Source organism: Aulostomus chinensis, chromosome 9 (genome assembly GCF_037954235.1).
Source record: "Aulostomus chinensis isolate RoL2024-O1b breed Wild chromosome 9, RoL_Achi_v1.0, whole genome shotgun sequence".
NCBI classification, from domain to species: Eukaryota; Metazoa; Chordata; class Actinopteri; order Syngnathiformes; family Aulostomidae; genus Aulostomus; species Aulostomus chinensis.
This window is the reverse complement of record NC_141328.1, coordinates 25,041,332-25,151,895: the sequence shown is the minus strand read 5'-3', so window position 1 is coordinate 25,151,895 and position 110,564 is coordinate 25,041,332. Positions and strand designations below refer to the sequence as shown.

The following is a 110,564-nucleotide window of genomic DNA, read 5'->3' as shown; positions in this document are numbered from 1 at the left end:
AAGCAATTAAAAATGATAGTATTTCACTTTTTAAAAAAAAGCAGATAAAATAGAAGACACGATAAAATTAAATAATAGCAAGACTTATCTGTGCAGTCTAATAATACCTGTTATTCATGTGTAGTCGCTGTGTCACATGACATGGACATGATTAAAAAAGTGAACTATTAATTTTGCACAACATATTTACAAAAAAATGAAAACAAATGCAATTAAATGATGGTTTCGTATTTACCCATTGAATATGTGTATATATAATTCTGTGTTGTTTTCTTTGCTCGCTACCATAGAATGTGCCGCCACCTTCTTCTTTTTTTAAATTCTAAACTACGTATCCCAGAGTTCACAGCACCGCCGCGCTGTTTCCGCGTTCTGAACCGTTTAAAGCGAGACAGCACTCGGGAAATGATCTCGATAAACAGTGACTAAAAAAATAAATAAATGTAAAGAAAATAATGACAGATAGGAAGCCGTGTAAGGTGTGTAACTTCACCAGGCAGAAGTCCTACGGGCTGGCGGTTCCTTCCCTGGAGGAGCTGAAGATAAAAGGTGAGATGCTTGATGCCTGCGTGCTACCGCGTCTGCTCCGGTTACTCAAAGCAATGCTACCAGCTGGATTATTGATTTGTATTCTTTCTGCTCCCTTTCATTCAAGATTTGGAAACTTTTTGTGTTTATATCATGTTCTTCTTTTCTTTTTTCCCCCCCGTTTGACAAGGAATGAAACGAACTATTACGTAAATGAATGCAGCTTATAAGTACAGTAATAAAATTACAAATGTCATTTCCGTTGCCTCTAATCTAAATATACATTCTTTCCTGTAGTAAATGCATATTTTTAAGCAAATTCAAGGCAAATATTCGCAGCATAAATATAAATGTGACGTATCCAGCACCAGTTTTAACCTCTTAGCATAGCGGCATTTTACTCGAGGGTTAAAAGTTTAGAAAAATGACAGAGAGGTGGAAGAAAACACTTTCAGCGTGTTCAAACTCGCCGGAGTTGAACATGAATAAGTCAGCCAAGACCTCCTTCCTGCTCTCCTCATTCCTGAAACACCAGTCAGCAGGCGTTGCCCTTCATGGTGCAGGTTAAAGTTGACTAATACCGTTTTAACGCCATCTGCATCCCAGATATAAAGGTGTTATTAGACATTTATAAAGTCATACTGCAAATGACACCATGCCAGAAATGTTGCTGTTCCAACAGAAAATTCTGTTTATTTTTTGGATTTATTTTTCCCCCCACACAACTTTTAAGTTAACCCAAGTTTACAATTATAGATGCTAAAAAAAAAGATGCATTTCAGCAGTATTGTCTCAGTTTTTCTCCATGGTGATTGAACCAGGCGAGGTGACTGGGAAGTTTGTTATCTGCAGCTCATGTCTAAGCTGCTGCTGCAGGGCGTGAATGAAGAGGTGGATTGTTGGTTTTAGCTTTGACTAGCCGATAATCAGGTGATCCACAATCCAGGAACTGTCACGGTGGTTTTGCTATGATGTCACGGATGTATGAGGCGACACCTTAGAGTGACTTCTCTGTTGCTTGTAATAAAGGATATCGGTGTCCGCTCTCCACTGTCAGTCATTTCTCCGATGTCCTTGCAGGTTGTGAGTTTCTTGGGTTTGCCCCCAGCGAGCCGGTCACGGTGGTCCTAGAGGATGACGGGACGATCGTAGCGGATGAGGCCTACTTTCTGTGTTTACCCTTAAACACAAAGTTCATGCTGCTGCATGATAAAGACACGTGGTCGCCGCTTCGCAGGAGTAAGCGAGTTTATCTCCATCTCAGATTTGTCTGATATTTAAATTGTGGAATGCACAACATTCAGATTTTTTTCCCTCTCTCCTGTACTTTCCCTCGTAGTGGATGGCGGTACAGCGTGGATGGCGAGGGATTCTGTGATGCTTGATACGGTAGACACCTCCAGTGTTGCAGCGCCATGGTGGGACTTGGCCCAGCAGCTCAAACAGGATCTAGCCAGCATCATCCTCATGTCTGAGGCAGACTTACAGGTGCTGCCCATATTATTCATCCATACCCCCAATAGATTCTGCAGCCATGCACCAGTACACTTGAACCATCAACACTGAAAAGTCAGACCATGAAACTAATCAAAATATATTCCCTGTTGGCAACTATGCTTTTGACTTTACTGCTCATTTACTCCCTCATTTGTTCTCCAAAAATAGTGCATCGTTGCTTGACGTATTATTTGGGTGACCTGCTGTTCCAGATCTTGGTGGATGTGCCATCCCCCGAGCTAGCTACAGCGCTGGGCTTTGACCAGAAGAAGGCCGAAAACCTTCAAGAGACATTACAGAGGGTTTTGGACCGCAGAGAGGAGGAGCGGCAGTCCAAAGAGTTGCTGCAGCTCTACCTGAAAGCTGTGGACAGAGAGGACGGACAGCAGGAAGAACCAAGCCAGGCTAGCCAGCGAGGTACAGCCCCATTTTTATTCTGTTTTCAGGTAATAAAGATCCTGTGTAAGAGGGCACTTCAGTCTTGGCATAGTTAGAAAAGGTGTCATCGTTTCTACAGCTGTATTTCTAAACAGGGCTTACAATTGTTTAAAGTTTTTCGATACCAGCTCCCTCACCGATACTGTAACTTAGATTATATTGTCTGTGTCTGCAAACTGTCCACGAAGACTCTTAGTTGTGGTGAATTCAGAAGAATTCCAGTTGCTGTTGACTTGGATTTAGTCAAACTACCATCAAATGGCATAACTGAACAATATATGTTTATGTATGTTGTGTACTTCATATCTAAACATGCTTGCTCTGACTCCTGGATGAGAATGTGTACAGATGGTAATCTGTAGTATTTTTGCGAGGGGAGGCTGTGCTTATGCCTTTTGGTCACTAGGTGGAACCGTTGTTGCTGCTGAATTGCAGTGATTTACTGTGAGAGCACCTCTCTCTGTGTGCACCAGGGGAAGGAGTCGAGGATACGCCAGACGGGATGGAGGTGGACCAGGCGTCTGGATTTATGACCAGGACTCTGATGGTCCTGAAAGGCAAGACAAGCCCAGAAACCAGGCTTTCCACTGAGGATCTGCAGGTAGTCTCAACACAGCGTACATGCAGTCTGACTTAATAAAGGCACGCCAACTTTAACTTTCATAAATCTGTTGTTCATATGATTGCAAATGCCTCTTAAGACTTAGATGTTGTAATACTGTGATGCTACACTTCAGCTGGCCTAATATTCGTATTATTTTCATTATCTAACACAGGAAATATACACTAACATGCTTTATTGAGTCTTTAATAACTAATTACTGATTACATAAACATACAAATCCTGTCAGGGTATATCAGTGCTACTGTAATGACAGATTATGATCTGAGGAATTTTACCCTCTGGTAAATTCAAGTTCGACAGGGAAATATTCACAAATCAGCTCAAGAAACAGATTGCTTTTGACAAAAAAAATGTCCTCGTTAGCTTGCTTTTCTTTACCTAACATGTCTTGATGCTCATTTTGAAGGATCACATATTTTGAATGCCGATGGAAATGGTAAAATTGTAAAGAAAAAAGTTAAACTCACGTGACTTCCCTGCTCTTTCTGCCACCAGCTCTCTCTCAAATATTCCCAAACTTTGTTGTCATTTCCATAAAACATCCAATATGTCTGATATTGACTGGCACAAAAGAACCAGTACTACATTTTTCGCTTAGAAGACCTCTTTTTTTGTTCTGTTAAAGTCATGCATCGTAGTTTCTATTCGGCTGTCTTCTTTCAAAAGCATGAAGTTTGTAACCAGCTTTATTCCAACTCCAGCTAATTTGCGTCCGTTTTTGCAGAACTCCCAACACTCACTTAAATTTGCTTGTCAGTTAAGCAGAAACACATCTACTGATTCACCACTCAGTGCTTGAGAAGAAACTCTCTCCCGTTTGTCTTCAGTTGGTCGTGGCCAAAGGGGCAGAAGCCATGGAGCAGGTGCTGGGCTGGGACAAAGCAAGGACATCAACGCTACTGCGAGACTGCATGGCTGAGCTAACCAGACGTCTCCAGCAGGTTCAGGCTGTGCAGTCCATCAGGAGCAACGCAGTGCAGCTGGACAGCAGTCGGCAGCCCACCGAGAGCAACATGGAGGAGGGAGAAGATGCGCCGGCTCAAGGCAGCAATTAGGCTGCGGTTTTACCTGAGCAGAGACTGTTAGAAACACGAGCTGCCTCAGGGTCCGTTGGATGGGATTTACCTTCTGTTACAGATAATATCCATAATACTGGAATCCATGAATGTCAATGATGTTTTTGGAATATGTTTTTAAATTCAAATGCTTTTGCCTCAAGAGGAAGTGCGGTGACACGTGGCAATAATCACTTCTACCAACTTTCTATGTGTTACAGTTGAATCCACTTCCAGGTACGATTGACTTCTGCTGCCCCCTCAAACACTGGCAACTTAGATAAAAGCTTTAACATTGTCTCGATGAATCTGGGTGTGAATAGTTTTGTATCTCTGCTGGCAATAATTTACATGCACTATCACTGAAATATGACATTTGCACAGCAGGTAGATGGGCACCACCATCCTGTATTTTTGGCTTTGTGCTGATGTGAGTACAAACTTTGAGTGTACTTTACATTTAACTTTACAGTGTATAAACTGACTATCAGTCCACTGTGGACTGTATATTATTGAAGCAGTGGTGGGTGAGGCCTTGAACAGGAGATGTTGTATGATGATATATGTTCTTATTTCAGCTGACTGGCCAAACATTAGTAGGCAGAAATGAACAAACTGATCATTTTTAACTAATCTTTTAAGTGACCAATACTTTCTGGGTCAGCTTGTCGCACTGACATGGGTCCAGACTTTCCAGTTCTACTCCAAACTGCACACGCCCACTTGCCATCAGTTACTGTCCTCCCTGCTACCATGAAAGGTGCGTGTGTTGCGTAGCAACCACTGTACGAGGACGGACTTGATAGCTTGGTTAGACCGCACGTGACTGCGCGATGAAATAATTATTTTATTTTGTACCAGAACACTGTATCGCTGTATCTGTGATTTTTGAGTGTGCGTCGCAAACCTACACACAGATAAATAGAATCAATCTATTTACTGACGTTAACATCAAAGAAATTGACATTATTCTTAAAAAAGTATCAAAATTCAAAAGGTCTGAAAAGTTTGATACATGTAAGCAGCTGATCTGCAACTACCACACCATCAAAAATGATGTGTATTTGTTTCCTACAAATGGAGCAAACATTCACAGCTAATTTTTGATTAAAAAAATTTGTAGACATTCTTAAAGAGAGATCACACTTAGTCCTGGTTTGAAAATGTATTCATGAAAGGGGTTGAACAGTAATCCTACTGTCTAAATGAACATGAATCTGATGGTGTGTATCTGTTACTGTCTGGTACACTCTGAGTGGTAGAAATACCTTTAAACCGTCAAGAGAGAACGCAGCATCGTTATTTCTGAATTAAATGCAGAAGCTTGCATCGATATGTGTGAGTAAAGGCTGAGAGCCCGCTAGAGCAAATGGTTGTATTTGAATGGAGTACGCAGGCTAATTTATCATTCTCAAACCACGGAGTCAGACAGGATAAGATGTACATTTCATACATGCAAGCCTCACTGAACACGCCTGGCTGACGCTGTCTGTAACAAAGACCAAGCTACATTTTTTTGTGCAGAAGTGGATCTCCACCATCTCTGTATGAGAGCCAATTTAAGACCATATGTTCTTTACTATTATGTATCAGTCCATGTATGTCTGATGTAAGCCAGTGTGTCCAAGTGTGCAGGGATTCATAAGTCATGCACGAGAGCCTCTCACATTTGAAAGAAAACAAATGGCGGTAGAATGACTGCGATGACACCACGGCTTTGTACTTGACTACTGGATACACGGAGTAGCGGAGCATTCATAACAATGTATTTACTCAGTACTGCGTCTATACACTCGTAAATAGAGGTACTGATAAAAGGGAAGAAATGCTTGTCGCTGGTGAGGTTACCACTTAGTTCACTTTGTAACCCTTCTGCTTGTCAGAAAAATGCCAGTAATATTGTACTTTTAAGTTAACAAGTGTGCCTTTGAGGGAAGATTCCACAAAAGTACCTGTAAGTACACAAGTGTTCCTGTGTGATACCTCCAGTTTTTGAGTGTGTGTGTAGAAAAAGGGGACGCTGAGCATGATTCTTGGGTTCACACATTTTTGAATGTAAATTAAAGTTGTATGGTTAAAATTTACAAAGGGGAGTTGTATAAGACTACTTTTTGTGATATAAGGTATCTTTAATACACAAGCTTTGCTGTAAGGGAGGAAAAACGGTTGTCCCATATTATTTTAATTGCATGTAAAATGTGAGTGACTGAGAGCCGTTCTTTATTCTTGAGGTTCTGTCTTCTGAAGACCGTCTAGTGAAACAGTGAGTCGTGTATTTCGGTGCTCAAAGCTACAGAAGAGCTCTGAAAGTGTAATACCCCTCAGTACTGATTAGTAACGGCTCCTCTGTGGACAGAAAATTAATAACGACACACAGTATAAGTCTCGACAGGATACACCCTTTATGTTTCTGTCTTTACATACAGTGAGTTCATGGGTTATCAAGTCAATTCAAGTCTGCTGGATATTGTAACAGTTAAAAGGCTGCATGCATGTGTGTGTGATTCCTGTGGAAGTGAACCCATCTACGCTGAACAGCTACATGCGAGTGGTGTGTCGGAGGAGCTAATTGTGCCACCATGTACCCATTGTTTGCCACCATTTCAGAGCAGGAAAAAAAAAAAGGAATTAGAGCCAGAGATACAGTGAAAAATAAACCAATAAATCAGTTCTTTTGCACACGGTTTACTCTTTTGACCCAACTGTGAGCACAGATGAGGATAATAGTCAGTGGATGCAAAAGTTTCAAATGAGAGGCAATTTAATGGTGCTGGAGGAACCTATAATGACTGTTTTGATAGAAAAGGGGAGCTGGGATTTGTGGAGCACGAGCTGCATCATGTTTGAAGGTTAAATGACGAGCATTCACAGCTCCTTAAATGGATGATTTTACAGAATTAATTTATAATTTCAGCCAGAGTATCAAAGTGCATCTCTGGCTGTGGCTGAACTACAAGAAGAGAACAGAATTATGTTTCATATTCAAATGGAGGATTAAATTTTTGTCTGATTACATACAACCTCAGGCTGTACTTTATGATGAATTAAAAAAAAATCCTTTTTTAAAACAATCAAACTAAATCGCTCGGTTGGGATGTCCAAATCTCCACCAAGGAGGCCACATGGACACGGAATATTAACAAAATCTATCTTAACTTTTCTTCCCAACTGTGGCAAAAAAGCGCCAAGAACAGGATCCACACCGTCTCCAGACGCTTAATGCTCCTCAGTCTCTACATAAAATACATGGCCTCAACATATTCCATCAAATGTGCTCAATTTTTTTGGCTGTAGCACATCAAAAAGCCTCCACTACTTTCCAAGATATCCTACGACCAATCAACCCAGCACACCAAGTCAAGGACACGCCAGGGGAGCGCCTCAACTCAGTTACACTCCAATCCAAACATGACGTCATCAGATCTGGATCCGTTTCTGTACAAAACTTGGTCAAAGTTTCCAAAATAAATCATAATAACAAACCTCATCAACTTCCATCCATAGTTTCCTGAGTCTGCCTGCAGACACACAAGCATCAGCCATCACGTTACCTCACTGACAAAGATAATTCTATCTTAAAGTCCTCGACTTCCACAGGTAAATACTGGAAGGAAGTGGAATCTCACAGAGTGTAAAATTCAAAAAGTGACTTTATTGCCATAAAATACTAGACTGCAGACAGAGATTCAGCCTTAATGCTGGTGTACTCGATCTTCCATCCCTTGTTTTTTCCACTCGTGTCAGATCTGAAGGAAATGTGCACTTGGTAACTTCCTGTGTCGACGGGTCCTGGCGGCTTTGATCCACAGAAGGGCCCATACTCTTGTCCAGCAGTTGAAATCTTGCAAATAAAGAACAGGGATCATCAAACACCTGACTGATGTCGAGCCTAATTTAAATACAGGGGGCCAGCTAGTCCTACCCTACATCACCCACGGAGGACAAGACAGGGACAGACGGCCCACACAAGCATGAGGAGGAATACATTGTTTATTCATCACCTGGCACGGTTATTGTCGTGAAGTCACATGACTAACCTTCAACATATCATATGGACAGGGGGCGTCTGGGTGTCCCTCTATGTCAAAGGGTTCCAGAAAGTCCAGGATTATTCTGTAGCCTTGTGGCAGAAGGATTGTGTGATCGCAGTGACTCATGGGTGGGTAGGGGCTTGGGTAACCGGGACTTGTCAGAACCCCCGACAGCGTGCTCAACACTTGGCTCTGGCATGGCACTGTAGTAGCGAACACACACAAACACACACACACACTGGTGGACGGTTGTCCTGATTTATGTGCAGCAGGTTTATGGATTATAAAGTTGTGGCTTTTTATTCGTCATGTCAATTGAGACATTTGCTGGCATCAAAAATGATGACATTCATTTAGGTTGCATTATTGGCCCAGCAAGTGTGCAGATGTTGGTACAGACAAAAACAAATGAGTACTGCAAAGAGGCTGAGTTGCTCTAATTCATATAATTAGTAAAATCTGCAGGCAGATAATCATTTTTTGCCTATTCATTGCATGATTTGTTTCGTCGCCCCCTTTTCCTCTGGCAAAGAATAATAATGTAAGGCACATCAGCTGGTAATTGTGATTAATCACCTGATGTCAGCACACTGTTAGAGTTGCACACAGGTATCAATTTTTCATGCCATTTTGAAGTTGCTTTTCCCTCAGGAATCGACAGTCATTAACCTTGCCTAACACCAGCTGGCAGAGATCAACTACTTTATGCATCAGTTTGCCTTTTTCAGACAGACACGAGTGAGCAAAGGCCAGCTATGATAGAATGAAATCCAGTGTAGAACACTAACTGTGCGCCCTGTGTGAAAATAGATATCTGAAGATTTGTTCTGCAGTGCTATGAAATTGCTGGAATATTTGGAAATGCACGTGTCAGTAATGAGGTGGAGAGCGTGCAAAAAAGAAGCATTTTTCACAACCCCGGTTTCATCATCAACTAGAAAGCACCCAGAGACTGCAGACCTCCACCGAGGCACTTCCACGCTCGCATCTTCACACCTCTGTGCACGCCGTCGTGAGCTGCTGCTCTGGAGAGTGAGAGGGAGGTGAAACCTGATAATATTTGGGTTTTTCATGGAGGAGTAGACTAATAAATACACTTTGGAGCAAATATCACTTCTTGCATCCGCTGGGTGGTGCTAGAGACCCTACGCTTCCAATATTGATCACGTGAAGACAACACAGAGTAGTTTATGTGGGAATCAAATTATGTAATTTCCATCGGGCTTACTTATTTCCTGTAACCACAAGGTGGCGCTATGACTTTGACTTAAATTCAGCTTGTAGATATCCTCAGACTGGGACTCTCACCTAACGAGTGAAGTTTGGAAAAGATCAGATGATATGGAGTCCAGTTACTACAGTGTCCTGTTCTATGGTGAAACGGTGAAAACCGCCCCCCTTTGACGCTCTAACACCACTCCCAGTCCTCGCAGCAGCCTAGTTCTTACAGTTGGTCAGACTAAATGCGAGTGGGATCTGGTGGACCCACTAGGGACAGGGCCTCTACCAAGTTTGGTGAAAATCAGCCTCATAGTTTTGTATAATCCTGCTGAAAGACAACCACCACTGAAAAATCGGACCTCCTTGACAGGGCAAACACATTTCTCCTTAAAATGTTGGCGAATGCACACAAATGGAAATCACGTTCTCGTGCCTTCCCTGTTGTGGCCAGTATCTCCTGTGTGGCAGTGAGGAGCAGAACACAAATGTATTGCGAAACATCAACCAACCATCCAGAGACCAACATAAAATCAACAAGCTGCGTGTCCAAGTCTGCGCGCTGCCTGCACAACATCAACTTCTGATTGAGCTCAGGTGGACATATTGAGATTTTTTTTTTTTTCTGTCTCTTTCTCACCTGTGCACGATCTGTTGTTCTCATGGAGGAGGAATCCTTGTCGGCAAGTGCAGTAATATCCACCGATGTAATTGTGGCAAAAGTGATCACACACTCTCTCCCCGTCTACCGTGGACAGGCACTCATTGATGTCTGTGAGAAACAAGAGAGGGTGAAATCATCAGATAATGAGTGATAATGACCCGCGTGGTATGAGTTTTTCAGAAGTGTCTGTTTTACCGCAGCTCTTAAGTTAAACAGACACTTCACTGTAGTTTTCTGTGTCTCTGGCTCACATGAAAGTGTGATGTCAATTGGCTGATTTATAACTAGTGTGCAGAAAGGTCAGTTTTTTCAAAAGGTGTCACAGCATGCTTCAAGGGCTCCAAGGTAGTCAGCATTTGATCATTATATCCAATTATACTACAGCAGAAAAGGCTACAGACGGGACATTCTAATTTTAGAGTCGTCAACAACAGCGTGCCAAATGAAAACTAAACTAAAAGTTTACTCATCAATGCTAGTATGATGCCTGTGTGTTCCTGATATGCTAGAAAGTGGAATACTTCACACATTCAAGGTGGGAAAAACATATGTGCCAGGTGAGCACAGCGGGCACAAAAGGTAAAAACACAAACAAAAAGGACTTCCTCCAAGCCTCAACAAGTCTGTTAATTGTTAAATGTAGTTGTACTGGAGTTTTGTGATGGAAGACAATACCTCACTTTACTTTTATAAATTGGTCATGTAGCTAGTTTGTGTGTAGCTACCGTAAAGCTAGCCTTTTAGCTACATACATATTTTTACATATTATATATTTTTATTTTGACAGAAATCTTTTTTTTTTTTAATATGTTGATCTACTAGAACTTATTTTAATTTGGTTTGTACGGGCCATGACGTCGTTTATCATTCCTGTGATACGATAGCAGTAGATGAGCAGATACTTTGGATAAAATGCGCAAACCTGCATGCTAACAGCTTCATAATGAGGATGCTAACATGCTGCATTTTAGCTTGCAATATTTCCTTGTTTGTAATTTAGTATGTTAGCATGCTAAAATTTGCTGTTAGGCGCATCACAAGAATGCAGCTGTGTTTGAAGAGGAATGTCTTAGCGCCACCTTGGCTAGAAATACTGTAACTGTTTAGCAGTTGTTTGAGGGGCAGCGCAGGATGTATGTCATATATATTTGCATGACATATTCCTCTACTCTGGATTCCTTAAGTGGTTTGTTTCATGCTATATGGTCTGTGGTACACGTGTGCCCTCCGGTGATGATGTCACTACTCAACATCACCTTCAGAGGTAAAAAAAGCTTGGAAGCCGGTGAATCGGCCCTCGTTAGAGTAGTCACTCCTAAAGACCAGTGACATGCGGTTCCCGGCTGAGAGGACCACCGTGTTCCTGGGGCTGCTTTCATAGTTCTTCTCTGCTTCACCGCAGAAGCGCACGGTCTCGTTCCCCTCTGTTAAAACCTGGTTTGACAGGGTAAGAGGCTTTTTAGCGAGCTAACGACAGAAACCCGTGCAGCTCTGATGGCAGAGAGCAAGAGTTTTCACCGGCGTGTACCTGAATGTAGTCATATTCACAGCGGTTGGAGGGTTCCATGCTGAAGTGGGTGAAGTAGAGTTTGACCCTGTGGCCCTTTGGAACGGTGATGTTCCACACTGTGAGCTGGTTATCAGGGTATGGCTGGGGGAAGTTGGGGGAGGTGAAGCTGCCGTATAACCCTGTCATTTCCACACTCAGCGAGACATGGACAAGGGAAAATAGGACAAACACACAACCCCCACTGGGCAAAATTAAGTGTGATGGCAGCAGTTTCAAGGATTACTCTACACAACTAAATGTTAACTGACACTCACCTGGCCATGGTGGCTTCACGGGCCCCGGATATTTAGCGTGCTTTGAAATGGTGCGAGCTCAAAGATCCGAGGGTAAGCGAACCCAGGTGTCCTGGCTGGCTGACATTTAGGTAAACAAAGAGAGACAGGCACATGATCAGCGTCATCATTCCCCGCCTCCTCTACTGACAGAAATCTGTCAAACCGATGAATGCGGTTCACAGTGGCCTTTGAAACTCTTGCTTTGTCACCTCAAACTCAGTTTTAACAAGCAGGAAATGTTAGCTTAGCATATTATGACAGTAAAGACAGAGTCTGTAATTTCCAGTTCATTCAATAAAACCACAGACGGAAGATTGATCACTTGATTCTCTGAATCGTCAAATGGGGTTCTTTTTCTTAAAAGTACATAAATTAGAGTAGAGTTTTGCCAGTTTTGATAAGTACAAAATGTTATCAACTAATTTAATAATGAAACAAACTAATTGTAATACATTTATGAAAATCGTGCGTGTCACGCTTGTGAAACACACATCTGCTTCGACAGTGTCGCTGATCAGACCCGACTCATGACGCTAATTATTTCGGACCGTGTTCTCCTGATTATTGGGCTGTGAGGCTGTTAAATAAAAGCATCAGAAAAAAGAACGTAGCATTGGGATGGGTTTTTGTTGTTGTTGTTGTTGTTGTTGTTGTTGTTGCTGTTGTTTTTTGCATCTAATTATTGTATTAGGGATGAAAACAATCAGCGGTACATCAGCAACACTCATCCCAGTGAATTAAACCAGACTGCATCTTTTTTTAAACCTCTGTCCTATTTGTACTGTGTTAAACGTCAGACTGCATATTAAAGGCTTATATAATGGGAAGGGGGTTGGGTTGGGGGTGTTAATTCTGCTTGTTTTGATGGAATACAGCCATTGATGTTATTCAGACATGATGGGGCCTCTTAACCAGCAACAGTTGTCCAATCAGTACACTTATAATATCCAACCCCTATTTTCCAGAATGCTAAAGCCCTAATAGCCAGTATTTGAAGTGAATTATAATAATTATCCACACGTTAACTTCCTTTCACAAATGACCCTCTTTGACGGTACTCTTTTTAAACGGTGCCACGACCTCCTCCTTTTTGATTGTGAGCCGGTGGGATGTGAAGTCACCGCGCCGTCCGTACCCGTGGAAGATGTTCTCTCCTCTCATATATCATCCAGCCGCTATCAGGGTGACATCAGGCTTTCTGACACCAAACAAAGCGTTCCCGAAAAATCCAACTTTGTCAAACACACACACACACACACACACACACACACACACACACACACACACACACACACACACACACACACACAAAAGCCTAATGATGGCAATTTTTTTGCTATTTATGCACCATTAGTCATTCAGACCTGGGTGTCTTGTTTCCGTTGCCTCTGGGAACGTGAATTCATTTTTAAGGACCTTTTATTTCCACGGAAGCCAGAGGGATCTATAAGGTGAAAAGTGAGAACGCTCCTGTGCTTTTTTCATTTAGTTTTACCCTCCAATGCCTCCACACACTATAACCTCCCGGAAAAAAATTTCTTATTTCTTGTCCAATTGGCATTTTGATTTAGATAAACTGGGTTAAAATAACAGAACGGCGAGTGCTCTTTGATACAGACGGAACTTTTAAAGCGACGATGTACTGTTCTGACCGCCTGGTCAACTTTCTTAAATTTTTCCACCAACTATGAGCTGAAAACTTCTCCCAATCTAGACGTTTGTGCAAATTTAAGATCAAATTGTGTTGTGAGCATTGTGGCCTGCAGGGGCTTCTGGTGGCTTTGTAGACGCTCAGGTGTTTATTTCTGTTGTTTTAATGTGAAACGTAATTACCTCCCTCTTCATTTTTGTATTATTTTATAGTTTTTTTTGTTTTGTTTTGGGTTTTTTTTTTTGCCTACAACCCCCTCCCCAAAAGTCCTTGTTGAATTCAATTGTATTGAAAGACGTGAGACAAGAGGTGAACTGAAATCATAATAATAATAAAAAAGTTAAAGTTGTCATCAGTGAGCGAGGAGTTATCATTCATGCCAGGTCGTAATTTGTTGTTGTTGTTTTTTTAATCTTGAATCTCTTTTCATTTTCCTCCCCGGCTGTTCTCTCCAATTCATTCCTCCAATGTCAGGCCATTTGTTTCAATAGTTTGAGTAGGTTCTCTTGATTTGAGACCTACCGTATGAAAGTGTGTCTTTAATTTGAGAGTTTTATCGCGAATGATGGGGATTTGAATTTCCCCTGCTGAAAGTAGCGTTCTTACATTGGCCTTCGCCGAGGCGACTCAACTTTCTAAATGTCAGCGCAGTGATTGGCACTGAAATGCCATGGCTTTAGTAATTAGACATGGTGAGACAGCCGGTCCTTCATAATTTACTGTTTGTTATTTTATTGATAGGTCACTCAAGGTTTTTTTTTTTTTTTCCTGATCCAAGACTGTTCTAAAACAGAAAACATATCAAAAACGCCTACAGCGATTGACACCAGCACCTTTTCCCACTGCTGCATGCTTTTATCACCTTTCTCACACTGGAAGGTCATACCTTAGGGTGTGAGAAAACCTTTCATTTTATTGGTACAGGAGATGCACTGGAGGCAGACACTTAGATCTGAGTAGCTGTGAAACATTTAACCCATGTGGTTTAGCGTACTGTAACGTAGGAAATTGGTTAAAAAAAACACACACACACACACACACACAAATCGTGTCAAGAATAAAACCTGAAATAAAAATAAATGCAGAAAAAAATAGAAAGCCTTTGATGTAATATTGTGCATTTGAGGCTGAAGAGCAGAGATAATGACTGAGTTGATGATGTCATAGAGACAAAAACGTGAAGCTGCTCCGTAGATGGCGAATCACGAAACGAGTGTTGACACCGTGACAGCGGCGTGGCGGGATGTTAAGACCCAGCTGGAAGCTCTTAACTCCAGTCAAAGTCTTCCCACGGAGTTCAAATGAAACGAGTGTAATGATTCATTTAAGATTAAACTAATTTATCGTCACAGGACTGGTTCCAATGATGTAATACGATCTAAATCATTACGATCTAAATGTTTTCATTTCAAACAATTGTTCTATGTGGAAAGATTTATCTTTGAATGATGTGAGATTTCCTTGAAACAGATTTATCACGCGGAGGAATTAATGTGTTCAACAAGAAGGCATCAGCTGTTAATCTTGGCAGCTATTTTTAAACTCAAGTTTTAGTTCCTCGTCAGATATCCTTGTTAGGTTTTATCATGCTTTGCCATCCTCGTAACAGTGTAATTTAGTCATGCTTCAGTTGACTAAGATGTCAGCGCAGTCTAGTGTTAGGAAATTAAAATTAACCACAATTTCTTTTGCGATGACCCTTAATGTGTCACCTCAGGGTTTGATTATTTGCAATTACGCTGGAAAAAAACAAAAAAAAGAGTAGCTGACAAATGTTTTTACTGTGTTGAGTGAATTCCGTCCACTTGCTCGGCTTAGAGATTTGTTTTATGTCACACCAAATATTACATTTACATCTGTAAATATCCTGAACCACAGGATGGGCTCGGGTGCGTGTGACATCGAAGCTCACACCTTCATTATGAAGGCTCGGCGATGCTGGGACGAGTGTTACATACATGCGTCATGAGAAAAGCACATTTACAAGACATTGACCATCCTCAGCGGTGTGCTTGTGCATGTACCGTGGATAATCTAAAACAACAAGCATGCGCATACGCACGTACACACACACTCACACACTCATGAGCTCCAAACTTGCAGGGACACACGGAGCACGCTGTTTTGATTTCAGCATGATCAAATGAATGTCCATGTGAACAAGAAGACAGATGCTGTGCTCACGGGTCTGGTGCACCTGCTTGCTCTACCATGCAGTAACAAAGTGCTTCCTTATAGGAAGTCAGCCAGTCATTAAATAAAGAATAGGCCACTTGAGATGAATTGAAAAGACTAAAGGACGACAGCCGTGTGTATCTGGAGAGTCAACAAAGGACATAGGGGAGAGAGCTTTGAAATCAGAGTCATGGATGATGGAAGGAAGCAAAGGTAAAAGAAAAGAAAACCAAAAAAAGGTCTCTTCTATTTGCTTGGTCATTTATTTTTTGCGTCATTTACATTTTTGTCCACTGTTGTGTTGCTACACCAAGATGTTTCTGGCTTGCTTTCATATTTTATCTTTCTCAAATAATACATCCCATTCCCAGACTTGCAACAGGACACCGTGTGAGTGTTTTTACCCTCACCGTGACATCCACGCCATCTTCATCCCCACTCGCATCTCCTTTCCTCCGCCTGCAATCACAGCAGCCTCCACCACCCCAGTGCTGTAAACTGTAATTACGGACTTGAATAAGTGGGGATGAGCCACTTGGGCTGAACTCTGAGGAACAATGTAGAGTTAATCCACTGTAATTTGCTCGTCCAGTGCCGCTATGTGCAGATGCGATGACAGCGTTTCCACAACTACCTGAGGCAAATAACAGCCCAGCATGTTGCTCTGGATCAGATACTCTTTCTGCGGTCTGGCGCTGCGGTTTCCCAGCCACAAACATTTGCCTTGACTTGAGCCTGGGGGCCAGATGCTCATGAACAACAGAACTGATTGAACATGCCAATATATATTAACATGTCTTTGTTCTGAGGGGAGCAGCAGGTTCAGTTGAATGTTTTCATTAACACGGCCATTGTGCTGCTCCGTGTGTGTGTGTGTGTGTGTGTACGTGTGCGTGCACGCGTGTGTGTACCAAGAAAGCAGCATGAAACAAAAATACACCTGGAAAAGTCTCATAATGATTCCTCCGTGCAGACTCGCTCCAATTCTCAGTCATTGTGTCTCCGCTGAAAGCTGACTTTAGCCGAGGTTTCAGAGAAAGTTACAAATGTAAACCTGAACCTGTAGGATTGACTCGTTTAGTGACATAAATGTTTAAAAGTTAGCATTTTTTTTGTTCTAAATTCACTCAGAAACTGTACTTGGTGCTGTCATGTGTGGGCGTAATCAATGTTTGAGAGGAAGGCGTGGAGGTGTGGGTTGGAGCAAGGCTAAATAATGGGACAAAGATGTACTCAATATAAATGTTAATGAGGATTTAAGTTGGAGGATAGATTCAGTTTGTAGCAGAAGACGGCAGGGTAGAACGGTCCAGCGGATTAGATGAGGAAAGTTTCCACATGATTTCAATCCACAGAACAACTCGTTAAAAACAAGAAGTTCATTTTCCCTCTCAGAAAAAAAACAACAACACGTGAATTTCCTGTTTTTCATGTTTCAAAATGTGAAGAAGATGAATTTCAGTCTTCACGTGAACATGAGCATGATCAGCTTTTTGAAGAGGAAAAAAAATGTGTATATACACACATACATTACTAGGTGTTGTACAAATATCTGGTACTGAGAAGTAGTCTCAACAATAAGTCACATAAATTGAAAGCGAGTGAACAAAGAACATTTTTTTTTCTGAACATGAAAAAAAATTCCATAAAAAAAGGCATGTAAAGTATTCCACATATTACAATAAAATTCTTCTAATATCTAATACTGATTTAGAGTCCCTATGTCCCATTATTTGGACACTATCGAAAATATATATATATTTTTTTTCTTCTGTATATGAAAACACAATGAATTTTGCACTAAAATATTCATACAAAATATTGGGCCCACAAAAATATGGAATTTAAAACAGGTGTGTCCTTTGTTTCCAGTGTAGCACTGTCGTCTTCTACTGCTTTGGAGTCCCTAGGTTACATAACTTCGAAGCTATTGTTTAAAAATAAAACGTTGAATATTTGTTGTACATTTTTTTTTTGTTAAAAAGCCACTTAATTTTGCAGTTGCGTTTTCATATAAATTACTGGACGCATGATAATGAAATAAAAAAGAGGCGTGTCCTGTATTTACAATCAAATACTATCTGGTACTGGTGTGGAGTCCCTGGGTCAGGAAAACACTGAATTTTTAGTGTAAGTAAAAAAAAAAAAAAAATCCAAATGAATTTTACAATAAAATACTAATATGAGATACTGGACATAGCAAAATGAAATAAAAAGATGTGTGTCCTATCTGTCCACTCTAGCACAGTGAAAATGTGTTTGGTCCTAAATTAACAATAGTATCACTGAGGTAACTTTGTCTTTTTAACACGTAAAAAATAAAACGCTGTAATCTTTTAGAGTTTATCCTAGTTTTCATCATTTTTCAAGCTGCAGGTTAACGGTCACACACTCAGTTCTTCCACACAACCTGAGCCCCAGGTTGCCAACAGCTCATCTGTGGGCGGGAATCTTGTCAAGGTTGAAAGACTAATCAACTAAAACACACAACAGCTTCTTTTGTTGTTGTTGTTTTTTTTCTTCAAATAAGATTATTACAAATCATATTTCTTCAACATAGCCTTTAAGCATCGACCAGAAAGTCTCCTGAAGACTAAAAACCACATGCAGCTGCAGTGTATAAGTCATTGCTTCCCAGCATCCCAGCATCCCCCGATGAGACTGATCAAGAATGGCTCCTGATGAATTGATGCTGAGCCTTTTTGTGCAGGATTTCATTCCTGACGTCAGGCACATTACTCTTTCAATTTGGCCCAGCGTGCCTCTTTTTCACAGATAACAAATACGGTCATTTCCTTGCTAATTTAAACAGGCCCCAGGTTTAGCGATTCAGTGGGCTGCCATAAGGCAGTAAAGCAGTCAGTGACGTCGGCGCGAGGAAGCAATGATGAGAAATGGCACACAGGTGCTGCGCTGCAACCCTGAATCCTTTCCTTCATTATGCTGCCTCCCAGCCGCCACACGGGTTGTTTCATTTGGCTCCTGCAGCCCTCCAATAAAACTACCCACTCACATTTCAAGGGATTTTGATAAATAAATAAATAAATAAAAATGCAGCGTGACTTTCATAAAAGTTGCGCCAGAGACACGAACAGCCTCCTCTTTTACGTCCTTTGTGAAAATGCAAGTGATCGACAAGGCGTTTTTTTTTAATACCCCCACACGTTACATCAGCTCATCCTGACCCTGCGCGTGTCACTGATGGGGAATTGTATAACGGTACAGGCAGGCCATGACTCAGTGACTCCAGCAGCGATACGAATGGTGCCTTATTTCTTGTGTAATTGATTAAACATTTTCAGGTCTGTTAGGCTTGAGAAAAATGATGGTCAGCCTGAACGTTAAACGTGGATTTCCAATATGAGTAATGGCGCGACTCTTTCAGTCCGCAGCCCTCTGGACTTTGCATACCGTTAATGAACAAAAGCCATCACTGTCACCCGTAACGCTGCGGTGACATTTAGGATCTCAATGCTTGTTCTGTGCGTGCGTGCGTGCGTGCGTGCGTGTGTTGCCGTACCGCAGCGTTTGACGCAAGGCTTGATTTCATGTTGTTAAAGCAACAGCAATCAGGAGTAGTGTCATCCCACAAGGGTCCAATTGTCCTGAAAATGGTCATAAGAGGCCCACACTGGGAGAAAATAACATGACTTGAGCCGCTCATCTGCTGCTGTGGCAACAAATCTATTACAGGTGCAAAGGCCGAGCGTTCCAGGGACGAGACACAGGTGTGATTAGAGACCTGTGCTGGTCACAGCTGCACCGCTTCAACAAGGCAGTCGATATCATGGCGTGGCTCTGTCTCTCTTCTCTGTCGTCCGATTTCTCTAATGACGCAGTTGACATGAGTGGCTGCAGGTTAGGAATCTGACACGCCGAGTAAAAACAAACTAATGAACTGCCGCTCACTCCCAGTGCGCTATCGTGACGGATCGCACTGACTCACTCCAAGTCTCAGACGTTTGTCAGACAGCAGCGACAGATAAATACAAGGTGTCGAAATTCAGGGATTGTTTTTGTTGTTGGGTTGTTGTTGTTTTTTTTTCTTTTCTTCCAGCGCAATTTCACGATTAATCACCTTCCCCCATCACCGGCTCACTCCTGTGTAACTGTTGACCATAACTAACATAGTAAAAACTATTAGGTTTTTTTTTTTTTTTTTTTTACCCTAAGTTATTGTCTGCACTGGGGCGCAGTTGAAGGATTTCAAAACTTTTCAGCTCACAGAAATCTGTAGAGTCATAGAGTTGGTCAGTGGAGCGTAAAGTAATTCATCTATTCTAAATGTTTGATATTTTCAATGAAAGTACACCAATGCCTCCAGACCACTGCTTCCAATCCCAGCCATAATTTTAACAGAATTCAGTGGCTTGTGGGCAAAATCTTTACAGGTGAAGGTTTTTGGGGGTTTTTTTTGTTTGTTTTGTTTTGTTTTTTTACTGTTTTTAACCTATTTAAAGTCGCAGTGACCGCGGAGGTTGATGCTCACGATCCATCTAATAAATTAAGAAACAAAATCAGTTAATCAAACAGTCAACGATCCCAATCACCTTTGCTGTACATTGTGCTGTTCATAAGCATCGTGTAATGTTACAAGTAAAGTGGTGGCACGCTAACGCAGTAATCACAATTATTACACCTGCTAACGATTAGCACGTTTGCTCTCACAGGAAATAAGTGACTGGCCTCTTATTACTCTTACTTTAGCATTTCTGAAACATGAATTTATCAAATAACATGCCACCACAATACCAGTAATGCCAGCGGCAACCAGTTATAATCCAACATGGAGGGCACCAGAATCCCCTGGTCTTTTCGAGCAAAGCCAGGTGGACAGAACTGTTGGTATAAAACGAGTCGGCATCAGGAGGCAGGTTGTGGTGTACAAAAACAGACCACACTATTTCCTATTACAAACACAATTTCAAGAAGCTGTGGCCAGTACATGTATACATATAAAATTGTACATTATAAAAAAGACCTGCTGCTCAGAGCGCTACACTGCTGTCCATGTGCTGCCTTTGTGGTTATCTCATGTAATTTCAAATGACGTCAGGCTGGGTTAATTAGTAAAAGGCTTACGATCATTTTAGACGTTGATCATGGTATTGCACGACACCTGCTAAACATTAGCACGTTAGCATTGCCACTGCCAGCGAAACACGAAGAGAGTCCTCGTGTTTGTTTTTCAGAAATGAGCCTAAAAACCCATCTCACAGAGTTGGCCTGTTCCAGCGGGGTCTTTGGGGATAATCAAGTCAAAACATTTTTTACTGTTTTTACTGCATGCCAAATCCTAAGGGATAGGCTACTTTCATCAGAGGGCAGTAATGAGCCTTAATTTAAGGCATTTCATATTAAACGGGGGGGGGGGGGGGGCGATGCAACCTTTTTCTGAAAAGTGTATCCTGCGGTTTGTATCCTTAAGTTCCCAAATGTCACCACTGAAACCCCGTGTTGTGTTTCAACACCGCAGACCTGCCTCGTTGCCCAAAGAAGTGGCATCCAGAACTGAACAGGGTGACTGTAGCGAGCGGTGCACTGCATCCTTCCCTCTTGTTGGTGACAGCTCATTTTCTGAGCCGCAGCTTTAGAACTGAAAGAGCAGAGGGCCCTGTAATGATCAGCTTTTAGTGCAGGCATTGGGTAGCTGAATAAGCCATCAGGTGTCATTAAGCCTCGCTGAGGGAAAACAACCTCTCCATTCCCATTGGTGCTCCTAAACAAGGAGAAATACATCAGAGATACTTCAGCAGGTTGTGTGCCAGAATGTTATCTGCTTCCAGCCCTCAGAGGGTCCATGTCCCTGATGGTGCAGCTCTTCACACCCCCTTTGAAACAATATCTGGTTGAGGGCTAATGCATTAACACCAACAAGTCTTTATCTATACTTCAGTCTTGATTTAGAAATAAAATAGGTGGCAGTCAGTCAGTAGCCAGTGGACACAACATCTCAGCTGCATCCAGGAGAGTCCTCTCTAAAGGCACCAATGATCTCTGAGGTCTATTACTGGGTATGACTTTTCTCTAGAGCAGCATAAAAAAACCCAGCTGTTTATTTTCACTCCGAAATACCTCAGCTAGTCCACCTGTGCTCTGGATACAACACATAGAAATTGTAACAGCTGAACAAATTGAGCCTGGCTGACAGAGATGAACAAGGCCATCATGGAGTCGCCAGGTTAATAAAGTGCACGCAACCTGAATGAACTCATCCTCCTCCTCCATCTCCATTTTTCAAATAAAGCATCGAAGCCCGGTGTGCGATGTGTGAACATATGTCATTCTTTCAATTTTATGTTAATTAGAACATCACAAATGATTCTGAACTGATTTGTTTAAAGCATTTCCTATCAACGGACCACTCCAGCAGCGTTGTTATGTCCAAGTGCCTGGTTTACGTATCCTGTCTCTCAGCAGGGCATTGCCACGCATGCGGCCTGTTCACACCTTTCCTCAGAGGCATCAGCCCAGCGCTGGGTGTTAATTTGCCCTGTCTCTACCAATCGAGGTCAGGTTAGGAACCGTTTGATGCGAACCGTTTTCACCAGTGCGGGATGGAAATGAGTCCTGACGCGCCCTTGAAATTCTTAAAATAAACACATTGACCAAGTAGTAAACAGTCTCTGTTTATGAAGGGCAATTGACACCCAACTTATTTACTTGCTACTATTTAGAAAAGGGATAGAAAGCCAAGAAATAATGATGGGATGCTGAACAGCCTTTCCCTTTCATTTCCATCCATCATGTAGCTGCTGAAACGTCCTATGTTTTGCCCTGCGTATAATAGCGAGATGTCACAGGTCCCACTTTCCTCAAAATAAATGAATTCATGCCGGCAGGCCTGTGATTAAGATATTTTTGGGGAAAGAAAACAAGGTTTGAGTTGGAGAACAACCAAAGGCGCATGCATGTACCATTTTTGCTAGCCAGTTCATTTATGTATCTAGCTTGTAGGCGTATGTACAAACTAATAAAAGATTGATTGGCAGGAGGTTTTCATGATATTATTAGATTAAACTGGTAGGTGTGCTGGTTTTGGTGGATGCTGCCAAGCAAGGTGCTGCATTACCCATCAGGCGATATCACTGCAGGCCATGGTTGGGTTCAGCGTCTTGCTCAGGGACACTTCAACACAACCAGATCCACAAATTTCTATTTAATTAAAAAAAAAAACATTTGTAAAATTTATTTTGGCATTAATCAATGAATAGGGGAGCGATATGAAAGAACTGGAAATGCCCAAAAGGTCATTTTTAGGCGGACCCTTCCAGAAGAACGAATAATACCAGGAGAATATTACCACAAATGTCCTGCGCTCCTTTTATACTTCTTTGCTGCTTATTTGGATTCATCAAAAAAATGATTTCCAACTGGTCCCTCTTTTATGCACAGAAAAATAATCCAACGTAAAACAGTCACACACCCTAACCTACATACGCCGTTCCATCACATGTTGCCACATTTATATACGGTTTAAGTTTACAGCGTCTGTGTGGTCGCGGTAGTTTCGCTTTGAAGTAGTTTTTTTATTCCCCCCTCCTGTGTCCGTTGTTAAAACCAAACCTTTGTTATTTTTAAACACCAGCACACATGAAGTCACATTTAAATTTGAATTACACAGTTAAGCCCGAGCACTCCTTTCCCCTCCTTCAGATCAAAAGGAAAGCAAATAAAATGCCTCGCCAGTGGGCGTCAGCTTTGATGTTGGTCCTCTGTATGCTCATTTGAGGCCCGGGGCATCAAGTCAGGAGTGGACAGCACCTTCTGACATCAAATTGTTTTGGGTTTATAATCTCAAACCCAGAGATGCTCATTGGCATCGAAATTGTGTCGTTGTTTTTTTTGGTGGTTTTCTGCATTTTCGTTCAACCAGCGTTTCTTTTTACTCACGCGGCACACAGCGTTGTTATTCTCCCACAAGTTGCAAACCTTGAAATGTGTCTTTTTGATATGATTCATTTGCTGCATGTCAGAGTGAAAGAAAGTGATGAATCGTAATCAAGTGAGCCCACAGGAGCCTTTGTCTATTCAGCATCGTTAAAGGGAGCAGCCGAGCAGTGTTCCCAGCGGTTGCGAGCACCATGTAATTACGTTGCTTTGAAATTCACGGAACTGTAACTCACCATCAAGTGGTGTTTTCAGATTTTGCATTGTCTTTTACAAAGAAGAGGAGGACGGGATCGCTTGAAGAGCTTTTCTCTGCAAATGTCTGGTACACAACAGCAATAAAAGGATAGAATGTCATCACCGCGGGCTTTAATGTTCCACCTGTAATTGAATCAGCGTATGTTAACTCGGGTCTTTGCACCTGTGGAAAAAGTACATTTATGAGTCATTATCTTCTATTCATCCCGTTCAGGAACATGACGAGAAAGTGCATCAAAGCTTTGCCTTTCCTCTGGCTGTTCTGTGCCTTCTGTGAATTCTTGCTTGCAACTTCAGTGTTTCTATCTATCGAAATAATTTACTTATTTAACTGTAATTTGTTCATCTGAATATTCCCTACTGGCAACCCACTGCTAAGAATCAAGCATTAATCACTGCAGGCAGTAGCAGCTCCTCTGCCAGAAGCTATCACTGTAAATTTGTTCCAACTACAGCCATTTTCTGCTCTCTGACCTCAACAACAACAACAACAAAAAGGCAGCTAAGTCTCAACTTTTGTGAAATTTGTATCGAAAGATCTTTGCCCCAGTACCCACGACTCCTGACCGTCACGGGGGGACGGTGAAGGCAGCTGAGGGGGGACGACGGTGAAGGCAGCTGAGGGGGAGAACGCAGATGCATCGGATTCAGTTTTGTCTCACCAGTTCGCTTGATTTTACTGTAAGCTGTCAAGATTTAGAGCATGTAAATTATCTGTTGTTGTTGTTGTTTTAGTCTTGCCCCTTTATTTGATCATTTTTAACAACATTTCATGAGCCAGAAGCCAACGTGGGTTTGTGCTGCTGTGTGCTTGTGTAAAATCTGAAAGAAAATACAGTAAATTGTGATTCTTGCCCACAAATGATAGCTCAGTAGTATCATAATAGCTTATTTGTCATGATTACGTGGTAATTAGTGAAGCATTCAGCAAGGAGTCAAAATGTAACACAGAAACTGAGTTTTAAGCAAAACTAACGTTATGAGAAAGAAATGCCAGAAAGTTTGACCATTTTGAAAGATCTCCTGAAAGTACCTTTTCTCGGTTATCAAGCCTCCATTTTTAAAATTTGTTTTTTAGAAATGCTATTTTCAACGGCAAATCAAGTCGGTTGTTTTTGTTCGCTCAGCTGCACATCTGTCCGTCCATTTGGCTCAAACAGCAGGACGTTTCACCCGCATATCATTTATATTCGAATAAAATCCTCAGAGACCGTGGAAGTCGATACGTGACCGTGGGCAGCCCCGTGGTCTGCCTCGCTGAGTGGTGAGGAGCACACATGCATCACAAAGCCAGGAGGGCTGAGAAAGATGGGGGGTGGGGGGGGGGTGGGGGTGGGGGGGGGGTGAGGTAATTGTAGTGTGACTGATTGAGAACCGGCATCCAACACAGTTTGCGGTTAGAACTGAAAAGCAGGTTTACGGAGGAACAATCAGGTCACACAAACACAACACGCGCTGATTCTGACCTGCGCCGCCTGGACTGTTGATGTGATAACGTTTTCACTGGATTTCAAGTCTGCAGCAGCTAATAAACGACAGATTTGATGGGTTCTGGGGAAACGTGTAGTTTTTAGCCCTCCGTCTATGAATAACGACCTGCGGTGAGCCACTGAAGCATCGCCCACAACCTGTGACTAGGAATTAATAAGGACCGAGGGGGCAGATTTAAACTCACAAATTATAGACTCAGAGAGAGTAATACAGATTTAATCTATATCTATGCGTGCGCTAAGCATAAACTGTAATTGATTTAATTTAAACACATTTGTAGAAATCAATGCTATACATTTGATTTAGTAATCTAATTATGGTACCTTTTTTTAAGTTTTGTTATTTCTTCTGCATATTAATTTTATAACCGTTTCTTGCCTGGTAAGAAACAGTTAATTAGCAACAAGTTCAAAGCAATAAAACATGTTCAGTCTCTAATTTACGACTGCAACTTCCTCAGTTTGAAATTGTATTTGCGCGATAACACTAAACTGCAAAATATTTCACAATTTTTTTTTGTTAAAGAATTATTCTAAGTGTGGATAATAAAAAGAATAATACAGCCATACATTCTGCGTGAAGTCTGAGTTTGCATTTATATTTTAGAAGCAGGTGGAAATATGTCTTTTTGAACAATTTACAATTAACTTTTACCATCTCAGGTATTTTATCCATGATTTATTATTTAGCCTGAATAAAATACATACATTGTATACAGAAATAAATACATATATAATTAATATTCAAACAGTCACACTGTCTCGGTGAAGTCCATCGATGCTGCATGACTGACGGGTGTAGATGATGTATGTACAGTTGAGGTCTACTACAGTTCATGAGGAGCCGGGAGGGAGGAGGTGCGGTGGGGAGGCAGAGCAATGTTAGCAGGAGGTGAAAGTTTTCCAGAAGAAGTTTTTACAGGGGGCTTTGCGGTCGCGCTGAGGCAGCGATAGCCTGTTGTAGACGGCCCTCTCCTCCAGACGAGACTCCAGTGGTTCCTCCAGGTCCACGGGCGCCGTCTCCCCCGGCAGCACGTTGGTATCCAAAGCTCCGTCCAACAAGCCCAACACCAGCTTCAGGATCAGCTCTTTGCGCTCTTTGCTCAAGTCCTATCCACAAAAACAGCAAATGAAAAATGTGAAATACGTGAAAATTCATCACACAAATCTTCTTTTCCATTTCAGACAATATGAGGTAGCTGTGATTGAAACAGCTTATTTAATACCCTATTTTTTTCCAAATGCAAAGTAGAAATATCCATTTTGTTAATTTCCCATTTACTGGTAAAATAGTCTTCAAAATAATTTCAAACAAAAAGTTACCTGAAATGAATGAGCAGTGGAAAAATAAAGCAAAACATGTTCCCTTGAACCCTTAATGAGCAAGAATATTCTCCTCACCCTGCTGATGTGGACGGGGCTCCTCTCGTCCACAGGAAGCACGGCGGCTGCTCTGACACTGAGCAGAACCCCCATGAGAGCTGCTAACACCACCAGGAGCTGCATGCTGTGACAGGAGTGCAAGAGGAGGACCAGAGCTACACTCACGGAAGACCCACAGACACAGGGATGTGTGAATGTGTGTTTGGGAGTTGAGTGTGTGGGAGTGAGTGAGAGAGAGAAAGAGAGAGAGAGAGAGAGAGAGAGAGAGAGAGAGAGAGAGCACACGCCTCGGACCGGCCACAAATCCAGAGAAAGTGCAGTGCAGCTGGTTGCAGCTGGTTACAAGATGATGGAACCAGTGGTGTTGCTTCTGCTCTACCTCCCAAAGTCCCTGACTCTTATATGGCTCACCCCCCCAACCCCACCCACCTGTCTGCCACTGACGTAAAGGGGTGGTGGGAGTATGACGGAGGGTGTATGTGAACGTGTTTGGGGGTGGATGTGTGCGTGAGTGTGGATGAGCGGGAGACACATGAAAGGGGTCAGGACAGAACAAATGGAAGGACTGAACCGGTTTAGAGGGTTCTCGTATTCATGTGATTCATCACATCTGCAGCCAAAAACTTTTTCTCCAGACAAGTTGTAACACAATGAAACTAATGGATTGGCAGTCAGATGACTAACAAGAAGGCCGACAGGCAATTTTACAACTCATCAGTTGTGTGAAATCCCTCCTGACACTTACCATAAAATGGTCATGTCTCACTCTACATGCAATCATAACGTATAAGAGACAACACACACGCACACACGCACATGCACGCGCTGCTGCCACCTCTCTTAACATCTGCTTCCTGTCACAGAGCCTCTATGTGGCTCTGTGGCACCTGAAAATTACAATCGAATGGTCTGACACTCCTGACTCGACTTGAGGAAGTGCCCTCAGGAAATCTCCGCCGGAGCTGCTGCTGGAGTAAACAGAGCTGTTAGAAAAGAAAGCAACCCTCTTCAGCTATTCAGCGCCAGATGTGTGACGGAGCTGATGCTTTACTTTGGTAGCCATCAAAACGAGCAATCTTGCAGATGGAGTGTTTCTTTTCTGAAATGAAAACGGGAAAAATAGTCAATAAAACTCTCTCTCTCTCGCTCTCTTTATACAGTCCTAGTAATATACTAATAGTACACACTGTCCCAGATGCTGTACTCTGTAACTGCATCTAGTGATTGGTGTATTTGTCAGGTGCCTGGCTGCATCATGCAGCATGTGTTAATAAACGCAGAGGATTCATTTGGTCGTAGCTACGAACCACGAGGACAAAATATGCATCTCTGGTCTCCACGCTGAAGAAGAAATCCAGAGTCAAGATTGACTTCAAGCTTGATTTGAACTGATTAGAAGGATTGGGAAACTGCTAATACGGTGGGAACTCTGTTCATCTGCTGCTCCATCTGAACATGTTAATCATCCAGAGACGCTTCCCCTGGATGTGAGCGATCACCCCTGTCTAATGCCAGACAGTCTTGCATCATCCCAGGAGAACGCTGATGGCTCAAGGACACATATGAAATCATACGTAGCCACGTTTCTGCAAAACAAAGAAGCCTTTCAATGTTCATTCAGTTACACCTGCGCATGAAGGAAAGATGAAAGCTCTCTTGCTGGATATTTCACAAGACTTTTCACTTAATTACTAGCTTGACTGTTTAGATTGTGAGAAACTGCTGCAGGCTAGCAGAGCTAAATGAATAGATCATCATTTTTTTGGTGTAGTTTTTTTTTTTCTTTTACTCAATATTGGCTATGCATACCTACTCCTCTGTCCAGAAAAGTAAATGGAATATTAACGAAGCTGCATGTTTTACGTATGATATTGTTCATTAAAGTGTAACGGCTGGTCAAACTCATTTCCATCTTGGATTTCTAATTATTTCAGCCTTTGAGTGCACTCATAAAATATTCCATCTAAATCTTCAAATAATTTGTGTGAGCTATTTCCAAACTGCAAAACCCAATGATGATGGTGATGGGTTTACCTCACACAGGCAAACCCATCACCAAAACTGATTACCGAAAGCTGATTTGAGCACAAAACAAACACTCACCGATCACTTCCAGCCCATTTACACACGCAGAGGAGAGGAAGAGTATTAGAAACATCAAACCCGGCCGCTGCACCACCTCAGTAATACACATAAAGTAGAATTATTACCTCTCTAGAATTGCAAGCTCGAAAAAAAAAAAACTTTGAACAAGCAGAACCCACAGCAGAGCTGTTGCTTTGAATCACATTGTACAGGTGCACCTATAATAAAGAAGTCTTCCGCCTAGTTTGGAAGTCCAGGGTAAACTACTAAAATAGAAGCCTTAAGAACAGTTGGGATGTCCATGGATGGTTAACTCCGGCTGGAACATACAGTACCATTTCCGTGCCCCTTGGTCATTAAGTTCAAATGGATTTGTTGTGCTTCCACAACAGTTTTTGAGGTGTTTTCTTCATACACTGCTGATCTTCTGAAGGCCCGCCGGAGCCAATCCAAAGATTAGCTGACTGTTGAAACGCCTATACTGGTCTTTGAAGAATCTACAACCAGTCTCCTAAAAAGTGTCTGCAGTCCACCCTGCGAGAGACTTCAAACGGCGAACAACGTCAGCATGACGACTGACGCCGGGCGACCCCGGAGCTGATTAACCCGTACGTATATCCACCTCGCGGCGACCACAAAGAAACCCTGATCCAACAGTGACTTGTGTTGTATGTTAACATCATCGTTAGCTTGACGCCTTATTTTGTTTGCAAATACGGCGTTAATACACAATTAGTGCACCCAAAATCATAGATTTAGTTCAATTTGAACCGGTCAGGTCATTGAATCGTTGTACACAAAGCACTGAACTCCTGACGTTTGATGTGTTTTGCTGATGTTACTACGCATCCGTCCAGCGGTTATGTTGGGGTATCTGTAGAATGCTGCAGCCAAGAGATTCTTAAGGAAAATGAGACTTATTTGGTTGGAGAAAAAAACCCCAAAACAGAATAAATGTAAAAGTAACGCCACGATTGTCGCTAAATTCGTGCCGATTACACAATTTATATGTTATAAGAGTGTATTAGAGTTTATGGGTGGGAAATTTTGAGCTACATGGACCCACCGGAAGCTCTCTGATATTCAGAGAGTAATTCTCCAATATTATTATGGAGTTGAAACTGTTTCCTGTATGACTCAGTACATACAAAGTACTCACAGACTGAAATGTAGGTATAGGAGAACAAGAGAGAAACAATGAGTGAATTATATCGTAACTACAGGATGTAGTAATAACAAATATACAAATATTTTGGAAACCATGATATCCTGAAAAACCTCTCAAAGTGAATGCTTTCTTTCCTGTACTTTGTCTTTTCCATAACTGCTTATATTTACTTAATTACTTGAAAAGGAGCTGCAGTTTTTCCACTGATATCAGCTTTTCTACTGTTAATTATTGATTGTTTCCTCGAAATTAAAAAAAAGCACATATGTTTAAAGAGTAATTAGTTTGTAATTCCCCTTAAAATACTTTCTTGGTGTCGGCAAAATATTGAGAATGAGCCTCTTATGTTTCTCTCTCATATCAAGTAAGAAATTAAAGTAGGAGATGATAAGTATTTCCTACCTATGGATTCATACAACAGAGCTACAGCCTGGGTACATTTCCTGTAATCTTACTAGAGGTGTTTTTGTTTTATAATACTGAATATAAGAGTGGATATAAGAATGTGAAAAAAGAGCAGGTTACATCTCCTATATTATAGTATACTTTCTTCCATTAAAGCATGTTGACACACATTACACAGGTAAACTTGTTATACAGTAAGCAGTACAGCCGATGTGTTATAAGTAGTATGACAGTAATGTCATGACATTCTTGCAGCTTGGTCAGACTTTGATAGACAACTGATGAGGACGGAGGTCTTGCACAACAAGAGCTAGCGCTGATGTCACTGTGAGGCTGAGCAGTTTATCAGTCCCAGAAATGCAAGCTATATTACCAGAGGGTGCTTCAGGCGTGAAATACTGTACAGCCCTAAGATATGTGAAGCTGACTTACACATAAAAGATGAGAGGATGCCATCTTGTGCCTGAATACTGCAACTGCAACTCACTACGATTGTCTCTCTGCCAGCCAGACTGTTTATGGTTAACCACTGGTTGAGAAGAGCTGCTTAAGAGACACTTTATAAACATATTAACTGTTAACCAGAGATGAATTGGAGATTTTCATATTAAGACAACCTTATTAATCTCATAATGGGTAATTTATACGCAGCTTAACCCAGTCAGTAAAAAAAAACAAACAAAAAAAAACAACAACCCAGACAGGGTCGGTGAAGAACAGCAGTAACGTTAGATAAGGTAATAAAGCAATAAATAAGATAAAATGGATGGAAACAAATTAATTACAGTTGTTACACAATTCAAAGAAACTGACGTTGAAAAAAAAACCAACTCATTTGTAAAGACTTCCGAGTTCTCCTCAGAGGCGAATGATAACGGCGCCCTGAACACATCAGTGAGAATTCATCAGCCAGAACATGGAGAGTTTAGCTGATAAGAGTCTTTGCCTTCTTTAGCACCTGATTGGCTCAGAGGGAACACGAGTCGCTTTGTTTGATTCTGCTAATCTTGGAGCAAAGCTTAACAATAAGTTAAAGCACTGAACCGAAAGGTAAAAAGAAGAGGTTAGAGGACTTTCAATAAAAGGAGAACAAATGTTACCCGAGGACTAAAGGGAGGAGAGATTCTCAGTTGACCTGGATGGCGAAAGACTGTATTACGACTACACCAAACAAAGTGAACAATCAAAGTATTTGGTATTCACATCACTCCACGATCTGAACATCCGCACTGCGTGTGTGTTCAGTGTTGTGTCTGTCGCATTTCCTGCAAGACACACTGAGATCAAGAAGATTAGAAGAGCAGCTTTAACCAAACTCAGGAAACGCAGGATTGTGATCCGGGCCTTGAAGTACGACCACAAACAACACCCATGGGTTAACTGCTGTGTAGCGACCCGGAGAGAGAGTGATGATGTCTGAGTTAACAACAGGTCTTTAGACTGGGTAAGACATTACTCTCTGAACGCTACACCGTCCTGTAACCTCGCAGAGTAATACAACGCTCCTGCTTCAAACTTGGAAGCTCCCAGGTACGTAAACCTAAGAGCTCCACAAATATCCATCCAATCCATCCATTTTCTTCCGCTTATTCCTGTTAAGGGTCATGGGGGGGTGGAGCCTATCCCAGCGGCTTTCGGGCGAGAGGCGGGGTTCAACCTGGACAGGTCTCCAGTCCATCACAGGGCCAACACATAGAGACAAACAACCATTCACACTCACAGTCACACCTACGGTCAATTTAGAGTATCAATCAGCCTCGTCCCCTCTTGATGTCTTTGGACTGTGGGAGGAAGCAGGAGTACCAGAGAGAACCCACGCAGGAACAGGGGGAACATGGAGACTCCACCCAGAAAGATCCCGCGCTCCAGCTGGGGCTCGAACCCGGTACCTTCTTGCTGTGAGGCGACAGCGCTGACCACTGCACCACCGCGCCGCCTCTCCACAAGTATACCACTAATAAATTCAACCAGTACCTCATGATATGCCGCCCACTCTTCTCCCTCCTGAAAACTGACTTAACTAAACACATTTTTCACTTTACAAGCTCAACTGCTGGTCATGTGACGTCCTCTACTTCTCTTCAGTCCGTTCTCTCCCTTCACGCTTCTGGGGTTTCAAATTTCCACATCCGGTTTTTCAAATCAGCTTCAGATCAGCTTCCAAAGTATTTCTGTCACCGTCCTGCTCATAGAAAATCAGAGCTACGTTGAGCTCAGAGAAAATTTACATATTTTCCCCAATGAATGTGAAAACAACGTAGTGTCAAACTGTCGTTTGAATATCAGTGCGTGTGTTTCAGTAGTAACACTCGTGTCGTCTGGCACAACAACTGGGGTCTCGTCTGACCTCCGAGAATGAAAACACAGATATCTCAGTACTCTGTTACAGATTTATTACAGATCATAATTATAAAAACAAAACTTCATTGCTCGGGTATGACTCCATTTCTCAAACGATTCATTGTGGATTTATGGCCGACAGGTAGCAAGTTAAGATGTTCCATGTTAGCTTCACAAACAGACCCCACCGAAACACAACAGCGTCCTGCACCAACACTCAACACACAGGCTCGTTGCAGTTCAAGCTCACTGTCAGTAGTCACCACCCAATACTGCAAGTTACAATTGCATAATGAATTAGAATCTTAAAAGACATTTCTTGCATCACAATTCTTCAATAGTGGAAGTCCAGTTTTTACTTGACTTGAATTGCAAGACTGAACTATTAAATCCTCCATATGGAAATTTATAGACGGAGACCAGTTGGTGATATTTTAAAGGGAACTTTAAAAAAAAAAAAAAAAAAAAAAAAATCAACCCCTTGAAATTTGACCTTTAACCTGTCAAACTACCCGACTGGTAAACCATGATACATACAGAAGAAGTTACCAAATTCAGGCACTAAAGGGTTCACATTTGTGTAGAGAACATGTCATTATTGTTACGTATAGATCCGCGTGTCTTGTGGGTATTTTCCTATGATGCACAAACTGAAACAAAACACTAAAGTGCAGCAATACATTACATATACATACTCTATATGGTACGTAATATATTGCACAATGAGTAGACAGTGATTCCAGGAATAAACAGTAAACAGCTTCAGCGTGAGGTCAGGTTTGATGGCGATACTCCTCCCACTCAGCACAGACTCATAAACTGATCCCCACAAAACAAGTTGATAAGATAATCACAGGATAAAAATGAATAACCGAGTAAATCAGACAAATAAATAAACACGGCTAGTGTTTAAGACTGGAGGGAGGAAAAGAAAAAAAAAAGAAGATTTCTTTGTACAACTCAACACGCACCGATTCTTAGTCGCCTCCGCCCGTTACAATCTTGAGGAGGTGGAACTGCGCCGATAGTTGAGGAGATGAAGAATTCATAAAACACGAGTGTGTATCTGGTCTGGGGGCCAGGAAGAGGGTGAGCACGCAAGTCTGGTGTTGGCGGTCATGCCTCATACAGTACCTGGTGATGGGAAAGAAAATACTCTGTGGTGAGAGAAAATGAGTCAACGTACACTTCAGAATTAGGTGGGGTTGTATGACGCGTTGCGTTTGCCAAGTTGCCCAGAGGGCTTCCTTCCTGTGGATGCCTCTGATTTCTGATGTGTCTGTGTTTTTTTGGTCCAGTTTTTAGCTTGAGTATATTGGAAAATAAAAACCCTTCAATTTAGCCACAAATTTAGGAGACTGAGCTGTCTGCTAGCGAATGGAAGCTACAAGTAGCTAACTGACATGCTCTGTGCTCACATTCCATACAACTGAGACAAATCAGAAACATTTAGTTTCTTATGCCAGGCTAAATAACACATTTCCATCCATCCACAAAATGTATGCATTTAATGGTATTGAACACTAGGGTGCATAACCCAGGTGCACTGTACCCTGCAGTGAGTCCTAAACAAAGGGGGCTCAAGGGTTTAAAGGCCCATTTATGCTCAATGTTAAATACGCATACGGACAGAGCCTTTTGTCTGTACTCTGCGCTCATTTCGTCTGTATTTCTGCACATTTCCATGACGCTTACAGATACGGAGTAAACAGAGCAGTACCAGTGGGGGCAGTGTGGCTGTCACTACTCGATACGTAGCTTTCGTGAGACACAAAGGAGAAATAGCACTGGTGGAACTTTTTGAGGAGAGATTGTGTGACTTCTTGTGCTGGATGTGGAGGACCCCTGTTGGATGTGTTGGTTAACATCCATGCCAACATAAAGGACGCATGGAATTGTGTGAACAGTGATGGGACCATCGTTTGAAACGGACACATACATTTTCCTATGTACCTGAAGCATAAATGGGCCTTAACTTTGAGTGGATGCGGCTCAGCGCGTCTCCTGGGCAGAGAAGCCGAACAGGAGCAGAACCGTCCTCTCTACATTTTTCAACAGTAGAACCTCCTTTGGATTCCTGCGCGTGCTGCACGCTGCGCTACTCTGTTAGCAGCACTTTCCAGTACAAACAGCTGAGGTGCAGAGCGATTAAGTGCCACCAATGAAGGGAATACAAGGATCCATAAAGTGTTCATGTAAACTGGGTACTGACTGAGCTCTGCGCATCAGAGCTGCTGCTGCACAGAAGACGCGCTGACAAACACATACTGAAGCTAAGGACCCTTAAAATGGATGAGTGCCTCGTGCAGCCCCACTTCAATAAATCACAACTATCTCTTAATGTTTTAGAAATGCAACTGTTACATAAAAATTAACTATAAACTTTAGCCTGAAGTTCTATCGGTGTGCGCAAACATTTTCTGAACGAGGCCAAATCCCCTGAACAACACTTACTTTTCTTGCAAACTCGGGGAGGACGAATGATGCTTTGTGAATTTCTGTGTTGTAATATTTCAGCTCCATGCTTTCCAGTTGTTCTTTTGATAGCTCCTTCACCGGTTTCTGGAAATCGGTTTCCTAATTCAAAAGTGAAAAGAGGATCACCGTGAGTCACTGGAAAACACAGGAGAAGTACTATTTCACAATGAGTCGGAGGCTTTTTTTCCCCTAAGTAACTCAACAACAAGTGGGGTTGTGGGGAATCGCAAGAGAAGAATGACAAGCTCACTTACAGGATTTTTACTGCAGAGCATGAATCCAATTTGGCCACTGGGGTAAGTTGGGATGGTGGTGTAGGCGTAGTCCACCACAGGGAATAGGGTCTTGCAGAAGGTTTGCATCTCCTTTATCAGCTCCAAATGGAGCCATTGGCACTCTCCTGTCAGATTGACACATGGACAGGCAGCGTGAGCAGCCACAAATAAGAACCAGCGCTTCGAGTAGACTTGAAACGCGGGTGTCAGTCTTCATGGAGCAGCACACTCCGGCTCAAGTTTAGTTTGGACAAAAAAAACTTTTAACAAAAACCTGAAATTACCCTGTGAACAAAGAATTCCTCCCTTTGTCAATGCGGTCTTCATCAGTTGGTAGTACGTCTCCTTGAACAAACTCTCAGCAGGCCCTGCAACAAAGACGGAACTCAGACGAGGCCTGCGACTCACCGGTTCGCAAAGACTGACGCTAAAACCCTTAAAAAGGACCTCTTTAAGAAATACACTTATTGTCTATCTTCCCAGAGCTGGACGAGAAGACACAAACCCTTCTCTCCTCCGTCTATGTGTATGTGTGTATGTGTTAGAGACCCACAGCTTAATGCTAGGTAGCTTAGCACAATGAATGAAAGTGGATGGGAAGTGTTAGCATACCTCAGTCAGATGTAGCCAGGTCTTTCAATTACGAGTCTGATCCTTAAATTGCAATGTCTTGTCATGCGGTGTTTCGAGGGGAATGTTTTTGCGTAACACTATGAAATGCAGGCAAAGGAGGCAAATGTATCTGATGACGTTAGATGGAGGTACGCCAACACTTCCTACCCACTACCATTCAGAGGTATGTAACCCCCCAAAAAAGAGCAGATTCCTTAAATAAAAAGAAAGAAACTTGCCGACAGGGTCTGAGGAATCTGTAATGATGACGTCAAAGGCATCCTGGTTCTGCTTCATAAATTCAAAGCCGTCTCCGACGTGGAGGGTGAGCTTGGGACTGGAAAACCCTTTGGCCATCTCAGGGAGGAACTTCTTTGATACGTTAATGACGTCCTACACCGAAGACGACAACAACAACAAGAAGGGTTACTTTGGCACAAATAATAGGGGGTGGGGGTGGTAGGGTAGATGGTGCAGAGAGAAGCTCCCACCTCGTCTATCTCACAAAGGACCACTGACTCAACCAGGGGGTTCTTCACCACTTCCCTCACCACTCCACCATCTCCACCACCAATGATCAGCACCTGTTGGAGGTAAAGGTCAACCAAGAGAAGGGATACTGGACAGATTCTGACACCCCCCCATCAACACATCCCTGTATTACCTTCTTGGGACTCGGATGGGAGCAGAGGGGAAGGTTGGCAATCATTTCTTGATAGGCAAACTCATCTCTCTGTGTGCACTGGATCACTCCATCCAGCACCAGGACATTCCCGTAGGTTTTACTGGGGGGGGGGGGGGGAATTATTTAACACACGCGTTAACGGTATTCTTCCTCTTAACGGTAAACCAACAATCCTGAGGCCGAGCTGGTTGGTTCACCGATCGAAGCTGCTTGAAGCTCACGAGCTTCAGGTTATTCATTCATTGCTAGCGGAGGCTAACAGCTAGCAGCCTTAGCCGCGGCGTGAAGCTAAAAAGAAAACAAGAGCTCACCTCTTAAACACCAAAACGTCTTGAAATTTGGATTTCTTGTGGTAGAGGACCTCTTCCACTTGGAGACTCGTTGCTTGTCCCGGCCATAACGTGCACGTTTCCGTGAACCATCCGTCTCTGAGGTTGTCCATGTCAGCTGCCACGGCGCAGGAGGAAACGTGTTTTAAAAGTGTGCCAGTGTGAGTCTCGACAAAGCTTTGACACTTGCTCGGTGTCTGACACACACACTTACACACACACACACACACACACTTACACACGCACACACACTTGCTGCTCCTACACTGCAGCGAATGGCCGCTGCTGACGTAGATGACTGACCGTTATCTCAGTCAATGGGGCGGCGCGTCTGGCCGGGTCGTGTATAGTTTGTTTGGCATCGCAACACCGGCACCGCCCTGTAACCCACGTGAAGCTAACCCACGGTGGAGGGTCACTGCGCCTGCGCGGATCCCGGAAATGAAAGAAGGGGTAGGTTTTGTTTTTTTTCCCTCTCTCTCCTCAAAAATATGACACCACATTTCAGTAAAGGAGGCTAACAAAAAAACAAAACAAAACAAAAACTTAAGCGTCTGTAATAAATTTATTCCAGTGATAAGTCAGCATTTTAAGGGAAAAAATTTAAAAAGATTAAAAAAAATTAACAATTATGTCACCATTTCAGAAAAAAAGATCCCAGTATTTCTGAATTTGATTTATAAAACAGCCCTGTTTTAATGAAGTAATTACCAGTTATTTCTCTGGAAGAAAAGAACATTTATGCTGTTTTTGTCTGAATTAATGAGATAATTAAGTCATTAAATACAAAATACCCTCAGATTTTTTCTTCCTTTCAGTTGACTTCAACTGTCCCATCATCACCTTGATGGCTCCACCATGCAAACATAAAAAGTCCTAAGTAAGATAACAATTACAATAATTTTTCAGTAAATATTAGGTCTGGTATTACCCTGTTCACACTGTTTGAGTGGCTTAAATTCATAATTGCTCATTTTTTCCCCCTCATAATTACAATTTACCATTTGAAAATATCAACTCCAGAATTTTTGTTTTTTTGCCCCCCTGGTAGAAATGTACCTCTATAAGATCAAAGCAGACTGCATATTTGTGACGTGCTATAACACAAAGTACATTTCAAAAAAGCATTCCTATTACTAAATCTAATCAGTTATTAGTGGACTCTGAAGTATAATGAGCTCATTAACATTAAACAGACAGACAGTAACATGAACTCAGTATTTTTTTTATTTCTCAGCTTAAATCTGTTCATATTTTTGGTTTGTGCCCAGATATTTCGTACAATATCCAGTATTCTTATTTTTTGAAAGCATCGAGTGCTTGTTCTGCTTTTCATAACCGAGAAAGGAATCTTAATTACCGTCGTGAAATGATTCTCGTCGCGCCAAATCCAACCCGGCTCACTGGGTCGTGTGCCAAGCATGAGGTCAGTGGGATTTATTATATGAGCCTATTTGTTTATCATCTATCTAATGTCATCCAGGGAGTTCGTTCATATTGTATATTTCCATTATGAAAACACCAACTATGAACCGACACTCTGCACCCAGAAGTCACTAGGAAATCAGCCAAAAATACATTTGTAAGCGTTGTAAGAAGCTCTGCGAAAATTGTAGCTTTTAGTAGTCGTACATTTCTAGTTTTATTTTGACTCTCAACTTTCAGCTTTGTCGGTTAAACCACTGCTCGACCTGAGTCTTTACATAACGCAGACCAATTCACCCTGAAGATAAAAGGAAAAGCCAGAACAACGTTCATACTTGTCTGGGGGGGGGGGGATTTTTCCAGAGATCGCTGTCTTCCTGCGATCGACTGAAGCGGTGAAGGAATGTGACTTTAAGCAGGAAGACCTGGGTAGAACCCGTTGCACAACATTATTGGGTGACAACCTGATCACCGCCTCCATGGAGGAACGACACATGTTGTTGTGACATTCAAACCTGAGGTGGTGGGACCGTCCTCACTCGGATTTGAACAAATTTCAAACACTTCACGCACTTTTTTCCCCCTTTTAAAAACACATTTAATAAATGGACTGTGGTTGTACATATTTACAGGGTAAACTGTTCCACAGAAGAAAAAAACAACAACAACAAAAAAAACAACAAAACAAAACAACCCACTTCATTAATTATACAATGAATTTCAAAGTTCAGGAAAAGAGTTTTAAAACAAAGTGGCATGGACAGGGTCTATCTTTTGGGCCAGTTATGCCGGAACCCTCTGTGGAGAACACAAACAAAATAAAACACGCACTGACACAGACAAAACACGAGTACTGTATATTATACTCCATTTTATCTTGTACACTTACCTTTGAGATTTTCCAGCAAGGTATGACATACTGCGGTTTCCAGCTGAAAAATTTGATTTCTGGCCCCCAGGAATTTTCTGATGGACAGAAGATAACGTCCATAAAGCAACAACCTGGTCAGTATGCATGCATACAACTTGCTCTTTTTTTTTTTTTTTAATATAAGTAAATCACACAAATACCTTTTTCTTAAAATCATGGCTTTGCCGGTTGGGGTCAAATTGTGTGTTGTCCTTTGATTTGTTGCCTGTGAGAATAAAAAGAGGCGTTTGCATCACGTACATCAACTCAAGTGTGTGGAGGAAGATACAACTGGTACTGTTGTAGCTTTAAAACATTCCAGGTGTGTACCAGCAAAGACTTTGAGGTCCGACTGGCTGTAGTCAAAGGGCTTGAAGGTGTCTGGGGGAGGGGCTTCAGTCTTCTGGGGCTCCCCAGCTGGTTTTAGTTTCTTATTCACTTTGGGAGTCGACTCTCCGACCTCGCTAGCGACCCTCCCTCGCTTCAATCCATCACCTTTGGAAAACTCCTGAAACGGAAGGAGGGCAGGGACATAATATTCTGTTTAACACTTGATTATACACAAATTTGTGAATGCTAATATGTATATATTAAACCTGTCAGTCGATTAAAAAAAAAATCTGATTAATCGCATGGTTGTCCATAGTTAACTCACGATTAATCACATATTTTCTATCTGCTCTAAATCTACCTTAAAATGATATTTTTCATTTTTTTTAATCAACCATATCAACATGGGAGTAGGCAAATAGTTGCTTTCTGCAAATGCAGCATGTTTATTAGTGGAGCAACGTACTGTCCAGAAGTACAAACAAAACAAAAGACCTATCCATCCATCGATTTTCTCCTTCTTATCCTGTAAAGGGTCGCGGGGGGGTGGAGCCTATCCCAGCAGCCTTCAGGCGAGAGGCGGGGTTCACCCTGGACAGGTCACCAGTCCATCGCAGGGCAACACACAGAGACAGACAACCATTCACACTCCCAGCCACACCTACAGTCAATTTAGAGTATCAATCAGCCTCGTCCCCTCTTGATGTCTTTGGACTGTGGGAGGAAGCTGGAGTACCAGAGAGAACCCACACAGGAACAGGGAGAACATGAAGACTCACACAGAAAGATCCTGTGACCGAGCTGGGACTCAAACCTGGAACCTTCTTGCTGTGAGGAGACAGTGCTGACCACTGCACCACCGTGCCGCCCCAAAACAAAAGATGCACAGGGTAAAAAAATAAATAAATTATAAACTCAAGCCCAACAAATATAATAGTAATGATTACTAGTACAAAATGAAGTACTTGAACTATTAATCCATTAACACAAAAGGATGACCCTTATGCATTGCCTCAAACTGTGATGCAGAATAAATAAAATAAAATAAAAAGCGCATTAAACAGGGCAACACAGAACAGGACTCAAATGATATGGTGGGGATATTGCGGCTGGTGAACGCCTCCAATGGTCTCCGTTGTGCCAAACAATCCAGCGTGGTTTGTTTTACGCCAGAAGGGAGCGGAGGGCTCTCTGCATCAGCTGTATGCTTCGCGGAAAGTGATACTGAAGACTGCTCGTACTCCGGTGGAAACTAACTAACTTTCCATTTAAAACTGACGTATTCTTTTCCATGTTCGTCCTACCTTAACGCTCATCTGCTCTCAGTTTTCTGTTGTTGTTTTTTTTTGGTTTACAAGCAGCAACCGGCTGCATCTCGCATGTGTGACGAGTGGTGCGCTCACTTCAGGTTTTCCGCGAACTACGGCATGGCCGAAGGGTCAAAAACCACGGTGCGCATTAATCACAATAAAAAAAATTATTGGTGATAAAGGGACATTGGGTTAACTAGTTAATAATGCGTTAACACTGATACCTATAATATATATGTGTGTGTGTGTATACACACACACACACACACACACAATGTACATCAGTATTTTCACTGTCATCCATCTATCCTATGGTGCTTGCTCTGGACCGGTGTGTGTGCGCGCGCGTGCGCGCGTATTTCAGGTGTGCAACGGTTCAACAAGGTCAGGTCTGACAGGGTAACTGAGTGGTAACAGGGTGAGCTGAAATAAATGAATAAAACAAAAATGAATAAAAACATTCGTTTCAGTGTTTTACTTTCATTTGTGACGGCCCTTGCAGTATTACCCAGAGACAAGTAGTGGTACTCCTCTCAGCTCTTTCTCCGGGGCTGCAGTGAGCAGCTGATGAGCCGACCGTGTGTTCTTGTGTGCGCTTCACATGCAGTGGATAAACACAACTTAATACTTCTTAAAAAGCAGAATTTACACCTCAGTGTGGTGTAATCAACGGTTGGTTTTTAATGGTTCAAATAAGGATTTGTGAGTAGCACATGAGGAGGAAGTGGCTGCCGCTGCCTGCTCACAGCTCCACAGAGAGGAAGCTTTCTTTACAACTTAAGGCTGAAACCAACAGACGGCGCGGGCCGATATTTGCCTGCATTTGGCGAGTTGAGGAGTGCTACTTTCAAGTGCCGCTGCCAACGCTTCTGACTATGATGCATGACACCAGACAGTGCCAGCGTGCTCAGTTGAAGGCAATGTTTCAGCAGGGAGTGCCTGAAAACCAATTTTTCACTTAAGCTATCATCACACAGTAGATTACTGCGGTGCGCACCGGCGATTGATGGCTCCAAGCTCACGCAGTGAAGGCAGGAGGAACATGGTTCCACCAGCAGGGACAAAAGGGAGAGTCAGTCGCCGGTGACTGTTGTGTCTGTTCTACTGCACCATGGACATTAGATGAAGTACCAAGACTTTTGTCTAACCGAGCATTTCTAACAGAGACGAAATGCCATATGGTGGCAAAAGCACATGTGACTAACCAAGCACAAGGGTGCCAAGCAACACCCCGGGGACACAGAGCTAGCAGGGAGGAGGCTTTTAGGCTGGAAGTAGAGGTTTTTGTTCCCTGGGATGAGAGGACAGTGTTTGATGAGTGGGGGACACGTCTCTCATGCTGCATTCTTCTTCCCCTGACACGTCATGTGACAGATATAAATATGAAAAGGCCACTGCGCGGCAGACTGGCAGCAATGCTTCACTCGCTTGTGAGTCACCATATTTATGTGTAGAAATCCAAGCCATGAAGAAAATACAGAAGGTGAAAGAGGCTATTAAAGCTCGATGTGCTCTTGGCTGACTGTAACCATCCCAACAGGGACATCAACAGTGAAGTGGTGCAAAGCCCATTTGAAGTGGAAATGGAGGGACCAGAGAGCAAATTACTCACCGCTGCTTGCTGGCGAACAGTGGCGACGTTCTGGAGAGACTCCTGGTAGCTTTGTTTCGTCTTATTTCTTTCCTCTGCCGACAGAAATATTAAAATGCAATGAGAACTATGAGGCCAGTCAAAGTAAATCCAAAAAATGGATTTAGAGCTTGTTGGATCACAACTCTTACCTGCCACCTTCTTGACTTGTTCCTTCGCTTTCTTCTTTGACTCCAACTCCTTCTGTTGCTGCTCGATACTTTTCAGTTTCCACCTTTTACTGATCTGAAATTGATGATGAGGAAAATATTCAAATATGGAAATGAGCGGACAGCGTTTCTTCTTGGTCTGGCAATGGATCAGCTCTTTACCTCAAATATTTTTGAAGAAGGGTCCAACTTGGCGTTCTGGTTGACGTGCACGCCATCGGACGGTAAATACTGAAATCTCAAAGCTGGTTAGCCAAGTGCTGCAAGTTTCGGCTAAATACGAGAGGGCTAATCATTCATCAACTTACCATTCTGAAGGGATTCTCAAAAGCCTCGATGATGCGCCGGGCTTTCATCTGAGCCGTGGAGAGAGACGTCTGCTCAGTTTTCTCTTCAATCTCCTTCGAAAAGAAACCGTTCTCACAATGAGGTGAGCCAGTTGTATAAAAACTGTACGAGAAAGCAAAATAAAAGCAGATCTCCACCTCGAACAGGGTGATTCTGGCCGGCGCAATGAGACCACTGGTTTTGTCATCATCCGTTTTGCACTCAACGTCTGAGAAGAGCACCCCTTGTTTGACAGGCAGCTCTGGAAATCAAAGTGCTCCATGAGTAAAATTGGACATCGGCAGGACAACGTTCAATGCGCAGACGAGTGAGAGACACACCGTCGGCAGAGAAGTGGGGGACATTGCTCTCAGAGACTCTGGACGTGTCATGAGGACCGAACAAGGTGACTTCAGGCTGGAAAATGAGGCGACATCACGGTCAGATCGGCCCAGAGTTTCAATAACTAACCCTCCATCTTGATATCACCGACCTTTTTCATGGGTGTGAGTCCTTTGGTCTTCTGAGCTGCGATTTCAGCCTGTGCAGAAAAACGGACAACTAGAAAGTTACACTTCAGTTACACAAGTGTAAAACCTTCCCACAGCCGACATCGGTCTTTTCCTACCTTAAGGAGAGGCATATTTCTTGCTTCCTGCACTAACAAATGGAGCTCATTGACCTGCTGCCTCACCAGTGGGGGGACAGGGTTACAGCAGGCAATGATGCCTTGAGGCTCTCTGAGCAGATAAAAGAGAAAATGCTATGCTGAGATTATGAATAAAAAATGAATTTGACATGCACTGCGATAAAAACAAAAAACAAAAAAAAAAAAGGAAAAATCAGAGCACAGAATCTAATCAACTTACTTGGGCAGCTCCTCGGATATTTTGCTCATCATATGAGTGGGCAGAACATATCTAAGGACAGAAATACAAACCAGATTAAATACAAGATGCAAGCAGACAGTGATTGTCACTGAAATGTGGGGGTTGTGATATCTGACTGGGAGCAGGCTATAAATAGCAAAACAGCTCCAGCAGATTTCCAGAACAGCAAGTTCATCCATTTCCAAACACCCTACCCGGTGCTTTCATCTTCCTGCCTGGCCAGCTTGTCCCTCCAGGCGAACAGCAGTCTGAAGGCAGTGAGCTGCTGGGTGTTAAAAGACTTTTTCTGCTTCCTCTGCAGCTCCAAATATGACTCCTCCGTGTATATGGGTTTGACATATTTCTGGGTGGAAGCGAGATACATGGTGGAATTATGACAAATGCCAGAAAATACGGGAAATTATGCCGCAGAGATTCAAAACGGGAGAGACAGAGAGATGCTGGGTGGAGAGAGAGGGAGACTTGAGTCCAGGGGAGGACGTGCGAGTGTCAGTTTAATCTTTGTGGTGGGAGATTTGTGCGAAACCTTCAGGGAAATGTCTTTGCTCTTGTTCCAGACGCTCTGCAGCAGGCCAGGCTGCCCGTGGTTGAAGTCCAGCAGCTGCACCCTCACACAGTCGTAGATGTAGAGGAGGTAGTGGGTGTCGGTGCGGGCGTACTGCACCATCTCCTCGGGTAAGGGCCTGCGAGGTCACGGTATGGGACATGGATTACTTCAAAAGACCTGCATAGGCCTTGAAGAACACTTGGTTTCTCTAATGAACTGAGACGACATCTCACCTCCCCCTTGTGTGATGAACATGTGACCACACATGACCCACCTGTACATTATCACATTAATCACAAGAAAGTGGAACTATGACAAATGAGCTCATCGCATTTCCATCCTCAGATCCCCTCTCTCCCCCCCCCCCCCACACACACACACACACACACACGAGATTCTCAATATTAGCCGCATGCTAACAGCTAATAATTGATAATTAATGATCTGCCTAGAAATGTAAAAGTTGTTTCTGTGGCTCGTGCTATGCCCCTTCACCAAGTTCATGACATCAGCCTGGTAGTTGTTGTGTCATCACGATGACAGAATGACAACCAGCAGACACAGATGATCTATCTATCTATCCATCTCTCTCTCTCTATCTCTCTCTATCATTTCTTATTCTGTACATTGACGTTTGTTTTTTCTACCTCTACTTATTACTGTCAACTAGGAGAAAAACCGCACGAGATTTCCAATGTGCTTGGACTGTCTGTTTATGCACAAATGGCCAGCGATGGCAAAAGTACCCAGATTCCTTACTTGAGTAGAAGTAAAATACCTATGTAAAAATACGACTTGAGTGAAAAGTAAAAAGTACTGATCCAAATATCTACTCAAGTAAAAGTAAAAAAGTACAGGCTCTGAAATGTGCTCAAAAGTACTTTTAAAAGTAAAAAGAAATTTCTACTGCACGATTCACTTGCTGCAAAGCTATTGAACACAGGATCATTTCGACAGAATCTACTTCAGCAATGTTATTGTTTGAACAATCACTACCTGCCTAGTATCCTAATGTACTTCACTATACAGTCCTTTAGGCATTTGGATTGAACACTTAAGGTTACCACATCACACTGAACATTGAACTGTGTCACAAATCCTGCTCATAGACCCAACATGTGCGCATGCACACACACGAGCCGTTTCTCCTGCATCTTTCAAAACCCAAAAGTTCACGCGCATTGCTCTTGGCGCAAATATCTATATCTCTGTCTGTCTATCTATCGAGTAGAAAGTACCGATATCTATGTTGAAAATGTAACTGAGTAAAAGTAAAAAGTCGTCTGAGAAATAAATACTTCTGAAAGTACAAAGTACCTGAGAAATCTATTTCAGTATAGTAACGGAGTATTTGTACTTCGTTACTTGCCATCTGTGCAAATAAAACCTTGAATCCTTGAATCCCTCAGAGCTAAACCATGTTAACGAGGTCAGAGTTGATGGTTTTTTTTGTTGTTGTTATTTTTTATTCATGTAAAGGAAGATAATCAGGAAATTGCCAGCATGGAGGGACAGCATGTCTACCCTGACAAGCCCTTGTGTCCAAAAAGAGTTGGTGTTTTTTTTTTTTTCCTTTTCCAGTTTTTTGATTAATTATTCCCGCTGAGTTGAAGCCAGAGTCAGAAAGGGTTGTGAATCTCGTGTTGGTGATCGCGGTCATGTAGCAGTGTCACACTAACAGATAATAAATGGCAAAGCGGTGACGTGTTACTGAGTGGCAAATACGCTTGTCACAGAAAGAGAACCCAGCGCTCAGCCTTTCTCTCCTCGCAGCAGGGAGCGCTGCAGTGCCCTATCAGAGTCCTTCTTCAGGGTCATACAGGCTTCTGATGTCACCCCCCACCACTCCAGTTTGACTGACTAGACGGAAGAACTTTGTTTCGAACTTAAAAAAGTCTGTTAGTCTTTCTTCAAGTGAGATCAAACATGGTTAATACTGGGCATCTTGCTGAAGAATCCCAGTCCTCCTGGAGTCCAGTGTGTGTGTGTGTGTGTGTGTGTATTTAGGCTCACAGACATCAGGTCGAACCCGTCAAATCACAGAGGAGATCCGACAGCTGGAGCAGGATTCAGAGGACGACCAGGGTAAGACCACTTGTGACACCAGTGATAATACTGCACTGCAATACTGTGCTATCATGCTGCAGTACAATACTATGCTATCATACTGTGCTGTAATACACGCTGGACCGCTGCTACACTACCGTCAAAGAGGCTTTCCCAAGGGTTGCACTTGGCAGGTCCGACCACACAGTGCTGCTGCTAATTCACAATACAGGCAAAAGTTAAATCCTCAAGGCACCAACAAAACTTGTCTGGTGCTGGTCCCCTGAAGCCATTGAAGAACTTTGGGGTTGTTTCGCGTGGGCTGTTTTCTACGCTGCAGGTGACCTCCACGACGTCCCCGATGCAGTGATGTCAGACATCAACTACTGTGCGGACTTGTGCATACCACTCAAAACAGTCAAACACTACAAAAATTATAAACCGTGGTTTAACAAGGACATTAAAAAAATAAGAAAGGAGACAATTCAGTATATCTGTAAGGAAACAAAGAACAAAATATGGCTGCCAAATACAGACTGAGATCTACAATAAAAAGAACCTAATCCAACGATGCCACTAAAGAAGAACAAATCACTACTAATGAGACACGGTTCTTCTGGAAAAAACTCCAAACATGACAAAAGAAACCCACCCAGGAGAGGTCCTGGCAGCGACAGTCAGCTTCCTGACACACTCAATACTTTCTATGGGAGGTTTATCACATCACACACCCCCCCCCCCCCTTCACCATCTACGGGGAGGAGTTGAGGCACACCTTCAGGGGACTAAAGAGGAGTAAAACCGCTGGCCCCCATGACATCAGCCCCTCTGTTCTCCACCACTGCAGAATTGGCTGGGGTTTTCACCAACATCTTCAACACCTCCCTTTGCCAAAGCTCAGTAGCCAAGTGCTTCAAAGAGTCCACTATCATCCCAGTTCCCAAGACCAAGACCATCTCCTGCCTCAGTGACTACAGACCCATTGCCTTAACATCGGCTGCCATGAAGTCAGTTGAGCACATTATAATCAAGCACCTGAAAACTGTCCCCCCCGCTCATGGACCCATACCAATTTGCACACAGAGCCAACAGGTCAGTTGAAGACACCGTCAACTTATCCATTCATCACACACTGAACCACCTGGAGTCCACAAGCACATTTGCCCACGTGTGTGTGGACTACAGTGCTCTGTTTTCTCCCCAGCAACAGAAATCATGTACAGATCTCAGGATCCTTTCAGCGGAACTTTCATGACTACACAACCTTCTCAGGCATCACAGTCAAAACAACTTGGATAAAACTCAGTGATCTTAGATTTCTGACTGTGATCTTGGAACTCTGACTGTGATCTTGGAACTCTGACTGTGATCTTAGCATTCTGACAGTGATCTTAGCATTCTGACAGTGATCTTAGCATTCTGACAGTGATCCAGGGATCAGGGATCCCAGTCATGTTACACAATGACAGAAACTACAGGGTATATATATGAGACATCTCAGCTTCATCATCATCCAGTAATCAACATACAAACAGAAGTCGACTTCAATTGACAGCTCTATCAAACGTTGACATTAATAATGTGGTATTCCGGGGACCAATACGACGAGGATCCTCTGGATCCAATTGAATACGAAAGTGACTTTCCTAAGCCAGGGAAGAGAAAACGGCAGACTCTGAGGCTTATGAGTCTACTGATACACTCGGGAAAGCTCGATAAACAGAATGTCCAGAACAAGGACAACGAGGAGACGACCACTAAGCTCACCTCACCTGGCACATTGAAGGAACGCCAGGACCAAGAGGAGAGAACGATGACTGCCCTCAACTCACCTGGCCCATCTTACAGATGCCATAACAAGGAGGAGAGAACGACGACTGCTCTCACCTCACCCGGCCCGTCTTACAGATGCCATAACAAGGAGGAGAGAGGGAGCACTGCCCTCACCTCACCTAGCATGTCTCAAAAATGCCAGGACCAACAGGAGAGAACAACGACTGCCCTCACCTCATCTGGCACATTGAAGGAACGCCAGGACCAAGAGGAGAGAAGGACGACGACCCTCAATTCACTTGGCCCGTCTAACAGATGCCGTAACAAGGAGGAGAGAACGACGACTGCCCTCACCTCACCTGGCACATTGAAGGAACGCCAGGACCAAGAGGAGAGAACAACGACTGCCCTCACCTCACCTGGCACATTGAAGGAACGCCAGGACCAAGAGGAGAGAACGACGACTGCCCTCAAGTCACCTGGCACATCTTACAGATGCCGTAACAACGAGGAGAGAGGAGGCACTGCCCTCCCCTCACCTGGCACCTCTCAGAAACGCCAGGACCAAGAGGAGAGAATGATGACTGCCCTCAACTTACCTGGCACATCTTACAGATGCCGTAACAACGAGGAGAGAGGAGGCACTGCCCTCCCCTCACCTGGCACCTCTCAGAAACGCCAGGACCAAGAGGAGAGAATGATGACTGCCCTCAACTTACCTGGCACATCTTACAGATGCCGTAACATCGAGGAGAGAGGAGGCACTGCCCTTCCCTCACCTGGCAACTCTCAGAAACGCCAGGACCAAGAGGAGAGAATGATGACTGCCCTCAACTCACCTGGCACATCTTACAGATGCCGTAACATCGAGGAGAGAGGAAGCACTGCCCTCAACTCACCTGGCACATCTTACAGATGCCGTAACAACGAGGAGAGAGGAAGCACTGCCCTCCCCTCACCTGGCACCTCTCAGAAACGCCAGGACCAAGAGGAGAGAATGATGACTGCCCTCAACTCACCTGGCACATCTTACAGATGCCGTAACATCGAGGAGAGAGGAAGCACTGCCCTCCCCTCATCACCTGGCATGTCTCAGAAACGCCAGGACCAAGAGGAGAGAACGACGACTGCCCTCAACTCACCTAGCACATCTTACAGATGCCGTAACAACGAGGACAGAAGGAGCACTGCCCTCAATAGGCCGCTGAATCGACCTGCTTATCGGCATGAGCGGACCGTCGGTGGACAGAGGTGGAGGCCTCCCCGTGGCGATGGTGATGGCGACAGATGGAAAAATCGCCAGTCGCGATGTGAAATAAGTCATTGGTGGAGACATGAAACTAGTGGGGAAGCTAGTTCTAGTTGGGAAAAATCACCTGTTTATTCCCACCATAGCGACCACAATGGTGGTTGGAGGAGGCCTGAGAAGGCCAGAGGGGATGTATGGAGGCCTTCCCGTGATGTTGGCCACAGCCACGCAGAGAACTGCTTCAGCAGCCATGAAGATACCAATACATCAAGAGCAGATAGGAGTTCCTGGTGGAGGCCTGATGAGGAGCCCCGAAGGAGGCCCAGAGGATTCCGAGAGGACTGCTACCACGATGAGCGACGTGACGTCAGATCACGGCATCATTGGTGACAACAGCAATGAATACCTGGTAGAGAACAACTGAGGCAAGCAGCAGGAGGCCAGGGATTGGTTCGGGGAGGGGTACGGGGGAGGGGTACGGGGGGCAGGGGGTGGCAACAACCGAGATGGATCCCTATGGATGAAAGTTAGCATTCTAGCTTACTCCTCGCTAATCCCATTCACATGGTGTTTTCTGTGTGTGCTGATGTTCATTGAAGTGTGACGTCTCTATCAAATAAAAATGAAACTGAGAAAAACCTGCATCCTGTATACTTGTTAATATATTTGAAAGGGTTGTACTGTAGGATTGAAAAAAACAAAAGTTGGTCAATGTAATGTGATCAGAAGAGACTGATCAACAGTCTTTATGTATGTGTGCGTGTGTGTCTGAGGGAGAGAGAGAGCAGGATATGTGTGTGTGAACTGAGAGAGAGAACAGTGTGTGTGAGCTGCAGTGCCTGAGCTTGATGGGTGTGTCTCTTCAGTTTGGGTTCATTATCTGAATAAACAGGAATGAGTGACATAAGATGGCTGTATTTGCATGAGTGCATCGTGAGTGAGCTCAATTGGTGGACACTGAGCTTCAGAGTAATATTGTCAGCGTTCTTGTATAAAATGTTAAATTTGTGTGTTTTTGTTTGTGTTTGAGTGTATGTGTGTTTGAGTGTGTGTGTTTCACAGTAATTCAGTGGCCTCCAGACGACAGCTCTCATTAAGACAACAGTGAATGCTGAGCATGGCTGGCATGGTGAAAGACATCTCAGCTACACAGCATAAAACGTGTGTGTTTTAGGGGAGAGCAAACAGAAGTACAAGGAGCTGAAGAGGAAGGAGGAGGAGATCGACCGTGAGTTGTGCTCTGACTGGCCCAGATGGGTCATGTGATCATTCAGGAGTTGTTGACATGCAGTCACATATTCAGTCACACTGCAGATGCTAACGTTAGAAACAAAGACTGAGTTACTGCTCAATTTCAATATTCCAGGCGCTTGTGGTCACCACCACCATCATCCTCACTGCAGACATGGAGGCGTGTCTACAGCAGGGGTGGTGGTGGTGGAGCCGGAGCCAGATGTGACGTAGTGGGACGGTTCATGGAACGGAACCATTAACAGCATCTTTGTTGTGAAACTGGTCTGGAGGGTGAGGCTCATTCATGCAGCCAATAGCACCACCACCACCACCCCCCTGTTCCCAGGGTTCCTGGAGTCATTTGAGGAGTCCAGAGCTAAGGAAGAGGAGTCCCCCCCAGGCCAATTTCGAGCTAAACAATGAAATGAACGGATGGGTTTTGTCTCTGGTTTAACTAGTCGGCAGATGGTCGCTTCTGCCTGTTGTTTCCCCGATTTTTTTATTATCACGTCAGGTTGGGACGTAGGTACAGAGGAGGGTGTGCAGTGGTGTGTTACTTCCACTGTGCATCGCGCAACCCCCTTCATCGATGATGCAATGACTCAGAAGACAGAGTATATACACGTCCTCTTGGTAAGACTGAGGCGAACCCGGTGAAAGAAAAATGCAACTCATCACAATATTAAAGGATTTGAACCACACTTGGCTCATGCTTCACCCCTCAAAGAAGCTGGTGACATTCAGCCTCGTGGTTTGTGTCACACCGACGTTACCACGATGCTAGTGATCTTTTTTTTTTTCATGAGTGAAACAGGAGCAGTAACAACCTGAAACACCTTCAGTTTCCAGCGAGTGAAAGAAAATCTATCATACATGTAAAATAAAACAAGTCTAACGGAGTGCCAGGGACATACCGAATCCTCCAGTCGGCAAGCTGGTAGCGTTTGTCTGAGTCCACGTTGCAAAAGTGTTTGAGGAGGTGGTCCAAGGAATGTCTGGCCAGGTTCAGAGCTCGGCTGGCCTGGTGGGTGTCAAACAGGTTGACCACGTACAAGCCGAAGTCCCTCTGGAGCCACTCGACGTCGGAGTCTGCCCCGTGAAATACCTGGAAACAGAACAAAGTCCATCCAGCTGAGAAGGAGCCTCTGTGGAGAGTTTCAATGCGCAAACTTCCACTGGGAGATGGTAAATATTTGAAAGTGCGGACGCACAATGTGACATCTTTCCGCTTGGGTTATTTTCACAGATTGCCTTTCTTTAAGCTGTTAAAGCCTACGCACCACTTCTTCACAGGTGTCCTGCTGTGTGTGAGTCACGACGGCTCCCACACACCGCAGGACACCCACCAGCTTCTGGAAAAGTTTGCGAACGATGGAGCTCTCAAAGAAACTCGGCTTTGGGGAGTTTTAAAAATAAAGCTGTGCAAAACTGAAAGAACAAACAGATGAGGTAATTAATCTCTTGGAAAAATTATGGCAGGTGAGGAGTAGAGATTGACCTCTAGTGAAGGGGTTCGAAAAGGAAGGGCTGGGAAAACACATGGGGGGGGGGGGGGGGGGGGTGTAGTTACAGTGACTCATCATCACGTTTCCACCAAACATTTGACTGAGCGTAGCTTCAATTGTTCCTCTGGACGGACTAGAAAGTTATGGAACATTTGAGATGACAGCTACAGATTTGTGGAGCACTTTTATTACCTTGACGATAGACGGGTCAGTGAACGCCTCGTTCAGGATGTACATCTCACTCCGGAGCTCCAAGGTGTCGATGATGTAGTCGTGCTCTCTGGTGGAGATCTGCATCAGACAGGTGAGACCCAGGAAGCTCCTGTAGGAATGGTGCTGTGATGGAGAACAGAAACACCAGGCTTCTATTAATAATCATAATATTAATGATGATAATACATTACGTTTAAAGGCTCCTTTCTTGTTGCTCAAGGTCAGTGACCTTATGGGATGCACAACCAAGTAGTAAGAATGGCCACATTAACCAGCTTATAAGATTTTAGCTGTTTAATGCAAGCTAGTTGACCATTTATGCTTGTGAGGTTAAACGGTTGAAGGTTTGTTTTATGTTATCAGAGCTGCACATCAATCAATTCATTAATTGATCGATTGGACATTAATAATGGTAATAATAGGATGATCAGCTGCTGTCGGTGTCAGAGGATTTGTGTGAATCCCGGTGTTCTCTTGTTGCTTGTGGGGTCATTCGCACCTTACAAAAAAGGCCTTTCACATGAAAAATATAGATATTAGATGATATTTTTAGAGGGTTGGACACTCATCGCGGCTTTTTATAGTGCTGCTATAGTATGACTAATGACCATTAATTAGTGCTGGTTAATGTTTAAAATGGCCATCCCTGGAACCAGCCCATTGGGCTTTCTATTTTAGAAGGTCCTGTACCTCAAGGTCGACCGCAAATTCAGACAGTCTGCACAGCTTCTCATTCAGAGCCACGAGATCCTCCAGCGTGTCGACGAAGGAGCAGCTGGTGTCAGCCATCGGTTTGTACATCTAGAAATGACCCAGAATGACAGGTTTAGCAGAGGCCTGGTCAGTACCATCATACTACAAGCTAGGGGAGGTTTACCTGAGGTTCTGGCTTGGACAGAAGGCTTTCTGGGGTGGTTAGATGATCCAGTTCATATTGGTATGGGTGAGCAAACCTGCAGGGATCAAATCAGAGTTTAGATGGGTGACAAGAAGAGAAGACAAAACGTTTACACGATGGATAAATCGTACATGTCATCAACATGTTCTTGAGTTCTCTGCTGGTGGATGAAGTCAACCAGGGCGGCAGGCACGTCATGGTCCTCGGGTCTCTCCTTATGGATTTGTTTGCTGGTGAAATCTGATACAGATGGAGGAGTTAAGAGTCCAGTTTATAAGTCAAATAACTGCGATGAAAACAACAGATGGGAACACCTCCAGAGTGAGAAGGGTTTCTTACAAGAGGGAAGAGGTTTTACTGCGTTGGGCTTGATGAAGATCTTGGGAGTAAATGGCGTGTTGCTGTTGTCGGCCTTTTCCTTGAATTTCAGCTGAGGTCTTGTGATATTCTTGGCGTGGAGCAGTCGGAACGTCTCAGCGCGGCTTCCTGAGCCAGAGCCCTGATCCGTACAAGCATGGTTTACCAAAAGTGTGAGGTACTTCTATATTTAATGTATTCACGAGTTTTTAAAACACTCATTCTAGTGCTTTAAGTGCTTGAATGCCAACGTTGGCACTTAACAGTTTTTACGTTTGAAAGCAGCCCAAAAACTGAGGCGAGCATCTGCACTATACCATATGAGAGGTTAATTAGCCAACCTTGCGATTCCAGCTGGAAACGACAATCTTGGGAGGCTGAAAGCCCACAGGCATGACAGGCTGTTGGCTCCTGTTCACCCCATCAGCTTCATCAAGAAGAATCCCCTAGAAATCAGATGGAGAGCTCAGCTTGCACGCCAAGACTTTATTGATGAGGTAATGTATCCAACCCCAAAGGCGGGACGTACCACTCTTTCTAGGATGACGTCGTTGGAGTCCACCACCGAGTCGAAGCGCTCCTCCAAGCCTGTAAGTTTGTTGCGGTCCCGCATGAGAGATCTGCAGTTGTGATTCTGCATGATTTGACTCATGCTGATGATGGGAGGAGAAGGAGAGGGTCCAGTTATTAGATGATGCCCCTCAGTCATGCTACAACTGTTAGCCATGGAGGCTAACGCTACCTCCATACAACCTACACACCACATACGCACAAACCACATGATGACAACACATTTGTTTTGATTCAAATGACAATAAAACGTTGATTAATAATTTTGACATCATATACTAAGTTGAGTGCACACACGAGGCTTTAATATTATGTTATGATATTGCATCGCTCCAGCTGTTTTCTGACTTCTCCACGATATTAGCTGTGAGGTCAGCTTGGAACTGCTCCCCACCACATCAAATAGTGGAGGGGCGGTGGACTAAACCATCTCCTGAGAGATTAAGGGGAGACTAGCTTTAGTTTTTGTTATAGAAATACATTTATTTGACAGTTACATTGTACAGTATATGATACTCATCAATATTAGGTCGATTATTTACTAATGTTAAATAGATTGACAATTGGTTATTGTTAGTAGAATTAATTAATTACCGGGTTTTTTTTTTTGGTTTAATGTACCTGAGTGGGGCATTCCTTCAGTTGCTCATTTGTTAGTCCAGCTGTAAGTTTTGTTCGTTATTCAGTGATTTTTTTGTGCCTTACTCTTTATCACAGGATCAATAAGAGATTGCTGGTGCCGGCTAATAATTTCATCTGTACACTGAGAGACGGAGGTCTGCAATCTGCTCTAATTTGTCATTCTAGAAGCTGTAAAGGCTGCTGTTGTTGGGATCTGGGGGGGGGAGGGGGTATTTTTTGCACATCCCATTTATATGAATTTGGGTTGAAAAAATATTAAACTGCATCTTAGTATCACTGTTATGTCTGACAGCATCACCAATAACAGCATCCAACGTGAAACAAAAACAAGTCCCTCATACAGTTGCAATAAAAACTGATCATTATGATCCATATAGCTGGAAGAGTTACGGCTGGGTTTTGAATTGTACTGCATGACCTTGATCTCGGGGTGTCTGAGAAAGAGCGGCGAGCATGTGTGTGTTCTTAGGTGTGAATGTTTCTTATGTTCAGTCAGACTTGCTTTCAGTCCAGGCTACGCTGCCTGAACGTGACGCCCTGCGACGATGTCATCAGGACTTATGGAGCGGTAACACAACATGAGAGCATGCATGAGGCGTGTAGTCACGTGATGTATCACTGCACAAGCTAACAGTGCGTAACCTCTTATTTTCAAAGGTATTACACATCAATAATCTCACCACCATGTGAGCAAACTCGCTAAATGCAAGTGGGCTTCGAGGTAAGCAAAGGTGGAGTGGAGGTGACAGCTGCAGAGGCAAACCCTCGGCTCTAAATACTCACCAGAGCAGGAGTTTGTCTGCTTGACTCTGACAGAACTCCTGGAAACCCGGGAAGCTGCGATAGAAATCAAATTCATCTCCAGCTTGAGGTAAGGCGACAGAGGCTTTAGTGGCTGATAACACAGCGCCCAATCCGTACTGCAAGAGAGGAGAGACGCCGTCCACATTCATACAGGCAAGAGACATAGTACTGATGATGGTCATACTTGAAGTAGCTCATCCAATTTCCATTGCATGATATGACTGGTTAGACTGACATGAATGATGATGGACAATGTACTTTCTGATAATATTACCTGTTTTATGTATACATCTGATAAAGATGTAGCTACAGACTCCATCCTCTGACCGCAAGCTGCTGGAAAACTATCGCTGAGTTCTGGAACTTTAGTGGGAAGAACATTCCTCTGCCAGGGTCGTTTAACATTAAATTAAACCTTTGACATTCTAAAGACGAAGCCATTAAATAGATAAATTGCTGTAATCTGCAAGTTTGTTGTCATTTGCTGCCCACACGTCAATGTTATATAAAATAATCTTATCGCGTTGTCTTCAGACGGTGACATTAAAGATGGTGAGCTAACTTAGCAATACAGCTAACATGTCGTAATCGCGAACACTACCTGACTGAACACTTCGACAGAATGACCGTTTAACAGCCCCAATAGTTCGCTGTTAGCATCGTTTCCTACGACTAACCAGCCCAGAAAGATCAGGACCAGACTTCATTAGCCAACATGCACATTCACGTTGTCCAACCAGCTTGGGACCGCAGCTCCACGTCCTACTAGTTTGAGTTTACTTACTTTAACAAATGCATCGACGTCTTTATAACCGGAAATAAACTCGGTATTATCTTCATCGTTGTTGTCTGAATTCGTGTCTTGACGGCTGCTGTCGGAGGAAAATTTGTTCTTGGCTGAATCCATCATTCAGGTCGGTGTGTGTGTACATGTGTGATCCGCAGGAAGCCAACGGCTCCGTTTTTTTTCCCTTCGAGGCTGCTGAGGAGGAAGCCAACGCAGCGACAGCGACCCCTAAAGACGCGGAGTGCACCTGCAGCTGCACCACAATACATTCGTCCCAATGACGACTTCCAACTTTTAAGTAAAAGTGAAGCAAAATGTGGGCTTTTCAAAGCGATAATAAATAAATAGGCTTCTCATTGTGCAACGGTTCACCTCAGAGCTTTGTATTTATATAGGCGATTTGATTATTAGTGAGCTGACAGCAACAACCAACCCACAAAAAAATCACTATCTATATTTACACATATGTATATTAATCTTCAATTCATTTTTCCTGAGTGAATAAAATACACTGTGTGTGTGTGTGTGTATATATATATATATATATATATATACATATATATATATATATATACATATATATACATATATATATATATATACATATATATATAGAGAGAGAGAGAGAGAGAGAGAGAGAGAGAGAGAGAGAGAGAATATATAGGGGTATTATTGAAATATAAGGCACATTTTTTTATATTCTCCATTCATGTGATACTCCGCCATTTTTTTATAGTGAATTTATATAATATTACATTCTCCTATTTTCTTATTTCTCTATTCTTATTTAGTTTCTGTCCTAGAATAGGAGCACCGACAACATGATTTCTTAGTGCAGGATTTTAACGTTGTCATGCGACTGCTTCAAAATGATATAGCTGAGTGTTGTAATGTCGCCAACAATTTGCACAAAACAATGATCATAGCCTCTATTTTTGGTATAACACACTTGTCACGACAAGTAATTAGTCATTTTAACTGTGAAATAAAAGCAATGTGGTACAAAGTACAACATCTTCCACTGAAATATAGTGATGCACAATCAGAACGTAGAAGTATATCTAAATATTGCTTCATTACAGTATTACTGTAATGCACTGTTACATTTCACCACACTTAATATTAAAACACGTTACATTAGCAATATGAGCTACATGTCACATGTTGTTTAATGCTGAATTGTCTTTTCGTCTAAAACAAGACTGGACATTTGCATGAAACTTGCCCCGCATTACCAGGCGCTATTCATGTAATGCAGTGACACTGCAGACCCTGCACCGGCTACCCCCTCCAGCCTGACCACGGTGGGTGCTGCACCAGGATACTAAATCCATGAGGGGGCAGTATTGATATTTGCTTCCTGCAGCAGCTTCCTCACAGCATCTGCACTGTGCTGGGGGACACGGGGGAGAAGTAATATGCACCAATCACCTCTCAGCCAATTGGCTGTTAGGGCTACAAGCAATGTTGTAGCCAAAGCATTTTGCAGTTTTCAGCAGTAAAGGTATCACTGTGCCTCCACTAATCATACACTACATAAACAGCCTGTCTGGAGTCTCCGGTGTACGAGAAAGTTGTCTGGCATTGTCATTCGGTGGTCAATAGCATGTGAGGAGCCATTGCTGAAGTATTGACACACCAGCTCATTACTGATGATCTGTGGTGTGTTGGAGAAACCTCTCTTTTCTTCACTTCCCCTTCTTATCGATCTCCTCACAGGGTCCTCTTCCTCTTATTATCTTAAAAGCATCTCCGCAACACTGGCTCAATCAATATTTCACAGTAGCTTTCCATGTCATTCTGTTGTTAGAAGAAAGTATCTGAACTTCAGCAAATATGTGCTCTAATGAACCAGAGAAATGAAACTGCATACTAGGCAAAGGCTACAGAGGCAACTACGCCTTCACATATTTATTTGCAGTGAGATTGTATATTCTTTTAGATATTACGAGTGATGTTCCTGATTCTATGAGATGAAAACCCCTATTGTGTGATAAAAATATTGCTAATGCACCAAAAAAAGAGAAAATTCTATGTGAATGTGTTCTTTATCCACTGAGGAGGACATTACTGCTGCCATTTACTCTCATTTATATGCTTTTTCATAATATTGTGCATTTTATAGCCTTCCTGGTGCCCCCAAGGCTCCACTCAAATTCTGCCTGCAGTAAAAGACAATAAAGCTGCTGATGCTGAAAATGACACCGTGCCACACATAACTCAAAAAAAAAAAAAACAGGAGAGAGATCCTCAGTGAACTGTTTTTATTAACTCCCTCTTTAGAAAACACGAATGCACCAAACAATATCATACATGCACGGCTTCAGCGTATCAAGATCAGCTGATGACTTTTCAATGTGAAAACGTTACTGCCACGATCTCACGGAGATCACCTGGACACCAAAATACTGAGGAGTCGACAGAAAGGCCAAGCGTTGTCACCCAGAGCTCCAATTAATGATCTTTTTCTTTTTGTAGTTGTTTTTTTTTTTTTTTTTTTCCCGTTCATTCTTTACGGAATTAAGAATTTTGGGTAACTCACTGAATTGTTATCTGATCCCTTTCTGATCTTCAAAGTAGCAAGAATATTGGAAAGTTGTATTGGTATAAAAAGACAAAATGTACTAGTAGATAGCAGTACTTGTATCTACTGTGCACTGGCCAACCACCTTGTAACAGGTAGCGCTTGTGTCACTGCACCAGAAGGCTGTGTGTGATAGCAGCTGCTAAGAAATCTTACTCTTGGCTCATGTATTTTTCAAATTCTGGGTTTGACTGCTATTGAAAGTAGGACACCACAGTTTGGTCTCCCAGTTGGGGCTTCAAATCACAACAAAATACATACAGTATACACATTATACTGCATGAAGGCAAAAGAGATCTCATCACATTTGAATGACACCAACTCTTCTAAAGCAACACTTGACCTTTGTGCAGAATTGTTGAAGGGAAAAAAGAAGCAATAAGGAATCTTACCAAACATTTTTTAAAAATAGAGAAAAAAAGTGAGAGAGCTTCGCAGCACTCGCGCCAATTAAAACATCTCCACAGTACTGTTACATTACAAAACAAAGGTTGGCAATGCTTCAATGTACCCATGACACAAGTTCACCGACTGTGTAATTCTGTCTTTTTCTGTTCAATATCATCAATTAATCAGAAGGATGAATCTCAGGAGCAAACGTTTAACAAAGATGATCCTTGGTGAACGAATGTATACAAATTAACAACACACAAAAGCACGGGAACGACAGAGACGACTCACACTCATCAGGGAGGAAAAAAAAAAAAGCGCCCTCGCATTAAATACAGACGTTATCGTGTGTGGTTCATCCCACAGCCTTGGATTCTGGAGCTGTTCCACTCCTTCCTTTGCATTGGCAATAATTAGATGGAAAAGCAGACATTTCGACTCCTCCTTGGGATAAACTCTTTTTTGTTATCTAGCTATCATAATGACCTTGTATTTTGCTTTCTGAACATCCCCAATGCTTCAGTTGCCCACGGCCATGAACCAAGGTTAAGTACAAGAAACAAGTTTGAACTACCCCCCCCCCCCTTGTAAAAGAGTGGTCTTGAAAACATTTGCCCATAACACTGTAGGGTAAGGTAATAACCACCCATATGCATGCATGCTCTCTCTCTCTCTCACACACACACACGCGCGCGCGCACGCAAACACACCCTTGAATCTTTCTGGCGTCATCTTGATGGGATTGTCCTGATTTATTCCTTCCTAAATCTTGATATATTAGTCTTGTGTGGGTGTCACTAGTGCCATTACTCCATGCCCTTCAGGCCTGTTCTAATTTATTAAGATGTTTTAATGTCTGCTAAATCATGGCACACATCAGGCTTTCCATTCATCAAGTCCGACTGTTAAACAGACCCTCGTGTCACGCGCTGACACATTTTTGATCAATCTACTAGAGCCATTTAAGCCTTTTGAAAGGTAGGAGGACGCAGGTCTGGATCACTGCGTGGTGGGGGTTTTGCTGAAGTACAAACAAATGACACCACGTAGCAGATATAAAATAAATCAAACTGACAACGATGGATAGATTCATGAAGTATTAAAAGACAGCTGACCGTACATTTTGCCAAATAACGTCTAGGCTGGTGGCTAGATTTCAATATCAGACTGGCACAGTTGGCAGCACTTTAAACGTCTCATCTCGACTGCGATGACTGATGATGTGCGCTGAGCAGCACAGCGACTGTGTGCTGCCAGATGGATTTCATTATTGATTTATCTGTTTATTTTATGTCCTATTAATTGACCGGTCCGTGAAGTGTCAAATACTAAAAAAATAAAAATAAAAAATATCCAGAAGCAAAAGGAACATTCTCAAATCGCTTTGGCTGTTTTGGCACTCGACTCTCCAAAACACTAAAGATGTTGAATCTGCATTTCTACCAGTGATCATTCTTGATTCTGATTGGCTGCTCACGTGTCTCTTGGTTTCCTGGTAACTGGACTGAAGGCTTGGAAGCAGGGCTGTCGTGCTAAACTATGAATGTCTGCAGCAGCTCTCTGACAGAGTTGTAAAAGTAGAAAATTAAACCGCCCATGTACAAGACCAGATATATGACACAAGCGAATCATATATATCCCTGAAAATATATCACTCTACTGTTTACTGGTGTGGGATAGCCTTGAACTGTGTCTGATAACAGTAGCCAACAGTATCTTGCAAATGAATGATGATAAGTTAGCCTGATTGAGCTCATCAAGCTCCATACTAGTCATGATAATATTAATAATGAAGCTGGGCATATTCATTTGTCTCAATCTTGCTAAACAACAACCAATTTATTGTTGCTCTTTGAGAGACCGACCGCTGTGCATCCTGTCACATGGTAAGCACTTCATCATTCTTGAGCAAAATTACAAGGTGGGTTTTTCTGGATCGTTGGAACAAATTAAGAACAGATTAACGGAGGGAGAGGAGCGAGTGAGACTGATCTCAACTACAATTTTTTTTCTCGTTCAAACTTGCAAAAAAAAAAAAAAAAAGTGCATATGCGGTCATCAAAAGATATGTATTGTATTTTAAAAGCTCACTCCAGCCCTGATTGAAAGGGAAGAAATTCTGCAAAAAGCTTTGAATTTTCATACTTAAAAACACTGAGCGTGAAACGTACTTCTGCCTGCAATCATGTTTGGTGTTTCTTTATTGTTGCCTTCCAGTGCAGGCAGCAGGCGCTGGGAAACACATAAGAAGGTCCATATATCAGAACGGCAGCCTTTCAGATGCATGTTTTATGTATAGCCTGATGTCACATGGCTGTTCACAGAAAATCAACGAATCTTCCGTTTTTCAGTCGGCTGTCTCAGACCTGCCGTCGTGCTCTTGTCCTCTACAGTCGGATTCGTCATCTGACTGCTCTGGAGCGTTCCAACCTTTAGGATCCATCATGATATATTCAGCTCTCTATAATCAAATGATAAAGGCTAAGTGACAACCACTGGTGCTGTGAGGTGTTTTATGACTTGAAATCTGGGACACGACCAACTTTTAATGGTGCACGTAAAGACAAAGATGGCTGTACGAATCACTCGCTTGTGTCAGCTGAGTGACGCCGTCGTAAGATTCTCCAAAGGCACGGACGCGCGAACACGTTTCTACTCGCCAAATCAGATGGAGTGTGGAAAAACCATCAAAGAAAAGAAATACAAAAAAATACAACTTCTCATCAAGGCTGCCTTAGCACACAGAGACCTTCAGTAATAAGAGTCCGTGAGGATGTTGAGGAAAGCATGTAGCTATGTGAGCAATAACAACAAGAAGGCTGAAACTACTTTGGCACATGAATGGAAGTAAGGCATCTGTATCATTCTAGAGTCGGAAAAAAAAGAGAGTTGAAATGGAGCATTAATTCCACAACGGGCCGAAATAAATCAATAAATCAATCAATCAATCAATAAAAAAGCTCAAGCATTTCCCGCATTGCTCTTGTTGTGCTGCCTTTTTTTGTTTGTTTGTTTTTTTGTTTTTGTTTACCGGCAAACGAACACAGCAAAATACTACGTGGTCACCTTCATTTGAAAAAAGAGAAAAAGACACAAATGAAAAAAAAAAAAAAAAAAAAAAAGATACTGAAGGCTCCGAGCAGAGTGTGTCACTGTGTCACAACGTTGACCTGAATGTCGGTACTGAGATGGCGATGAGGAGGGTGAAGGGGGAGATGTCGGCGTTGGAGGCTCTCGATCCACGGGCGCTCATACCTGGAACGCACAAAAACATAACAATAAACGTCCGTGCCGACAAGGCGACATGAACCAAATCTGTCCGTACATTTTCTTCCAAACTGCCACAAAGGATTAAAAAAGAAAAAAATCTAGAACATGATCCGTACCACCTCTGGGAGCGCAAGTCTTATCTATCTAATTAAAACACAAAAATACAAAATAAGATGATTTCCAGAGGCAAAACTGTTCCTTTTTTTTTTAAACTTTTTTTTTTATAAAAACTCAAGGAATTTGAGGAATTTGTCCATAAATAATGCAATCTACTGAATAACTTAGTGAGAAATATCCTGCCAGTGGTTGAGATCTACAACTTAATGGAGAATGCCTCCAAAAGTCCATCGCTTGTTCCTTGAACCGTTACCCATCATTCCACCAAATTTCATCAAAAATGTACATGTGGGGTTTTCAGGTATCCGGCTGACAAAGAGCCAGACAGATTTTTCAATCCGACTGAAGCCCAGACTCTGCAGAGGACATCTGAAGGTGCTGAGAATGTGTTAAAAACCTCATTTATGATTGAAAAGTAAAATATTTATTGAGGAACCAGGAGCCAGATGCAGTTTACACCCATCGTCTGCTCCAAGTAAGATTTAAGTGACTAAATGAGCTCTAATGGATCACTGACTACTTTTCCAGTAATGACATAATAACCATATAAAAACATTATCCATCTTCATGACAGTATTGATGTAGGAGACAGAGATAGCCGGGAGTTTCTATAAAACACAGCCCTCTGTTTTCTTGCTGAAATGTTGCTAGCGTACTTTTCTGAGCAGAACTCAAAGAATCTCAAAATATAGCTTATTTTTCAACTAAAATTTAAAAGAAATACAGTGAGGAGTTCTGTCTCTCAACTGCTGTTTTCAGGGATTCAACACAGAATATCAACAATTCAAATTAGCATCTGGAGCTGAAGAGGAGCTCCCCTGGAGTCCCACAGGACAGCAATATCATCTTGAAATAGAGGAAGTCAACCCGCGACAGAGATGAATTGAGCTGCATATTTCAGCAAAATATAAACCTTGAAGCACCCGGTGGGTGGGCTGGGGACACGAGTGATGGGGAGTCAACAGAGGACAGAATGTCCCTGTCAGTGTTTCGGTGACGAGGGTGAGAAAGAAAAATAGAGGGTGTGAGAGATTAAGGTTCCTGTTAATCCACATGTCAAATGTTGCCACTCGGCTGTGTTTCTCTGGAAAACGGTGGCATCAGCATATTTCAGCGCTACGGCTGAAGACTGAAAACCTTGAGGTAACTTTTTTTTTCTCCCTTTCATCTGTCAAAGAATCGAAAAGCTGCAGTCATTGTGCTTTTCCACACAAGCGAGGACGTTTTCCGTGAACTTTCTCTCTCTGAACACATGCTCACTACAACGTGATGAACCGCAGACAACCAGCTTACTCAGTTGGTGGATTCGTATTGGATCTGAAGCCGGGCCGAGCCCCCCCTCGCTCAGCGTCTGAATGTGGATGACGTAGTCGTCGTCGTCGTCCTCGGGGAGGGTCAGCTCTGCTGTTGAGTTGGCTGTTGTGAGAGTGTTAACCTCTTTGTGTTTACCTCTCCTGTATGACAGCTGAGCGGTGAGAGAAACAAGGTGAAGCAAACACAGGGTGGTACAGCGTGACAGCTCAGAGTGGCCGCCAAACGAGGAAGGTCAACGCTTCCACGCGGCCGCTGTATTGAGCTACTCACTTGGTATCCTGTGACGTCTGACTCGGATTCCATGGCCACCACAGGTTCCCAGTAAAGAGACAGTTGTGAACCAATGAGGGTCCATTCAACATTCAGCGGTGGTTGGGATGGCGCTGCACGCAATCACAATCATCACATCATCACACTCGAACAGTTTTATTCCTCTTACAGAGTAAAAGTACATCCAAGAATCTACCTCTCAAAGGTCTAAACCGACTGTTACAGCTGAGAATACACGGTGGATAACTAACATATTCAAACTGCCCTTTGCAGTTTCAAATCTGGATTATAATGAGGGTGCATATAAAATCAGTCCAGCGAGCGGCAGGGAGTCTGAGGCACTGCAACTCACGTGGCTTTTTTGTGGTGACGTTGATTGCAGGAAGGAACGGGCCGGTGCCTGCTGTGTTGAAGGCGCTGACTGTTAGGAAATACTGCGTGTTTCCTGCCAAGCCACCCACCGTGACCGAGGTTTGGTTCCAAGGTACCCTCACCTTCCCCATGGTCTCTGGTTTGGTGTCATCCTCCCAGTACACCACCTATTGGAGAGGGAGGGCGTCTGGGATTCAACAGCTTTAACAGTGTATGAGTGTGTATGAACGTTTGGCAAGTTGGCAAAGTCTCTTCTGCCAACAATGTGTGAATGGGAGTGTGTTCACTTGGAGGTCGTTAGGCTATAAAAATGCAGTCCATTAACCATTAAACTACTACTAAAATAACTGTACAATACAGTCAAGCAGAAACTAATAAAAGCATTGATTATTTTCTCCATCATTAATTAATTCCCAGGTCCCAGCATCCGTCCGTCCATTTTCTATACTGCTTATCCCTGGACGGGTCGCCAGTCCGCCGAAGGGCCATCAGGAGCAATTAGGGGTTCAGTATCTTGCTCAAGGATACTTGGACATGGTCATCAGGGGAAGTCAGGATCGAACCAGCGACACTTCGGTTGCTGGATGATGTTGATTCCAACATCATGTGACAGAAAATTCTCCTGAACAAAATTACCCATCAACTAACTTACATTAAAAACATTCATGTTTCATTTGACTGACGGACTAAATTCCATTTAAACCCCCAAATTACCAAATGAAGTTACTTCTAATATGACACCAGGCTAGCAGGGAACGTTCCTACAACACTGGCTAACTACCATCAAGGTATAATGTTGTCAAAGGAAATGCTTTAACTCAGCATTTAAAGGAAGTTTTAAGGATGTCAAGTCATTTAAAATGATGTTCCTATGAGGTTGAATGTTTGAACAGCAACATTTGGAGAAGTAAATAACAATAAACCAACTATCTTTAACTTTCGAATATTTTTACAGTATTTTATAATACAATTAGGAGGAATGATGGGGGGGGGGGGGGGGGACCCTGGCTCCGAGGTAGAGTGGCTGTCTAGCAACCGAAGGGTCGCTGGTTCCATCCTCACTCCTCCTGGTGACCATATCCAAGTGTCCTTGAGCAAGATACTGAACCCCTAATTGATCCTGATGGCTCTGTGACGGACTGGCGACCTGTCCAGGGTGGACCCTTCATGGATAAGCAATGTAGAAAATGGATGGATAGATGGATGGATGGATTGTGGGGGTAGAAATAAAAACTTCCACGGTGGGAAGTTTTTATTTTCTCTTTACCACAACTACACACATATTATTCTTTTCTTGCTGGGTAGGTAACCGATTGGTTCTCACTCCTTCTTAAAAACATTGAAAAGAAATCTAACCTCCACCTGTCAAATGCTCCGTTATCATTCCTCAGTGTTTGCTGTTGCTTGGGGCAGCTCGGATGTGAAATGTTCCCAATGAAAAAGCAAACAGGTGAGTCAGTCAAGCTGAACCCAATCAGCTATTCTTGGTTTCAGTTGTCTTAGATTAAAACTTCTGATGGTTTAAGACTCTAAACTTTCATTTGGTAAACAACAGTACTCTGCTGCGGTGCGGCGGTGGCGGCCATCATGAAGCACTGTATCATGATATCTTGCAACTGGCAGCGAAATGAAAAGGCATGTGGACAGACAATTTTCTTTTGTTCTCTTGAAAACAGTTTGACACATTTTTCCCGTCGTGTGGCCACAAAAGACTATATAATTTTGGCTGTAACAGCAGCCCAAGTGAAGCCGGCTGTCTCCATGGCAACTCAGAGCTTGGAAGTGATGGCTTTGAGGTGCGACAAGGGTGATGACAGGCATTTGAATTATGTTGCGTGTGATTTTTCTATTTCCATTTAAAAGAGTAAAATGTACCTCATAGCCCAGAACCCTTTCAGGGGTGAAGGAGAGAGCCTGCCAATTCACCTCAATCTCAGAGGCTGAGACACTTCTGGCCCAAACTCCTGCTGGCATCCCACTTGGCTCTGAAAACAGACAACAGGAGACTGAGCATTGCTGCCTTCGACAACAGCGCGGAGGCAAGCAGAACAAATCTCTTCAATTTTTACATTTATAACATTCTTGTTGATGTCTACTTCTTGGATGAATCATCACACACAGGTGCCGCTGGCAAATAGACCAACACAACACTACAGAGTGACCCTCTCTCAGCATGCTGAGAGGTAACACGGATTTAAATGCCAACTGATTTTCACTTTGGAATAGACATTCAACAGCGTGGTGATATTTGGAAGCAATCTGTGTGTTCCTACTTATACGTGTTGCACAATGTTCAAGCCTAGATCTCATGCCCATCTCTATCCAGAGCTTTCAACCGAGCAGATGCAATAAAACTTTCATGATCCTTGTCCCTTTGCAAAACAGAAAAAGCTTTGCTAAAAAAAAATTAAATAAAAAAAACCCCCTCATGGCCTTACCTATCTCTGCAGAGTAGATGGTGACCACAGGGCTGAAGGGACCCTGTCCTTTGCTGTTGTAAGTGCCGACCTTGACATGAAATGGGGAGAAGGGGGCGATGCTGTCGTTGCGGTACACATACCGGGATGCACCGGGGGCAGAGGTGGCCACGTGGGTCCAGCTAACTTCTCCGAAGGCTCGGAAAGCAATGATGTAACCAAAACTCTCACCATTCTGTAGTTCTTCAGGGACGGGCTGAGATTGAAACACAAAACTATAGTGATATTAAAACATATACAAACCACTCACATTCATCCCGCTGCTGGGCTGACACAATCACCATCCACTCTCGTGGTGTGTATGACCCGCAAATTGCTTTTGCGACCCACCTGACGAGAAGAAATGAGGAGTAAATTGGCATTAAAATATATCTAAGCTCATTACAGAACGTCTGTGTATCTTTTAGAAAGACAAGTTGATTCTGCTTATGCAGTGAACATTCAAATAATGAGATAACTAATGAGATGACTCCTTCAATATCTACTTTCGCAGCTACTTCCAGTTAGATCTGTGCCTTGTAGATTCGGCTGAACAACGGTAATTCATACCACATCCAAGCCTCATTAATGAGAATAGATGTCTTTTAGCAGCTTGTGGATACGTGGCCGCTGCCTTGCATGCAGGGGATTTACCGAGAAGTATTAAGCAACCATACTACAGACACTGCGAACAGACTAGAACATAAGACTGATGACTTACCTCCCATGTGATGACCAGTTCTGACCTGCTTCCACCACCTCCGCCCACGTCACCTGGCGCCGCATCAGGAACTACACAACACAGACCTTATTCACACCTCCGCATAAGAAACACTTAAGGCTTTATAAAGACAACAAAATAAAACAGTAGTACAGTGGGAGTAGAAGCCTACACTTCGATGCATTTGATGAATGATTTAAGGGGAAAAAAAAAAAAAAAAAAAAGATAAATGCATTTAGTGTACCTGCGTCTTCTGTCCTGGTCTTGACCGACACGGGACTGGGTTCCCCGACTCCAACGCTGTTTTTGGCCAATACCCGGAACTCATACTCCACCCAGGCATTGAGGTCTACCACAGTGGCTGTCAGTGTGTTCCCGTCAATAATCTCCGGTACTACAACAACAAAGACAACGTGCAGTGTGATACATTTGTAGACGCACATAAACGGCCGAGATTTGGTTTCAATTTAGGAGAGAACGTTGCTTTCTCTCATGTGTTTGGGGAGAGGGAGGGGGCAGCTGTGGGAAAGGCTCCGTTGCCCCAGGTCTGGTGCTCGGGGCTCTGAGCGCTGGAGATAGGAGGTTGGCATCCTCGCAGCATACTGGCGTTCTACTCCATGACACTCCAAGTATAGTACACGCAAAAACATGTGGAAGACAACCAAAACAAGAGAACCGAATCAATACAAAAGGAATAAATAATATGCTATTGACTAGAGTGCAACTTCTGGAGCTGCTTTGACTCTGATGAACCCAGAGTCATCGTGTGTTTTTGGTTTTTAAAGCAATACTTCACCCAAAAAAAGGATCCTTTTTTTTTTTGTAAATTTACTTACCTTGAGACGTTTTATGGTGAATCAAGAAAAACTAGAGCCACATAGTTGTTGCTAGAAGCTATAAGATATTGAAGATTAAATTTAATAATACCAAAAAAACTATGTGAGTTCAAGACATTTAATGGCGAGTAACTGATAAACCAATGATCATTTGTGTGGTAAGTATCGCTTTAACTCCAAAACACCCATTTTGCACTGGTGCAGAGAGCCATCACAGACACTCCGGGGGCACATCGGACTTGCACTGACGACTGATCCATTATTTAACTGCCACTTTGAGAAAAGCTTTGAATTTGCCTCTCGACCGGCGAATGGTCAGCCTCTATTCACGGAGGCTGCAGCAGAGCAGAAGACATCAGCTCTTTAGGTCTCAGTCCTAAAGAAATGAAGGTCCTGTGTCTCTCCGTTGTCCAGCAGAATCACGAGTCCTGAAACTAGCTGCCCATCTCACTCTAGAATCTTCCTCTCGCTCTATCCTTCAGGAGATTCAGCCGAGTATGTAGGTGTTGCATCACCATCTCCAGGTCTCCGCGGTGAGAGTTGGTCATGTAGCTCAACTTTAATCTCTCCGCCAGCATCTAGAGTTTCTTCGACATCCTCCCTCATCATATGGATTATCAGTTTATCTACAGACTTTTTATCTTATCTTTTAATACTGTAATTTTTCACTCTACTCTGCGCGCACGCGCGCACGCACACACACACACACACACACACACACACACACACACACACACACAGCAACTACTGTCTGTCTTCCTGAGCTTTTTTCTATAAGTAAGTTTGTTATTTTGGCTTACGTCAATAAAATGGACATTATGGACGACATGAGAAGAAAAAAAAAGAACAGCAGTTCACAACATTTAGTGCAAAAGACAAATGAGCCGGTAAACTGATCAATTGATCAGCCAATCACAAATAAAGGTGATATTTACCAGCGAGTTGATGACTCAACTTAAGGCGGTCAAGTGTTAGTTATCTATGGATTCATAACCTCGTTTACCTCTGTTTCATATAGAATAAAACTGTTTATTATGCCATTACTTGTCCATTTTTCCTAACGTTCCAGTTCATTGTGGATTAAAGCTTTACAGACTTGTGCTGTGAATGTTTTAATAATAGATGTGTTGTGCTCTGTTTTGTTAGGTCAATGAATTTTATGGGTTATTTTGTTTTATTCTATTTTTAGCGTGATATAGTTATTTTGCCTTCAGTTTATGGTTCATTTATAATTAATTTTTTTCCACCAATCATAATTATATAAGATAAATAACTTGTGTTGCATTACATTCATTTAGCAGATGCTTTTTGATAGAAGAAAAAAAAGAAGGTTTTGACTGAGGAAGGTGTAGAGATCATGAAAGTGGGTCAGCCCAGATCATGAAGAGCAACACACACACACACACACACACACACACACACACACACACACACACACACACACACACACACACACACACACACACACACCTCCCCCCTTCAAACTGAGTTCCCTGTAGTTCTAGAAATAGCAGAATCTCCCTGATCCATGGATGGTCTGAACCAGATCCCAGCATCTGCCTACCTGTGGTGACCCTCTGCCAGCCCACGGTGAAGGGAGTCCTGGTTTGAATGAGGTAATTGGTTATGGGGCTGCCGTTTTCTCTCCCGGGGCTCCAGGTCAGTTGCGCTGTGCTGTCTGTCACTTCCTCCACCGTCACTGAGGCTGGTGGGCTAGGGGGGCCTGGCTCGATCACATGAGCAGACACCGTGAGGTAGAATGTGGGTTAGACATGTGTACTTGCACATATGGTAGAGCTGCTCGATTACGGCGAATATCACAACTCTCGCTGGATCTATTGCCTGAAACATTTGTTCTTACACACATTAGGGATTTTCTCAACCCTCAATTTGGTCTGACAGACAAGAAGCACAGCCTGATGCATCTCTTGTAACACTGGTGTTTGAAAGACCGGCTGATTGACAGCAGTATACGACAGATGTCAGCAGCAAAAAATAACAAATAGCTATCAGGCTTTGCTTCCTACCTTTGAGACTAAATTGAGGGTTAAATATTTCTAATGACAACAGGCCCATTGACTACAGTGCAAGAGTGGATTTCCCTTCAACTTTGCTTGTAAAGAATTCATTATTGGAAAACTAACGCGGCACAATAATCCTTTTTATATCAATCATGTTGTTTTCATAATTACTGGTAGCCAGAATTGTAATATAAAATAAAGTTTAATTAGTGGCCTAAAATACTGCAAGGAAGCAATGAAAAGTACATATTTGTATTAGAAAAAAACCCTGCATCCACCAAAACTATATTGGTCCCAAGAAATCGCAGCTGAGTTAAAAACCTTTACATCTTTAAATCACCATTAGCATCAGAAACACATTTTTAAAAGCTTTGGGTTTGAGGAGAAGTAATGTCCTTCACAAGGAATTAAAAGTTAATTCAAGATTTATCCTCCAATATTCACTCAACTCGTAATCTTTCCCTTTCATGGTCGTCCCGGTAATTGATCGATGAAACGACCCGAGTAGATGCAGGGAACCGAATTAAAAAGTAAAAGATGAAAAAGGGCTTCGTGGTCCTGTAGAACCACAGCTTTATCATATATTTTCATTATCCCACCAGTTAAGAGCCATGATGTTTTACTTTAGCCGCATCTACTGTTTCCTGTTCTAATGAACGTGTCAGCTCATCAGAAATAATAGACCACTGGAGAGCCATGAGGCCGGCCGCAGAATAATAACGCCCCGAGCTCTGCTCACACTCCTTACCGGCTCCGAAGTGGTTTCTAATCAGATGCAAAATATATACTCTAATTATTAAAACACTTATTTCAATGCTTTGGAAAAATAAACAAATTTCATGTTATGGTTCTGCAGTAGAAATGTGCAATCAACGTAGTGCATACTAAACAAGGTGTTGCTGTACTGCTCTTGTTTACTCTACCCACTTACACTCACCCTTAAAGCTTTGGCTTTGGAGATATCGATCTGTGTAAAACTCATTAGTCGCTCCTGATAAAAAAAAAAACCTCTAATACACTGGCCTCATTAATACATATTAATGGAGCACACAATCAAGGATCAATTCCTTATCCTCTTAATTATATTTCATTGGAGGAAGCAAGAGGGGGATGTCACCGTCTTGAGGCTGTTCAAATAATCTCTTATTAATATGGACAGACTGCCTGAGGTTTTATTGTGAATTTGTCTTATGGCAGATGAATATCTGACAGTATTATGAGTACTTACAGAAATATTTATTATGCTCGGACTGAATATTAAATATGCCAGGGGTGGATTTATGTGAAAGAAGTTTTAAAAGTGATGATACAATTGACAGAACACGTAGTAAAGTGACTGTTGTGAGCTGTGTTTTCCCGTCGTACTGTCTGTGCTGTGAAAAAAGTGGTTTAAACGCTAATCACCATAACCATGACCTCCTCCACAACTGCCGCCACCCGGTGGAGCTTTTGTGCAGCACCACAGAGAAGCATTGGTGATGAGAGAGGGAAAAAAAAAAAGAAAAAAAAAAAGAAGCTAGGTGACCACTTGAGCGTCTTTGTGTCGGGAGCGATTCTCCTTGACCTTCAGTGCTACAAGAGAAGCGGAGCGACAAGAAATGGAGCCGCGCACCACGGAGCTGCAATCACCGGCTCATATTACGTGATTACTGATATTACATTTGTGAGCACATGTTTATGCACTCACAGGGGAGGACAGACGCTTTATTGCTCCATCAATTTGTACTATTTAGCCATTCAATTACTTTAGCTTTTCTTCTTTTTTTTTCTCTCCAGATTTTGAGAAAGGAAACTAGAATTTTGTTTTCGTTGCTCTCATTTTTGAATATTTGTTTCCTTTTTTTTTATATTTCCTTTGTGATGCTTTTAACAAATTCAACAGCAAGATTTCTTTTTCACAACAACACAGTTTTGAGCAAACAGTTTTGAGCAAACAGTGTTGACACTGACAGCGCGCTCTGTGTATTACAAAGGTACTTATTCTGAATAGACACCTTCCTGACCATCGTACACAGGTGGAAGCAAATATAACAACAACTATTTTCATGACTGAATGCCACTGGTGATAAGTGAGAAAATCTGTTTGCTTCCTTCACAGGGAGGTTATGTTTTCAGTGCTGTTTATCTAACAGCAGGATTATTCCAAAAAAATATCACACCAGATTGTCACTGAACTTGGCACAGGGGTGTAGAGCGGGCCGAGAGAGGACCCAAAACAACTTGGGGCGGATCCATGAATGTAAAGAGAAATTTTTAACTCGATGGACGCTGGTGCAGGGTTGTGCTTTCATCCGGTTACGTGTCATTTCAGTGAAATTCTGTCTGCAGTTGTGTTTGCATTTCATTTTTCAGCAAACTGTGGATATACTACAAAAAAAACAACTTAATAAGGAGAGAGGTCTTGAGGAACCGCGTCCAGTTGGACAAGTTGCTCCAGCTGGTGCTGGTTATGGTCAGACACGTGGATTGAAGAGCTGGTTCGAATTGGGTTTTTTTGTTCTTACTGTTTTTCAGAAAGGCAAAAAAACCCCAAAAAACTCAAGTACGAATCTCACCACTTTCAGATGGAAAGGTGCCATCGCCAACAGAAACAGAGTCGTGGGGGAAGTTTTCCAACCAAAAACCGTTCTGATTGATTGCCGAATGAATTGTTGCTGATGGCCAGGGGTTTGCTCTCACCTGCACCTGGCTGGCTGACATTTTTTTGTAATTGGGGGGAGTTTTCTTCAGATTTCGCTGCTTCCATCAACCTTTTCTAGTGCCATATTTAAAAACCTCTTGATGGAAACATGACTCATGTTTGTGGAGTGGTTGCTCACCTGATTCCTGCCTCTCCTCCTCCTCCTCCTCCTCAGTCACCTGTAATCGTCTCATCAATTCAAAAACTCAACAGTCTTCACCCACTCACCGCCAGAATGTTCCGCTGACTCCTCTGGTCTCTTGGCAATCCTAAACCTATTTCCTAGAGTTTTCCTCGGCGTGGTCCAGGATTTCCTCGCCGTCTTCCTGTACCCTTGTGTCTCCTTGTTTACTCTCACCACTTCAGCCTGTCTGTTGCAGTCCCATCTGTACTGTCAGTATTTTCTGTTTGGATTTTCTGTGTTTATCTTGTCCTGGGTGTCTCCCTCCTGTTTTTCTGTAGCCCTTCCCTGTTCTCATCGTCTCCCCACCTATCAGCTCCCTGCGTGCCCCTCATGTTCTGCCAACTGTTCCTTGTTCAGCTGTGTTTTAGTGCTGCTGTTTCTTTGAGTCCTTGTCAGATCAAAGCTGGAGTACAGTCTGCGTGTCTGTTTTCTTTGCCAGTTTAGTCAGCTCAGTGGCTGCCTGCTTACTTTTGTCAGTAGATTTGCCTGTTATATCCTGTTCTACAGGAGCTGTTTTGGACTCAAATGTTGGCCCTTAAAGATCCTGCCAATCTGCTCGTTCCTACATTTGGGTCCACCTGCCTCCACTCCTCATGACTCTGCCTGCCGGTCCAGCTCCGAGGTACCTGCCAGCCCTCAGCCTTCCAGTCAGCTCCTTCCTGCCTCATCTCAGCCAGCACCGAATCACCTGCTTGTCTTCCCTCTGCCGCAGTTAACCTCTCATCTACTCCGTCGTAACCATTCTCTCGTCTACCAAACACACAAACAAACAAACGAAAAAGACATCCCCCTCGATATTGAGTCCTGGTCTAGAGTCTAAGAAAATGTTACTGCGTCTTATGAGTCATAGGTTAAAAAAATTAGGATAATATCTGCCTGCTAGGTTATAAAGTGCTCAAATCCCAATATGACGCCATCATTTTCTCAGTACTTTGAGGTTATCTTCAAGCCAAGTCAATCTTCTTCCTCAATGGCTCCTTTTTATTTTTTTTTTTAATCTAGTTTCGTGTTTTCCGGAGCCATTTGATATGATGAATGACACATCCATGACAGCTGCCATGAGCAGGAAGTGTAAATAATGCACCATCTGAGTCACAAACAAGTTTCTCTTGAGTTAATATTAGGTCGATCAATTCCCACAGCCGTGACATTGCTTGTACTTGAGTAACAGCCTCATTTCCACGTCCTCATCAGCCATTTAGAGAAAAATGCCTGTTTCGAAGATCTTCAACATGCCGAACTGAATCACTGGTGGGTATCCTTTCAAGATAAAGTTATGGATCCAACCTTTTCAAATCCTGACACTTAAATCATCCCTCACCTCATCTGACATTTAACATATTTGTGTAGTGTCAATTTGCTGGGTGATTTGGCATATTGATCAAAGCTAGAACCATTCGTCCTCTCGCTCTGCAAGCTACATGAACCTGCCACAGCACAAAACAAAACTTGTCCTATTTAGTTCTACTCGATGTAGCGCCAGACAAATTGTGTCTCTCCGGAGCTCCACACGCTGCATGAGTGAGCACAGACAGCCATCTAAACATTCCACTGTCAAATACGCTAAATTACCCATAAAAAAAATAAAGAGAAAAACACATCCTGAAAAAATTATATCTGACATTCCCACAAGTTTCCCCACCAACATCTCAGAGAGCGACGTAAAAGAGGAACAAAGCGCTCGTATTTGATGTAATCAAGACACTGATGCTAACGTAAAAAGCGAGGACTCGGATGACATTAAGAGCAATTTTCACAAGAATGTGGTCATTTAAGGCTCATCGCAATCACCAGCTGAACCCAACACGCTGAGTGTTAAAGCCAAAGTGAACTCTAAATGAAGAAGTAGTGCCTCCATATGCCTCCATCATCCGACATGGAGGACGTGTTTGTTAACACCTACAGAGCAATGACATCTTATTTTGGATTAATTTGTTGCAACTCTCATGCTACAGTTCGATTTTTAAATGATCAGTGTTATTAGTAGTAGTACTGTTATGTAAAGTATAAAGCTGACAGTTTATTGTGTGTCAGTACTCGACAGGTTTGAATAATAAAACGAATCAAAATACAGAAGAAAATAACAACAATAAATATTATTGTAATCATAACAATAAATAAGGATGCACATTATTGGATTTTTTTTCGACGATATCTGCTATCCTGCTATTCTTTCAATTGATTATTTCAAATGAATCAATAAAAAAATAAATTGATCCGAGCCATGGCTGATTTTTGCCTAAGCTAATATTATCTGCATAAAAACAACTTTTGTTGATGATAGTAACACTTTGCTCAGACAGCAAAACAAATGTGAACAAGTTGAATTTGAAAGTGTCACTTCTTTCACGTTTACTTCAAGATCATTTGGAGAAGCTCACTGTTCACTGTTCTGCAGATACCCATGACGCACTGATATTATTGTACATCCTTAGAAATAATGATAATGACAACAAAAAAAACACGTGCTGAAAAAATGCATCTAAGAAAAAGGTGTGGCGAGAACAAAAAGAAAAACTACAAATAATGACCGAAAAATAAGAATTGTCTTCACTTATGTTTCAAAAGGGGGAACCCCAAAGGCATCCTGCGCTGTAAGCTCTGGTTTAATTAGTGGCTTCAGAGTGGAGAGTGCTTACCTTTCACAATCAATACAGCCACGGCTGACAGGCTCTCCACGTCCGTGTCCACCACGCAGATATATTTGCCGGCATGGTAAAGCTGAATGTTCCTGATCATCAGATCTCCTGCTGTTCTCTACCAAGTAGGAAAAGAAAGCTTTATGTAGCATGAAAGATATCAGAGTGGCTGACAGCTTATTAAGGGATGTATTGGCGCATATATAAGGTGGAGTAAATAGAGGTTAGCTCAGACTTTGGGGAGGAAAACTCAAGCTTGTATTTAAAAAGATATTATACATATTTTACACACATCTCCACGGTTGAGGCAGTCAGAGAACATAATGCCGATTTCTAAATCAGACAGTCACATACAGCTATCGAAGATAAGCTCAAATGAAAGGGATCAAAGCCAGAAATTTACCCCCACCCCCCCCCCCCCCCCAAAAAAAGGTTTGCAGTTAATGGAGTTTTTATGTTTGACAAGGCTGCTGCTATTTCGCTCGCTTTTTGCAAAAACCTGTTGCGAGAAATTACACAAATAAGCTTTTACTATTGAGTTAAGCAGATGGGTTTTGCTCGATCAGAGAGAGAGGAAGAGAAAGAGAGAGAGAGAGAGAGAGAGAGAGAGAGAGAGAGAGACGGCAAGCAAGAGGAAAAAAGCACCCCTAGATTCTGATCTAAGAGGACACCCGAAAGCAGCAAATGGTAAATTAGCGGTGAAATCGTTCTATTGGCATTGGCAGGGGAATGTGGCAGTAGAGCCAACACGGTTTAATTATGGAAATTAAATTCCTTGAAGCAGCAAAGTTAAGTTGATAATCTCTTTGGACTGGAGAAAATTCAAGCATTTCTGGGGAAGGAGTCTTCAGATAAGACTGTTTTCAGTCAGACACACACGAAGAATGGTTAATCTTGAAGAGTGTGAGGGTGTTCTGAGAGTGTATTGTCATTTGGGGCTCTGCCATGCTCTTATTCCTTTTAAAGACACCTTTAATTATGTGTATCCCCTCTCTGTTATGAGCAGCAGGCTATGTCAAAGTCAGATCTGAAAAAAAAAAAGAATTCAAGACCAGCCAAAGTATTACGAAACACATTTCTTCACAAGTCTGAGCTTGAGTAGATGAAGTTTAGACAAAAAGATGACAACCTGTCTGAGAGTCGGAGCAACTAACACATTAGCTTGGCGATGATTCTGTGTATTTTGACATAATCACCACATTTCAATTCACGGAAGCACAATTGGAGGACTTGAATGACTTAATGACTTCCCTCCCTTCCTTCACAGCAACCTTCCAGAATAGTTTAAGAACTGCAAAAGGACGCTATCACACCAATTACGGCGATACTAGTAGCCGCGGTAAATCTCCGTGATGTCAGAGCACAAGCTGCCTCTTCTAACTATGGGCGGGGATGAAGTGAAGCAGGATGGGAAGAGGTGCCAACTGCCCATTCGCACATTCCGAAGAAGTATGACTGCGGGTCACTCACCCCTCCCACTAGCTCAAAGTGACCGTCACCCTTGGCAATGAGCTGTCCGTTGAAGGCCCAAGAGAAGGAAACGTCAAGGACAGGATCACTGGTGACCTGGCAGGGTAACACGATGCTCTCGCCCACTATAATTTCCATGTCCGCGGGCCCCTGGGTGATTCTGGTTGGATCTGGTCCAGATGAAAACACATTGTGAGGGGGAGTCGTTTCAGACGGGGAGGCAGCCAATCTCACATAGAACATGGGACATTTTAATTGCAAAGAAATGAGCAGCACTTTGTTTAAAAAAAAAAAAAAGGGTGGAGAAAAAACACACACACACACACACAAACACACACACACACACACACACACACACACACGGGTGAAACAGCACCAGCTGGAGTGCAAAAACAAGCTCTGTCGCACAGTAGAGTCGGAGCAGTATTATCTATTCAAAGACAGGTTTCAGGAAATACTTCGTCGAATAATGTGATATCAGGCAGCCTGCCACTACTAAAACGGCCTAATACAGGCTGACACGGCAGGAGTAATCTTCTGAAATCCTGATAGCAATTACAATACTCTGCAGATCAGATAAATGTTCATGTAATAGGCTGCTCCCTGAATCCAGAACAAAATGAGGGCCACTGCAACAAAGTCTCCCACAGCCATCATTTGGAACTGTGCTTCAAAAGTCAAGATAACAAATCTGCTGGAATCAAATAAAGAATGTATATATATATATATGTATATATATAAAAGAAAAGAAAACGAAAATAAAGAGGATTTGCTCTTTAACATCAAACCTTATACTTTCACGGTATTAAAAAAAAAAAAAACAACACGTGAGGAGTGTCACCTCAGTTCTACAGCTAGCAGCCTAATAATCAATGTCTGGGTCACAGTTCCGTGTCACTGACTGTATTATAGATGTGAAAAATAATCCAGTAATTAAAAATTTAAAAAAAAAAAAAAAAATCATGACCCTTGGCTGTGAACCGTGGCAGACAATAGCGTTAAGCACATTAATAAGAGAGCACTCGCCGTCCCCCACGGAATATCAGCACGGAATCATCACAACATATAATGTTACAAAACATCTGGTTCGTTCATACGGATCAGTTTCTCTCCCTGATGAAGTGTATTTTCAGTTGAGTAAAATATTGAGCTAAACATACTGTATGATGAAAGTATTAGCTCAAATGCTATGTAAGTTGATAAAATATGAAAATAATAAATTATTAGTTAAATCAATAATTCATACATATAGATAATTATTTCTAAAATAATAACATAGCTGACATAACTAACACGGCGTAACTTTATACATGAACCCGCATAAAACCTCAGAGAACCCGGATGCTGTTGTCCAGGGCTCATATCTTTAGAATAATTCTTTTGTGATTGTTTTTCAATAATATATTTCAAATCATTATTAGAACTGTATGAATTGACATAAATTAATTTGGGGACCTTGGAAGGGACCTGGAAGTATGAATAGGTTTGTTTTTAAGTAGAACACGCCGAGAATCCCAAGAATATGGTTTGTATCAACCAGAAACTTGGATGGAAGAACATGACCCAGATCCAGTTCAAATGCTGGGGTGATTGACAATCAACAGCCAAGCAATTCTATACAATTCTAAGTGAAAGCAGCTGTTAGCTAAACACTGCTAATAGCTGTTTCTTAGCAATCACCTAGAGGAGTCTCCATGATCCAGGATCCACAATTTGATCCAGATCATCTCCAAAGGTTTATGACATGTTTCTTGTACTAGTTACGATCAAATCTATTCAAATTCTCTCCCCTAGCTTTGAGACACACCTCGAACAAACCAACAAAAGCATGCCGGTAATCAAATTTTTTCCTCGGCGGAGGTTGAGAATATTCAACCATCAAGCCACTGCAAAGTGTCACGGCTAAAAGGAGAACCATCACCCCCACAGAGAGAGAGACGGCAGAGACAAAACAAGGTTCTTTGTTTGAGATCTAGAACTCAGTTCACAGACAAACAAATCAGCAGCAGTCCGAGAAAAGCAGTAAAAACCCAGATAATCAGGAATGAGAGTGAAATAGTGGACCACAAAGACACTGCGAGTCCAGCAGAGAACAAAGAGAGTGGGTCTGTATATATAGAAGAGGAGGCGATTGTGGGCGGAAGGATCAGGGGGGGTGAAGGGGGCAGGGAAGACAGAGGTTACTGCAGGGCAAGGGGAAGGATGTGGAACCACTGAGAAAGGTTAATAACACGGAAAGATTGAAGCATGGATGGGTGGAGGAGAGAAAACAGACAATGTAGATCTGAACATGGGGTAACACCTCCTCAGTTACACTTTCACTGCCTCCACTCTCATCTGATGCAGTCAATTATTTCAACTCCTTTGAGTAAAACAAAGACAGTTTTTTTCTAAACTTTTATTGTAACTACAATATCGCCAGAGAGGAAAAAAAACTCAATAAAAATCAGCCGAGGCACTAGATCTATTCTTTTTCTTATAAAAATGACACAACTTCTGATAAATAAATGAAAATATATCAAATTTAATGAAGCAAAAGACTTAAATCCCACAACGATAATGACTCCCCAATGTTTGTTTATGTTTCCTTCACACCAGTTATTGACTCAAGTCCTTGTGGTGCTGTCGCTCTCGTTTGTAATCCAGTGGTTCTCAAAGTTTTTTTCATCAAATTCCACCTCAGAAAACACTTGGCTCTCAAAGCACCACCATTATGGCAGAAGTCCAATAAATTTTGGGAGCGCCAGCACAAAATTTAGGAGCACTTAAATCAGCATGCGACACATACATAGTTTTTTTTTTCCCCATGAGCCTACTTGCGGAACAGAAAAGCACTGTCTTATTCTAAAGATTGCAGTGGAAGGCTGAGGAAGCACAACAAAAACAATAATTACATATAATAAATGGTTAAATTGAGTGCTTCTTGTAATCTTACACGTCAAATATAACACAAAGCATTTGGTCTGCAATGAACTGCACACATGCTGTGAACGGAAGTTTGTTGAATTGTTTGTATTCCATTCTTCTTCTTCTTCTTTTTTAACTAATCTAAAATAAATTATGAACACGAGCGGTAATTTTTTAGAATGCATAACATTAGTCGAGGGAAATATTATAAACGTCAAAAGTCCATATCCAATCTACGATCACAATCACTCCCACTGTCATGACTTTGCCTTCAAAATAAAAGCAGCAATGTTTAATAGTACTCATCAGCGCAAACTAAATTTGACAGGAAGTCACCAGATCTTGCTGCTTCCCAGACACATTCGTTCGCGAACATTGCTGCGTCTCTGTTTTGTAGCGTAGTGCGGGAAGCAAAGAGTGAGAATATTGTTCACTATTATCAGCTACATGCTGGCAAGGAACTCTTTGAAGCAACTCTCTTATAATGCAAGAGGAACACAGACGCACGCACACATGCACGCACGTTAGGCGACTACCTTACATCAGCCTGATGAGAAAGGTGCGCCTGCTTCAGCAAACACAGTCTTGTTTGTGTCAGTCGAGGTCAGCTTCAATCTCAGCTTTGGCTCAGTGTCTATCCTGCTTCTGCATTTCATTTTTATGACAACAAGCGAAGAGGGAACGCCTGGCCTTGTCCAAAAAATGCCTGGTGTTTGCTGTGGTGTTGCATCCTAAAGTCCAACATCGACTGACTTCTGACAGTTCAATACTTTGTGGTGAGACAACTCTAATAAACTCTCCTGTTAAACCAACAGTCAAGTCCTTGGGCGTCTCAGAGCTTCTGCTAATGAAGCAGTTGTTTGCTTTGGCTGCCACTGGGATATATTTGTGAAACTCCTGCCTGAGCGAGACAAGGTGAATAAAGATGCTGTCCCTGACTCCCACCATGAAAGCAGAAACATCACCTGCCTGACTTTGATTTTTACATAACTCAAATTATTTCAGCACTGCATTGATTTTATCCTGCACATCATATACCGAGAGTCCCTGCAGTTGATAGCAGAGAGAACGTCTGACAGATATGCCAGTCGGCCGAGCCACACAGCTCCTTCCAAAAAGCTCTGACAAGCTTTTGTCCTTTAAGAACACCTGGAACTTTCCGTGCAACTCCAAAAGCTTTGAAAGCGAGAACGAAGCAAGAGCTTCTTGCTGTCTGTCACAGAGCCCACAGCAGCCTGATCAATGCATTCTCACCTCATTAAGGGTTAAGTATTAAGCTGACATCAACTTGTTACAATGTTTTTATATGATCCTCTGCTCCGGTTTTAGATTTGCAAGACTATCAAGGCTTCTGAGAAATTGTGTGTCTTGAAGCAACAAGGGGTGGTGTTTGCACAATAGATCCAGCTGTAGGTGTAGTTGTTGCAGAAAACAGCAAACTTTCTTTTTTAAAAAGATGTTTTTTGCCATTTTTCTGACGGGATTTGGCTTTGCTTGTTTTGTAACGCTGATTGGCTGAAGGAGTTTGTCCATCGATGCCGACATAACTGTTCCTGAGATACCAGGCGACTCCCGGTCCAGCAAAGACTGCAGGCTTCTAGAGAGGGAAGCCTTAAATTGACAGCTTGTTTCAGACAGAAGATGAACTGGAATGGTAAAACATGCAAAGGCACTCAAGTAAAATCCAGAATAAAATACAGAGATGGAAAATCAGCATAATAGTTCTCCTTTAATGAGTCCAGTCCAGACAATTCTTTGGGCATCTTCTTCACTGCCAAGCCAATGCGATACATGCAGTAATTAGTCCGCTGCGTTTCGGGTGCCAACTCACAGATTTGAGCTGCTACTCCACTGTGACGACCTCTAATAGCCTGGCGCCGTGCGTGCAGACTCAAACACACTTTTACCAATCAAGCCCATTCTCTACATCCAGGAGCTGATTTCAGCAGAAGTTCTGGTTTGCACTGATAGAAGAAAACAGAAAGTCTCCCTGAGCTTGGTCGCCATATCCATGTCTGACAGGCTAATTGGACGAATCTGCAGCATCTTTTCTATCTGGATGGGATAATACCAACCACTTGTACTACACTCAGTCAGTGTATTTCTAGTATCATCTGTCATCCTGGACTATTCACTATTCACCGCAACATGGTTGAAAGTGCCACCAAGTTTGGACAGCCCTCTCCTCACATACCGCCATTGTCTGGCACCATACGAAGTGCCTGGTGCTTTGGCTACTGGGGTAACACAGGACTGTCACTTGGACGGTTTTAGTTCTTCTCACTTTCTGACCAAAAATAAAAGAAAACAAAAAAAAAACGTCTTTCAGCGCTCTGTGTTTGGTTGTAAGATGCAATACTTTCATGGATTCATTGCGAAGAACGTCCCTGACTCTTTTGTCACTGGCACGACTGAAGTAGCTACTTGAAGTCCATTCACCTCCATTTCTGCAAGTTTTTTTTTTTTTTTAAATACACGATCTGCTTTCCTCTTCCTTATGGTTGCAGTCACGAGCGCAGTGTTTTATTGCACTGTTCCATCGCCAACACGCCTCCCTATTGAGCCCTATCGTGTCTTGCCCTCTGTCATTCTCCCTTAAACCACCACACGTCACTCTTGCTCACCTCAGTGTTTTTAGCCATGCATCCTCTCCATCCTTTATCATCATTTTTTGGTGTCATTTGATCAAAGCCACATTTCCCTCTAACATGGTTCATCATGCATGCTTATACCTGCATTTTTATGTTACCCTCCTAAGTTAGAACATTTTCCAACTGGAAATTCAAATAAATTGCTGAACATTTCCTTGCCTCTCTCTTCATTTTATATATATATATATATATATATATATATATATATATATATATATATATATATATAAACATATCATCAATACCACCAGAGGGAGCTCCTTGCACTTTAAATAGGCAAAAACACCAGCATGAAGACAAACGGCGTAATAAAAATAGTGTTGCTCACATATATTCTGCTACTGAACATGGAGCTTACCTGTTACAAGGAGCCTTCCAGTTGTACTCAACATGCCAAATCTATTCCTAGCGAAGCAAGTATAGCTGCCTGCATCGGACTTGCTCACATTGGCGAGCCTCAGCGTTCCATCTGGAGAGAGTGTGATCCTATAGGAACGTATAAACAGAGGCTGCGGATTACATGCCAACTTCAGTTCATACAAATTCATCGTTACATATACGCAGATATATCAGTGCTGGACTTGGATGGGAGTCCAGCCATTAGGCGGTTTATTTTAATCAGAGGGAGTTTTCGTTTAGAGATGGGATTTAATATCGAGAGATAAGAGCCTTCTCACCTGTCAAGTCATTACCTGTCATTGGTGTGGATAGGAAGGTTTCCTTTCTTCCATAAAATGCTGGCGATGGGATATGCTTGCGGTTTACACTCTAAAGTGACGGTAGTTCCGGCCTTGGCTTTAAGCAAAGCTCTGAGGACATTCCCTGTGAAGTCTGGAGGAGAGGCTGATAAAAAAAATAAAAAAATAAAATAAAAAAAAAACCCAGTACATTGACTTCAGTGAAAGACGGCGGCAAATGTCACGGGGCATTTGAAGCATGCTTTACCTTGATCTGTTAAACTCATCAAACCACAACGTAACGGAGACATTTAAAACATTAGTAATGGGCAGCAAACCACTCGATTCTGTTTTCGCCATATAAAATGAGAAGGAAACAAAAATATCGAGGCTTTAAACTTTCAAGCCCTCATAATTCTGTAGCTCCCCCAGCATCCTGACCATAACATCAAAGTAAATAAGAATATCAGGAGAAGTTTTTTTTTTTTTTTTGAGAAACATGTTTGACCCCCACAAAACATCCTGACTGACCCCATTATCCGCTAATCCAGACAACCTTTTAGAATGACAGTGAAACGACCTTTAAAATGATTGGGCAACAATGATTTGAGGATTTAAGGGGGAGATAAATGCCAGCCTACCTAAAACCATTAGTTCAGCAGCAAAATATATGACGCTGTGTTTATTCTCAGCCACACACTGGTACATGCCGGCGTCAGATAGTGTCAGCGCCGACACTGACAGAACTCCGTCCTCCACATGGATCCGATCCTGTGAAGAAAGCATGAAAGAAAGCAATTATTGCTCAAGACTTAAAGATAGCTTTTGCTTTGCTCAGCAGCAAATATTAATAAGCAACGGATTGGGATGGAGGCATCGTCGATAGGGAATATCAGACAGATGGAAATGTAGACCTGAAAAGTTACTGGATTACCTGGTTCAAGAGGAGGCATTGAAAGTCTGCACCACACGATGTACAAATCCACTAGGCGGTGAGAAATTTCATTGTATAGACGAATATTTTGACCTGCCGGCAACACTGGATGAAAACTCCGGAGATCACCAAAGTCATTAGGATTCATTATGAGCGTCTGTGTAAATGTTCAACCATTCAATAGTTGTTGAGATATTGCAGTCTGGAGCAAAGTGGCAGACGAACAGAGAAATGACTGACATCGCCATTCATCATCAAAACGTTCTGATGAATAATTTATCTGGAATACATTTCATCTGAAGTGTTGAAGACAAAAATAAAATATATTTTTAAAAAAGAATGTTCTCTTTTTGTGTGTCCTCAAGTGATCTCACAGCCATTCAATACTGTCGCATACCTTCAGCATACACGTGTTGCGTCATACGTCTCTGTAACTATATAACGTCAGCCTGTTTTTTTTCCCTTTCGTTACAACTGTATTCCGTTCAATAGCTTCCCTTTTAAGTTTAGTTGCCATTTTTTATTCAAATTTTACATAATTAATATATTTATCTATAATTTACCAAATGTGATGTATTACACGAAATCATAATTCTTTGACCTTTATTCTTTCTGTGCTTTTAATACTGTACCTTTCATCTTTGGTTCCTCTCTCATCTTTAAACATATCTGTATTTGTGTTTTTTTTTTTAAATACTAATTAGTTTATCATTTCTTTTTTATGCTCCCTTTGGTGTTTCATCAGTCCCTGTGTTTACTTTGTTATTTATTCTAGGACGCAGGTGTTGTTATAGTTTGTTATTGTCTTTATTGTGAGAAGCACTTTGTGTTACCCCGTGTTTGATTTAATGAACAGAGCTATAAAAATAAAGTCTTGACGATTGATTGACTGATCGATTGATTGATATGCGTCCAAAAAATACGGCCCCTGTATTTGTAAACATAGAAATCAAACGTGCATTTTCAACAATCACAATAACAATATTGATAATAACTATAACAACAACAGCAATGACTGCCATCAATATCAGTACCAGCAGCTTATCAAAACATATGGCTTCCCCTGAGCATCAGTAAATGCTAGAATTAAAACACATCTCTGCGGCTACATCCGGCATATTTCTCTGGCGGTCTGGAGTGAGGTGTGCTTCTCTATACACGGTATTTCACAGTAGATTAAGCCTTGTCCCTAAAATCAGGAGGAGTTTAAAATATGCGCCATGAATAATGAAAAACAGCCAGTGACTCCATTCAGATGAAATGGAGCAATCTCCTGGGGACTACACTGACGCGCTCTCTAAGACTGTGTAATCTGCCATGCTAGAGAAGAGTAAGAGACATTCACATCCATGTCTCATTGCTGGCACACCTCAGCCCCATGTTTACGCTGTCCTTTTCATCCCATTCTCAATTGCACTTGGAAAAACAGCGATCCGTTTGACACCGGGCCCTCTCAAATCAAAGGACAAACTGAATCTGAGGATTAAGTCTTTGAAATGAAACATTGGTAGAAGAGCGGCGGCAGTGATGTACCTCTGAGAGAAGCTGCTGGCCGTTCTTCAGCCACGTGTAGGACGGTTTTGGTTTGCCATTGGCGCGACACTCCCAATAGAGTCTCTCCTCTATGGCCAGGGCCGTGTCCTTCATGGTCTGAATCCATTGAGGCTTGGCTGAGGGAACACAAATGCACCCCAGTGAGGAGCCGACTCTGACGGAGCTGAATTATCTCATTAAATTCTGAATAGTTCAAAGGAGAGCATGCGTAGATTGACACTTGGAATCCTGTGGAAATCATTAAGTGTTCGGAGAGGGGGGGTTTGTCTTTCAAGACGATAGAAGAGTGAAGCGTGAATAAAGGGTATCACTCAATTTCATCACTTAGACTTGTCAGCAGCAGCAGCAGCAGCAGCAGCAGCAGCAGCAGCAGCCTGTGACAACTCCAGATTAGCACACAAAGCAGGAAGCTCTCGTGATGGCTGAAGCACACGAGGAGATTCACCACTCACCCACACCTGTGACCTTAATTCTCCGTATCACAAACACCCTTCCTGGCGCCTTCTCCATCCAGCTCGCTAATCCCCGCATCTTAACCTCGAACATATTTACATCTTCTCTGGCATTTTCATGGGTAGAATGTTGTGTCATCTCACTTTGCAAGCACTGTACATAGTGTCATGTCTAATTTCACAAATGTGATTTTTTTCTTCTTCTTCCCTTGTCTCACAAATTCACAGGAAAAAAACAGCTGCTGAAGCAAGACGAGAAGCGAAAAAAATGTAATAACGGCAGTAAAATTAAAACCAGCAGCGCTTATTATTATTATCAGAGAGGCTGGTACGTTGTCACAGCTGTGCATGTAACAATGAGCTGTGGGAAAATTAGCAAATAATATCTCACTCCGGTATATACTCCAATGACTTATAAACGGCCTTCCAGAGCAGAGTGAATTTGTTGTCAACATCTGACAAAAATACATATTAATCATTTTGTTTTCTTAGCAAGCTGAAGTGTACCGTAAAACGCCAGTCGGCCAGTGGCGGTGTTCTTGCCCATCTTGTTCTCCGCCACGCACTCGTATCCTCCTGTGTCGTCCTGCTGGAAGCTAGGGATCTCTAGGACGGCGTTGGCGTACTTCATTTTGACTTTGCTGGGGAAGGGAACTCCATTAGCTCTCTTCCAAGTGATCTCTGGGACAGGGCTGGAACAGACGGCACAGAAAGTGATTTAAGTTCCTTTGAACGCTTAAAACTGTCGCTCAGGATATAGGTGTGTCGGTAATAGTCCTGCAATAAAGTGTTTGATGGAGCTTAAGGCTTATTTTCCACTTTGAAGAATGGGTTCGAATTAACCCAATCCAACAACAAAATAACCCGACTCACATGCTTTCAGACCAATCGAGGCTCGATGCCGCATTCTAAGAAACATAATTGGCACAGTAACTTTACTATATAGGAATCCTGAGGTTCCTCATCTGGGATGAAAGACAGCAGAAGATTGAAAACATGCTTCAAGGAATCCAGCTTACTTCCCGAGAGCGAAACACTCCAGCGTAACTGTTGATCCTTTTGCGGCGGGTACATTGTCTGGAAAATTAACTTCTATTTTCGGCTCGTATTCACCCATCACTCCTATGAAGAGCAAACACCAGAACTCAGTCTTCCATTATTCATGACTTACAAGCAATATGGCTTGCATTATGGACCAAACAATAGCACTGTAAAACTAACAGAAGAGAAATAAAAGACACATGAGCAAACATTCTCTCATGGGCGAGCGCCACGTCGTACATCACGTTAGTGTGCAGTCACAACAGAGCTGAGGAACACCGGCGAGGAATAATTCAAATCGCTACTTGCCAGAATTGACAGAGTATGTTGGAAATCTTGTTTTCTGAGTCAAGACCAGAATAGAAAAGTGATGTGATGGAATTTAAATGTATGCAGCTACATGTACAGTACAATGAGTGGAAACTTACTGGTGGAGCGTCCAGAACACTCAAAGTAATGGTCCGATGACGTAGGACTTATGTTTAATTCATTTCAAAGGCAATCTTTATTCACTCTTTCTATGAAAGCACACAACATAACAACCATGTGAAAGCGTAGGGAAAGCTTTTAAAGGGAATGCGAATTATAAGGAAGCTAAGTCAGCAAAGAAGAGATTTGGGTGCTTTTGTTTGCTGGCCTACATAGAAGAACAACTATTTATTTACAGGCATTAGCTATTGGTGACTAAACTCAACTGCTGCACGCCAGGACAAAGAGCACTCCTGCTAGCATGATGATTAAAGCTACCTTGAAAGGAAAGCCCCTTAATACAGCTGAAAGGCATATTCATCACATCATGGACCCTAAAGTGGGTCTTACCGTCTGTCCTGAGGATCAGAGATGTAGGTGAGCTGTGAACTTTGCCCTTTGTGATGCTGTTCATCACCACGCAGGTGTAGTTGCCCACATCGGAGGGCTCCACCTTGGCGATGTAAAGGTTTCCTGTCTGCTGAGAGACGAAGCGTCGATTGTCTTGCTGAACGAAGTAAGGGTACTCGTTGAAGACCCACGCATATGTAAGGTCTGGAAGACGAAGGAAGACAAACACCACGAGTGCAACGTGAGACTGAATCCATTTATTCGTTTTTTTTTTTTTTTTTTTTAAATCTTGTCAAAAAACAGACAAAAGTGGTTTGTAGATTTACCTCCTGAGGAAGTGGGTGTTCCACAAAGCAACACCACTCCTTGTCCCTCTCGGACTGACACTGCACTTCTGGTGTGGACTTTGAAATGATCTAAGTCTGGTGGAAAAAATGAAAAGATGGATCACCGCGGGATCTCACATATCAGAGTGGAGCAGAGTAAAAGCTTTCAGCTAGACACTGACACAAGCCCATAAGGAAATTGTCAGGAGAATTGCACTACTACAATTCTGGAGAGTGAGAGAGACAGAGAGAGACACACAGAGAGGGAAAGAGTTTGTACACACATATACACAGGGTTGTGTAAATAATGTACAAACCAAAATAGAGTGCAGGACCTGATGATATATTACATTTCTTGACATTCATGAAGGTTATGACTCCTGTTACATTTATGAAAACAGTGTGAGAAACCAAAACCACAGCCATACGCACAATGAAAAGTTAAAAACACACAATAATATTTCCATTTTAAGTTCTTCATGCAATAGAGTGCTACAGGAATAGGATATTTCTGTAAGCTAAACCAGATATTAGCATCACCGTGGGTCCCTCAATCAACAGCCAAGGGGATTTTTAGATTGGATTTTGATCTATAATAAAAATTAACTCTGTAGCAAAAAAAAGTTCATGGGACTTTTTTGTACAGCAAAATAATCTGCAGGAATGAACACCACTTTTAAGATTTTCAGACAAAAATGCAGTTGCACCAATCTCACGTTATGCTACGAATGAGCAAAATATTCAACAAACCACAAGTGTTAACCACGGGCCCTTGTTTTCTGGTATTTGACTAAAAACCAATTCAGAAATGCCACTGGCATACAATAATATCAAGTAACTTCCAGTTTAGGTCATCGATAATAGAGTCCTGCAACACTACAATAAAAACCTCTTCTTCATCCTTCTGTGTTGCATCTAATTTTCCCTCAAGTAAAAAACTTCAAACCATCCATCCATGTCAATTTACAGTCAATTTAGAGTATCAATCAGACACGTCCCCTCTTGATGTCTTTGGACTGTGGGAGGAAGCTGGAGTACCAGAGAGAACCCACACAGGAACAGGGAGAACATGGAGACTCCACACAGAAAGATCCCGCGCTCCAGCCGGGACTGGAACCCGGAACCTTCTTGCTGTGAGGTGACAGTGCTGACCACTGCACCACCGTGCCGCCCAAACTCCAAACCACATTATGTGATCTAAAGATAGTTACAACCAACTACAAAATGCTTGCAAAATGTTTTTTGTAGTCAGGATAAAAAAAAATTCACATTTTCCTACTTGAATGGCATCTTGCCTTGCAAATATGTCCAGGTTATAATCCATGGACTTTGCTGCAATTGCTTTTCAGTGGAAAACTAATTTCCTCTTCAGTTAAAAAAAAAGAAAGAAAAAAAAACAGGTAAGCCTCTTAACAGTGAGCAGTCTTAATTGTGTATTGTAAGAAGCTGTTACCGTAACAGTATTTCTGCAGGCTGCTGAGCTTTTTTAAGAGTAATTTTTTTCACATTTGTTGTGCGTCATGAATCTGAGGGGAACATGTTTTAAAAGCTTGTCGAATAAAACACAAAATATCTGCACAGCTAGAGACCAGATAGTGTGAAAAAGATGTTTTTTTATTGCGATCTGCTTGAAAATAAACGACTGGATGTCTGCTGATTTCCTCCGTATGTGATGTGAAAGAAATTTATATTCGGTCACACATATTTTTTAGAGGGTTAACAACCAGTGTAGCAATGTTTGCACGTTTATAAGCGTTCATTTGCATTATCTTTTTTCTATTACAACAGCGTACTATTTGTTTTTTTTTTAGGCTTTACTCAACCTTTTTAATTAAGATATTCGTCAAACGCTGGCAATTTGATGGATTGCTTTGTCCCAAACCATCCACTGGAACGCAATTGACGTTTGATCAAGCTCAGCAAGTGATAAGTAAAGACCAGTCGCCACACTCCAACAGCTCCCATGTTTCTTGAACAATGCAGCTTCGACTGTAGCACTCCGATAAATATTTCACATACTTGCCCACCCAGTTCTTCACATATGTAGCTATAGTTTGATGACTTCTTTTTTTAATGAAGTGTGATTTGAACAACCGAAACTTACATGCAAACTGCAGACTTGCTCTCCTGCTGAGGATGGCTCCTACAGTGTTGTAGGCCATACACTGGTACACCCCTACATCCTGGTAGCGGTCCAGACTGCTTATAATGAGGTTGCCCCCAGACAGACGCCGCCGACGATCCAAGCCCAGATTTATGAAAGTCCCATTCAATGACCATCTGTGAGGGCAAAGACACCATCAGTCCCTGGCAAAATGCTTTATCTATTCCTTTCTACCAAACAATGTGCTGATAGGCACAACTCCCAGCAGAAACTCACACCAAGTATGACTACTGCATATATGCTATTATTTGCTCTGGTGTTGGGGAATTCACACTTTGAATTGTACCATTCATTCTGTCAGCCTTCCTGACAAACACACACAAAGAAGTAGTTTTCTAAAGTGAGAGGACAGTTAATAAATGTGTCTGTTAAAACCATACACTGATGAGGATTTGAGTGGCCTCTGTAGTATCTTTGTTTTCTCCCCGCAGCAGCACAGTCTCGTCACATTGCACCACACACTTATCGATTTTCTCACGCCTCCACTTATCAAATTCTACAAGCTTCATGTTGTTTTAAACTTCTTTGTCCCATCGAAACAATAAATCTCAGTTAATGTACATTCTTATCAGTTGTCTGTTATATAACAAACGTGATGCAAATGTTTTATTGATATAGTACTCGTGTATTTTTATTCGTTTCTTCATCTATTTTTCAAGCATCACTACTTGCTGCTGCAACTATCTCATTTTTCCCCACAGGGATCATTAAAGTTTAATCTTAGAGTATCATACACAATGCTGTCCTCTGCTATTTAGAAGACAAAGGTTTTGGAAGACATCCTCGATATTATCATCAGTCTTAACCATAATCACCTCTTATCTGTCACATTATATTTACATAATGTGACATTATTCCACCTTTGACTCCTCATTACGACTAAACATTAGCATTTGGCAACAGTGGGCTGATGTGACAGGGGTACCTTTCACACTTCTTTTCACCTTCCATTACATTCTTCTCACACTTTGCAGGCATAGGAATTTTTAAAAATTTAATTTCTTTGCACAGCAGGTTCGAATTGTGCTCTCAAATAAATAAGAACCCTTCAAACAGAAGACTAATTTATTGATTTGAACAAGTCCCATTATTCGGGTAAAAACAGGCTCCCTTTCTCTTCCTCAATAACACTTTTTAAATGCTACTAAAGGATGGACCACCGGGTTCAGGGACAGAGCACATTCAAGAATGTTCCCTTGGTTTTCTCAAAGGGTGTAAAATAACAGTTTCTCAGCTGCAGCCACGTTCTTCCATTCTGCTTTGCTTAAATGTGGAAATTAAAGATGTGGGGGCCATAATGGACAACTTCCCAGAAGCTTTATAGCCTAACCTTCCAAATAATTCCTCAAAGAATAAATCTACTGAATGTCGATGAATGCTTACTGGATGATTCTGGACACTTGGGTGGATGCTGTGCGTTTTTATGTAAACGCTCCAACTTCTTGAGGCTGTACCCTATGAGGAGCTGCGGGTGTGATCCAAAATCACATGCCTGTGTGTGTTTCGGTGTCTGTCGGCTCACATACATTCAGCTTTTTATCACTGAGTCACCATTTTCACCTCTTTCTGACCTACTCTGAAGTGCCTCTGCTGTTCAGCGGCGCCCTGAACATTGGGCAGACGATTGAATAACGACTCCAAACTGAATTACTCTGCTTGCGATGTCTGACCATCTGACCAGAGAGCAGCTTGGGTATTCCACATGATGCTGCAACCAGCCTCAAACCTCAGGTCAAGTTAAGGTTAGTTGTGTCAACGTCTGCTTAAAATTCAAATCTCCTATTGCATCATTTTCATGGCTAAAGGTGGAGTAGACACATTTCTATACTGTAGTGGATTTTCCTCTATGAGTTATGCTGCTACAGTGTGCATAAGATGGAAATCTCTCTTTGAATGAGTGACAGGACTGACAGAAGAAAGGAAAAGAGAGGAAGGGCGAGGGAGCAGTGTGAGCCCATTTACACTTCAAGAGAGGAGGCAGAAAGGTGCTGAGGGCATACGAAGCCTCGCACAGCCAGTCAGACAAGACACCACGTTAAACACGCTCATCTCACCTTTAATCATGACATCGAGATACCTGGTCTTAGGCGAGGAATGTGAAAAGCCTGAAATAATGAGCCGACGTACTCCACTCTGCTATCATGCAGCTCATCTGTGCTGCAGTAATTCCATTGTTGAATGCCAAAGACACTTGTAATCAGTGCCTGTTGGTGACAACTGGTGTCTCGCAACTGCGTTGGTCTCATGGCGTTTTATAAGAGGAGACGATCATTAAGATGCTACACGTGTGTCACTGAGATACTATCTGGTGAGACAAGACACAGATTGGTGGCGGTGTTAGTCAATAGGAATTAGCGGAGCCATAATGACATCACTGCACTGAGTGTGTGTATGCCAGCGCTATTTGATTCTAATTTAGAGAAAATAAATAGAGGAGCAGACACCCTCACAAACTTAAATGAAAAATATAAACCTGGAATGGACAAATCCTTATTTACTGAGAGTGACGCGGGCTTTGTATGACCAAGCAGAAACAATAAAAATATTTGTATAATATTAAATATATCTATATTTGTATTAAAGGATTTGCAGCAAAGAATATACTGTTTTTATAAAAAAAATGCTGCATTTCCTCAGTCCATCTCCAGTTCACCCTACCAACCTGTCCTGTTCTGCTCCGCCCCTTCTTCCACTCTGGGGAGCTCCGCCCACTACCTGGGCACCCAAATGGAAACAGTTATGTTTCCTGCATTGATGAAGTGACCTCCCATTAGCCAAGGTTTTCCAGCAATATTGACCGCCTAATAAAATATAGTGGAGGAACATGTGGAGTCATTGGTAAAAGCTTGCCTTAACACTATATCACCTACATGTAGCACCATTAAAAGGGACCCAGGAGACACGAGAGAAGGAAAACATGGCTGCTTCTGCCTTGCTCCCTGCATGGACATTTTCTGTGTTATATTGTGGTTAGTGTTTGATTGTTCCAGCGTGTTCCAGTTTCTTAACACTGTTTCTAGTACCTGCCTGCCTTTCTGCCAGCCTTCTTGGACTTCCTTTATTTCCATGAATTAGATATGGATTCCTGTGTTTGAACAGCACGCTTTGGAAACTCCTGTTTGGGTTTTGTCTTGTTGGACTCCATTTCTTTTATGCTCTTGGTTTAGATTTCTTTGAGAATGAAAAGTCTGAACTTGGGTCTTTCGTCTTTGTTGCTTATCAACACGAAAGGTTCCCTGTGAAGCGGCGTGTCTGGTATGACATTTATCTTGTAAATTATTCTTATGTGCAAAGAACACAAATGTAGTTTAATGATGATGTGTTGTGACAGTTGTTATTAGGATAGATTACAAAGGGTCTTCTCAGTTTGTTGCGCATATTCAGTTTTTACAACCTACTTTTAACAGACTAAGGGCTTCTTCTTGGCTTCTTTTTGGTTAAAAAGACAAATCACCCCCCCCCCCCCCCACACACACACACACACACACAAAAGTGTAAAACATAAATAGATTTAAATCTTTTACCTGTACTGAGGAGGTGGGGTACCCTTAGCATCACACGTCAGAGTGGCCTCTTCCTCTATGGAATCCATAGGAATAAACAAGTCCCCCGGTTCCATCCTCCATCTCGGACCATGGTACGACCCACTGTCCAGGCAATCTGTCAGAGGAAAAGTGACACACTGAACATAAAGGCAGAAAAATGTGCCATTCTGATAGAACCTAGCCTCCATAATTCTCTGTTCTTCTGGCGTCTAATGGATATTTGGGCCTCACAGGGATGCACTTTTCAAAATGGGGGGCTGGGTATGATCAAACATTGAAAATGACTCCCATAGGGTGTTCCAAAGTTTCAAATAAATGAATGAAATGGAATTGCGAAGCCATTTGAGCAACTCATGTCCTCAAAAGTGTCGCGCTGACACGATATTAAAATGTTTTATGTTTAATTTCCACTAAATTTGACATTTAACATATATTTTCTGATGGTGGCCAATGAGGGACCATGAATCGTATCATTGACGTCCAACAACAATGGAAGGGAGTGCTGGTGTTTGAAGACAGACATCCCACAGGCACCTACATATACTCCAAAGTAAATGACGTGTATGAAAGGAGAAGAATCCAATTTAAACTTTTAAGGGGGAGGGTGAAGTTTAACAGGGCAAAGACAGTTTAGAGGACAGTCAAACTCAAGGGTGTGGGACACAGATCAGGGGCGCAAGATTATTTCAATAAATCAAAATATGATTTCAATATTGCCAAAGAGGTCTTAATTGTTTCTATAGATAGAAACTACCAGAAATTACCATTCAAAATTAACTCAAATTTGGCTGTGTTGACAAGCCTGTGAGTGTGTGTGTGTTCAGTGTTTTCATAGTTTAACCACCTCTGAGGACAGTAGGGGTTACGACACCTTTATTTCAGGGATCCTGAGCTGAAAGCTACCTGTTTTTACGTACTTCCGTCTCTGGGTCTCTGGGTAATGTATTTTCTAGTTTTTGAGTCAATTTTAGAGTGTTATATCATGCCTTTAATTTCCCAAAAAGCCAAACTAGGCCTGGGGACTGCAATTTAGCCATAGACGTCCCTTATACATTGCAAAGGTTGGATTTTAATTAGACATAATAGTTACTACATGTGTTGTGCTTCTCAATTAAACCAAAAAATAAAGAAATCATAAGAGTTTTGGAACCTACGCTGCAAATGTGTAATACAGAATTATTAAAATTTTCTAATGAGAAAAAAAAAGCAGGGAAACCAAAGCAAATCTCTCCTTGCCAGATTAGAATCAGAGGTAAAGAGATTTGTTTGTGTGGACATCAATACTAAAGAGTTTTTCTTCCAACCTGGGCTACCCCATCATCTCTGACACTGACATCATTTTCATCTCTTCAGCTATCATCCTGCTGTAACTGTAAATGTCCAAACAAGGAGCAATCATTACTCTTATAAAGAGGTGGTTTACCTGCTAGACAGTTGATGATTGATAACAGTAGAAGCTGTTTCCATGGCAACGTCATCTTTGGCAGCCAAGGGCAAATGAGACTTTCATCCAATAAGCTTTGAAATGGCTCTCGTGATCTCGGAGAGAGGGGAGCTTGACCTGCTGGAACAAGAATTTCACTGTGAAATACCAAACTCAGCAAACCCATACCCACAACATCTGATGTAGAATATCTCGTTTCCTCGACCAATTCTCACATTTCCAAACCAGCGAGAGATTCACAGTGTCACTCTGCTCCACGGTGTGGTCATCTTGCACCCAGAGGTGTCTGAGAGTGATACCAGAGGCGTATTGGAGGAAACCCATGCCAATCTATTAGAGGAGCGACCAACGCCTGAGCTCATCCTTCACTTGGACGGATTCTCTTTCTCTCTCTCTCTGGCTGCCTGAGGAGACTTGGACCTGGGAATTGGGTGCCATCCAATCAATTAGATTCACCCACAGCAGCATGTGTCTCCCCACATGCTGGGGTGAATTGAGACAGCCTGACGAGGAAGCCATTCCACCCAGGTCCATAATCAAGGACAAGTGTCTGTCTGCTTGTAGCATGTGTTGCAAATTGCGATGCACTCACTTCTTGCAGGAGGAGCCTGAACGAATAATGATGCAATTATGAAATGTCAAACATACACACAACAGAGAACTGGCAACACCACACAGCCTTTAGGTGTGCAGTAACACACACACACACACACACACAAACTCATGCATGCATAAGATCTGCACCTGCATGAAGATATATATACACACACACTCAAATTCTCTTCAAGAGGTGTTCAAAATATATTACAGGCAGAGACAGATATCGACACCAATCTGCTAAATGTCACACAACCCACACACACACCTACACACCACACTCACCACCTACAACACCCTGCCTCCACACATACACACTCATTCACTCTCATGCCATTTAGAAGACATAAGCCGTGATGTGTGGCTCATTTGTGGCCTAATCCCAGGGAGAGCCTGGTTCACAGCGCTACTTATAGAGAGTCTAATTGTTTGTCAGCTGCCTGGATGTCAAATCAGACATGTGGGGTCTCAGCCGGGATTTTCTTCCCTACCTTTCATGTGTGCTTGGTCCTTTTTCTTCCCCCCTCCAAAGTCTGCAAAATTGGATTTGTACGCTTGCTCTCAAAAAGAGACCTGCATGCCATACCTCAGTGATAGGCCCACGTTGTGCAAAGTGCTGGCACCTCAGGACTGAGGATTGGTGAGTGTGTGTGTGTGTGTGTGTGTGTGTGTGTGCCTGTGTGGAGGGTACAGTGGGTATTACACTACTGTCGACTTAGCATATTATGGCTTGCATTTGTAATGGGGGGTTTGTCAGGGATGGCACCATCACACTCTATTGCCATGTGTTTCTTTCCTTTTTTTTCTCCTCAACACACGCTCCCATAAATCATTATTAAACATAAAATGTCAAACTGTGTGTGGAGCAGATGATTCACATGTATACTGCATACATACAAAGCTGAGCTAGCGCTGAATAATATCCCTAACGATGATGATGATGATGGTGATAGAAGGTGGTGTGAAAGCTGTACGGGGTGAATCACATCTCAAGCAAGGAGGATGAACAAAATAATGTATAATCACGATATCCACCACCTCCATCACACTCCGAGCCTCAAAGTAAGCAATCTCCAAGAAACATGCTGGTTGAACAAATAGCCCAGCTGGAGGAGTGGGAGTGTACTTACTTTGAAGGACTGAGCTGCATTCATCACAGATATTTCAGCTGACACTGTAGCATACCACTGTGCAATTACCTGCTGAATGTTGCAAGGATTGAGTGTCTGTATGTGTGTGTGTGTGTGTGTGTGTGTGTGTGTGTGTGTGTGTGTGTGAGAAGCACTTTAAAGGTTCATTGAAAGGTTTTTTTTAATAAGACATATTTAGGGGGTTAGCAATATCACTAGAATATCCCACACCTATGGCTCCATGTTGTTCAGTGGGTGCACCTAAGACTGATCTGGCCCTAAAACATGTTGGCCTCTTTTATATCAGTGTGCTGGAGCTCAAGTGAAGCTGCAGTGTAGCGCCACACTAGAGAAGGAGCCACTCATGAGAAACACACCTCTATCGTCCTCATCACTTTGACCAAGGAAAGCATGACCGAGCCACAAACAACTCCTTGTTTGAAAAGATAGCAAAAAGCGCATGTTTGTGTTTGTGTGTGTGTGTGTGTGTGTGCAACCCCCCTCCCCAAAGAAAGAAAAAAAAATACAGTGCAGGAATTGCTGCAGTTGGGAGGGCACGTCGTTATTCCAGCTTAAAGCAATTATTATTATCGAATGGCATTATATGGCATTAGGAATTGATGAGCCAATTCGTTTTAGCAGACGAGACAGGCCGACACGTGAGCCAGATCGAATCAATATTTAAACACATAGATATCGCTGTGTAAATAATTTCTCTATTTGCGCACAATAGCCGAGCGCGCTCATTTGCAGATATATATATATATATAAATATATATATATATATATATATATATATATAAACAGACACACACACACAAACAGACCCACACACAATGTTTTTTTGTCTTACCTCTTATCTTGAAAAATCTTGAGAGCAACAGAATTCAGCTATCAGGGAAAAAGCGACAGATTGGTCCTCCATGGAAACCTTATTGGGCAAATTTCGGTCACAATCGCAAGGTCGTTCATACAGGTGAAATTGAGCCGGTGGTCAGTCAGAGATAACGGGTAACACACGCGTTTCATATCGCTGCTTCTCCTCCACTCCTCATCACACGCACACACACATTTATAAAAAAAAAAACAAAAACAAAAAAATTCCCCGCACACACACGCTCACTCACACACACACACACACACACACACGCTCATCACACAAACACACACACGCACTCACACTCACACACACACACACACACACACACACACACACACACACACAACACCCACGTTGTTTGCTGTGCTGAATCACATTTAAATCATCCCCGGTAAAATGGCTCGAGTCTCGCCTCCCAAATCCAACAAGCGTCGGTCCGAAAAAGGGTTGAAAAAATGGGGAGTCTTGCGGAGAGGCTTTATTATGCGCATCAAGTCAGCTCCCCCTGCGAGGAGGAAGAAGAAGAAGAAGCAGAGGAAGAAGTGGGCTGCTGCACGGTGGCGAGGCGGTGGAGCAGCCACAGCCAGCAGCGCTGGGATAGTCGAGGTGAGGGAGGGAGGGAGAACGCACCTGGCGGGAAACTACGCCCCCCTGCGTCAGGCCACGGAACGGTTAGCCTCCCCGCCTCTAAGCTAGCGGGGAACCTTCCCACAACACTGCTTGTTACCTCTTAATGTGACATATAAATGATGGATTAACAATGTAAAACATTTCAAATCATCCAGGATGTTTTCTCTCAGCCCGTGTGGAGGGAATAATCCCACAATGTTGCCTTAAATTGGTTCTAATAATTTGCTCAAGAAAAACTTGATTGGTTAAAGGATGTTTTAATATAATTTGTGTTTAGGAAATAATCGGAGGATATTTTCGGATATGTATTTTAATATTCTTATAGAGGGTGGAATTTGCCCTGCCTTTTTAAAAACCTTTTTTTTAAATCACAATGACAACAATAGTACAACAGTATCACAGACTATTAATACATTTTTTTTAAATTAAAAAAATACTGTTCAAGCCGTTTTCTTATTTCGTCGGGTATATATATTTTTGCAGGACGTCAGTTTGATGTGTGTGACGTAAGAGAGAAAAACTGTGGAACACACACACGAGCACGCGCGCGCTCACACGGGTTTTTTTTTTCCCCATCACAACATCATATGTTTAGGTTCCGCCAGCAGCTGAAGCCTTGTCGGCTGTTATCGGGCGAGATGCGGGTCACTCTGGTTAGGTCGTCAGAGTACCTCCATACCCGGTCCCCGTCAACACCCATGGGACGTTTTCACAACCCTTATTCGGGCGAACTGTGGTGCACAGCCTCGGTCCGACCCTAGCGCAGGACTCCTTGTGGCTTCTTGGATCAAACCAGCCACCGTAGCCTGCTGATGACGCGCTATGTAAACAGTTCTGACTGCTGTCAACTTGAGATGAGCAACATGAACCGAGGAGTTACCTGTCGTTGGCGGTTCATTTTGAATGGCATATCCCGGAAGAAAACAAGCCGTGTTTAGTCCGCCCGGGAATCCCGCCTGCTTTTTGACCAATGAACCGGCGACAAACCTGAAATTCACACTTTCTCTGAAGGTAGCTGGTTTTGGAGACGACACAAAAGTCCATCTCGCGAGGTTTCAAGTTCAGTGCGCGTGTCTTCAACGAGAGTGGTTCGGCCAATCAGCGTCCTTTGATGTGAGATATGGGCGTGGTTTAGACGTGACTACAGATTGTCCAATAAAATGGGGATAATGGGCGTGGTTTGGGTGTGACCACTGCGTGATTGTCCATTAAAAAGTGGGGGGGAAAAAAACTATGGCGGCTCCTCAACATGTTAGCATAGATGCAGCTAAAGCATCAGTTACATCGCAAAGAATGGCAAAGAACCCCACCATGGAGAAGATGTCACTCTTCAACCAACTAGCGACAACTTCTATGTGAGTTCATTGATCTGATTGGTTCACGTTCAACAGATGGTTTATCTCACCACCTGCTGAGTACTTCTTGAAATTGTCTGTAGTTTTACAATAGTTTTTACAATATAGTCCCCAGATAAAATACACAATCTTTATCGAAACTATATGTAGTTATATATTTTTTAAAAGTGGCTTGGGACTGGCAGGTTCCCTTGATGGCGTCTGGCTAACGGTAACGACAAGGTAGCCATGACTTCCTATCTTTCTGCATTCCTCAGAATTCATTGTGTAAGGCATTGCTTGGGTCACCAGACCTGGAAGCCACTACATCCACATTTTTTAGTTTCTGGTCCGGGTCTCTTCCGCTCGTCTTCGTCCACTTGTCTACTCCAGTAATCCTTAATTCCACACCAGACGGGTGGCATTAAATCAGTTTGTGAGTCTGTGAGCTGGGAGTAGCTACCTGATATAATATGGGGGTCAGTGAGAGTCATTGAAGCGCACCAGGAACCCAATATAATGAGTTTAAAGTGTCTGAAAACACAGAGCCGCAGAGTGGGGTGCTGAAATGACTCAAAATTGTGTGCTGCTTTGTGTTCGTGGCAGGGATATGAGGGGGCTGAGTGACATCACTCAAACTGGTTCCTGTTTGGAGGAGACTGAAGTGTTGTGGCTACAGTCGGACCTGTTCTCTCATTCAAGCACTCATGGAACATAACAACATGCACCTGGATTGTAGGGGAAATGTAACATTAAAAATGAGGTTAAAACACAAACGCACAGTGGGTGCACTGATACTGATAATGGTGATATTTCTGCTCTCTCTGGACTCCTTTTACATGAATTCGGACTTGTTAGACTTGAAAAAAGCACCAATATTCTTTTCCGTTTTTACCTCATGTTCCTGGTATTGTGCTCACTGTCATGGCTTACTGTAACTGGCTGAACATATCGGAGCCATTTTTATAAGTAAGACCTGTGGTTTTCCCACTATTGAAAGTCAGAATGTCTTCGGTGAAAGGGCCTTGAGTTATTCAGCTAACTCTCCATGTACAGCAAATGTTGCATGTCTGCATATTCTGCAAGATTGCTTTTTCCACCAGTATTGGCTTCCTTTAAGTATCTTTTTCTCTTATCTGAAGTGAGAATCTAAGGATAAATGGAGGGTGTTGTTTGCTGTGAAGATTATAAAGCCCTCTGGAACAGATCTCTGATTCCGGCTTTCATAACAAAACTGTACTTCACTTCAATTGACGTCAATTTAAAAAAGCGTTCACTAAATGAAAGAAGCATCGGGGTTGCTGGACGCTCTGAGTTGCAGAGGGCTGACGCTCGACTGTTTTTGATAAGCATCCGCTGACAGCTCTGGTTCATGCTGAAAAGATATATTTCCCATGACAAGACTGGAGAGAAACTGCTCTCTTCAACTCTTTGTTATTCACGCTCGCCTACTCTTTCTCATAGACTAACCTCCATCCCTCTTTGGCTGTCTCTCTATCTCCTTTTTTTTTTAATTTCCACAATTTTCCTCCATCACCATTTACCCCTCCCCTTGTCTAAACATGACACACACACACACACACACACACACACGAGTCAAAACATCTCTGTGACTCGCTGACACCTAACTGCGTTATTGTATGTCCCATGATGTCTCAGTCTTCCAGGAACCCTTTTAAACCCACATTGATCATCTTCATTTCAGGCTCAGGATCCTTTAACGTGGCCGGGGCATCGTTAATAATGCTCCATACAGCAGCCATTTGACATTTCCTTTAATTATGCCTGTAATTTATTCATGCACTTGATCCTCCTAGCTTGTTGTGAAAAGCTTCCTTCAGGAATATTTTATCCCGCTCCTCTTGAGCCCCACAGATTAACCATCTTAATAGCAGACCCCTGAAGTTATTACTTCCCTCAGTGCGTGTGCCTGCACTTTGCTGTATATGTGTGTGTGCGTGTCTAATGGCAGTAAGCATTGTGCCAGTAACGTGTGCATTGAGCTGTAAAAGTCATAAAGCCTTAACCACTACTCGTTGTAAATTATTCTGCATTACGTGCTTGTCTAATTTGGGGAGAGAATGTAGAAAAGTGCAAATGGTTGCAAGATCTGCAGCAGGCAGCGACCCCCATGTTTAACCCAGTTTTGCAGGAGAAAACATTGGCTGCTTAATTTGCTCACTCGGCAGCTCAGTTAGCAGGCAGCAAAACACAGCAATTTCTGACAAAGTGAAGGAGGAAATCATAAAATCCTAACAGCTCTCACTTCAAACGGGATTCAAAATGTTAATTATGATGCTTCTTGATCATGGGATGGTGTTCGGCTCCTCACTGCTGCAGAAAGGCTTCAGTCTGAGGAACAAAATGCCACATTGATTGACAGGCTCACTCACGCAGGTAGAAAGAGATGGTTGTTGTTACTGAGGAGGTTGTGTTTTCTTTGCTGTTTGTTTATTTGTTTGTCTGTCAGCTGGATTACACAACAACAACAAAAACAGTAACAATTTCGCCTAATGTGATGGAGGGGTGTACTATGGGCTAAAGAGAAATCCACGAAATGCATCACCTGGCTCGCCACGGCAGAAGTGTGTGTTCTGACTGCTTTCTGTCCATCACTGTCATTGTGAGACCATGTTTGTGGTCCACCAGCAGAAACAATTTATAACGGTGATGATTTCCTAAAAAGTTTCTATTGCAGTGAATACAGTAGGTACACCCACTGCCGTTTCACTTTCATTGTAAACTTATTCCAAAAAACAATACATCTTTTTCCCTTTTATCATATGACACATCTGAACATAACAACGTAACCCACCTACTGTATCTGGTCGTAAAACAATAAAACAACTGTCTCCAGCTATGTGGTATAAATATACAGAGGCTCATGGGGGTTCTCTCCCCCCTGCTCTCTTATTCTACCCCTTTTCCTCTTTTTGTTTTTCATTTTCCTCTTTTTTTCCCCTTGTTCTTGCGTTAGTTCATTAGCCAGACTGCTTTCAATAGTCTAGCATGGAAGACTAATGAGGCAGCATACCTTTTATTGCATACTGCAGTTCCATGGCGCTGGAGGTCCATTAGATTGGAGGATCTAGAACTTACTATTTTACTGATAGCAGAGCTTTGCTAGGGTCTAATGAAAGGGAAGAACCACCTTGAGATAAATCCTCCAGCAGGTCAGACAATTAGTATCTATCTATCTATCTGTCTATCTATCTATCGATCCATCTGCTTGTTTTACTTAAACTTACAGCACAAAGAAATCACTTCACCGTATTACAAAGACTGGACTCGACAGTATTCATCCAGCGTAAAGTGAACTGCATTTCTACTGTAACAAAGATGGTTGAATGAGTGAAAGACTGATGGTAAAAGGGGCTCCCGTCAATTATCAGCTCTTATCCATCTCGCTCTCTCACTGTAAGGACACTTGTGCAGCAGTGTGATGCCTGGAGAGGCTCACCGCAGCTTTCTCCTTTGCAACAGAAAGCAATATATAATGCAGCCACAATCTGGATCATCATTTACTTACAGTATCGCTGTAATGCAACTGATGCTACAGCTAAATATTTCAAACAGGGCTTTATTAATACAGTAACATCAAATTATATAATTCATATAATTCTGTACAACAGTAGCAATTTTTTCCCAAAGCAATACTCTGATTATATTTAAAATACAACAGGTACTCTACCTGAGCTTTTACAATGGAACTGCCCTTTTAGATTTACACCCAATAGACAAAATAACAAAGCAAAAGGCAAATGCGGTGCAGCTGATAATGGTTAGTTGTGCTCCAGACTGTCAACTTCAGCTCAATGGTCATTCGCAGGCTTTAGTTTGTGGCATTGTCAGACGAACGTCCAGCTGAGTGTTTTTTTCGTCGGTGTTGGTGAGGGTCTACTTGTGCCTCGACAGATGGCAACTTACAGAGGCACAAAGAGAATAAATAGAGCTAACAGCAGTACACCACCCTCTCAGTACTGGGAGCTTTAGGGTCTCAGTTGAGGACTCTTCAGCTGTGTTTGCTGTTTGTTTCAACAGCCACCTTTACGCTTGATAGGGTGCAACCATACAGTTGTAATCAGTCGCTTTGGCTCACATTCTGAAGCACAGTGTTGTGAAATTGTCAAATGTTCCATGGAATCAAAACTCTATTTTTGTATGCAACAGGTACCCACTCAACATTTCATTCTTGCTTCAAAACCTACATGGCCGGTGCCACCACAGTGAAAAGTCGCTCTGCTATCATGTGAGGCGTCAAAATGCTCAGATGTTTTGCATCAGGAATTTTGCTTATCCTCTTCAACCCCAGCAAGTTTGGTTCACTTTTATGAAACCTTTCTAACATTTGCTAAACTGTCACATGGCTTGTCTGCAAAAGTTTTATATTCATGTGCCAAAACCCTGGTTATTGTGTCAGTATATCAACCAGTGCTACCAAAATGAAAAGTAGTTTTGTTAATCCCATGATGATTGTTGTGTTTTTTTGTGTGCTTTTTATGGCTGGAGGCCCTGGATTCTGACACAGAAGACTTTGCTTTGTTCTCCACATTTGTTGGCACTTTTGTTTCATGCTATTCTATATCTCACTCAGCTTTGTGGAATCTGACGACAACCAACTGTACCTCCTCTATGACTCCAAGTTCGTTATCATTAACTGTCGGGTTTGATGGGGCAATATACCAGACTTCACATTCCACATGAATGCTGTTTATGGGATAAACATGTATGTGTGACAGCCTGGGATGATTGAAATCATATGTCTGCTTGTGTTAGCTGAAATAATGAAATAATATACAGAAGTCGTTGCGTTTGATGATTTCACAGAGTGTCAAGCCAACACGAGAGGTAATTTCTTAGATATTATTGTACTGCTCCAGCAGGAGTTAACCCCAGCTTTGGATAATGGGTTAAGGATGGATGGATGGATTGATTGATGGACGGGTGGATGGACTTATTCTTCTTCACACTAGCCAAAATATGTGCATTTTGCTGAAATGAATGAGAAATGTCAGTGCGCTTCTCCTTTCACAGTTCCTCTCAGACGTAGCGGTGGAACTACTTTTACATGTACGGTATCCTGGTTTGGATGAGCTGCAACCTCCAGCAGTTCCCTTGGGCCAGCATGTGTTACACTCCAATGAGCCAAATAGAGATCAAAAGTAGCTCTAACAAGTGTAAATCCACCTGATCCGTCAATGGATTTGAGGAAAAAAAGCAGCAATTAGTTACTCTCCTTCACTTTGGTACATTTCTATCCATCCATCCATCCATCCATTTTCTACCGCTTATCCTGTTAAGGGTTGCAGGGGGGCTGGAGCCTATCCCAGCAGCCTTCAGGTGAGAGGCGGGGTTCACCCTGGACAGCTCACAAGTATATAGACAGACAACCATTCACACTCACAGCCACGCCTACAGTCAATTTAGAGTATCCAATCAGCCTCATCCCCTCTTGATGTCTTTGGACTGTGGGAGGAAGCCAGAGTACCAGAGAGAACCCACACAGGAACAGGGAGAACATGGAGACTCCACACAGAAAGACCCCCTGCTTGAGCCAGGAGTGGAACCCAGAGCCTTCCTGCCGTGAGGCGACAGTGCTGACCACTGCACCACCGTGCCGCCCTTCAGTGCATTTCTTAGATCGGAATTGAAATTTCTCCTTGTTCAAACTCGACATCATCCCGGCAGAGCCTAAATCAGCTTTAAAACTTCTGACAATGGAAGAACAAGAAGGAACTGAACAACAGCCTTGAAGAAGAAGAGGCATACATTTTTTTTTTATGTCTTCTTTTGTGTTACACAGAGCTGTGAAGCAGCCTTGTCTTTTTGTTTTCAGTGCAATGACACGGTCTGTCACCAAATTACAACACAGATACAAAAGTGTAAATGTGAATTCTGCCCAGTCTCTTACAATCAATCCCACGTATAGGTTTATGTGAAATTGATGTGTCATACAATGTGCAGCCTTGTGTCATTTCAATATCAGCAAAACCTTTTTACCCAGAAAATATTAAATTTTGTATTGACAACATGGCTGAGCAATATAACTGGCTTGTCACTGAGGCGCTGACACCTTCACTGACCTCAGTATTTAATTTTGAACAATAAACTAAGGATTTGGGGATTCTGCATGCTGCCCGTTGCTGTTTGCAGGAATCGTTTTGTGAAATGTCAAGGATGATTTAAAAACTGTAATTAGATATATTTAAAAAAAAAAAAAAAAAAGAGAAGTAAACATCAATGATTTCACATGAAATGCTGGTTGTGAACAGGATATGAGGAGTAGCCAGTGCCACCTCGGACGTCCTCCGTCTCCAACCTTTCTCAAAAGACATCTCGTACAATTGTTTTGTTGTTATTTTATCATTTTTCCAAACTTTGTCCATAATAGAAAGGCTGAAAGAATTCATATTGGTGAAGATATTGTTGTTGTGATTACACTCGCGATGTTTCTTTCTGTTCAGCCGGCAGCATGAAGTCCTTGTCATCCTATATATAGAACTGGCAAACAGACGTTTGCAAACGCAGTATTGTGTATTCCTCATGCATACGTTTCCATATGTCATTCTTAGACTTGCATTTACCTTTACAGTACTTGTTCGGATGTTTTTCTCACTGGCTTTGGCTCAGTTCTTGAACTGATGTGCGCTGTTGATAAAAATCACTGAAGGTTGCTCATCGCAAACATTCTTTGTGGAATAATTGATGTATGTCTGACAAGTGTTGATCAATGAATGGATGCACTCATTTAAATTGATGGCTGAAATTTGTGAGGAGAATAACAATTTCATCAGTTTTGATCAGTGAGCCATAAGTGGTTGCTGTGTCTATTTTACACAATACTTACTGTTTTGTGCTCAAGTGCCAAAACACATTTGCTTGCTTGAATGAGTGAGGAATTCTAATCTGTTGTAAAACACAAACTAATTGCTCACAGATTTGAACCAGTTGTCGGAAAAAATTAATTCACAAACGAGCTGAGCCAAAGCGAATGAGAGAAACTAATATCGGCCGAAGCTTGTCTCCCGGTGCCAGGAATCATCCTCGCACAGTTGCTGAGAGTAAGTATCTGTGACTCTAGGCCATCCTGGAAGTTTTGACAAGATTAAACGGTACTGACATCATCATCTCCCATTGCCTTGACGGTCATGGTAAAAGGCCCTTAAATCCTGAACTTGCAGTGCTGACAGAATTAGACTGGCCGCCTGTGGCCTTGTACTGCAGAGTGGAAAACATTGGGAAAGGAGCAGGTGGCAGCAGACATTACTGGCCACCCCCGATGCCAATCGGAATAGACATTCTCAGTGCAGCTCATTTGGCTATAAATTCTGCCCATGGCAACACATAAAGTGATAACTGATTTAAAATTGCCTAAATGCTTTGGTTTCAGTCCGGAGTGAGGGAGGGGAGGCGTTAAGTGTAATAAAGGGTGGGAGGAGGAGGAGAGTGTTAAATGGACATCATGTGATGAGTTATCCATTTTCAGACAGGAAGTCTGCCCTGTTCTCAGGGACACTTTATTTGCGAGCGCGAGGGAGACACACTCCTTAAATCACACCTTTAGACTAACGGGCCTCATTTACAACATGTTTAAGCTCACCTTTAAGTTTAGGATGTGAGGCTGCTGCATTTACGGCCATAAATATTTAAAGTGTTGTAAATGATGATACATATGTGCTAACAGCTAAAAACCCATTACCTATAAATATTTTAGCTCTCATTTGAGCAGTTGACTCTCTGGCATGTATACATGTTTTCCATGTAACCTGGGTAGTTTCGACTTGTATTGTTGTGGTGGCCAAGATTAGCATGTCTGACATCTGAAATCAATAAGCCCTCTGAACCAATAGACTGCCTCATGTTTTTCTCTTGAAAAAAGAAGGAAGCTAAATCATTGCACACATATTCTTTGGTTGGCCGCAGGACAATATTTTCTTAAGTATTTGCAGAGACCAGATATGGGCTGGAAAGAGAGATACAGTTCGACCTGCATGCTAGATATCTTTCTGCATAAATCTTTGCTCTATAGCAGGAAAAGGACCACACTTATTCAAATGACAACACGAGATGTCCACGGGAAGGAAAGGAAAAAACAAACAAAACAGAAGTCTTCTGCTTCTCGAGTGCTGCCTGGCCCTGTAGCATGGCTCCTTAAATGAAATGTTTGCCTCCTTCATGAGACAACAAAGCAGCTGGGACTTGTGTTTGCTTTCATTTTGAGAGCATTATGTGTAAGGAAACCTGCAGTATAATGGAACAAACAATGGGGACATCACCTAAGTGGGTTCCTCTCCAGAGAAGGTTCCCCACACATACAAACACGCATGATGGAGGTTCAGCAGCTATTGTGCAGCCCAGTGGTACTGCTTGCATTCATTCTCACACATAGTTCTCAAGTGTTCGATAAAGAGATCTATCTTAGGTGATTGGGTTTCACATACGTCCAAGGTGCAGACCACTTTATGGATTATCAATAGTCTCCGCCTAATGAATGTTTTCACTCTTTTCTTGTCAATGATGCAACAATCCCCTGCTCTTAAAAGTTACCTGGGAAATAGCTTGTGTTTTAAAAAGAAGAAATATTTATATGTATGTATGTATGTGTTGATTTTTGTTTTTTTGTTTTTTTAAAGATGCGCTTCACTTGATATCCGCACACCACACCTTCGACACAATAGCTGTCATCAACACACTCAAGTTGCCTCCGTACAAAATTAATGAACATCCATTCGGCAGTTTTTCGGGTGTTATTTGCACATTCTTTAGTGACAAAGTAATGACTGTGTCATTGCAGCTCACGTGAGCAGCATCACACCTTCTGTGGTTTGGCAGATGATTAGTATCTGGGTAAAGGTGAACCCTCTGTTTCCCGATTTCTTTGTTCAGCTTAGCATTCAGTGTCAAACATATGAATTATTCACACCGAGTCATTAACATAAAGGATGCCAGTGGTCAACATGCTGACTTATGAGTAAACATGAAGCAGGAAATCTATACTACAAGCGTATGAAGACTAAACTTTAGTTGGACCACACTTTAAGGAAGCTAACATCAGCTTGGATTCTTTTTTTTATGTCTTGCTCTTCTTTACCACATGCAGTGGGTTAGAGCATACGACTGTCACCCTCACATCATGTGAACATGTTATCTCAGGAAAGCCTTGAGGAAATGACTTCAAATTAATCAATCATGCATTCTTTAAAACTCAAGGATAAACTTTGAAGCTTTTGTGGTCAAAGGTCAACAAAATCAATAAAGGTAGCTGGGAGATTCTTCTCTCTCTCTGAACAACAGTAACACTGGTTTCAATCCATGAGACTGTTTACTCTGGTTTCCACTTTGGAACCACAATCCATTCAGCCAACCGTCCATCCATTTTCTACCACTTATCTTGTTAAGGGTCGCAGGGGGTTG

General features: G+C 42.5%; 6 protein-coding genes across 7 annotated transcripts; 1 reads left to right on the top strand and 5 right to left on the bottom strand.

Moving 5' to 3' along the window:
- The first annotated feature begins 369 nt into the window (after positions 1 to 369).
- On the top strand, positions 370 to 7,140 carry dffa (DNA fragmentation factor, alpha polypeptide). Its single transcript, XM_086214515.1, has 6 exons — positions 370 to 549; positions 1,609 to 1,767; positions 1,868 to 2,016; positions 2,238 to 2,442; positions 2,937 to 3,064; positions 3,916 to 7,140. The coding sequence occupies exons 1-6, from the start codon at positions 456 to 458 to the stop codon at positions 4,141 to 4,143; spliced, it is 963 nt and encodes a 320-aa protein (XP_086070641.1). The 5' UTR covers positions 370 to 455; the 3' UTR covers positions 4,144 to 7,140.
- Positions 7,141 to 7,681: 541 nt separating this feature from the next.
- On the bottom strand, positions 7,682 to 13,097 carry masp2 (MBL associated serine protease 2). The gene is made up of 7 exons (XM_086214516.1): positions 13,037 to 13,097; positions 11,881 to 11,979; positions 11,585 to 11,807; positions 11,313 to 11,490; positions 10,033 to 10,164; positions 8,181 to 8,377; positions 7,682 to 7,984 (listed from the first exon to the last, which is right to left on the bottom strand). Exons 2-7 carry the CDS (start codon positions 11,886 to 11,888, stop codon positions 7,811 to 7,813), a joined length of 912 nt encoding a protein of 303 aa, XP_086070642.1. The 5' UTR covers positions 11,889 to 11,979; positions 13,037 to 13,097; the 3' UTR covers positions 7,682 to 7,810.
- A 12,798-nt stretch (positions 13,098 to 25,895) lies between these two features.
- sst6.1 (somatostatin family member 6.1) lies at positions 25,896 to 27,136 on the bottom strand. The gene is made up of 2 exons (XM_086214514.1): positions 26,767 to 27,136; positions 25,896 to 26,475 (listed from the first exon to the last, which is right to left on the bottom strand). The coding sequence occupies exons 1-2, from the start codon at positions 26,869 to 26,871 to the stop codon at positions 26,248 to 26,250; spliced, it is 333 nt and encodes a 110-aa protein (XP_086070640.1). The 5' UTR covers positions 26,872 to 27,136; the 3' UTR covers positions 25,896 to 26,247.
- A 5,640-nt stretch (positions 27,137 to 32,776) lies between these two features.
- On the bottom strand, positions 32,777 to 37,442 carry srm (spermidine synthase). Its single transcript, XM_086214513.1, has 8 exons — positions 37,108 to 37,442; positions 36,776 to 36,896; positions 36,603 to 36,695; positions 36,351 to 36,504; positions 35,784 to 35,867; positions 35,479 to 35,624; positions 35,201 to 35,323; positions 32,777 to 33,880 (listed from the first exon to the last, which is right to left on the bottom strand). Exons 1-8 carry the CDS (start codon positions 37,236 to 37,238, stop codon positions 33,863 to 33,865), a joined length of 870 nt encoding a protein of 289 aa, XP_086070639.1. The 5' UTR covers positions 37,239 to 37,442; the 3' UTR covers positions 32,777 to 33,862.
- A 1,663-nt stretch (positions 37,443 to 39,105) lies between these two features.
- exosc10 (exosome component 10) lies at positions 39,106 to 56,917 on the bottom strand. Its single transcript, XM_086214512.1, has 25 exons — positions 56,739 to 56,917; positions 55,934 to 56,070; positions 54,468 to 54,591; positions 54,280 to 54,384; positions 53,921 to 54,080; positions 53,713 to 53,821; positions 53,561 to 53,636; positions 53,374 to 53,484; positions 52,663 to 52,806; positions 51,880 to 52,070; positions 44,644 to 44,800; positions 44,312 to 44,460; positions 44,097 to 44,147; positions 43,856 to 43,967; positions 43,721 to 43,768; positions 43,569 to 43,644; positions 43,386 to 43,489; positions 43,209 to 43,301; positions 43,063 to 43,131; positions 42,883 to 42,976; positions 42,713 to 42,786; positions 39,791 to 39,968; positions 39,622 to 39,686; positions 39,440 to 39,516; positions 39,106 to 39,348 (listed from the first exon to the last, which is right to left on the bottom strand). Exons 1-25 carry the CDS (start codon positions 56,862 to 56,864, stop codon positions 39,318 to 39,320), a joined length of 2,661 nt encoding a protein of 886 aa, XP_086070638.1. The 5' UTR covers positions 56,865 to 56,917; the 3' UTR covers positions 39,106 to 39,317.
- Positions 56,918 to 60,296: 3,379 nt separating this feature from the next.
- Positions 60,297 to 100,566, bottom strand: cntn3a.2 (contactin 3a, tandem duplicate 2). 2 transcript variants are annotated; one of them, XM_086214511.1, is made up of 24 exons: positions 99,540 to 100,566; positions 99,160 to 99,197; positions 96,559 to 96,696; positions 95,115 to 95,250; positions 91,531 to 91,706; positions 89,427 to 89,522; positions 89,101 to 89,304; positions 88,260 to 88,362; positions 87,748 to 87,932; positions 86,768 to 86,904; positions 84,942 to 85,071; positions 84,316 to 84,466; positions 83,982 to 84,109; positions 78,066 to 78,235; positions 76,596 to 76,713; positions 70,636 to 70,794; positions 68,480 to 68,629; positions 68,236 to 68,306; positions 67,497 to 67,731; positions 66,934 to 67,043; positions 65,039 to 65,225; positions 64,687 to 64,799; positions 64,396 to 64,567; positions 60,297 to 62,970 (listed from the first exon to the last, which is right to left on the bottom strand). In XM_086214511.1, the coding sequence occupies exons 3-24, from the start codon at positions 96,611 to 96,613 to the stop codon at positions 62,873 to 62,875; spliced, it is 3,084 nt and encodes a 1,027-aa protein (XP_086070637.1). In that variant the 5' UTR covers positions 96,614 to 96,696; positions 99,160 to 99,197; positions 99,540 to 100,566; the 3' UTR covers positions 60,297 to 62,872. The 2 variants fall into 2 exon arrangements, with proteins under 2 accessions (XP_086070637.1, XP_086070636.1); XM_086214510.1 differs by lacking the exon at positions 99,540 to 100,566 and having other exon boundaries at positions 96,559 to 96,699; positions 99,160 to 99,527.
- Between the last annotated feature and the right edge of the window lie 9,998 nt (positions 100,567 to 110,564).

Excerpts from the sequence above, each read along its gene's own strand:
- dffa (XM_086214515.1), top strand. The coding sequence starts at position 456 with ATGACAGATAGGAAGCCGTGTAAGGTGTGTAACTTCACCAGGCAGAAG. Across the intron at positions 1,768-1,867 it reads GTGGTCGCCGCTTCGCAGGA|TGGATGGCGGTACAGCGTGG; the intron begins GTAAGCGAGTTT and ends TTTCCCTCGTAG. Across the intron at positions 2,443-2,936 it reads AAGCCAGGCTAGCCAGCGAG|GGGAAGGAGTCGAGGATACG; the intron begins GTACAGCCCCAT and ends TGTGTGCACCAG.
- masp2 (XM_086214516.1), bottom strand. Across the intron at positions 11,491-11,584 it reads GTGAATATGACTACATTCAG|GTTTTAACAGAGGGGAACGA; the intron begins GTACACGCCGGT and ends CTGTCAAACCAG. Across the intron at positions 8,378-10,032 it reads GAACAACAGATCGTGCACAG|TGCCATGCCAGAGCCAAGTG; the intron begins GTGAGAAAGAGA and ends TCGCTACTACAG.
- sst6.1 (XM_086214514.1), bottom strand. The coding sequence starts at position 26,871 with ATGCAGCTCCTGGTGGTGTTAGCAGCTCTCATGGGGGTTCTGCTCAGT. Across the intron at positions 26,476-26,766 it reads GCCCCGTCCACATCAGCAGG|GACTTGAGCAAAGAGCGCAA; the intron begins GTGAGGAGAATA and ends TTTTGTGGATAG.
- srm (XM_086214513.1), bottom strand. The coding sequence starts at position 37,238 with ATGGACAACCTCAGAGACGGATGGTTCACGGAAACGTGCACGTTATGG. Across the intron at positions 36,505-36,602 it reads TCCTTTGTGAGATAGACGAG|GACGTCATTAACGTATCAAA; the intron begins GTGGGAGCTTCT and ends TCTTCGGTGTAG. Across the intron at positions 35,324-35,478 it reads TGCTCTGCAGTAAAAATCCT|GAAACCGATTTCCAGAAACC; the intron begins GTAAGTGAGCTT and ends CTTTTGAATTAG.
- exosc10 (XM_086214512.1), bottom strand. The coding sequence starts at position 56,864 with ATGATGGATTCAGCCAAGAACAAATTTTCCTCCGACAGCAGCCGTCAA. Across the intron at positions 44,148-44,311 it reads CAGGAAGATGAAAGCACCGG|ATATGTTCTGCCCACTCATA; the intron begins GTAGGGTGTTTG and ends TTCTGTCCTTAG. Across the intron at positions 43,490-43,568 it reads CCCCCACTTCTCTGCCGACG|AGCTGCCTGTCAAACAAGGG; the intron begins GTGTGTCTCTCA and ends TTTGATTTCCAG.
- cntn3a.2 (XM_086214511.1), bottom strand. The coding sequence starts at position 96,613 with ATGACGTTGCCATGGAAACAGCTTCTACTGTTATCAATCATCAACTGT. Across the intron at positions 64,800-65,038 it reads CGTCACCACAAAAAAGCCAC|CGCCATCCCAACCACCGCTG; the intron begins GTGAGTTGCAGT and ends GATTGCGTGCAG. Across the intron at positions 62,971-64,395 it reads AATACGAATCCACCAACTGA|GTATGAGCGCCCGTGGATCG; the intron begins GTAAGCTGGTTG and ends TGTGCGTTCCAG.